This window comes from Lygodium microphyllum, chromosome 17 (assembly GCF_053477565.2).
Source record: "Lygodium microphyllum isolate KBCC chromosome 17, Lygodium_microphyllum_v1.1.10, whole genome shotgun sequence".
NCBI lineage: Eukaryota > Viridiplantae > Streptophyta > Polypodiopsida > Schizaeales > Lygodiaceae > Lygodium > Lygodium microphyllum.
In genome coordinates, this window is record NC_141151.1 from 97,154,048 (window position 1) to 97,298,226 (window position 144,179).

The window sequence follows — 144,179 nt, forward strand, 5'->3', positions numbered from 1 at the left end:
TAGCTTCTCAATAGCTGCTTGAACATCTTGAAGCCTTCTTTCTAGCTGCCATATGCGCAAAGTCAGCAACTCTTCTCTATTGATGCCTTCCTCCCAAGGTAGAAGACTCCATGTAAGAATAGATTCTTCAATGGCATAATTGGTTGTTGTCTATGCATAAGTTCGGCTGGCATATAGCCAGTCACTATACTGTGAGTAGTATGATCAGCCCATAATGCAAAAGGTAGCATTTTAGGCCATCCTTTGATCTTTCCTTTGCAAGACTTTGCTAGATCTTGGAGAATAGGATGGTGCCCTCTCTCACTTTTCCCATTGCCTTCAGGGTTGTAGCCTAATGTTAAAGACAACTTAATACCCAATTGAGCAAATAAGTTATGTGCCTCATCAGCATCCAACTCTCCTCTATCTGCAGTTACTTTGCCCACACAACCATATCTACAAAACACTTCTTTAAGCAAAAAATGACAAATATCTTGAGTGGATTTGGTTGTTAAGGCTTTGTCCTCAACTTGGTTGGTTAGACCCTCTCTTGCAAGCACTAAATATTGCATATTCCATATTCCTATATGTATGGTTACAAGATCAATAACCCATCTATAATGTATAAACAAGGGATAAGTCGATTGTAACCCATCTCGATGCTTGACCATAGAATGCATCTGACACACATAACAGGTTTCAACAAAATGTGCTATGTCTCGATACATGTTTTGCCACCAATATTTTTCTTTGACTTTACTAAAGGTTCCCCATATGCCTCTATGGCTAGCCCATAGGCTTTCATGAAATTCCTTCATTACCTGTTGTTGCAACCTTTTGTTACCTAAAACTCGGATAGGTGCTCCTTTCTTCTTCTTTGCGTGCTTCCATTGATGTCATTCTTCAAGAAAAAAGCCATAAGCTTTCCTCTTGATATGCTTGAACTCCTCATCAGTCCAAGTCTCCTTCTTCTTCATTGTGCTCAAATATTGGCTGATCTAGGAAATGAACTAGAACTTGAGCAATGCAATGAGCATGCTGGCTTCTAGTTGATCACCCTGTTGTTTTCAGCTTTGTACCAGTATATGCTGTAACTGAAAAGATATTTTCAGCAGCCATGGAATGAAATTCAGTAAGTATAGATTCTTCAACTTCATCTTCTTTCATTAGCTCTTCTTCATTGTCATATCTTGCACGTGATAGCATGTTAGCAACTGGATTTACCTTTCTTGCAATATGCTTTAATTAGGGGTTGAGAGATTTAATATATGCAATCCATCTTAGCATAGCAATATCGGGTGTAGAGCAGTTGGCAATCATGCCCAAGAGTGGAAGACAATCAATTTCTACCACTACTACAACACCTTTAAAGTATTCACGATCACACTTTAATGCTGTTACAACTCCCCACAATTCCCTTTTTACTTGGGCATACCTTCTTTGACGTTCATTAAGAACTTTTTCTCCAAGACGAATTGCATACATGTTATCTTCAAGATCCTCTTGGCCAACAACCCATCCTATCCCAATGGGACTTGTATCCATAGTAAGGATGATGGGTTGACCATTTGAATAATCAGCTCTTTTGAGAGTGGGGGCTGAAATTAACAGCTTCTTTAATTTACGCATTGTAAGAGTATGCTCATTACCCCAAGAGAATCTTTGGCCTTTTCTTAATAATTGATAAAGATTTTCGGTTACATGAGCAAAATATGGTATCCATATGAGATAGAATACACATGCGCCAAGAAATCTTCTTACTTCTAAAGCATTTGTGCATTTTTCTTGCATTCTACTGATGGCATCTATCTTGATTGGCAAAGGTTTGCACCCATAGGGGCCACATAGATGACCAACCACTAGGACTTCTTCTACTCCGAAAATCGACTTAGCTCCAGAAAGGTTAAGATGTACCTCTTCTAGCCTTGTCAAAATCCTGTCACAATCATGAATATGGTTAACTACAAATGTCCTGCAACCATCTTCGTCAAGCTCCTCATTCTTTTCATTAACTTCACATCCCTTGATAGGTACATCATCAAGAAATGGAAGAGTAAGTTATGGAATAAAGTCCCTTAAGACTTTGTGCATGGCATTCATCATATGGGCTACAGAGTTTGTTGCACCTTGTGGTAGAGTGCACATGCGGACCAATCCAAGAGGTGTCTTCATTGTGGTAATGTCTCGGATTTCTAATGAAAGTTGAAATTGGTCATATCTTGAATATAGGTCGCCCATAGAATAAATTGCTCTACCTACAAAAGCTTCAGCAAACTCATCAACAATTGGATCTGAACCAACATTTCGGATTGTGACACGATTGACAGGCTGTAGATCTTGAATGAATCGTAAAGATCCATTTTTCTTAGGTAGAGTAAACTATTGGTTTGAGTAAGGTGCTGAAGAAGGTTCCAAAATCTTCATTTTGATCTTTTCATTTAGAAGTTCTAGTAATTTGGGCAAATACACCCTTGGAACAGGAATAGGTTTGAGGTTCCAAGGTACATGTGGAACTGTAAAAATGACCATAGGAGCCATAATATTTGGATCCACACAGCCTATTTTACTTGGCTAAAATGTAAAAGCTTTTCCATGTTTCATTAGCTTTTGCATAAAAGAGTGTTTTTCAACCGGCGAAAGGAAAGAAATTTCACTTATTTTGAGCTCTTTTATACTTTCAAATGTGAACTTGTGACCCATGTTGGAAGGATCACGAAGACTTGGTTGATTTGCTACCCTATCAGCCAACCCTTCACTTTTAGGAGGCAGTGGGACTGCCACAGGCTTGACTTTCTTATCCACCGTCTTGTATTTTGTCTCCACTTGCCCTTTAACCTTGTTGAGTAAACCAATGTCTTCTTGCTCAACAAATTCTTGAATTGTTTGATAAAAATCCAATGTACATACTTCTATGGACTGATTTTCAACCTAATTTTTTGTATGAGTAGCTGCATATATTTCAGCCAATGTATCAATGCTAATCAGTCCAAAAAAAATAGCCAAAATATCTTCATTTTCAGTCATCATGTCATAAGTTTTTAGCTCCCTTTTTACATGACATAAGTATTTTCTTTCAGCATTAGTCATGGTTGGAAGAGACTTATAACAACCCATACTATTGGCTGTACATACATACAAATTTGCTAGAGACACAATTCCTGTAGCATAAGAAGGCTCAATCTTTTTACATGACGCACTACCATAGCCTCCTTTTATAGCAGTGTAGCCCGAAAACCCTTGAATTCTTGGGCATTAGAAGGCATAGGATAATCACACAGTCGATCTCTGTTTCGATGATGGTTAACACACACACAAAGAAATTAGACAGCTCGTTCATTATCCTTGCTTCTGATTTAAGCATAGAAAGAACCATCATCAAGAGCTTTTGTTTCCAAGCGGGCTTCAGAAATGTAAGGTTGCCCAAGAATGATAGGGTAACTACAAGAGTCTTGAACAAAAAAGTGAAAATTGTCTTTTATGTCTCCAATAGTTACTTGCACATTAGGACATGCAGCATATAACTCTCCAGAAGAGTTGTTTGTAGCTCTCATTCGCCATCCTGGATCAACATCTATGGGCCATCCGGCACTTTCATAGAGACTCCTTGCCATGACATTCATTTTCAAGCCATGGTCTAAAAGTGCAATACATGGTGTTTCTTTTCTCCAATTTTGACAACTGTCTCCGTTGTTACTCTTGCCCAATGCGTACAGGAGTAGTGATTGCTTGGAATGAACCAAGCCTCTTCTTCCTCATGTATGTGCTGTAGACGACCTTCTTTTTGAGAGGTGGGCTGCCTAACTGGTTTGGACCAGCCGACCATTACATTTTCAGCTTTCACTTCTTTAATTTTTGCATTCATGCTTTCTTTATCTTCACCTTCAATTGTTGCAATTAATTCTTTAACTGCTTCAAGATGAATTCCTTGTGAAGTCAGCTTCTCTTTATCCTGCACAAAAACTCAAAGAACTTGCAAAAAAGCATGCATTATTTCTTTAGCTTCATCACCAACATATTGTCTTTTCCTTTTGACTACATTAATAATTACATCATGGAATTCACATTTGGCAATTCCAAGAATTTTGCCTAAGGTGAACTCAATTTTGCTTCCTAGAATTCGTTCTTCTAGGACTCGTCTGAGATCGGTGCAGATTCTATGTCAGACTGCAATTTGTAGCCTGGGTGCTTGCCTTTCTTCTTTCCTTTGGTCTTCTTTGTTTGTGGCACATCTTCCACCTCTTGATCTGGGGTTATATTTTTAGCAAGCTTTGGTTGTTCAGGCGTTCTTCTAGTTACCCGTTATGGAGGGCCAGAAGAGCCCTGGTTCATCTTCTATTCTTCTCTTTTCTTTAATCAAGACTTCTTTATGATTGGCGTCAACCAAATGTGCAAAGGCGAAAAAAGAATCTACCGGTTCTTTTCAACTAGTTATTCCTCGAATGCACTGACTGGCGTTAGCCAAGTCTTCTTTGGCTGCTTTACCACGTTCCATTTGATCTAGTGCATGCATCCATACTTTAGATTGCACATTAGCTTTACATGCTTTCAAACTTGATTTAGTTGGCTTAATTTGTAGCCCATAGATAGCTGCATCAATTGCTGCGTAGGCATTCATTATAGCTAAATCTTCTAGTCTTTTCTTCATTCCACCATTGCCAAAATTTGGCTCCAATGGAAGACCAGCTTCAGCTGCATGAATTTTTTGGTCTTTCCAAAAGACAAGCTTCTATGCTTCAGCCTCACGAAAGGCAGAACACTCCCTCTTGTCATGTTGTTGGCTATCGCACCAAATACAACGCCTCTTAAAGCCTTCTCTCATGGGTCTTTGAGTTGATGATTGTCCTCGTTCTTCAACTTTGACATCCAGCTTCTCCACCTTGGAACTAATTTCTGTAAGATTCAAATGAAGGTCACGCATGCTTTTAATGAGTTCATCCATTACATCATTTTTAGAAGGAACAGAAGAAGAAAGAGTTGGTTGATTAGTCAAAGGAATAGGGAATTTTGAAGGTGGAATAAGCTCCATCAATGGAGTTATTGAAGTTGAAGTAGAGCCCAATCTTAGTCGCATCCGCTCTCTTCGAGCAATCATGTTAACTGCATCAGTAACATCTATCCATACAGTCTTCACTCCTAATTCAGAGGTAGCATCTTCTAGCTGATCAGCAAGCTTTTCTTGTAGAATGGGATCTGCAGCTTTAAGGAATAATTCAATCTTCTGACCTTCCATACTTTGTTGGTCTTCACCATCAAGTTGTCCAAATTTACTTTCAAACTCATGGTATAAAGCGGTTGCAGCTAAACCTTTGTTGGGTTTCTCAACCCAATTAGTGAAGCTTTTCTTCGTCATTAGGCCAGAGTCTTATAAGAAGAATTCTTCGTGTAGGGCTTTTTTGAATGCAACCCAATCTGCATCTTGTTGAAAAAGACCATGGATTCTTTCTTGAAGACCATGCTTGGCTAATCTGGCAAAATAACGGCTCCATGCATGTTGTGATACACCAAAGAAGAGCATTTTTTCAACATATAAGCGAATAAAAACAGAGACGTTTTGACCATTAAATTGCTTTCATTCACGCCCAACTTCCTCTAGGGCCTTGATAGCTGTGGAATCAATCTTCTCTTCGTCTTGCCTTTGTTGTTGTTGTTGTAACATTTGGATTTGTTGTTGCTGAGTTTGATGCAGTATGCGCACCAATTATTGTAGAGTATCTCCTGAAGAATCCCCCATCTTGGAGTTCTCTTACACTGACCTTTACATCGGGTTCACCAATGTCGTTGCACGTAGGATTGAAGGTCACCACAAGGGTTTGGCAAGAGAAGAATGTATGGGGGTTCAAGAGCTTTTACTTCGGAGATGGTAGAGATAAGAGAAGGGTTGAAGGTTTCTGCAAAATACATATTAAATTGATGGGCGTTTATGAGTTTAGAGTGCACTCATATTAAATTAAGGTTAGGACAAAGTTCCAACCTATTTAATTATTTTGTAGCTGAAGAATGCTAGGTATTTACTTTTGTGGGTTTTATTTTATTATTTTCTAACAATTGTGAATACTTCAGTTGATGTGTAGAGCAGGAAACGGTGGCGTTGGGAAGGCCCGGGCGATGGCGTATATTCAGATTACCTAAAAGAATTATTATTTTGTATGGCGTGCATCTTATCACTAACGACGTGGAGCCAATATTTATTTAGGCATGCTTATTTATTAAAGCGCTTGACAAACATTTATTATTTTGTATATGCATAGGCGCTCGGTTTAAATATTTTGTTATTGGACATTGTATTTGGACACAGTCCGATTTTTGGGACACCCAAATGCTTTACTCTTTATTTGGGCAAAAGCAAACACAAAAGCCAAAAGCATGCTAATTGTAAATTGGGCTACTTTTAGCTTGGAGATTAATAAATTTATAAATACATGCCTTGTGAAGCGCTCACACAAGGCATGGGGGGAGATTGCACCCAATTGGTATTCTTGTCTCTTGTCATGCAAAATCTATTTTTGTCTTTATGAAGCTTTTGTAGAGTTCTTTGTTCTTTGGGACCTCCCGACATTCACTACGCGTGCATACAGCATCTGATTTGCACACTAGTAAGGGAGCTTGAAATAAAAGCTCAAAGCTCAAGCAAGAGCATATTTAGCATAACCAGTAGTGGTAAGCATGCATTTGATCCAAGAGCATTCTTGAATATCATTAAAGCATGTATTTCACTAATATCCAATACACAAGCTTAGTGTCCACATTATGTATGGCAGTAATAGACCTTTCAATGATGCCTGAGCAAAAACAAGCTCTAGCCAATTTCTAAAGCCTTCTCAAGCATTAATACATCATCCCAACATTAAACCTTTAGTGCATAAACATCAAAGAAGCATAAACCTTAAAGAGTTTTTAACCCCAAAATGGAGTCCATGAAGCCAGAATGAAGCCCCAAAGGTTGGGCGAGGAGTAGGAAAAGCACCAGGAGCCAATGTGGTTGGTGCAAACAATGAAATGATGGTCCCTAAAAATGCATTGCAATTTGTAGGTTGCTTCCTTGGCTTGCCCTTACTATGGCTAATGTCTTGGGTGCTCCGACACTAAGTGGAGGTCTTCTTGGAGCTAAGAAACAAGATGGCAAGGAGGGGAAGCTGTCGTTGACCTTGGTTGAGAAAGTTTGGCTACTATGGAAGCTTTCTTGAAGCTCTTTTTCTCGGGCTAAGGAAGAATGTTTGAAGCTTCTCAAATGTCTTCTTCAATAATACTTGAAAGGGGTGAGTAGGAACGCGAGTGAGAAAGAAGCACAAGTGGAAGCAAGAGAACAATGGCTATGGAGGTTTGAACTCAAGAGATTGGTATGTGGGAACTCCAATAGTCACAATGTGTGACTTGCCTTTCCTTTATTGTTCTACAATAAAGAATAAAGAATAAACATGATAATGATGGGCCATTGCCACCTGCAGTGTACAAATTTTGGGCATTAAGTATAGGATAAATATAGGTAGCTAGGCATAGCAACCTTTAACTACCACTAAAATGTTTTTTGAATAATGAGTCGTTGAGCATTATGTTTTTTTGCCCTCACAATGTAGGGTCCATGTGGATGGTCCTCTTTTGCCACAAGTCCACCTAGAATTTTGTTGTATCATGGCCTTAAATTATATTTTTAAATGAAGCTCACCATGTTTCTTCTCTAATTTTGAGAATTCTTTTGGTCATAGTTAGTATACTTTGTAGATTAATGCAAGCATTGTACTCAAAGCAAAAGTAGCAATCTCCAAAGTTTTGTGTGTAGCAACAAAGGGTGGAAAAGCAACAACATAAGTGGTGTAACATAGATTTCTATACATGAAAATATAAGAAAATGAAAATCTTATACCAATTCCTTTCACCTTTTATATCAAATGTACGGGTTTCTATGTCTATTCACAAACCATGCATGCAATAGGTGCATAAGAACATCATTGTTCTTCTCTAATGATTAAGGTTTTGTGCCTGTTGCTATTGTTGGAGACTAAGATGTTCATTGTCAAAAAAGAACCTCACCCACATCTTGGGCACACGAGACCCTTCTCCTAAGCATTCATGTTCAAAAATTGATGCGACACAAAAATTGGGGTGGGTCCTTTGCAAATGGAATGGAATGGAAGGCAGCCTTACTTAACTAAATCCAACTAGGCTAGCAAAGGACCCTTCTGCTAGGCATTCGTGTGCAAACATTGATGTGGCATGAAAATAGGGGTGGGTCCTTTACAAATGGAATGGAATGGAGGGTAGCGGTGCTTGACTAATTCTAACTAGGTGAGCAAAACTTGTGTTTTTTGTTGATACAAAATGGGAGTTTATTGATGCATAAACCCCTTCTTCTTCATTTTTTCTTTCCATTTCTGGTTTCCATTTTGTTGTCTCTTTTGTGCTCACGTTGTCGTGCCACTACGCACACACCGTGTAAAAAATTCTAGAGTGTGGCTTCCTTTTAGATTTAGAGAGCCAATGCTACTTTAGGCATTAATGTTAGTGTCCATGGTTCAAAATATTAGATTTCTTTGGATAAGTTTTTAGTCAATTTTTGATATTCTAGATATTATCTCTTGTTAAAATCCATAAAACTATAGACAACTTCTAGATTAGGATGAGATGTAAAAGAAAGCATGTAGCTTTCAGCCAATTTGAGAGGATTTTATGTAAAAAGAGAGATTGACGAAATTGCGCAATTTTCAGGCAGTGAACATCACTCTGAAGTGAACATCACTGTTTTCAGGCAGTGAACATCACTCTGAAGTGGAGATGAAGGAGTGATCTGGCTGAATTTTGGCCAGGTGTCCTGGTATTTAACCCCTCCTTTTGGAGCTAATGAAGGCATCAGATTGGCAATCTAAGCATCATAGAGGAAGGTATTATTTTGTATAGTTTTTGTCTATTAGAGTTATATTTTCTCATAATGCTAAAAGAAACTAACAGACTTCATCTCTATTAGTATTCTTCTATATTTTCTAATTCTTTTTGGGAGTATTCTTCTACATCTTCAATCTCTTCGAACCCCTTCTCTTCCATCTATTCCTCTTCCTAAATCTACCTTCACCCTACTATCTCTTATCTTCATTGTTATTACAATAGCCCATTCTCTCTTTGCTTTGCAATCATATTGGCAAGTGCTTCTGAGAATAGTGTCATCTTTAACATTAATAAGTTGGATGGCAATAACTTCAACTATCGAAAGACCCAAATATGGTAGGTTTTGGTGTAAAAGAAGCATGTTAGACCATTGAAATGTGAAGATATCAAGCTTGGGGATACGGGTGCTGACACATGGGATACCCTTGATATGCTACACAAGTCCACTATCATTTAGTCTTTATCCAAGCAAGCATATACTTTAATGTCATTGAGATTGAGGGTGGTCCATGGTAGTTATGGGAGAAAATATGCAATCTTTATGACAAGAAAAGCCCTCCTTCAAAATTGCATTGACTCAAAAAGCTGTGGACCTTCATATGAAGGAAGCTATGCCTATGTCTACTCATTTGAATGAGTTTCAAACTTGTGTCTTTGCTATAGCAATGAGGATATTGGAGTTGTGGGCTACATTGATTGGACATGTAGATAGTAGGAAGCTCACCTCTTGCTATGTCAACCTCTATTGGAGGTGATGTCTCTTGGATTTCTAGGGTGCAGAAATACACTACCTTATCTACTACCGAGGTTGAGTATCATTGCAATTTAACGAGGCTTGCAAGGAGGCCCTATGATTAAGATGTCTAGCTTTGTAGACATTGGTACCATTTCTATGACTCCTACACTACATTCGAACTCTATGAGTGCTATCCAATTAGCATGTAATCTGGTCTTTCATGTGAAGACCAAACATATTGATGTTCATTATCACTTTATCAATGAGGTGATTAAGGACAAGTAGATAGAAATTGTCAAGATCTCTACAAATGAGAATCCTATTGATCTTCTCGCTAAAAGTCTCCCAATGGAACGTAATGCCTTCCTTAGAAAGATGATGGACATAGGATGAGATGACGTCTTATCCAATTATATTCATATGTAAATATTGTATTTTCTTATTCTTACTACCAATACATTTGCCTTTAAGTGGGAGGTTGTTAGGGGGTTAAAGGCCGTCTATGCCTAGTTACTTATATTTATCCTATACTTAATGCTTGCATACACGTACATTGTAGGTGGTGGCCACCCATCGTTGGCATGTTTATTCTTTATTTTTTACTATGGAATGATAAAAGGAAGGCAAGTTACACATTGTGTTTGTTGAAGTTCCCACATACCAGTCTTGCTCTCTTAAGTTCAAACCGCCATAGCCATTGCTCTCTTGTTTGTGTTTGTGCTTCTCTCTCACTCTCACTCTTGCTCACCCCTTTCATTTTTCTAATTTTATTAAGATAAAAGGTAGACTTTTGATCAAAGTTGATTTTTTCTTATTTGTACGGAGAGATAAAAAGATATCCAAACAAAAAAATATATATTTGGTTTGGAGAATCAAACAGATCTTTGCTTTGGGGAAGCTAGAAAAACAAAATTGCAATTCTCTAGCACATGACTATGCATGCTTATATATTTATTTATATTTACTATGGCATAGGGCAAGCGAGAAAATATGTATTTATTTGAAGGCCTCATCATTATATGGCACACTACATTTAATATGGCAAGTGAACTGATCAATAGTGGCAAGGGCTTCTCACTAAGATATGAGATTTGTGCTGGTTAGACAATTTAAAATGATAAACATGGATAATGATAGTAAACTAGTGTCACACTGTTAAGAAAAAGCTATCGAAAACTTTGATTTGTCAACATTGATATCATGATGTGGAGTATTTATGGTCTCTCTTGATGCTAATGTTTTGTAAGTTGGTAACATGATGATATGGGAAGCGTGGAGTCTAAGGTTCATAGGCTCAAACATTTTGGAGACCTCAACACTCAACTTCAACCTTGGGGCAGATTTTCATAAATATGTAAGTCTATCATGCAGATTTAACAAAAGGCATTTTTGAAATTATTTTTCTAAACCTCTTTTACATGTAGAGGGTTATCATTTAATCTTAATTAGGATGTTCATAGGTTAAATATGAAAAAGAAGTGCTTTATTCATGACAAATTTATAGATAAGGGAATTAGGTTCTTGAACAAAGTGATAGTAAGTATTTATATATAAGGGATGTGCTTCAACATTTGCAAACTACAATTCAATCCCTCGTGCTTGAGTAAACTAAGCATTGTATGGTAAACTAGGCATCACATGGAAACTATTTACCTTTATTTTGGTAGGCACGGTTTACTTAGGCATAGAGTTTTCAAAAAAGCTTCTATATATTGGGTTTCAAGCTAGGTTTATATTATTCTAGAATTGAACCTTGGACCCTATGTTGCCAAGAGCTACGCATTACTACTACGCTATAGCTAGTAGCATTGATGTTTAAGGAGACCATAAAACTTAATTTCAGATACAGATGGCGACGATCATTGGCAAAAATTTCTGATCGCCTTTTTTCCGAACGATGTGGCCTTGGTGGACTATTGTGATCTAAGTTCACCATTTTAAATGCGTGAGTGGCCTTGTAGCATGTCCCGTGCAATGTTGTGAAGAGGCTAAGTGAAGGTTAAACATTGAACTACCTATCTACACCCACAAAGGTAAGTCGTGTCGACGCGTTTCTACATTCTAGCATTAAACGGCCATCTTGGAATTCGATTCGAATGGAAGCGTGAGGATTCAGGAAGGCGGAGATGGCTTCCCTCAATCCGAGCAGCACCATTCTACCAGACACGGCATGGGTCGGGAAGAAACCCCTTCGTCGCCTGGGCGGCATGGCCGATGCCCTCGCCATAGCTGCAGATCTCGGCTTCTCGGTTCCCCAGGTTACCTGACTTCGCATTACTGCGATCGTTCTATTCTATCATCATTGTCGCTATGACGTACAGCAGAAGAACAACAAAACAGGATCATGAGATATGAACAAGTAAGGGACGAATATCATCAGGGAATCGACCAAATGAATAAAACAGAGGCACGAACCGACATCTTGCTATGATGAACCTGGCTGCTTGAAGTTCAACTTGCAAGTTGAACTTCAAGGTCGCCAGGTTAGATCATAGCAGATCAGTTCAGTACCTCTGTGTTTTATTCCATTTGGTTATTCCCTGATGATATTGGTCCCTTACTTGTTCATATCTCATGACTCTGTTGTTTGCTGCTCTGCTGTACGTCCATTGTAAGATACTCTGTTGAAGCTGCAAAAGGGAACAATAAGACTGAAATTTTAAGTATCCAATAAATCTACAGAGGCAACAAGAAAATGAAAACCCACTAAACGATAAGATGAGCTTTCTATGTGCTCAAGTACAAGTGAAATCCCCCGAAACGAAGACGCACAGAAAGCTCGAAGACAGAGCAACACGACAAAGTGGTATCTTTCAAGAGCTTGGGTGTGCATCTCCATGGGGTGGAGGAAAGTACAATCCATAATACTGGTTCTCCCATGCACAGCAGAGGGATCTGAAATGTTGAAGGTGCTTTGCTCGGATACTTGAGAAGAGAGGACAAAAGCTGGATGCATTGCAACAAAGTTGTGAGAGTGTCCCTGTTTGTGCCAGTGGTGAGAAGCTTTCTTCGTTGTTTGGGATATTCTCACCTTAATTCAGTTGGAGGTGTCAGTTGATTTGGCATCACAGCTCGCCAGATTGGTTCTTTATTCAGCTCATTGAATTGGACATTCCTCCTTGCTAGTCATCAGCTCAGGGAAATATTTCCTCCCTTTAGTTTTGTTTTGATGAAGTATATTTTACCTTAGCTGTTCTAGTAAGGCATAATTAATAGCATTTCCTTTTCTTCGTAAAAAATACCAGCTTGTTGCTAGGAGACATGTGTTTCTCAGTCTTCTCCTATGTTCATCTACTGTTTGTGAGCCTCAGTCTGGCAGGAACATCTGGAGTTCCTAACACACTCTTTGTCATTCAGTCTTTTTTGTGTGACAGCAGCCTGGTGATTAGGGTTTCCCAGCTCTGCACAGATCAGTCTTTGGTCTTCCCAGTTCTGTCCCAGCCATTTCCAGGCTGCCCACAGGGCTTTCCCACTCAGGTCACATGTTTTGTGCATTCTGTGGACGTTGAGTGGACATTTGTAGGTGTTTTGGCAGCTAGACAAGCAAGCGGCCACTGCATTGTTGCAGTCACACACCTTTTAATCTTGGACATTGGACATTTGGTTGGCCCCAAATTGGCATCCCTTGCAGTATTTCTTTGGCTTCTATTGGAATTCGATGAAATACACTGAGATTTAGCTCCAATCTCCTTCCCTATCCAATGTCTCTTGTTGCCAAGAGTGAAGAGCAAGTCTTTAAACCAATTAACCCCTTGGTTTGCTTAGGGATTGGCCTTTAGTTTGCTCCTTGGAAGACAAATTCTGCCCCAAACTTAATGTTGCCTTGTTGGCCTTTTGAAATTCTCTAAAATCCCCAAATTTCAGCCACTGAATTTCAGGTATTAGGCCCTAAAATTTGAACACTCTTCCTAGGGTGGCCGTTAATTTTTGTTGTAAATCAGGGTTTAGCAGCATGAATTCTTTAGTTGCACCCTTTTGGGATTGTATTTGGCTGAGATCTTTTGAGCGAACTTGTGAATTGATTGAGAGAATAGAGAGGAAGTTGGAGAGAGAAATTTCAAAGTTTCATTGTAATAATTGGTTGAAATGTAATGCAGCCTTGTTGTGTTGATTGACTGTAGCCAACCCACATTAGAGTTTGAAATACAATCGTCAACCTCTAGGATGATCAATCTTGCCATTGCCAGCCTCTAGGACTCCTTGATTAGTTATTGTATGTCTCCTAAGTACTCTCTAGTCGAAGAGCTAGTAGAAAAGACGAGAAAAGCAAGATGGTGGCAAAGAGCTTCACCTTCTCTTAGTCCCTTGTCAGGTGTAAGTTAATTATTTCATAGTGTGGAACGTAGGATTCCAAAATATTAGTTGATGCCAAAGAAAAAAGTTGTAATAAGTTATGTTTAATAGATACTAGGTAGTACTCGGTGATACATTTTGGTCTTAGATCAATTGATGCCAAAGAAAAAAGTTATAATAAGTTATGTTTAATAGATACTAGGTAGTACTCGGTGATACATTTTGGTCTAGATCAATTTATTAGCCACTAATGTCATTGGTGACAAGACTAGGCATTGGTAACTGCTCAGGGATACTTGGAAGACAAATTGGCCTAGCCAATTAAAAAATTGCTTGGTGGAATTATTTTTCTAAGCACTATAATAATTATTAAATTATTTTTTACAATTAATATTTTAAAAATTAATTTATTAAGGTGAATAATGTTGAAAAATGGGAATAGAAGGCTACCACTTGGCAAAACTTGCTCGTACATGTGGAAAAAACGTTTTTAGGTCAGGGGAAGTCTATTCCAGTCATTGTGAGAGAGATGGAGATCCTTAAGAGAGTAAGGAGATGCTACTGATGTGATTTGTAGTCCACTAGGAACCATTTCTACTGCAGGTGGTAACAATTTGGAGCCCTCTAGGAGTAGGTGAAATTTCAAGAGGACGTGAAATTTTATTGCTTTGCTTAGCATTCGATTAAAAGTTAATCGAATGTGCGAATGTGACTTGCACATGTGAGGTGTAAGTTAACTAGTTCATAGTGTGGGATCCAAGGTCTCAGGATATTAGTTGGTGCCAAAGGCAAAAGTTGTAATAAGTTACGCTTGACAAGTACTAGGTAGTATTCCTGTGTCAGATTTGGGCCTAGACTAATTTATTAGCGACTAATGTCAGTGGTAGCATCATAGAGGTAAATCTCAATGGATTTCTAAGATTGTCCAATCGTAGAATATGATCATGAATAAAAGTTATCTATGCTAAATGGGCACATCTAGTTGGGTAAGGAAACCCCTAGAAAATGGAGAGGTTTCAGTACTTCCATACATGCAAGAGGTAGCATCTCGAATCACAGAAATTCCATTATTTTAGAGCCGTGGCTATGTCGGTATTAAATATATTAAAACATACGCACATTCATTGTCGCTTCGTAAAAATAGGTGATATGTTAAAGAGGGATGAGAGCATAAATGGTCGTAATCTTTATTTGCCTTTTGGGAAGTTTTGGATATTGTTGTGACGATAAAGTCTAGTGTGTGAAAGCTTTTAGCGCCTTACAACTTTGTGTGTCAAAGTATGAAGATAGAACTAGGAGTGTCACACACACACACACACACACACACACACACGACTCACATACCCTTTTGCCTCTACATTACTTTACTTCTCTAAGCTACAACTCCCATTCTATCACTATGATTGCAAATTTGGACAAATATTCCATAAGGAGACAGATCTGACCACATGTACATAAATCCACTCGGATCGAATGCTGTAAAAAAATCCTCGCTATTTAGTATTGTCATCACATACATATGTTAAATATCTAATAGTTTGACTTATTATTAATTTGAATTGAGTTTCATTAGTAACGTGGCAATAGAGCCTACAATAAGGCAAAGTAGGTACGAGAGCTCTCCTTGCTCCTTGCCCCATATATAATATATCTCATCATGCCCCTAGATGGTTAATTGACTAATGCTAGTCTAAGAGTCAATAATTGCTCAAGGATACTTGGAAGACAAATTGGCCTAGCTCATTGAATTGTTGATAGATGGAATTAATTTTTTGAACACTAGCATATTTATTAAATTGAATAATTAATTATTGCCACTCTAAGGGTCAATAATTGCTTCGGGATACTTGGAAGACAAATTGATCCGGCTAATTAAATTATTGGTTGGTGGAATTAATTTTCTAAGGACTAGAATAAATATTAAATTTTCAGAATTAATATTCTAAAAATTAATTTAACAAGCTGGATAATGATAGAAAATGGGATTAGAATGCAAGTGAAAAAAATATTCTTAGGGGTTGTTGGAAGTCTATTCCAACCATTGTGAGAGAGAAGGAGATTGTCAGAGGGCAAGGAGAGATTGTAGATGTGATTTATAGCCACAAGGGATCAGTCCTATAGCATGTGACAGTAGTTTGGATCCCTCCACCAAGAGTAGATGACAGTAGCCCGAGGTCTTGGTGTAAATGACAGCATATAGGAGGGGGAAGAAATTTCAGTCAATCTTTGTTGTAAACCCTAATTGACATAAAGAATTAGGGTTTGACAAACCACTTTGGAATGTATGCTCAAAATCGAGAGCCTAGAAGTTGAATTCTAGCAAGCTGAAATTGAGGAATTTTAGAGAGGTTCTTGAGACCAACCAGCCAATAGCAGATTTGGGGCTGAATTTATCTTTCAAGGAGTAGGGTGAAGGCCAATTCCCAAGCAAACCAAATTAGTTTGGAGGCTTGCTGATCAGTTTTGACGGTAAGAGGTACTTGGATTAGCGGAGGAGATAAGAGGATCTCAATTGTACTCTTTTCATTTGCAATATAAGGTAAATAAATACTGCAAGGAGCGTTGGTTTTGGGGCCAATAGGATATCCAATGTCTAAGATTAAAGCGATAAAGTGCGCCTTTACAATTTACGTGAATTTCATGCTTGTTGGAATTAGTGCTTAACCAGGCTATTTACCACCCTATTGAGGGGGAAGGCTGGTTTTATGGTTTCATTACTGGGATACCATCAATTCTTTTAAATTGGTGGGCTCAAGGCATGTGATTGAAGGTCAGAACTTTGCTCTAGTGTTGAAATTGTATTCAGCAAAGCATTATAGCAAGAATGTCTTCAAATAGTGAGATGGGGTTAAGTAGGGATAATACCTCTCAATTTAAAAATTCACAAAGTGTTGGAAAAAATGCAATGCATGATCTTGGACAAGGCATGTAGCATGGACAACAAGCTGATAATGTTGGTTTAGGCCAAAATGTGGGTCCTTCTAGGCCTTTAGAAGTTGATGATCAGCAAGAAGGAAAAGGAAATTGATGATCAGTTTAAATATAAGCTAAGGACAACAGCTTATATGTTGGTGGAATTGGCAAATGCTCCTCAGTTCATGCGTTTTTAAACCCCTTAAAGAAGGGCAGCAAAGTCAAGAAGAGAAAATAGTCTTTAAGAGCTTCAGGACAGCAAGATGCACTGAAGGAAGAGCTAATACAACAGCATGATGTTCCAATTATGGGTAGTGAGCATAAGCAAATGATGCTAGTGGAGCAATTGAAACGTATGCAAGGCCAACTTGGAAGTGCCAATCTAATGTTTTTTTTTTTGGAGAGCAGGGTATACATGTAACTATGGGGCAGTTATGATACTTTGGTGGTAGCACTAGTTTCCATGCTATGGTGGTTTAGGGATTGCATACGGGTATGTTTGCTATAACTCCTTATGGTATGCAGCAACCAATGCATGGTCTACAAGGCCCAATGTATGTGGGTATGGTTGGTAATATGCCATGTATAACAATGTTGGCATGATGCTAGGGTACAAAGTGGCAAGTTTGGCAATGTGTATATACAATCCATTGTGTTTGGGAGTATTAATGCTGGTTATGCAAATGCTCCATATAGTGTTGGTAATGAGGTAAAATGTAACTAATAATGCATGGGAAAATGTATCTTGGTATGGTTGGTAATATGCAAATTCCTATGTACAGTTACATTGCAATGGTCCAAAGTATGCAAAGGAGAATATTTCCTAGTGTATCTGGTGCTCCTACTAGTTGGCTGAATGCAATGTTGCATATTAGTTAAGTTGAAATTGCAACAATGTGAAAGTATATATCATCGCAATGCTTAAGGGGAAGAAAGACCTACAACCTAGTGGAGGTTTCAAGGCAAGTAAAGTTAGAGGTAAAGTTTTTATATGCTTCTTGGTGAAACTTTAGCATTGTTTCACTAGTAGATGCAAAGTAGATGGTAGAGGATGACTTGACAAACCATCCTTAGTTGTTGCAACTTTATCGAGATGCCTTTTTGTTAGATTGGACTTTGGTTTGGGCTCAGTTAGGTTTAGGAAAGTAGGGGTTTGGAGGGTTGCTTGATGCTCAAGGAGGAGGTAGCACTTCCACTCTACCAATTGTGGACAACTCTTGTATGTAGTGGATCTCGGATGTATTTAGCATGTATCCAAGGTATTGGGCTGATAGTTTGTTTGCCATGAGGTCACTTTTCAGTATACTAGTCACTGTGAGATGTAAGTAGATGAATGAGTTTTGCCCAGGCAATTTTTGATCAATTTGAGAATGGTTTATGGTTACTTTTGGGATCAATTTTGCATTAGTTATTGATCAGTTTTTGCAATTAGTTTGTGATTAGCTCTTAGATTAGCAAATGATCTGTTTATGACTGGATTATGCTCAGTTTTTAGTGATTTACAATTGGTTCCATGGGTATGTTAGTAAATGCCAATGACAATTTCAACTATGGTTTGTGTTGAATCAATGCTTTTCTATGCTTGATAGTCAAAACACTCGAGAAACATGAGTTATGGATGTATCCAATGGATTTCTAGCAACAACTTCGGACTAATTTTCAGTTTTATGTTATGTATATGCTGGTTTAAATTTTCAATAGGTTTGGGCATATGGCGTGGTTGAACAACAATGGCCAATGTTGTGACTCTAATGCCTTATGGAAATTCTTGTGTAGTATGATTTTCCTTTGGCACAATGTAGTGCGACTGAGAACGATTGCAAAGATCTCAAGGGGGTAGTCTGTTACGAGGACGTGAAATTTTATTGCTTTGCTTAGCATTTGATTAAAAGTTAATCAAATGTACTAATGTGACTTGCACATGTGAGGTGTAAGTTAACTATTTCGCAATGTGGGACCCAAGACCTCGAGATATTAGTTGGTGTTAAAGGAAAAAGTTGTAATAAGTTATAATTGATAGATATTAGGTGGTACCCAATGTCACATTTGGGCCTAGACCAATTTATTAGCCACTAATATCAGTGGTGGCATTAAAGGTTAGGCATTAATTAATTAATTAATACTAGTCTAAGGGTAAAAAAAACATCTTTAGGGGTTGGTGGAAGTCTATTACAACCATTGTGAGAGAGAAGGAGGCCATTAAAGAGCAAGGAGAGGTTGCTGATGTGGCATGTAACAGCGGTTTGGAGCTCTCTAGGAGTAGATGATAGTAGCCCAAGGTCCTTTTGGTGCAGATGATAGTATATAGGATGGGACAACAATCTTTGTGGTGATCCTAAGCTATAGATGCTTCCATGGCAATGTCGTTCCCCTTTGGAAGAGATGGGAGGGATGAGGGAATCACCGGATAAGAGAGTGGGAGAGGGGATGGAACTTATGGGATAAATGGTACACAAGCGAGAACGGGTGTATCAATAGACAAGTGTTGCGGAGGACCTTGCATAAGAGAAGGGGAATGGAGTCTGTAAAGCCCACTCTTTTGCCAACTTGTTACTCAAATACTTCTTGAAGAAGAGTCTTGAATAAAGACAACCGTAAAGGCAACTTGGGTACCGAGTCTAGTAAGGCCGTAAACTGAGAGGAGTGGAAAGCCCTAGTTTGGAACATGTAGGACATTTGAAATGGAGTTGAAGGAATGGTTTAGCAATGGCAAAGTGCCAATACTACAAATAGGCTTTGAATGAATATCACCAATAGTGAACCCTCAGATGAATGAAGATCTTGTAGCAAATTACCTTGTGGAGTTGTATGACGCAAAGCATCACTATTAATAATCCAAGGTCCCTTAGAAGACGAAGCATCTACTGAAGAAGGCTCCTCCAACACATAGATACAAGGGGACATAGACTCATGGGTAATAGAGATAGAGAAAGGCTCAAATGATGTAGTGGCGTCCTTTGCTCGTGGATAAAAGTGAGGGTGCTTCTTCCAACATTTCTCCTCAAGGTGTCTCCTTTTCACAATGTGGGCATCTTGGCTTCTCTAAATTTGTGTTTCCTGAAAAACTCTTATGTTTCTTCTTCTTGGGCTTGGCCTTTGATTTCTCCTTCTTCTTCTTTCCCCCTTCCTTACCTATTGTGAAAGCCTTGGTGAAGTTGGATCATTGGCTTCTACCTCTTTTGGATGCTCGTCATGCTTTAAGACAAGTGGGGCTAGCTCTTCCTGCAGAAAAGAGTCTCTTGGGTTCTTGATGTAATAAGGGTGGTGTAGAAGACATTGCACTTTAGAGACGGTAGTTGAGTCAAGACAATCATCACCGTATCCTTTGAAGATATCATCTTGCCAAGGGATGCAAGCTCATCTCTCATATTCTCCAAACTATTGATGTGATCCTTCATGGAAGGAGAGCCATCAATAGCAAGCATATATAATATCTTCTCAAGAGTGATCTAGTGGGCAAATGTCTTTTGATTGTATAAAGAAGCAAGCTTTGTCCACACTTCCATTGCTTGCCGCAACTAGCGTACATGCACTAGGTGGGGTTGGGACCTTCGATCTTCATGATGATCACGCTGCCTATGAGAGGGACTATGAATAGACTCCTCATTTGAGACTAGTGATAATCCATATTTGTAGACATGCAAACACTCTAAATCTGCTGCATTAGGCTGTAGAAGAGCCCAAACAAAGAGAATAATTAGCTACACCTGCAAGAGCACAATTGTAGATATCCCACCTTTGTCGAAATCACTTGTAAAGCTAAAAAAATCTGCATTTTCTATAGCAAACTGCAGGCTGAAAATTTGCGTTTTCAGCAATAGGGTGGTCTTCTCTTAAAGAAACCTCCTTGTCCTTACTTAGGTGATGATACTATGTTAGAGTGCTCAACGTAATAGGGTGGTCTTCTTTGAAAGAAACCTCCATGTCCTCACTTAGGCGATGATACTATGTGAGAGTGCTCAACGGAAGAGGACACAAACACGGAGAGAAAAGGAGAGGAGAAAAGATGCAAGAAGAGAAGAGAAATGTGCATTGAATCTGAAATCAATAAATGCACAAAATGCTGCTTTCCTTGGCAAAGTAAAATGCTTTGGCTCCGAATGTACACGGATTGACTATTGGCCATTATGAAGGCTGAGAATTGGCTGCATGCACAATGTGAATACATCTAAACGGATTGAAAAAGAAATACATGCTCCAGATGGAGTTGCCTCCTCTATTAAAGCACATTATAGACATGTCAGAGTTTCTAATGCCCCTGTGACTCAAATTGAGGCTCATAGGCAGGAGATGACAATGCAAGACAACCGTGATTGCTAACACCTCCTTTAGCTCTCAAAATATTGGAATGAGGTTTCATCAGCTTTCCACGGCCCTTTGCTCTTCAGCATGGGAAGGTTTTGCTAGGTGGTAGCCTTCTAATTGCATTTTCCAGCAATTTTCAGTCCAATTAAACTAATTTTTAGAATATTAATATAAAAAGTAATTTACTTATTAATTCTTGCTTAGAAAAATAATTGTGCTGGCCAACATTTAAAATTGGCTAAGCCAATTTGTCATCCAAGTAATCTTGAGCATTTATTAGCCCTTAAAATGGCATTAATTAATCAATTAATCACTGGTTTCTAATATCACCATTGACATTAATGGCTAATAAAATATTCTAGGTGAAAATTTTGCAACTTTTGCCTTTAACATTATTGACATCTTGAGGTCCTTAGCTTGTCATCATGACTTGACTAACTTGCACAATACATATGCATCTCACATGTGCACATTTGATTAATAATCAAATCAAAATTAAAAGCATTAAAAATTCATGTCCTTGTGACATGTGTGCCAAGTCGTCAGCCCAAGACCATGAGTTCAGGAGTTCAAACAATTCAAGTAAGCATAGAGGGATGGGATCGAGAATGAAGAGAGTATAGTGTTGAAACATGACAATTGGTCATGTACAAGCCCTCTTTCACGCAAAGTTTTTGATTAGTTAATAAAGAATAGTTGACAATTGCTAAGAGTGAACATGGCCTAAAAATAGAACGATTGTAAAACATGGCAAAATGCAACTTGAGATAGCTCATGATAGAGTGAAAGCTGATGTAGGTAGAAAGCAAACTAGGGCGCAACATTCAGACGCGAAAACGCAATGCTTGGGATCAAGGGGGTGCCTAGCCTTGCAGAAATCACATAGATTGAAAATGAAAGGGTAGGTGGGAGAAAAAACATAGGTTTCCTGGGCATCAAATAGGTTGTGCATTAGGAGATGAAGTTGCTTAGGCCAGGAATTAGTGTGTAGCAGTCAAACGTAGGTTGGAGTAACATTAAACGAACAAAACTTAGACTTGCAGCAGTAGACAACACTACGAATACTAACAGAGATGTTTGAAAAATGTTGGGAGTTGCAATGGAACTTGGAAGCATGAGAAATTGCTATAATAGATTGCACAAACACAAAGAAGAAGAAAGAACTAGATAAAGAAGAAAAGAACTCAAGAGACAATATAAAGCCTAGGCGTAGAGTCATTGCTCCCCCTATCTACGAAGATGCAATTGAAGTGGTTGATGATGACTAAAAAATGGAGGAAACTTGTCTATAAATAGAAGTAGAAAATGCTAGAAGGGGCAATCGGTTGGGCAGCCCAAAAAAAGGTGATTGGTACAAGTTGGCCAACTGAGGAACTATCACCCAAAATCAAGGCAGCTACCCTAATTCCTCTTTAGCATAGAACAAGGAAATGCCCACTGAAACACAAATTGCTAACAATCCACTTATGTTTCCTCTTTACCTCTCCTCTTGTGAGACATCCCATCCTTGGCTCTCTCTTGTGGTACCCGTATGTCATTGGGTTGTGAATTTTTAACTTTTTTAATGGGGACAATTAAGTTGTGCACATGTATGGTGCATATGTGAGAATATCTTGAATTATGAGTCACGGTGATAGGTAAACCCTGGTTTGGGCTATTGAGTAAAAATGTATTTGCTTTAAAACAGCCCCGAAACACGCTTAGTTAATGAAGTAAATCTCTTTATTTATAAGAAATGCGTTCTTAGAGAGTGTCTATGTCCCATGAGCATAAACGTTGCCACGTGGCAGCCAACTTGCGTTTTGTAGTTTGTAGGTTGCACTTTGTTGATCTAGCTTCGCCTAGTTTGCAATGTCATGAAATAAAGTTGTGTTTGACTATTTTGCATCATCACTAAGTGCCACATCATGAGCATTTGCTACATTTTGCTATCCCAACCTCCTCTTGCCTATCTGACATTGATCTAGCATCATACTGTTGCGTTTGTTGTTGCTAGACACCTTTTGCAATTGCTTGTTGCGTTTCGGAGTCTGTTACAATATGATACACTCTTGAGCTCATGATCTTTGCATCCGTCCATTGATACATTGGAGTTTGAGATTCAGTATTCCTCACTGCATAGTGTGTTTGCTGCTTGAGTATTGCATTATATTCAATATCCATTTATTACTATTCATTGTGTTCATTGTCTTCAAGTTACCTTAAGCCTAACTATGTTTCTTTATCAGTTTGTGCGTTTGTTGAACAATTGTGTTGTGTTTTTGTGTTAGAGGATTTCTTTACATGGTATCAAAGCTAGTTACTCTTTGAAGAAACCTAGGCTCTTGATGTGGTGTACTGTAAGATAGAGGATAACTTTGCAAACTTATTTATGAAGGCTCTTCCTCAAGCGGTTCTTTGAGAGCACTCTAGATCCCTTGGCCTTATCTTGTGTCCAAGATCTAAGAGGGGGTATCAGAGATTTAGTCATCCCTTGGACATGGACAAGCAGATCACAGTCATTCTAGGATAGAATTATGCATTTTTGGATTTGGTTGGATAGATTTATACATTCACCATAGCTGAATGAAGCACTTCTAGTGCAGTACAAGCAGTAGGCCACATGGCAGGCAACATTTTTTGCTACAGCATTTATTATTATTATTTTATTGTTGTTGCAGTCAGCAAGCATTTCATTGGCTGACTTGCATTATTTAATTCATTTTCTCAGCCTATTTATTGGCTGGTTGCTTGAGGTCACACATCAATTCAGTTTTGGTGTGTGCAGGTGAGAGAGTTCTAGTGGATATATTTGATAGCCTATTGTATAGATCTGCTCCCTTTATTCAGCATTCATTCGCTGAAGATTTTTGCGTTCTACTGCCTCCTTCTCTCTCCCTCTTCTCTTCATGTTCATTTTCTTTGAGTTTGGTCATATGCTTGTGTATTCGGCGCCAACATGCAGCTGCACTTTTTGAAGTAGTAGTAGATAGAACCTTGAAACTAAGAAACTCATCTCAATTCAATTTATAAAGCAATAATAAAGAAACAGAATGAAGGCTAGAGAGGTAGAACTTAGAATAGAATCAAGACTTAACTCCATCGAGAAATAATACTTAAATACCAAATTATATCACAAGCAGGAAAAACTTTTCAAAAACTTGAAAAGTGAAACCAGCCTTCCTTCTTGGAATGAGTGGTGATAACCTGATTTAAGAGTTAATTACAACAATAAATAAATGCACATAAAATGAAAGACACACTTTACCATAACATTCTTGGATAGTAGACTCCCTGTTGGCCCCAAAATTGACGCCCCTTGCGGTATTTCTTTAGCTTTCATTCAATTGGAAGGAGTACAACTTGAGATTCTGCAATCTCCTCCTGCTAACCAATTGCTCTTGCTGTCATAAATGACCAGCAAGCCTTTTGGGTCATTTTCCCCTTGATTCACCTTGGACTTCTTCTCCAATTTGACCCTTGGTTGGCCAAATGCTGCCCCAAATCAATTCGGGATGGGCTGGCTCCTGAAATCCCTTGATAATCTTCAATTATCAGCTGCTAATTTCAGCCCCTTGAGCCTTCAATCTCTGGCACGGATCCCAAGGTGGTTGCTAAACCCTACTTTTTGCTGTAAATTAGGGTTTATTGCAGAAATTACAGATCAGCCCACCAAAAATGGCTGAGATCTCCTCCGAATGGCTAAGAATTGCTGAGAATGGCTGAGCATAGGCTGAAGGAGATGAGAGAATGCTGTAGAGAGAAAATTCTGAGATTTGTCGCGAAGAACTGATCAAAATCAGCTGCTGCCCTGTACCAGCCCCAAACGAATGCACCAATAACAATAGGAGCATCAAAGATTGTGATCTTCAGGAGAAAGTGCATCAGCAGCCATTGCGAGTTTTCCAAGGTCAAGAATATGCAATCTCCATCACCAAAATGGTCCCCAATGGTTGGGAAATAGCCCCAAAAGCTGGTAGCAATAGTCCAACACCTCTTCCCAACAGCTCCAAAATGAAAAAACGAGATTTCCCTCTCCCTTCAGCCCTATTTAGCCTTTCCCCCACTTGCATGGGAAAGTTTTGCCAAGTGGCAGCTTTGTTAATCCATTTTCAGCAATTTTCAGCCATTTAATTAATTTTTAAAATTAATTCAGCTCTTAATCCATGCCCGGAAAATCGACCTTGCCCATCCAAAAATTAATTGGCTAGGTCATTTGCAACCCAAAGTGGCCCCATGCATTAATTGATCCTTCGACAAGCATTAATCCATTAATTAATGCCTAGTCCCTGGTGTCACCATTGACATTTAATGGCCAATTAATGGTCCTAAGGGCAAACTGACACCAAAATTCACCTAGAATCTAACAAGTGTAACTTGTTACAACTTTTGCCTTTGACACCCATCTTTTCACAGGGTCCTTTGGCCTTCAACTGTGAAAAAGTAGCTTGCACCTCACATGTGTATCTTTTAATTGCACATTTGATTAATCCTTTAATCAAATGTCAATTAAGCATAAGCAAAGCATCAAATTTTCACGTCCTCGTGACAGACCACCCCCTTGAAATCCTTGCAATCGTCCTTGATTGCACTGTAATGTGTCAAAGCAAACAATATTGCACTGGAATTTTCACAAGGCATCATAGTCAACACAACATTGGCCACTGCTGGCTAACTATCTCATATGCCCACCATTTGCTGAAAATTTCCAGCCAGCTTAAACATAGCATAAAGCTCAACAATAGTCCAGAGCTGCTGCCAGAAACTCATCGGATGCATCCCAAACTCTTGTTTCTCAACAGTGCTGACTACACAACCATAGTAAAGCATAAACCAAGCCAAAACCATGACTGAATTGCCAATGGGATTCAATACACATGTTGCTGTCCATAGAACTAGCTGAATACCACTGAAACTAATGATCATACATTGAAAACCAGCATTCGATAATCAGTCTCTCATGATCATAACTTGATGCAATGTACAGTTTTAGAGTTGCAGTGAAAACCATACCCATTTGCATACATACTACAGTGACTAGTACACTGAATAGTGACCTCATGGCAGACATATTGTTAGCACAGTACCTTGGATGCATGCTGAATACATCCGAGATCCACTATACACCAGAGCTGTCCATTCCTGGAGGAGTGGAAGTGCTACCTCCCCCTTGAGTATCAGGTAGTACTCTGGACCCTTGCCCTGTTGAACCTGAAAGAGTCCGATCCAAAGTCGGCTCTAACTGAAAGGCATCAAGGTAAAGCTGTAACAACTGAGGATGGTCTGCCAAGTCATCCTCTTCCATCCATTTAGCATCCATTGGTGAATAGTTGTGAAACTTCACCCAATAGCTTATGGAAGCTTTACCTTTGACCTTTCCTCTTTATGTGCCAAAATTTGCTCAGATACCAATATCTTATTCAACTCCTCTTCATTGGACTGAATTTCAGCAAATACATCCGTAGGCACATTAGCATAAAAAGGCCTCAACAAACTTACATGAAAGGCATAGTGTATCCGCTAGTGTAGAGGCAATTTCCATGATAGCCAGCATTAAATGAAGCATTTACATGACCCGCACTTATTCCTTGAGCCCCAAAAGCACGACGGATTACCGATGCTTGCCCATATGCGTGATTTTGCACACCAAGCACATATAAAACATGATCTAAAGATCAAAATACAACCAAGGGATATAAAGTGCCAGACTTGGCACCACGTGTCAAAACAAGGTTTCCATGGGTGATCTTCCAAGAAGAATCCCCAAAGGAAACAAAGTAACCCTCATCATCCAGTTTGTCAATAGAGATAAGACTCTTTGTGAGAGCCGGTACACGTCGAACGTTATGCAAAGTAAATATACTGCTTGAACCAAACTGCAATTGGATATCACCAATACCAACTAACTGCAGGGCCAAGTCATTCTCTATGAGGGGTCACATGAAAGGAAGCCCGTGAATCCATCAACCAACATCGTGTAAAACCAGACGAGGCATTAGTCAGGTGTGACTCACCAAAAGAAGAAGTTGCAAGTATGTAATCATCGTCAGAGCCAGGTTGTTGCACTACATTGATCTCTTCGATCTTAACATCGGACTTAGCAAGGATAATGCTGAGATCATCAGACTTGTGTTGTGCGTTTTCTTTTCCCTTTTCCTTGTGCTTGTTATCATGTATTTTATGGCAGTGCGGCCTAATATGTCCTGCTTTCCTACAATACTGGCATGTCAAATCGGACTTACGTTCACGAGACTGTCCACGGGACTTAGAATGAGACTTCTGCGAGTCTCTACTATGGTGGTCATTCCCACTCTTGCCATCATGGTGACCTTGAACAATCAAAGAATGAGAAGCATCCACATTTTCCTATTTATCTTCTTTGTCAGGAGTGCACCCTCTACATCAAACAATTTCAGCCCATTCTTTGGCATATTTGCACACATAGTAGTAGGAATGTGTCCTAAGACTCAAGATAGAATGAGACTTCTGTGAGTCTCTACCATGGCCGTCATTCCCACTCCTGTTATCATGGCGATCCCGAATAGTCAAAGCATGAAAAGTATGAGAAGCATCCACATTCTTCCTATTTATCTTGTTTGTCAGGAGTGCACCCTCTACATTAGATAATTTCAGCCCATTCTCGGGCATATTTGCACACATAGTAGTACGGAATGTGTCCTAAGACTCGGGCAGTGTGACCAACAAGAACAACGGTGGAACGTTGTCCTTAAAGTCAATACCTTGCGATGACAGCTGGCTAATAATAGCATGAAACTCGCTCAAATGTTAAGAAACAATAGTACCTTCCTTCATATGAAGGTCCATAAGCTCCTTCAGCTAATACATCAAAGAAGCAAGGCTCTGCTTATCATAGAGATTACGGATTTTCTCCCAAAAATCCCATGTAGACTGCCCATCTCTAATATCATTATAATAAACTTGCTTTTTGAGGAACAAGATAATCGTGGACTTGCAAAGCTCATCTGAGTCATCCCATACATCCTGATCTTGATATTTAGGCTTAATGCTCTTGCATTTGATCGGACTAATTTGAGATTTTTGCACCAAAACTTGCCAAATTTAGGTCTTCCAATAGCTATAATTGCTGCCATCCAACTTTTCAATGTTGAAGATGGCACTGTCATTTGAATGACCAGCCATACTGCAGGAAAAAGAGGTAGAGTATGTATCAAATATGCTGTTGTAATACCTGCAAAAAGCCCCAAAATCACACCAAAACAAGCTGAAAACAAGAGGTATGGACCAAATAATGAGTCCACAAACTATGACCAAAATAGCATCAAATGGAGGGGACTGCTCTCATAAATAATACAACAGTATGCAATTACAGCATGCTGAAAATGAGGTACAGCAGTAAGAAATCAATGCCAAATAGGGGCAATCACTGATACAAAACAACCTATAGTACGCGAGCAGTAGTTGAAGTAGCTCAAGCTCAACTGCAAATAAAATCCAATGCTCAATGTGACATCCAAGTGTTAAGTAAGTGGCTCCTACTGGAACAAAAGCCAGATGCTAGACAAGCAAACAAAGCTTGAATCCTCATGTGAGTGGCATCCAAGCATCTAAGATACATCAAGCACATAGCCGGGAGCATAAGACCCAATAAAAGCTTCAAGCCCATAAGATCATAGACCTCTGAAGCATCGAGTGAAGTAACTGACAACCAATGTCAAATGTCCTAAGCTCAAATCAAAGCTCAAATGCATTCAATAGCATAACCAAGCATAGAGCTTCAATGCCATGTATCAATACATTCGATAGAATGCTTGAATAGCATGAAAGAGCATTAGGCATAGTTACCTGGAACGGGAACGGGAACAGGAACGGGATTGGAATGGGGGGAACGTCCAAGGTCGGGGAATGGGAATGGGGGGAATGGCACATGTCTTAAGTGCCCCAAATATGCTCTGCATGACCCAAATTGCCCCAAAGAATGTCCCTCTAATTGCCCCAATATCCCTCAATGCTTGAAATTGACCCAAATGTCCCAAAATTGACTCGATTATCCCCATAGCTCCAAATTGCCTTGAATTACCCCAATTATCCCAATTTTCCTTGAAATTAAACAATATAAATGGATGAATACCTTGGAATTGAGGATAGGCTGAAATTTGATTGTGATTTGCAAGAGTTGATAATGCATCAAATTTAAACTTTGCATGGAATCCTAATTAGCTTGTGGGTTGACTTGACACTTTGAATCTTTAACCCGAGAGAGAGAGAGAGAGAGAGAGAGAGAGAGAGAGAGAGAGAGAGATTATTGTGTGCACATTAGGCAATGGAGATGGGTGAACATGTGGTAGGAGTGTGACCCAAGCAAAAAGAAAAAACCGGAAAAAATGTCAATTTTCAGTTAACAGGCCTGGAACGGCCGTTCCAAAGAGGGAATGGCAGGGAACACTAGGGAACGACCTCGGGAACGGTAGGGAACGTTGCCTGGCCGTTTCACCTCCTTGGAGGGTTTGGAATGTGTTAGGCCGTTCCTACAGGCCGGAACGGCCGTTCCCTGTTTCTATGGCATTAGGTATAGACTGTCCTTGTTAAAAGCTCGTTGTCCACTGTATGTACAGCAGTAAAATGACAGTCAAGACTGAGCAAAAGCGAGCTCACCAAAAGCATTCCGGGAGCATGGCCAAGCATGTGGCATCAACCACAGACATCAATGTATCATCCCAAGTAGCTGGGAAGCATCAACAAGCAATAGGCATATGCTTTCATTGATAAAATAGTCTTCAACCTTGCTTATTACAGTAGTAAAAATGTTAGTAAAACTGAGCCAAATCGTCCAAAAGCATTCCAATACATTGGCCAAACATTCCCCAAGTGTCTAGCATCAAATGAGCATCCCGGGAGTATCACATAAGCCAAGAGCATGACATTTCCCAGACAAATAGCATTCAGCCTTGTTATGACAGCAGTGATACCTATGAGAAAACTGAGCTAAAAGAGTGTTCAAATCAGTCCAGTAGCATCTCAAACCAATGACATATGATCCCGCAAGTATCCGGCAACAAAACATAGGTATACGGGCATCTTGGGAAGAATATATGAGCTCTAAACATTGAAGATATGGCTGTCCCTGTTTAATGACAGCATGTTGCCGTGTTTGCATTGTTAATAGCTGAAGCTCAATGACTCAAAACCAATGCTCAATGTTAATGGTCAATGCCGGGAGGAGTAGTAAACAATGCCAAAGCCTTTGTCCAATGTCGGGGAGTGGTTGAGCAAGCACAAGTGCTTGGGAATGGCCATAGCTGAAAAAACCTTTTTTGTATTTCCTGTCGTGAATATTGAGTTGAATACTCCTTGAAATAAGCTCAATGTAGGTTCGAGAATGCCCTGAGATAGTCTCGATAGGTCCTAAGAAGTCCTAGAGCAATGAGAGCTCAATATGAACCTCAAGAGGTGGAGCTATGGCTGCCAATGGTGAAACCCTGCTATGGGTAACTCGAATGAGAGCTGAAGCAATGCTAGATTGAGCTTGAGCTCACGAAGAAGAAGGCTCTTATACCAGTTGAAAGGAGAAGCCCAAGTGGAAGCACAAGCAAGCGGAAGCAAGAGAGGTGTGAGCTATGGTGGATGAAGCAAGAGAGCAAGAGAGAGAGACTCAAGATGTGGGAACTTTAACAGTCACAATGTGTGACAAGCCTTCCCTTTATTCAAATGTCATCGAAAGAATAAAGAATGAAGTGATAGTGATGGGCACCCGCTGCGTGCAATGTGCAAGTGCGGGTACTGTTAGTGTAGTAATACATGGGCGGCTAGACACAAGCGCCTTTATCCCTAACAACGGATTGTATGCGTAGAATCTGATCCTATACTTGTGTAATACGAAGCAAAAATGGCTGAATAGTATCTTTTGGCTCAAACTTTATCTGTTGAAGCTGTCCATAAAGGGTAACTGCATGCTTTGTCGAGGGAGCCTTGTACAACATCTGAAACTTCGCCCAAATCTTGGAAAAAGTCTTGCAAGAGGTGATAGCCGGAAGAACTTCTTTGGAGATACAGTGAAGAAGAGCAGAATAGGCACGGGCACAATCAATATCCCATGTGAGCATAGTTTTTTCATAGTTCTTCTTGTCGAAATCGGCTGGAAGAAGAGTAGGACACTCGGGATGCTGAAAAGCTCCAAAAACAACGTACCATAACTGCTTCTACACAAACTAGGCTTTCATAACAGCACTCCATGCTAGGTAATGAGGGCCTTGTAATTTGTCATTTGTAGAACAACAGGGGGAGCCATATGAAGAGGATAAGAAGAGAAAAATAAAGGAAAAGAAGAGGAGGAGAGAGAGATGACAGCCAAAGCACAGCACAGGCTGCATTGATTGGAGTTCACATGCAGTGTAAGACAAGTTGATCACAAATTAACCATTGCAAAAGGACAAAATCTGATCAAACACAGCCAGAAGGTGAAAATTATAGCTGACAGATCTTGAAAATGCAGTTGCCTAGCCTATAGGAGTCAAAACATGGACAAGACAAGCATTAAATGTAGTAGTACCAAAATAAAATAATGTAGAAAATGCAAATGCAGATTGCCGGAGACAAAACGTAGGTAGTGGGAGCCATTTAGTGTAGTAAATGCAGACTGCAGAGGCTGGAAACATGGCGATTTGCAGTAGACAGCTGTTGCTAAGCTGAGAGGTTGCAGCAGGTAGGGGAAATCAGTGATCAGTAGTAGAAGACTTGTAATCAGAAAACAACAGCAGGAGTGTAGATCCTAAAATCTAATACTATGTCAGAAGTGGATGCACCAATGGAAGCATGAAAGAATGCTGAAATAGACTGTTGAACATGACAAAAGAGAGACAAAAGAGAAAACACAGGAACACTGCAAAGGAAACTCAAAGATGTACTTGGGAAATGGAATCCATATACCAAACATGAGACAATCACGTACAATAGTGAGTCATTGCTTGCATGGGCAGTGGCACCGGCTTCCTCTTCACAAGGTATGCATTGGATCCTGAAGTAATGAATGACAATATAGAGGAGGAGCTTGAATAAATAGACTAAAAGAATGCCTTAAGTGACGTCAAGTTGGCCAGCATAAAAATGCTAAAGTAAGCACCATATTGAATACTAAAAAATACCTAAAATATCCAAGAATGCTTGTTACATTCTAGACTGACTCATGAGTTGACTATATTGCTAACAATAAGATGTAGCCTATCGTCACATTATTTTCTTCGAAGGTTGAGTATTGTGCTCTTTGTTTTATTGCATAGGAGGTAGTTTGGCTCCGTTGGTTATTGACAAAGATTTGCTTTCCACAGATAGGACCTAATCAATTGCATGTGGATAACTAGAGTGCCCTAGCTTTGGCCAAAACCCGATATTTCTTACTTGTATGATGCACATTGAGACTTAGTACCATTTTGTTCGGAAGTGGCTCATAGATTCCGAGTGCTTAATGTTGCATAAAAGACAATGTAGGGTATCTCTTCATGAAGCTTTTGTCTCAGGCTTCTATACTTCCTTACATGAGGTCTTGGGTCTTCAGATATTTGTGAGGATTTGAGAGGGGGTTTTAGCTTGCATTATGTTAGTTTGCCATCTCTTGGTTGTGAGTTCCGTTAGAGTCATAATGGAGACATGGGAGATTTGACTGTTACTTCCCATTCTTGAGTGAGCATTATGGTGCATTACACTTTTAGTAAGTCTTTTAGTGTGTTCACACTCGCTAATGCTCTCGGAATCTGCAATGTAATCATCTGTAAGGAGTGAAGCATATGAAGCTTGAGAGGCAAGTTGAGTAGATCTTCTAGGGCCCTTCGGAGTGCAATTCGGTGGAAGGATCCCCGAATCTCGCATGGTGTGCTAGTACCATTGAGCTATCGGGTCTCATGGAGGGGGCCTAGGAATTGAAGAGTCTAGAGGAAGATTAGGAGCAAGCAGTAGACTCGGCTCAGAGAGAAGGCACAATGTCGGATGATGTGGGTTGAGATAAGGACTCAAAGTCGGGTGTATAAGACTGCACTATGTTCCTCTCATCAAAGACTACATCTCTCTTGACGATCACCTCATTTGTTTAAGGATCAAACAAACAATAGGCTTTTTCTCCGGAAGAATAACCCACAAAGATCAACAGATCAGCTTGGGGAGTGAGATTTTCTATCTTGTTGTCAGGGGTGTGCGTGTATGCACGATTCCCGAAGACTCTGAAGTGGTAAATAATAGGTCTTTTCCTAAAGAATACCTCATAGGGAGTCCGCTGAGGGATTGCCTTGTCGGACACCGATTGAGGATTGGAGGGGAGCTACGGAGCTCTATCTCGAGACCTACGGACCGCTTATTGATCAAGCATTTCAAGCTGAGCGGCCATGGCTCCCTCTCACATAGCCGACGCACAATGCCTACCTGACAGGTGTAGTGAGCTTACCTTGTCGCTCGCGGTCGCAGCGAGAGGATCGAGGAGTGTGAGGCAGCTAGAGAGTGAGTGTGTGAGAGTGAGGGATCGTGGAGACCCTCCATCAAGCTCCATCCTCCATAGCCGCGCGAGAAAAGAGAAGAGAAGAGAAGATGAAGAGAGAAGATGGGGAGCTTGTTCTCCACGATCCCTCACTCTCACACACTCACTCTCTCACTCCCTCACACTCCCTCAATCCCTCACTCAAGCACAAGCAAGAAGGCAAGAAACAAGAGAAGAAGAAGAAGAAGCTTTGGCCACACACAAGAATGAGCTTCTCATTCACTTTTGAACTTTATATACATGCCCTATGTTGGAGCGCGCGGGTAGCGGAAGCGTGAAGATTTGCAGCAGAGGAAATGAACAGGTGAGTGAGAGTGAGAGTAAGAGTGACGAACAGATTTGGGTGTACCAACAATGTGTGTTGGTACACAAAGAATAAAATGTATTTATACTTAGGGCCCGTGAGGGTGCATTCACATGTACAACATAACAATACACGTGTAAAATACACGGAGGTGAATAAAGGACCTTTACATCCCAACAACCTCCCACTTAAAGGTCCGGAGTGAACCTTTAACCAACTCCCACTAGTCGTATGCAATGCTCATGCTGAGCCTTGCCTAGACTTTTAGTGAGAACATCTGCAGGGTTGTCCTATGTTTTGATCTTGGTCAATGTGATTAGACCATCCTCCAGAATCTGTTTGATAAAGTGATATCGCACATCAATATGCTTTGTGCGTGAATGATACATGGCATTTTTAGCCAGATACACAACACTCTGGCTATCACATCCCAACACTGGAGTACTCATAGACATGCCGAGATCCTCTGCGAGTCTGCTCAACCATATAGCTTCCTTAGAAGCTTCAGTAGCTGATATGTATTCAGCTTCAGTAGTACTCAGTGCGACGATGTTCTGCAACTTGGAGCACCAAGAGACGGCCCCTCCAGCAACTGTAAAGACATACCCGCTAGTGGACTTGCGAGTGTCTAAGTCACCTGCCATGTCTGCATCACAATAACCCTGCAAATTAAGTGCACCCTGCCCATAGCAAATACACTTTCTTTGTGTACCCTTCAGATATCTAAGAATACTCCTGACAGCCTCCCAATGTGGTTTGCCAGGATTTGACATAAACCTGCTGACAACTCCCACTGCATGAGCAATGTCTGGACGAGTAGCCACCATAGCATACATAAGAGAGCCACAAGCTGATGCATAAGGGACTCCCTTCATAGCATTGGCTTCCATGTCATCTTTTGGGCTGTTGGCTTTACTAAGCTTTAAGGTATGGAGGTAAGGGTACTCCGAGAGGCTTAGCTTCAGCCATGTTAAATCTGTCCAGTACTTTTTCAATGTACTTTTCTTGAGATAAGAACTGTTAGCAGTCATGTTTGTCATGCCTTGTCATCTCCTGCCTGTGAGCCTCAGTCTGAGTCAGACGAGGACATTAGGAGCTCTGACATGTCTGTCATGTGTTATGATGGAGGAGGCTAGTCACAGTCTCGACTGGCTGTCAGTTTGCATTTCTATGCATTCCCTTTATTTGTCGGGGTCCAGTGTGCATTTTTAGGGCAGTTTCTGCATTTCCCAGGCTGCCCACACCTGCCAGGTATTGTCCCCCTGTTTCGGGATTTTTTGGTCCCAGATGTGCCACGTCAGCATTTTGCGACTGCATTTAATGCAGTCGGCCCAGTTTTAGGGCCCCTGGGGCAGGTCGGCCAGTTTTAGGCTCTTTTGGCTATATATAGCCAGCCCCCACACTTGGCTGATCATCTCTCAGTCTTCTTCCTCTTCAGCAGGTGCACACTCCGACATCCTTCTCCTCCGTCTTTGGTGCTGCCATCGTCATCAGCCTGATCTGATTCCCTTACTGACGCTTCGGGCTGCGTGCAGGGACTGATCAGTCCATTTCAGTGTATTCAGCATTCATTTCAGTCAGTGCAGATTTTCTTCCTTCATTCTCTGCTTTCTCTCCTCTCCTCCGTGTTCGTATTTCCTCTTCCGTTGCGCACTCTCACATGGTATCATCGCCAAAACTGAGAGCACGGAGGTCTTCATCGACTGGAGAGAGACCACACCTATCATCTGTTGCTGCCCCCCTTCTCTCCAACAGCCAGGCGGCCCCTCCAGGTGGTCTGAATATTTGCGTTTGCTGCATCAGCCCCTTCCAGAGGCTGCCACGTCATCAACCAGCCCCTGTCTACTTGCGTTTTCAGCTGGGCGGCCTTCTCTTCAGCTGGGCGACTCCACTACAGGCTGCGTTTTGCATCCAAGGTGGTCGTTTTCCCTCCTGGTGGCTCCTCTCCAGCTGGCGCTTCTCTTCTTGGCTGCGTTTTCGTGCCTGGCAACTTTCCCTCCGGATTTTGTGCCCTACACAGCTGCGTTTTCACCTCCTGGTGATAGGCGACCTGATTTCCTAGAGTTTGGTGGTTCTTCTGGTGGTTGGTGACCCTTCTGGTGGTCATTCTTCGGCATCGGCACAGTTTTCTTTGGTGTTTGGTATTTTGCAGATTGGAAGATGTCTTATCATCAGTTTACAGGTTTTGATGACTCAGATGATGAGCTTTTGTCTCGACATTCATCTGAACGGAGGCGTGATTTCTATCGCGAGGATCGTCATACGGAGTCTATTCCTCGTTCTCGTCCCCCTTCTATTCATGTATCTCGGCGATCCCCTTCCAGTGGGCCGACGATGCAGCCTTTGGTACCCCCTGTACAGGTACCCGTACTTCCTCAGCTGCCCAAAGAGGACCGGTTGGATGGCTCCAACTTTTCTCTATGGTCCTGCAAGGTGGAGTGTATCTTGGACTCCTTCGATCTTTGGGAGCTTGTTTCTGTTCCTATTCCCCGGCCTAAGGTGGATCCCGCAGATGGGACATCTATGGATCGTGCAGCCTTATGGGATCGGCTCAATTCTAGAGCCCGATCTTTCCTCTTTCTGAGTTTGCAGGATTCTGTCCTTGTTCATGTTCACAGGTTGAAGACTGCCGCAGATGTGTGGAGAAAGCTCGCGTCTCTCTATCAACAGAAGACGTTTGCCCACCGGATATCTCTTGAAAAGAAGTTGCGGATGCTCGCTATTGATGATAGTCCTTCCATGAAGGACCACATCAACAGATTACAGGATATGAGGGATGAGCTTGCATCCCTCGGTCGGACGATATCTTCTGAAGACATGGCTATGATTCTTTTGACTCAGCTGCCATCGCCTCGGTTTGATGTCTTCTACACCAGCCTTCTTACATCGAGGACCCGTGAGAAGCTTCTATGGGAGGAGCTATCCCCGCTTGTCTTGGAGCATGACGAGCGACTCAGAGAGGTCAGTGCTAGTGGATCCGACTCCACTAGAGCCTTTGTTGCAGGTTCGGGAGGACAGAAGAAGAAGAAGAAGTCAAAGGCTAAGCAGAAGGACAGTTCTTCAGGCTCTGACTCAGATTCAGAGAGACCGAAGTGCCCACACTGTGGGAAAGGGACACATCCCGAGGAGAAATGCTGGAAGAAATACCCTCACCTTCGTCCAGGAGCGAAGGGTGGATCTACATCGGAGCCTTCTTCTACCTCTACACCCGCTGTTACCCATGAGTCAGTGTTCCTTCATATCCATGCTTTGGAGGAGGATCCTTCTTCCGTGGCTGCAGTGTCTTCTGCGCAGCCTTGGTTAGTGGACAGTGGTGCTTCGAGTCATATGACTCCCCGAGGTGATTTGTTACAGGATCTCCGTCCATCCGAGGGTTCAGTCACTGTTGGTGACATTTTATCAGTGCCTATTAGTGGTGTTGGCACATTGCCTTTGTTTACAGACTGACCTACGAGCTTCTTTTCACAGGCCCTACATGTTCCGGACTTGGGCCTTCCCCTCCTCTCAGTTTATGGCCTTACGAGGCTTGGCACACGAGTGATCTTCACCGAGCATGCTGTTGTTATTGAGGATTCTCTTACAGGAGCTGTTTTATCTACAGGTTGGCAGGAGAGCGGGCTTTACAGGCTCCATTCCCCTTCTTTGATGCAGGGTCCTCCGAGGCATTCTATTGCTACACCCGTTCCCGCTTGTGCACCTTCTATTCCACAGGTTCCTTCCCATCTCCCACCCTCTCCTCCGGTGGTTCCCTCGTACCCTCCATCCCTTTCAGAGGGGGACGATCTCGGTGATGCGGCTGTGGATTCCTTGGCCCCTAGTGTTTTAGAGGGGGCTTTCCAGGATCGTGAGGAGCTCCTTCAGCGGCAGTTTACTTCGACGGACTTCATCGACATTGGCATTCCTCTTGCCATCCCCGGATCCATTTCTTCTTCGGCCTTCAGCCACATCCAGGATTTGAGAGGGGGTGTTAGCAGTCATGTTTGTCATGCCTTGTCATCTCCTGCTTGTGAGCCTCAGTCTGAGTCAGACGAGGACATTAGGAGCTCTGACATGTCTGTCATGTGTTATGATGGAGGAGGCTAGTCACAGTCTCGACTGGCTGTCAGTTTGCATTTTTATGCATTCCCTTTATTTGTCGGGGTCCAGTGTGCATTTTTAGGGCAGTTTCTGCATTTCCCAGGCTGCCCACACCTGCCAGGTATTGTCCCCCTGTTTCGGGATTTTTTGGTCCCAGATGTGCCACGTCAGCATTTTGCGACTGCATTTAATGCAGTCGGACTGCATTAAATGCAGTCGGCCCAGTTTTAGGGCCCCTGGGGCAGGTCGGCCAGTTTTAGGCTCTTTTGGCTATATATAGCCAGCCTCCACACTTGGCTGATCATCTCTCAGTCTTCTTCCTCTTCAGCAGGTGCACACTCCGACATCCTTCTCCTCCGTCTTTGGTGCTGCCATCGTCATCAGCCTGATCTGATTCCCTTACTGACGCTTCGGGCTGCATGCAGGGACTGATCAGTCCATTTCAGTGTATTCAGCATTCATTTCAGTCAATGCAGATTTTCTTCCTTCATTCTCTGCTTTCTCTCCTCTCCTCCGTGTTCGTATTTCCTCTTCCGTTGCGCACTCTCACAAGAACAACAATTTCTGCGTTCTATCTCTACGAATCCTCATGCCCAATATATGCTCTGCATTCCCCAAATCTTTCATGGAAAAAGCTGATTTCAGCTGATCTTTGAGAGCATCCAAGATAGTCTTTCTCTTCCCAGCTAGCAACATATCATCCACATACAAAACAAGTATGATAGGGCTGCCATCTGTATCCTTTTTCATATACAAACAATGATCTGCATGGCTGCGCGTAAACCCATGAGAGAGCATAAAAGTGTCAAACTTTTTGTACCACTGCCGTGGTGCTTGTTTCAGCCCATATAAGCTGCGTTTTAGTTTACACACCAACTGCTCTTTTCCAGGAACTACAAAACCCTCGGGCTGTTTCATGTAGATCTCCTCATCAATGTCACCATGCAGAAAAGCTGTTTTCACATCCATTTGGTACAGCTCTAAATCCAATACAGTAGTGAGAGCAAAAAGCACACGTAGTGTGGTCATCTTCACGACAGGTGAGAAGACCTCCTGGAAGTCAATCCCTTCCTTCTGTGCATACCCTTTGGCAACCAATCTTGCCTTGTACTTGGGTTTCCCATCAACTGTCTTTACTTTGTAAACCCATTTGTTTGGAAGAGGCTTTCTTCCTTTGGGCAACGACACAAGATCCCAAGTATCATTAGCATACAGAGATTTAATCTCTTCCTGCATAGCTAGCTCCCACTTATTGCTGAATTTGCATGACTTAGCCTCTTTATATGTCAGAGGCTCACCCTCATCAGTAAGCATCACATAATGCAAAGAGGGGTCATACCTATGTGGCTGCCTTCTTGGGCGTGTAGACCTGCGTACCCAATGATCTACATTCTCATGAATCGGATCTACATCTGGAGGCATGTTATTTTCAGCATTTATTGGCTGCTGTAAGCCATTTTCAGCATGCTGTTCATGCTGTACAGCACCTTCATTTTCATTTCCAGCACCTGCATTTTCATAATCAGCAAGTCTATCTTGCTGTCCATGACCTCCCCGTGCTTCTATTTGCTGTCCATCATCATCTGGCTCAAAGATAACCGGCTGATCATCAGTTTCAGCCTGTGGTACAGCACCATGAGGCTCATCACTTGAAGTAATAGGTGGGTGCGAATTCTGAAATTTGACCTTTTTCATGTCTTCATCAGAGGCTAAAGTACTTTTCAGCAACTTTGCCTCATTAAACACAACATTACGGCTGCGAACAATTTTCTTGGACTGAGGTAGCCACACTCTATAGCCAAATTCACCCTCATCACCATAGCCCATGAAAATGCCTTTGGTGGATTTCGGGTCAAGTTTATTCCTCAGCTCATTTCTAACATGCACAAAAGCATCACAGCCAAATATTCGTAAATGGTCATATGAGGCCGGTTTGCCAGACCAAACCTCCTTAGGAATGCCATTATTTAGGGACCTGTTTGGAGAGCGGTTGCAAATGTGAACCGCGGTTTTAAGTGCCTCTCCCCAAAATTCATGAGGGAGATTAGCAGTGGACAGCATGCACCGCACTCTCTCACATAGAGTCCTATTGTATCTTTCAGCCACACCATTTGAAGAAGGGCTGTAAGGGGCTGTAAGCTCCCTCTTGATCCCATGCAAGTCACAAAAGGACTTAAATTCATTAGACGTGAACTCACCCCCATTATCAGTTCTCAAGCATTTCAACTTTCTACCTGTTTGAGTAGTCACGAATGCATGAAAAGTTTTAAAAACAGCAAACACTTCACTTTTCTTTTTCAACAAATAAACCCAAATCTTCCTGGAACAATCATCAATAAAAGAGGCAAAGTATGCAGCACCACCCAACGATTTCAAAGGTATGCTACATACATCAGAATGCACTAAGTCCAAGACATTTGACTTACGGGAGATACCAGAGTAAAATGAAATTTTCATTTGCTTTCCAAACTGATAGTCATTACAAAAATCAAGTTTAGAGCCTTTTCCATCAACCCTCTTCAAAGAGGTAAGAACATCAAGACCTTTCTGGCTCATATGGCCTATTCTCTTATGCCATAACTCCAAATGACAGCCAATTTCAGCAACTGCAAGAAACTTGCCATTCAAAGCTTTACTGTGCAGACAATACAGAGTGCCCTTCTTGGTTCCTTTAGCAATCAGCATGGAACCCCTTTTTAATTTCCACAAACCACCACCAAACAGTGTGGTGTAACCATGCAAGTCAAGCTGTCCAACAGATAGAAAACTCTTCTTGATGCCAGGCACATATCTGACATCTTTCAACACAAGTTCTTGCCCATTATCCAAAGACAAGTGTATGGTGCCAATCCCATCAATGCTGCAAGCATGATTATTTCCAAGGTAAACCTTGCTATAACAACCTATATCAAAAGTAGCAAAACACTCCAAGCATGGAGTCACATGGAAAGAGGCACCAGAGTCTACAATCCAAGTCTGAGTGACACCATCATCAATTGACAAAAGTGCATCAATCACATCAGCCTTGGTGATCTGCATATCCTGCATGTGACATGCAAGGGCATCATAATCCACTGCACATAATACATCAGACTCTGCATCTGAGAGCTCCTCTATGACAACACTAGAGGCCACATTGGCCTTTTCCTTGCCTTTACCTGCCTCAGATGCATCTGTCTTTTCCTCTTTCTTCTTTTTGTCTCCTGCATTCTTCTTTCTCTCTTGTTCCTTCTTGTAATACCTGCAATCAGGCTTCTTGTGGCCCTTCCGACCACATTGATAGCATGTAACATCACTCTTTTCTTTTCCTTTGCTCTTGCTCCTGCTTCTCTGTCCAGCATTTGCATTTTTCTTTTCAGCTTTGCCTCTAACATTATAAGCTGAGTTGCTGCCTTCTCCACTAGACTTACGTCTAATTTCTTAATTTAAGATCGAACCCCTCACACCATCATATGTGAGATTGGGGTTATTGCTGAGAGAAACAACCAGTCTCCCAAGAGTCAGGCAATGTCATGATCAAAAAGATCGCCCTCAACTTATCATCAAAATCCAAACTTGCATCCTTGAGCTGATTTAAAATGCCAGTAAATGCACTCAAGTGCTCAGCTGCAGGCTTGGACTCATCCAGCCGCATATTCACCAACTTGCGCATTAAATGCACCTGATTAACAGGTGTGGTGATCTCATAGGTAGTCTTCAACTTCTCCCATATTGCATGACCAGTTTCTAAACCCTTAATGTCTGTCAAAATGTCATCAGTGACATCCATCTTTATATAAGCCACAGCCCTTTTATTGACTTTGGCCCAATCCGCCTCAGACATTTGTGCGGGTTTATCCATTTGCAAAGCATCCTCACAATCCTTTAAGAACAGTATGCCTTGCATACGATCTTTCCAAAGATCAAAGCCCTGACCATCAAATCGCTTGATTTCCATCAAACTTTTATTGTCAGAACTGGAAGAAGTTGCAGCCATTTTATCACAAGTACAAGTGTAAAAGCACTGAACTGCAAGAGCACAAGCTAAATCAGCAAATACGCTGCTGTTCTTGCATAACCAGCAATAATCCTCTGCTGTTTTGACATAGACCAGCCATTGCACAGGCAAATAATGCAGAAATTTATCAAATTCTGCACAAAATCCCAAATTTCCAGGTCCAAATGTGCGCAAATGTCAGCCAACCTGACTCAGCTGAGCAAAATTACATCAATACATGAAAAGCCCCAATTTTTCTTGGTCCAATGCCAATAAATTTTACTCGGATGAGCAAAATTCCAACAAATTTGAAAAATCCCCAAATTAATTGAGATCAATGCGCACAATGTCTGCAATTTCTGACACAGATGTCACTGTCAAGCATAAACAGCGTCAAATCTGGGAAAAGCCCCAAATTTCCAGGTTTAAATTTGACCAAATCTGAGAACTGTGCTTGCACGCGCGAACTCCCGTCAGTGGCAAAGGGGTTGCTTGCAGTAAACCTTAGAAGATTTTAAAAAATTTCTGGAAGAAAAATGTGTCGAATCTGCAGCCGTTGACCTGCGCTGCCCGTCAGATGCCACGCAGCCTTGCGTGAGCTGTCGCCTGCTCAAAACATGACGAAAACTGCATCGCGTGACCTGTGCAGCCTGCGCCTGATGCCATGCAGCCTGTCGCTGCAGTTTCGTGACCTGCGTTGACCTGGTCAAAAATCGACATGTCGCCTGTCTATCAGGCTGTCGCTGCACAAAACGTGACCTGCAACACTGTCGCCTGACTGTCCAGCACATACACGTGCCTGGAAACAGTGACGACCTAACCTGTATGAGTGACGACTTACTGATTTCTCGCGAGCAAAGAGCTGGTGATGTCTCACGCGGACTTCGAGGAGTGCGAGCACCTGATTCTCAGCTCTGATACCAGTTGTTGGAGCGCACGGGTAGCGGAAGCGTGAAGATTTGCAGCAGAGGAAGTGAATAGGTGAGTGAGAGTGAGAGTAAGAGTGACGAACAGATTTGGGTGTACCAACAATGTGTGTTGGTACACAAAGAATAAAATGTATTTATACTTAGGGCCCGTGAGGGTGCATTCAAACGTACAACATAACAATACACGTGTAAAATACATGGAGGTGAATAAAGGGCCTTTACATCCCAACACCCTACTTTTTGGGCGGTCATCTCCACTTTTTACATGGCCGGCCATTAGCCTAGGCCCTCTTTTCCTATTTCCCACCTTTCTAACTTATCCCATTCCCAACTAGTACATACACTTTGCACAGGAGTGAGCCTGGCACTCTTTTACAAGGATTCGGGAGCGCTTTCACAATTAATGGTGCGCTTTTACACTTTTCTTTTCTCGAGGCGATATTGAGGCCTTCTGGAGAGATCGTCATTTAAATTTTTCAGGGTTTGACCTCCATCTGGGGCGTCTTTTTCTTCCTTTGTCCTGTGCCCTTTCGGTTATCTCCTTTTTCCATTTTTCTGCTCCTCTGCTCCATTTTTCGATCCTTTGTGCTGCGGTAAACATTATCTGCTCCATTTTCCGATCCTCTGTGCTGTGGTAAACATTACCCCCCTCCTAGCTGAGTGCTAGTCCCATGGCATTGTGGTGGGGAGTAGTGGGGTAGTTAGGGTTGTTGCTAAGTGGAACTGATGGGTAGATGACCACAATCAAAACGTGCTGTTGTGAATGAGAGGAGATGGAGTTTGATTAACGATGACCGGGAGAGATTCCGGTGTGCTTTAGACTTCATGAAGATGCTCGACATTTGTCACACAGTTGTAGCTCCCATTCTGCGGCGGCTGTTAAACCTGGGGATCTCTAATCATTTGGAGAATATGAGGTTCCAAGATCTATGCCAATGGTGGGTCCATCACTGAGTTTTCCTTCTGCTTGATTTGGTTCAGTCATGGTAGTCATCAATAGGCAGATGTCCGGCTGCATCAAGCATGTTGGTCTATCCAACCATCGGAATATGTAGAAGTTTTTCCTGAAGCTGTTGTAGTGGTGTTCTGTCCAACTCAGAGAAAAATTCTTGGGCATTAGCGGATGTAGTGGATGATCTTCTTTAGCTGGGTAGCCATTCACTGAGTCACGATTATAGCCTGTAAGAGAAAGTTGTGCACTCCCTAAGGGGTGTCTGTCTCACGGTGTGGTGTAAGTGCATTTGTAGTGGAACTGGGAGATGGGTCTAACCTTGGGTAAGCCCTTGGTAATGTTCCACACTTGAGGACCCAGTTCGTGTGTTGTTGAAGGTGCAGTGCAAAACTTAGGGTAAGAGGTTTGGAAGTCCTGTCCTTGATGTGCCCTAAGCGTGAAGTGGGGGAGGGGCTAGGTGTGAATTCTAGGTGTAGTGAGTGAAGTGAGCCCTCGTGTTTTTTTTTTTTGGTTTTGTTTTGTTTTTGTTTTTTTTTGCTAATACATACAAGGAAGATGTCCTGGCTAATGCGTGTCACCTTCAGTTGGATTACGAGGCGGTTGCAAGCATTGGGATAGGAATGCGCAACTTTGTAGATATTCTTTAATACCGGCCCGGGCCTTCAGAGAGGTGTGGATGACAAGAAAGGATGATTGCACCTCGTGAAGCGGGTATCACTTATATTCTCTAAGATTTCTAGGCAAAAGGAGGGAAGCAGGGTTGCCCTCATCATTAATCTAGTCATGGCTCTACTATCTATCCCTAGGTTGATGTCAAAAAAGAGTGGAGGGAGGTGGGTTTCCTCGGTGGTGGGTCTTTGCATTAGTAGGAACTTGATAAGCCCAAGATAATTACAGGTAGTTAAGAAGGCTGGATCCGGGCAAGAAGAGAAATCCGCGAGGAAGTGGTTGATAGATGAGAGGAGATCCTCTAACCTAAAGACTAGGCATTGCTTGGGGCTCTGGGCATTAACGTTATATATCTTAGGGAAGTCAAAATCCCCATGAATGTTTCGATCATAGTCAACTCCATGCCTACGGGGGTAGGGCATGTAGATGGGGTCGTTGCGTTCTTCAGGGAGCGAGTTGCAGAAAGCGGTCCAGGCGTCAAAATTGGTATCCCAAATCCTCCTCCGCCACTTCGGCTGCGCCTCTAGCCTTGGACGGTTTTGGGAATCTTGTTTACCTTGTCCTGCCAGTAGTCTGCAGGCTCTTGCCTCCATCTGGTTATTATGAGGCTTCTTTCCTCTATCCACCTGTTTGCAAGATCATTAGCGAGATCCTTGATCTTGGCTAGAACACCTAGAGGCAACGCACGGTCCAAAGAGCGTGGATAAGCAAATGAAAGTTCAAATGGTCTCGTCTAGAACTCCCGTTCACCTCATATGACCAATTCCTGAGGCCAATCAATAGGATGGGAACCCTCCCGTAGTGGCACCGGCTCTTCAAGGAATTGTCTTGGCGTGATCGTGCTCTGCGTTGGGCCTCCTCTGCTAGTTCCTGTCTTCTTCTTTTGGCTGCCACAATGCGCTCGGGCATGTGGGCATCTTCGGGCTCTTCAGGCGGGAGGTTAGGCAGAGGTGGATTGGGCATTCTTTGTTGCTCTTCTTCAGCATCTTACTCAAAGTCCGGGCCCTCTTCAACATTCTGCTCGGCAACTGCTGGGGCCGCTTATAGTGGTGGTGGCTGCTCATGCTCTTCGAACCCAAGTTCCTTACGCTTAACAGTGGAGAGGCCGACACGGCGTAGGTAGTGAAATAGCTGCTCTTTTGTGATTCCTGTGCCTATTGGAAGCTCCCGTTCTTGAAGGCCATACCTTAAAGCTCAGGTAGTCAGTTCTAGCTTCCTTCTTACCTTCTCCACTGAATCATTACCCTCCGCTTGGGTGACATGTAGTACTGTGCTGAGGAAGGCTTGCCTTTGTGTGTTGTTGCATACATCAGTATCTTCTGCTTTGGACTCGACAAGCACTCTCTCGCACTCAGCCACTGCCAAGCGTTCTGTTATATGTCTAACTCTTTCAAAATTGTTCTTTTCCCATTCGCTGGCTCTCTCTTCCATCTTATTTTTTCCCTCCTCCAGCTCACTTGCCAGGGTTGTTACAACTTGCTGCTGCTCATTTGTTAAGAACCAGAGTTGGTTCCTTTCCCTAGATTTCCGAGCCAGCTGTTATTCAGCAATTTCTTTTTCCTGATTTGCAATGCTAAATCTTTGTTCTGCCTTAGCAATTAGTTTTGACTTTTCTTGCACAAGCTGCTCATGACTTTGGATCTCTGCAAGATGTAATCTTCTTTGGGTGAAGGCCATGGTCATGAGGGCCTCCATGTCTCCCTTGGCAATCTCCAATGCACCTTGCAGTCGTTGTGCCTCATTTTGCAGCCTTTGTGCTTCTGCCGTGGGGACTGCCGGCCTTTCCTGTTCTAGGAACTATCTCTCTTTCCAGTGTGTCTTGTTCTTCAAGTCCATACCATAGCCGAAAAGCTATGGCATCCTCTTGTCGCTCACTTGGCTCGCCCTCTTGAGCTGCTATCTGTCTGTACTTTTCCAGTTTGACAGTTCTCTGTTTCAAGTCAGCATACTGCTGCACTAGTAACTTTAAGCTCCACTACTCTGCCACCGGGTTTTGCTCTTCATTCTCCAGCCTTTGTCTTAGGCGGCTCTCATTGTCCTGGGCTTCCTTGGTTTTTGCTTCCAGTTGATCTTGTAGCGCTTTCACCTCCCTTCTTCGGTGGGCTCATTGCTTTGAAAGTTCCAGTCTTAAGGCTGCGGAAGTTTCCTTTTCTTTCTCTAGCTCCACCAGGGCCACCTTCTTTTCTTCTTTTGCCTTGTCCAACTGCGCTAGAAGCTCAGCCACATAAGCGTCATAGTCGACATCGGGTGGCATGGGAGTAGGGGCTGTAGTGGTTGACGCCTCTAGCTTTTGTCGTTTTGGATCTGTCTTGGATTCGGTATCTGCGGCAGCGGGCCTTTTCGCAATGGCTTCTGGTACAATCTCAGCCACTTTATTGACGAGTAGCTGCATCATGCTCATCAGTTGGGCCGTGTCTAGAGAGGGCATGGGCTGCGGGGTGGTTGTGGTTGTGGTGTCGGCTGGTCCTGGCACAAAGGAGGAAGAAAGGGGGTGCAGCAGGGACTTGCCCTTGCCTACAACCACTGGGGCCGGTTCCACACTGCCACTTGCTTCAGCCTCATGGCGGGGACTCAAAGGGTCGATCTCTCCTCCCCCATGGGTTTCTTCGACAGATCTACGAGTGGCTTCTGCCAACTCAGCAAGTTCTTTCATTTTTAGCTCGTTGGCTTTCTCTTTTGTCCTTCTTTGCCTCTCTTCTTCTGCCCTCTTTGATTCTTTCCTAATTCTTTCGAGTTATTCCTTATCTTTTTTCCTTTGTTTCTCCTCCACCCTTCTTGACTCTCTTTGAGCTCTCTTCGTCTCGGCTCGCTCTTCTTTGCTCAGTCTTTCTTTCTTCTTCTGGCTCTTGTCAGTCTTCTTTTGCTTCCGTGGTTTAGCCGCTTGAGTAGGTGGTACCTCCGGCTCTCCTTTGTGGCTTACTGTCTTTTCACTCGAGCCTTCTTTCTTGCGGTGAGGTGAGCTTTGGCGCACAGCTTGCTCTTCGTCTACACTTGCATCCTTTATAGCCTTATCGATGATTGCCGTCAGGACACCTCCGTATTTGATTGTAGAGGCTTTCGAGGCTGGCTGTTTTCTTGCGGATCGTGCAGTAGAGGCAGGAGACTCCCCACCAGCTGGTGCTGCGGCTGGAGCCAAGAGTGTGGCTGAACTCTTGATAGTTTTCTGAACAAAGCCGTTCCAATCCACCTCCTCTGGAACTCTTGCCGCGATGCTTTCTAGCAATGGCACCGCGATTCTGTTCATTAAAGCGTTGTATCTGTGTCCCGAGAAAAGGGTGTGGACCATTTTAGCTTGCATCCTTGTTGCGGGGTCTGGAATATCAGCCAAACTGATTCCATCCACTGTGTGCACGTCTTTTTTTTTGACTCCCATCATGGCATACACATCTCTTTTTGGGCGCCTCTCCTTCTTGGACACAAGCCCCAGGGCTTTCTCGACAATAGCTGCATTAAGGGGCACTTGCACCCTTCTTTCCTGGTCGTCAGTTCTTACTGTGACCGTGCCACAGCTCCTACCTTCATCAAAGCTCCTTAAGAAGTCAGCGCACATGCTGTAATCTACAGCTTGTCCGGCCTTTTCCACGTACTTTCGGAGGTTGCATTTGTTCACCAACTCCTTCACTGCCAGCTCTTCCAGGATGGCTTCATCTAAATTCATGGTATGTTTGAATGTGAACTGGCTGAATCCATGTGTCTCAACACTGATTTCATACTTTGTCAGCTCCTCTTCAGTGAATTTTACCCTATCCTGCCATGGTAGGTGCCTGTCATCACACCATGCGAATATTAGCGTTATGAATTGACTCATTACTAACAAAAATCCAAGAAAGAATGCGTGCGACAATTTGCCATGCTGATTTAGAGGCATGAAACTTGGAAATAATTTAAAAGCAACATCTATTTCCTCCTTGCATTCTTTCCTATTTCAATTTGGTTGATCATTTTCATCCATTATACATCTTGCTACATCACTTGGCTCTCACTTTGCTCCCTCTCTCTTTCCTTAAGTTTTAAGGGAATCCTTCCTAGGATGAGCAAGGGGAGAAGGAGGGCTCGCATGGACTTTGTGGGGCGAGTTACTTGGCCAACAGCCAAGTATAGAGGTTAGGGTTATATTCAAGCTGGGCATGACGATCAAGTTCGCATGGTCGTATGGAAGCTTGGGTGATATAGGTCAAGACATCATGAAAGATGTCCTCGGAGTTGAGGCGATTAGCAACGTGCAACTCCTCTTCCGTGAGGAATTGGTCAATGTAAGGGTGGGCCAACACACGGTTGTCTAAGTGTATGTTGCGTGTAATGGCCAAAACCCTAAACAAAAGAGGTGCCACATAAGTAGGGTCGTGTTCAATTGTTTTGATTGCCCTTCTTTGCTCGCCATTGGTCATGATACGGCAGCCATTTTTCTCCCATTAGAGTCGCAAGGCATACCACAGTTGAAAGAACGAAGAAGCAGAGCTGGCAAGCTGCGTGAGCTCCTCCAGTTCTTGTTCAGGTGTAGAGCGAGCAGGCTTGCGGTACGAGGTAATTAGTCTTCTAAGAACGGCTTGCTCCTTTGAGATTTCTCCATTAGCAATTAATTCGGCGGCAATTTTGGGAAATTTGACGGTCATAAACTCGTAGTCTTCCCAAGTGCATGGCAACGTATGAATATCAGAAGCAAGGCGTTCATCAAGAAGTCCTAGGTCAAGCCTCTCATAGCTCCTAGCAAATGTGGTGAAGGTATTATCTAACTCCTTGATATATGTCACTACGTCATCTCCCGAGGTCTCAGCAAGATCCTTGGCCATTGAAAGGAAAGATCATCTTTCATACAAAGGTCTAAGACCTACTGGTGGTGATGGTGCAATTGGGTTGGACAGTGGTGACTCCATTGATGGCGTCACAGATGGGACTCTGCACTCAGGAGCACTTTGAGATGCTGCAGGGGGCTCCAGTGGTATAGGAGGTGTGCTGCATTCTATATGAGCCGGCATGGGGGTGCGCAACTCCTCTGACTTGGATAATGCTGAGGCATCCTGCTTTGGACGATAATTGTGTTGGGATTCATTAATCACAACCGGTGCTGGTTCAGCTTGTTTTGCAGCTTGGGTTCCGCATGTGCAAGCCTCTCTAGCTGGAGTGAGGTTGCTTAGAGTCGAGCCTCTTGAATGTTCCCTCTTAGGCACCCATATCCAAGGGTTGCCCTCATAGTATCCTTGTGCTCGCAAGAGATTTTTGGGGATCCAGCGCGGCATGGTAGTGCGCCTATGTTGATAGCGTCTGAACTGCCTCTTAGGCTGTGATTGATAGTTTGTGCGTTTAGGAGCACGTTTCTGTGTAAAAGGAGGTGGCCCTTGTCATTTTGGCACCCATATGAGTGTGGACTCTTTGGCCTTGTGAATGGCTTTAGTGGGCTTGGTTCTAGCAGTTTGAGCGTGGGGTGAGATATCCCAGCCCTTCTCCCTAGGCTTGGTCATGGGCATAGTCGTAGGGGTCTCTATCGGTGGCTTTGCAATTGTAGGAGGATCAAGATAACCCTTGCTGAAAGTAGTCACTATGCGCACATTGCCTATAGCAAGATGGATGCGATCTAGGTTATAGTCCACATTGCAGTTCGTCTGTCTTTTAAAAGTGCGACCTAGTAGTGACTTATTATCGGCCCCTTTAGTGTTTAGTAACACATAAAAGAAAACTGGTATACTTTCAGACTCGATAGAGACGACCACTTTGCATTTTCCTAAGAGTGAGTAAGTGTTGTTTCCAAATGGGTTGAGTTTAGCATTTATAGGCTGCAATTTAGGTTGACCAATGCGTGTCCAATGGTCATGCATCAAGATATTATAGTTGGCACCTTTGTCGATCAAGGCATCAAAAGAATACATCCGTTCTGCAGTGACCGTGATTCGTAGGTAGGCGAGTGTCACTGCTTCCTCGTCTTGTTCTGCCAGTTCGGTAATAGTGTCCATGCAGACATTGACAGGGGCTTCAAGCATAGGTGGCTCGTGCAACGGATGGGAAGGAGGATAGTACTTTTGCATGCGGCTGCCATTGAAGAAGCCTATTCCTTCACCTTCGAGTGTCTCCAACTCAACATTGCTTGTTCTACTAATTGTACGTACTCGGAAAGGTCCTAGTCCTCGAAATTTCATTTTCTGTTTGTGACCCTTCACAGAGTATAGTAGAATGAGGTCCCCCTAATGAAAGTTGCGCTGTTTGACATGCTTGTCAAACCACATCTTTCTTCATGCCTTCTCACAAATCAGAGCGTGGGTGGCTAAGAGTCGAGTCTTCGTGAGACGCTCTAACTCCACTAAGCTGTTGGTCCAAGCCTCTCTTTCCTCCCAACACTCCTGGGCTGCTATCCTTAAGCTAGGGAGAAAGAACTCTAAGGGTAGAATGGCCTCCGTTCCATAAGTCAGCCTAAAGGGCGTTTGTCCTATAGCCGTTTTATAAGCTGTACGATAGGGCCACAAGACCGCCATTAATTTGTTGTCCCAGTCACTTCGTGATGTGGATCCTATTTTAGTAAGCACGTTGACTAGGATTTTATTCGTGGATTCCGCTTGGCCATTTGCTTGAGTGTAGTAGGGCGAGGACCTTCTATGAATGATTAGGAAGGTCGAGAGCAGGTGGGATATCACTTCATTAATGAAGTGCGTGCCCTGATTACTTACTAGTTCAATTGGACAACCAAAACGTGAAAGGACTTGCTCCCACAAGAACTTCGCAGTGGTTTTAGCATCGTTCTTCCTAGTGGTTCTTGCCTCTGTCCACTTCGTCAGGTAATCAGTTACCACAATGATATAGCGTGCCTGGGAGTACTGTGTCGTAGGACTGATAGGTCCAGTGAAATCAATGCTCCATTTTTTGAAAGGCTGTCGTGCTATTAAGGGGGTCAACTCCATCTTATCCTTGTGTACAGGCACCTTAGTCCTGTGGCACTCATTGCAGTGTTTTACAAATTTAGTAGCATCACGGAATAGGGTGGGCTACCATAGTTGGGACTGTAGCATCTTACGGGCTGTTATATCCCCGCTAAAGTGTCCTCCAGCTATTTCACCATGCGCTTCTCTCAATACATCGTGCATCTCGTACTCACACACACATCTACGCAACAAACTATCTTGTCCTAGCCTATGGAGTTGACCGGCGATCAGTTGGTATGGCTGGATCTTTAAAATAAGTCTCCTTAGCCTAGCTTTCTCAATAGGTCTCTCAGGTAGACCGTTCTTTAGCACTTGAACTACATCATCGGCCCAATATAGCATCAGATCGGCCTTAAACAAGTCTCTTTCGCTAGACAGGGCAAAGAGATGAGCGTCCAGTAGGTCGTCAGGTATGCCTTGTCCAACAACTTTTCCTGTGGGTATGCGGGACGTGATCAGCCATGTAGTGTTGCTTTCCCTTACGTACAATCATAGAAAAATCAAATTCCAACAAGAGAAGTAACCATCTAGCTATGCGACCTGTAGCAAATAGTTTATCCATCTCAACCCTTACTGCTTCTATTCTATTCCCCAAGAAGATGAGATTGTTACCCCAATCTTCCATAACTCGCGCGTTTCTCATCCAGGGTCGGCCTAGCAGTATGTCATAGTCCACTCCCTTCATGGCAATGAAGTTCACGGAAAACTGCACCCTTGTGACACTGGCCAGTTTTTTAGGACCCCGAATGGTCTGACCTTCATTTCGTTGGCCAATGTGACATTGAACCTAGCCGTTTCCACAGGTGGGTTTCCCCATGCTTGTAGAACTGCGTGGCTCAAGACATTGACACCAGCGCCTGTGTCTACGATTCCTTTTCGTGTTACATCCCCCAAGGCTAAGATAGGTAAGACTGCATACATCTCAGTGCCTTCTCAGAAAGCATTGACGTGCAGTGACCTTGAAACTGAGTGTAGCGTTAGGCTTGGAATCTGCGTGATTGCGTCCTGCTCTTGCAAGTCAGCGGCAGTATGCTCCTCTTTTCCCTCCACCCAATACTTTAATTCTTGCCATAAGGAAGGGTGCTGCCGAAGCAAATCTCCTAGGCTCACTGTTACTGGAGTGGTTACTAAAGTGGTGAGGAGGTTGCTGGGTGGTTGCCTTCCTGCTTGGTTAGCATTCTTTGGCCATATGTCTTGGTTAGCTTGCTGACATGCTTCTTCTTGGTCTTGCCTCTGTGGCATCTCACGTGGTGTGGGTACGTTCCCCAATTGGGGCCATGACGGTGAAACGGGTGTACTCACACTAGAGAGATCTTCAATTTGGTCTTCCAGTATGGGCTCTACGTCCTTAAGGTGTTCCTGGGCGCCCTTGACCCACTCCTTGACTTTGGCTATAGCCTCGAGTTGCCGTTTGGGGTGGGGATATTCCCCTACCTTGGCACTTTGTAGTTCTGCTGTCTTAGGAGCTGAGGTCTTTGCCTCTGCATCAGTGACCCTCTTTCCTATCACTAGCGTTGTAGCTCCCTCAGTCTTAAGGGTAATCTTTGTGTCTGTTCTCTTCCCTCTTCTTCTCCGGCTTTTCTTTCCCGACGAGGTTGCATCCAGGTTACTTGGCCTAGGCAATGAAATGCCTGCTTGTTTTGTTTGTGCTCGCGTCATGATATGTAGTGGGATGGGTGTATCCTCACTGTCAAAGGTCTCCACATCGAACAGCCCCAAGGGTACTGAGGGCACGTGGGCAGAACTAGTTGATGGCTTCCGTCTAGGATAGTCAAGAAATAGGTGTGTGATTCCACACTCGGTGCATCGAAGGTCAGCTTTGTCCTTGTTTGCCTGTTCCCTTTCAGGGCAGCGTGATGAAATATGGCCTAGATGACCGCAAGTCCAGCATGAGATTGAATCTTGGCTTGGTCCTCCAAAGCCTCTGCCTCTTTCTCTTCCTAGCGCCATCACCGGTATTGGTTGGTAGTCCATCAGGACTGGATTGCCTTCCTTATCATAGGATATGTATGGGTTTAGGTAGGTCTCCTCTTCACTAGGTTCTTCCACATAGTGAACATGAGCGTCATTCGGTGGATGGGTTACATAGGGCCCTGGTGGTCTGGGTATGCCTGTTGGGTTCATCTCTAACCTAGGAATGGCCGGTCTTGCATCATTTGGTGCTGGAAGCGCCAACTGGGCTCCCCTGCCAAAGAGGTTAGGTGGCCTGTTTCCTAAGTATGGAGGGTTGTATTGCTGCACATATGGGAATCTCCTTGGCAATCTGCAATGTAATACATCATGACCGAACCTACCGCAGTTCGAGCACGGCCTAGATCTAGGATCTTGGCACTCGACTGGGAGGTGGTTACCACCACAGTGTATACACTGCATATGCGACTGCACGGCTTTCTCATTTGTTCTTGCAATCGTGCAAGCTCCATTCTTACCTCAGCCAACTCCTGGCCTTGGTCAACACTCTTTTCCTTCTCCTATATGCTAGAGTTCTCTCTCTCTCTCTCTCTCTCTCTCTCTCTCTCCTGGAACTGTTGAGATCGCTCTGGAGCTCTCTGGCTTATACTGTCCCGCGTGGAGTTCCTTATGCTTCGCTCCCTAAGCTGATCGTCCACCCTTATTGCCTCTTCAAAGACTCTAGCTATCACGTCTCGGTGTAGAGTGGAGTTACTGGCCAAAGTCTTGTAGAGCTCCTCGCTTCGAATTCCATTTATAAATACGGTAGACACAGCTTTCTCGTTAGGTCGCTCATTTGCAGGGATCCTCTTGAAGAGTCTAGGCACATGAGTGACATAGTCCCTTACGTTTTCCTTTTCCCTCTGACTGACATTCATCAATCGCACGATGAGATTGTCAGAGTACCCTGCCTCAGAGAATCTCTTGATAAAGAGGTCCTTAAGACGGGCAAAGTTCGTGCGCTCAGCTGCATCTAGACTAGTGTACCAAATTCTCCCCTTATCCCCTAAGTATAGACCGAAAGCTTGAGAGGGTTGTGCAAGGTCCGTGAGACCATTTGCTTCGCAAACTTGTTCAAATTGCTCAACAAAGCTATATGGGTCATTGCTAGGTTCATACTTGTCTAGCTGCTTTGCTACAATAGGGATTTTAGATTGCCTCTTTGCCCCCTGCGTGACCCCTAATCCCGAGAGTAATGCTGTGGCTAAGGCTGTTGCGCTCTGCTCAATGGACGTATTGTCCATGAGCCGTTTGGCTACGAGTTCACTTAATGATAAGTCAGCCTCTGCTGCTCGTTCTCTCTCTGCATTTGGCCCTGCTTTGGTTGCACTAGCCAAGGCTAGCACACGCCGGGCCTCGTACATGTCTACATCTTGTGGGAGTTTTCTAGCCTTTTGCTCGTGATTGTAGGCAATTATGCTCTCTAGCGCCTTCCTAATCGCCTTTTTTCCTCTTCTAGTTTTGCTACCACTTCCTTTATTGGTTGCCCTAAGCTACAGTCCTAGTCAACAAGTCGTACTCATTGACTAATTCCTGCACTAAGACTGGGAATTCTCCCAAGTCCAATCGGTCCTCTCCTTGTCCGCCTTGTGATCTTGACATTGCTCCCACTTCGAGCTCCACAAGGTCGTCGATCAATTTGAGTAGCTCCGGCAGCGTCCGATCCTCTATGTTGTCGCCTTCTGGATCTTCGTGTCCTTCTAGGGTCCTAGTGATGGGGCTCTCAGGCACCCAACTATGTTTTGGGATCTTCTCCTTATAGTGGGTTCCTTGATGTTATTATGTTTCCTGATGCGTTCCTTGTTATTGAAAGCAGTTGTCAATCTTATTCACAAGTTGTGCTTCATGCTTTCTAGTGCTCAGTGCGGAAACAGGCTTTTTCTTTTCTTGTAGTGCACCTTTGGTGATGAAATCAAAAGTGAGGTGCGGATGCAAGAAATGCTCAATGCAAACTCCACTCTTCCTCTCACGTTCGTAGCCTCATATGGCTCTAAGCGTAGGTTCTGGCTGATCTAATGTCTTACTAAAAATCCATGTTGCATTCTCTATTTTGCTTCATGTTTGATTGGTTGGTTACCGAAATTCAAGTCAAGTTCCGAATTCGGTCTGCTTAGTGTCTAGCCATTTGGGGTGAATCCTCGGTTATCCTGTCTCGTCTTTGGTTTCTAGGGGCTAAATTGGGTTTCCAGGGGGGGTCAGAGATGTGAACAGGGTGGCCAAGACTGTAGGGCAGGTTTAAAAACCCTCTATTTTAAGTTCTGGTGAAGTGGTCTGATTCTGGGAATCGGACGAGATGGTCCAATTTTGGGAATCGGACGGGTTGGTCCGATTTTCACACTAGGAAGAGTAGTCCGATTGCCGCAGTTGATCCGATTTTGAGACTCGGACAGGGTGGTCGGATTTTACTTTGGTCCGATTTTCCCAGTCGAACAGGTGGGTCCGACTATTGCAATGGGTCGAGTGGTCCGATTGTGGCGCTAGGACCACTGATCCGATTTTGAGACTGGGCTCGATTCGCGCAGTGGTCCAATTCTGGGAATCGAATCGGACAGGGTGGTCCGATTCTCTCAGTCGGACGGTCCGACTCCCAAAATTGGGTGGTCTGATTCTGGGAATCGGACGGACTGGTCCCGACGGCGCGGACGATGGCCCGCGGGTTGTGCGCGATGCCTCAAGGTCAATGCCTACTCCATGGAATCATCCCGTGCTTTCCAAATAGGTGCAGAACAATACAAGGAACTGCCAGGCATACCTGGAAACACCGGGGTGCTCGAATCGATCGGCACTTCAAAGATCTCCCCGCAGCTCTCTCTCTCTCTCTCTCTCTCTCTCTCTCTCTCTCTCTCTCTCTCCCAGGCTCTCAAGCTCACTCTCTTCTTACAAGGCAGAATGTCAAATGTGGTCTTTCCTGGTTCCCTGGGTCTCTTATTGCCCCATCCCAGCCTGCTGCAGCCTCAGAAGTTAATCCCTCACACTCTTCCAGCCAGAGATCTGAATCTGTGTCCCTATTTCCCTGTTTCCAGCAGCAGCAGAACCCTTCTGTTTTCCTTCTTTTTTCTATTCTATTCTTGACCTAATGTAGCGAAAATCAAAACCAGAGATGGAGATGGATGGTCCTACTCTAATATTCAACAACAAATCAAAATACTTACTTGCTCCAAGGATTAAAGCCTCCTAAATCTCCTAACTATCTCGAGCACCAATTCGGGCTGCAAACCCTACTTCTATGCTCGATTCGATGCGCGCAGCGCTCAAGGCTCGATTCCGTCTGTCCTGGCAACAGAACCAAAATGGAGGGGAGCTACGGAGCTCTACCCCGAGACCTACGGACCGCTTATTGATCAAGCGCTTCAAGCCGAGCGGCCATGGCTACCTCTCACATAGCCGACGCGCAATGCCTACCTTACGGGTGTAGTGAGCTTACCTTGATGCTCGATCGAGTTCCCTCCTCTCTCTTGCACTCCGGTAGTTTCACGATCCTTGTGGCAAGCTCAAGCAACCTCAAGCCCTCTCTGTCAAGCTTCATCCTCCATAGCCGCGCGAGAGAAGAGAAGAAGAGAAGAGAAGAAGAGAAGATGAAGAGAGAAGATGGGGAGCTTCTTCTCCATGATCCCTCACTCTCACACACTCACTCCCTTACTCCCTCACACTCCCTCAATCCCTCACTCAAGCACAAGCAAGAAGGCAATAAACAAGAGAAGAAGAAGAAGAAGCTTTGGCCACACACAATGAGCTTCTCGTTCACTTTTGAACTTTATATACATGCCCTACTTTTTGGGCGGTCATTCCCACTTTTTACATGGCCGGCCATTAGCCTAGGCCCTCTTTTCCTATTTCCCACCGTTCTAACTTATCCCATTCCCAACTAGTGTGTACACTTTGCACAGGAGTGAGCTTGGCACTCTTTTACAAGGATTCGGGAGCGCTTTCACAATTGCACTTTTACTCTTTTCTTTTCTTGAGGCGACATTGAGGCCTTTTGGAGAGGTCGTCATTCAAATTTTTCAGGGTCTGACCTCCATCCGGGGTGTCTTTTCCTTCCTTTGTCCTGTGCCCTTTCGGTTATCTCCTTCTTCCATTTTTCCGCTCCTCTGCTCCATTTTCTGATCCTCTGTGCCGTGGTAAACATTATCTGCTCCATTTTCCGATCCTTTGTGCTGCGGTAAACAAGGATGTACACTGGAGTGCTAATATCCTCAACCCATAGACGATCAGGGCACTCTACTATGAACATCATAGAGTGTACCATGTTCAAAACTGTTTGGTTCCTATGCTCTATGACTCCATTCTGGGAAGGGGAGTTGATAGAGGTGAGTAGGCGAGAGATGTCATGCTCCTGTAGAAACTCAGAAAACTCACGGGAGATAAACTTGCAAGTGCTATCACTCGTCATGGTACCTATACGGCATTCAGTTTGGTTATGAACTAGTAGCACCCAAGCACTAAAATAGGTGAAAGTATCAGACTTGTGCTTGAGAAAGTACATCCACATGTATCTAGAGAAATCATCCTCTATCAAAAAGAACTAAAGTGCGCCATTTGAGGCGATAGTGGGTGTAGGGCCACAAAGATCAATGTGAATCAATCTCAATGGAGTCTCAGCTCATTGAGTGGATTGCTGTGGGAATGGGATGCAATGGTACTTACCAAGTTGACATACTTTATAGACCTCTCGAGATAGCTTCAGGCAAGGAATGCCGTCAACCATCTTGTGACATGACACCTCATAAAGAGAGTCATATCCAAGATGTCCTAAGTAGTAATGCCGGAGACACTTAGTGATTGAGGGCCCCTGTGCAGTGGCTAAAGCGTGGAAGCAATGGAACTTCGGGGTCTTAGTTGTCGGCATAATAAGAAAGTGCGTCATGTGATAGAGGCCACTGGGCTGTGCCTTGCCGCGAGCAACAACTAAATTGTGCGCCTCTTGCCTTTAATTGACACTCGTCATCAAAATGGCCAGCCTTCTGACAATGTTGACAATACCTATTCATACATTCTGCCACCATGATCTGAAAGAGGATTGAGTGTTCCCTTGGGTCTCACTAGATGAGGTCTGAGTGGAGTTTTGAGATTTCTTACCCTTCCCTTGTTGCCTCTTCTGGGAAGTGGCAACAAAGAGGCCCTGCTATATAGGAGATGATCCATGAAATTGATTAAACAGGCTAGCATAATGCAAGAGCTAACACTCAAATTCATAGAATGTGGGCATAGAGGGATGTGAGATGATTTGTCGCACAAAGTTAAAATATTTCCTTGGCAGCTTGTAGAGAACAATGGAACTTGGTCATTGGGGAACTGAGGAGCCCCCATTGTAGAGAACTCAGCGAGGAGTCACTGATACTCAGACAAAGGCATTATGAGCCTTCCATGAGCGGATGACCTCATATGGAACAAATGTGGGATTGGGTTGGGGTTCCAACCCCTGCATAAGGTCCCATAGGTTCTAGGAGTCTAAGGTATGCCTCATCAAATTAGACCAAGTGGTGTAGTTAGATTGTTGAAGCGAGTCTTGTCATTGAATGAATTCTTGGCAAATGAGCAGCTAGAACCATAAGCTGTTAGTGGAGGTGGATAAGTGTGATGTGGTGGTGGATAAGATGGGGGAGGATAAGGAGGGGGATAAGAAGTAGGGTAGGCAAAAATAGGCTGCTGATGTCCAACGAGTGCCGATTGCTGCGGAGGCATTGGAACAAAAGCATTTCCATAAGTTACTGAAGGTGGAGGTGGAGGCATTGAGATACGGTAGCCCTGTCTAAGAGTTGGTTAGGGCACAACAGAATGATCAATCGGTCCATTGGGTAAAGCCATAGAGACAAAATGTGGTGCCAAATGATCCATACTCGAAGAATGCCTTGGAGGGGGAAAACTCTAAAGTGTGTGCATGGGATAATGAGCTCCTATCATAGGGACACCACCCGAATAAGAGAAAGAAAGAGTCCTAAAGGCTGTGCCTAATGGATTACCCCCCGGTTTGGTGTGTGGTGGAAACATAGGTGCACTTCATGGAGGCTGAAAGGAATGTGCCGTGGAAGATGAGGAAGGGATGTGTGGGAGCCCAAATGGATTTGTGATGGGTGAAGATGTGGGAAACATCATTGGCTCATTTTGTCCATTAAATGCGAAAAAATGAGATGTACCTACTCCAGTATGACCATGAGAAACAAAGTCATTTGAAGGAAAAGGAAGAGAAGGGATACTTAGAAGTTCTTGCTTCTTTTGCATACCTTGTTTGGAGTTTTCAAAGAAATATCTATCTTCCTCATTACTTCCAAACCAAAAATGTTATATATTATCCCTTCTTCAAGAGAATCTCCTGTCCCATGAGGATTAGAGAAATGAGATTGTCTAGTGATGGATCCAACACAGAGATCGAGACAATCAGTTGCTCGTTACGTGCAAGGAGAGACAGAGAGAGTGAGATAGAGCAGAGTAGAGAGTGAGCATGTTTTTAGGTACAATGACGAGTGTGTATCTTTAGGTTTTTAGATAGATATATATATGTAAGTACAAGTGCTAAGGGTGTGTTCACACCCCAGCACATTTAAAGGCACAAGGCCTTTATTCCCAACAACCTCCCATCTAAAGGCAATGTGCCTTAAGAGGAGAAAAGAATCATCTAAGTCTAGGTATGTACAAAGCTGAAATACATATATCTATCCAACTTCCATCATTTGTTGGCAATGACCAAACCGCTCTGGTGGAAGACCCTTCATGAGAAGTTCTGCAGGGCTATCATCTGTATGCACTTTGACAAGCTCAATGCTCTTGCTGTTAAGTACATCTCTAATGAAGTGGTACTTCACCTGTATGTGCTTTGTCTTTGCATGAAAGACAGGATTTCGTGCTAGTATGATAGCACTTTGAGTATCACAATGGAGAATAGGTAACTCTGTGATGCCAATCTCTCCCACCAGACGTGAAAGCCATAAAGCCTCCTTGCATGCCTCAGTGGCAGCCACATACTCTGCCTCTGTAGTAGACAATGCAACACACTTTTGTAGCCTGGAGATCCAAGAGACTGCTCCTCCTGTGAAAGTAAACACATACCCAGAAGTGGACTTTCTACAATTCGCATGACCAGCATAGTGTGCATCTGTAAAGCCAACAACAGATGCCTTCTACTTTCTAAAGCAGATGCACAACTCTTTTGTGCCTTTGAGGTATCTCATAATACCTTTCACTGCATCCCAATGCTCCTTGCTAGGGGTTGCCATGTATCTGCTAACCTCTCCCACTGCAAAGGCAATGTCAGGATGTGTAGCAATCATAGCATACATCAAACTGCCAACAGCTGAAGTATATGGTATCTTGGCCATTTCAGCCTTCTCATCATTAGATGTAGGGTTGTCCTCTGTACCGAGTTTCACATATAGAGGCAATGGAACCCCAATTGTTTTCCCCCTCTCCATAATGAAATGCTGCAAAACCTTGGAGATATACTCGTGCTGAGATAGATAGAGTAAGCATGTCGACCTATCTCTGAGTATTCGCATGCCAAGAATGTGATTTGCATCATCAAGATCCTTCATGTCAAAGCTGCCATGAAGACTTTGCTTCAATGAATCCAAGGCATGAGTATCCCTGCTAGCAATGAACATGTCATCAACATACAAAACTAAGATAATTAGGTTGCCATCTGCTGCCTTCTTGGTGTACAAGTAGTGATCCACTTGACTTCTATGAAAGCCTTGGGATTGCATGAATGTATCAAACTTATGATACCTGGGACTTCTGCAACACCTGAGCTGTCTCTCGACCGCTCTAATACCAGTTTGTAGTGACGGGTCTGGCACGGAGATCGAGACAGTCAATCGTTATGCGTAGGGAGAGAGAGAGAGAGTGAGATAGAGTAGAGTAAAGAGTGAGCACGTTTTTGGGTACAATGACAAGTGTGTACCTTTAGGTTTTTAGATAGATATATATGTGTAAGTACAAGTGCTAAGGGTGTGTTCACACCCGAGCACATATAAAGGCATGAGGCCTTTATTCCCAACAGATTGTTCATACCTAGCATTGGAGAAAAGAAGTAAGATGGAATTGGTGTATAATTTGTGCTAGGTTCCTCTTGAGGATGGCCAATCTCTGTAGTGGAGATTCCATCATACCTGCATGGTCAATAGTTTTGTGCATTGAATCTAAAAGAGAAAACTCAGTCTTACCTTCTATCTACTGCTGAGCCCTATGCATAAGGATGAGATCGTACTCAGTGGCTGAAATCTCATATGGTTGATGGACTCCATGGTAGTCTAATGTCTCTCCACCCATGCCAGATCTTGCAAGGGCAAGCTAGGAGGCCCACTCTTACTCGCTTCTTGATAGGCTTGGTTGTGGAGTCTAGAGCGGTGTGTCGTTGTTCGAAGTCACCCGAACCTTTTGTTGTTCTTGCTTCTGCGGATGAGATCTATGATCAATTCCAATGTTTCTCAAAGAGAACTTGGCTCTAATACCATGCGAAGAAAGGCTCTAAACACAAAAGACAATACCAATCGTACGACAAAGCACAAATTGATAACACAGAACACAGTTAGGGTTAGGGTAACTCAAAGACAATTAACACAGAGAATAATGAAGTGAATGACTGCTGAATATACAATGCTCATGCAACAAACACACTATGCAGAGAGTAAATATTGTACCACAAACTCCCGTATCTCGAGGATTAGGGTAGGGGTAATGAGTTGGAGAGAGTGTCATACTTTGAACAAATCCCAAAATGCAGCAAGGCAGCCTCTAGATGTCGAACACCAGCAAACGCAAGCTGAGGGGAGAGAAAATTTGCAAATGTAGAGTGAGGAGAGAGAAAACTTGCAAATGCAGATTGAGGAGAGAGAAAACAGCAAAATGCAGCCTGTGCGAGCTGGGTGACAGCTGGCTGAGGTGAGAGATTGTGAAATCTGACGTCGGCAGCAGCAGTCCTTAGCAACAGTTGCTTGGCTGTAATCAGCTCTGATCAGTGTGGAAAAGGTTGGAAACAGGCACCATACTGATGTAGAAAGCAATGGCCAGCTTGGACTACAATGTCCTCCACGTCCAGGGTGTGGGCACCAAGCTGAAAGACCTGAAAACTGCAAAAACGAGATAAGAAGAGTGGCGGGCAGGCTGCCTATTTATAGAAAGTTTGGGAGCCCCCACTTAACTCTCTTGATCTGCGCCCCATTTTAGGGTTTCAACTAAAATAAGCCTAAAATAGGCATAAAATAAGCTGATTTGGGGCTGTTTAAGTGGCTAAGTGCATTTCTTAGCTCAACACTAGGATGTCTCTATTGAGGATTTGGAGAGAGAACATGTGTACTCTTTGCAGGAGATTGAAGAGATTGTAGTTGGCTGTGAGAGGATGAGGAGGAGAGAGGCCTTCTTCTGAACCTGGGACTGTGGCACCTTTTTTGCACATAGTTCCTCAAATGATGTGGCATTATAGCCTATGAGATTGGTTATTCACTCAACGATTAATTGAATTTCTTTGTTTTTTTCGGGGATAAAAAGGGAATGTTAATTGTGAGCAAGTTGTCGTTCTGGAGTTCATAAGATACAGCTATCAAACTTTCTTTATTTGTACAAAATGAGTCTCTGCAGTTTCAAATAATTCATGGGAAGCTGTGTTGCAAAGGTTGCTTGCAGTTCTAAATGCCTTGAATTTCACTTGTTGGCTTGCTTCAAAATGTCTGCTTTTAAAAGACTGAATTTTAAATTGTTCTTTGTGTTTCAGAAGATTGGAGAATGAAATCTTAAGTAATGTATTGCTGTTACTAACTGCACAGGATGATCAAAGTGTTTCCCATCTTACTCATGTCAGTGAGATGGAGAAGAAATGCCAAGCTTTGTCAAGAACAACAACGATATTAAAAGATGTGATTCAAAACAAGGTATAGTATCTGTTGTTTCTTTTACTAATAGCATCTAGCTAGTTCTTATGCAAATGAGTTTCGATGCTAATGAAGGTGTGAGACTGAATAAGGATTCATCATTATAAGCTGGACATGTTTGTGAACCATTTTGGCTAAGTCCAGTTCAGCTGAATTCACATTTGTTCATACTAATCACTTTTGAGCTTCATTGCTCATAATTAGGTGCTTGTGAGAGAGTCTAGGTAGGCTTTGCAAAATGACTTTGCTGTCAGAACTAGGACTCTATGTCTTTCATCTCTGATACTGTAAAAAGAACTGAGAGATGACAGACAACTCAGACAAAACAGGGAGGCTCATAAGACTCAAGGTAAGGGTAAATGCTCAAGGTATTAGATTAATGATTATAATAAGTGAGGAATCACTAATATTTTAGACAAATGAGGAGGAATGCACCATTATAGGTAAACAGCCTAACTCATTTGGGTGTGCTCTAACAAAAGGACGACCATAGAAATGAGAAAGCACACATAGTGAAGGTGATCTTTAGACATACATAAGCTTTTTAGCTTCAGTTGGACACACATGGAGATGAAACAAATTCCAAAAGAAAAAGAAACTTCCAAATGGGGAGTAATGAGTTAACCGCCTCAATGATACAACAGGAAAGGATTGAGACTTGGCATTTTATACTTCTCCTAGAAAGAAAAAGACTTGAAAATACTTCGTTTAAAAGCAAATGGGAAAGGACCAAGACTTGGCATTTTATACTGCTTCTAGAAAGATGAGTGCTTGTATATATTTCCTTTAAAACCATTTAGAGACTTTGCTGACCTGTAAAGGAAGAATCTCTAAACTGATCTTGTGAATGCCTATACTTGTCAAGGAAAGCTGGACTCTCTAGATCATGAGATCATGATATGGACCGCCAGCTTTGTTGGAAATTGCAATAGTAGTCCTTCATATCTTTAGAGTTAGTTGCAGTTGGTTCTCAGCTTGTAGAAAAGAAGTCAAGAAAATGGACAAAATGTTTGAATATTGTTGTCTTGTGTGAATGGAATGAATCGTTTGTTCCATGTGGATTTGTAATCTCTATGCAATGGAATCAAGACCTCTTTTTGTGAAATCACTCTCAAATTAGCCTCCTTTTGGGTCTGATTACGTCTTGCTTTGTAGCTCTTATGTTTGGGTGCGCAGCTAGTATTAGACAATTTGTGTTAGGTCTGCTAGAGTTTTGGTTTAGTGTAACTACATATAAAGTTATGGCCGAAATGGGGAGGGCTCCTACTGCCCTTTAATGACTTAGTTGGGATCACATGCTGGAGGTGAACGAGAAACATTAGGACCTACATGACAATCTGGCCATAAACATGTAGTTTTATCAGAGTCTTTTTTCTGTGGGATTTGGATGTCTTATCTGTGAGGACAAGTGTCACAAGAGAGGGAGGTATGTCACAAGACTGTGACAACTATTATCTTTTTGCTGATTTCTTTATTACTATTTTATTTGGTTTTTCTTTTTGGAAGGATCCCTCTTGAAATCTAAATGCCTGAATTGCATGGCCAGTATGTGAAACGGACAGGAATGTCTAGTGAGCCAAGACTAGACAGGTAAGGTCCAGTACAAGTTTGGAAGAGACTGATGGCACTGTAGATTGACAAGTCTGGAAGAGACTTGTGAAAGTGTATATGGACAAGTGTGTTGACAAACTAGCCTGGAAGAGACTAGTTCAAAGTGAAGATGGACAAATCTGCAAGAGATTAGTCCATGTGGGGTCATCAGTGGAAATTCACTTTCAGTTGAGCTACATTATAAATTTGGATGTAGCTATAGCCTGTAAAGATGGTGAGAAGACTAGTGGGAGGCAATGGAAGCAACTCCTAAAATTTAGGGAGTTACTATTTTTGGACCTCAGAATCTGTTCGTGTCATTATCTTCGTTTTTGCACAAGGATTAATCCTCTGGTCTGTGCCGAGGTCAAATTCTGCACCGAGCATGGAGAATTTTAGACCGGAAGGCTAGAACGGGAAATATCTTACAGTGCTGCCACTTGGCACAAATTTGTGCACTTACCTCTTTAAAGAGGGGCTGGCGTGCAGTTTTTGGGCTGAAAGGGGCTCATTTGAGAAGGATTGCTGTAGATGGAGAGCTCTTGAGAGCTGGTCTACCTTGTCTATGATGCACAGAGGGCTGAGCTTGCTTCCTACTCTCTCTCTCTCTCCCTAACAGTATGGTTATGCTGTAGAATCAAGGGTCTTTTTTCTGATTCAGGTACAGCTGTGTGGAATATGCTGTTTTTGCATGAGGCAAGAGCCTCTTTTCTCCAGGAACAGGAGCAGTTGTTTGCTGCCCACAAGCAGGAACAGGTGAGGGTGGTAACCTCACCAAGCAAGTGCCTGAAACAGCACTAAACCAGTACTGATTTTGGACTGTTCAAAGGTTATTTCAGAGCCCAATTGATGTCAGAATCAAGGGGCACTTGGCACTGATGATGCAGGACAGTACAGGGATCAATATGAGCTGAAAACAGGTTTCGGAACAGGTCTGAACCAGTAGTTACTGTGGGCTGAACATTACAGGGAACATTATGAGTTGAAAACAGGTCTCAGAACAGGTCTGAACCAGTGATTACAGCAGACTGAAATGGTCAATTCTGCACTCCAACCAGAAGTTTCAGACTTGGGCAGAGTTTCCCCTCCTGGTCAGCTTGTTTTGGGTCAATAATTGTACTGTTATGCTGCTAAATTTCACCCAGAATAGGTGAAAGACAGCCCATTGTACTTTCTCTCTTTCTAAAAATAAAGAAATACCGCAAGGGGCGCCTGACTTAGGGGCCAACAGGGTGTCTGTGTGGCAACAGGAGCATTCTAGCTTACTGCATTTCCTCTTATTTCTGTGTCTTTAAGTTCAGGTAAAGTGGACGACTGTAAATTGGGTGAAAGCATTTATGAATTTTGATTGTACACTACCGCCCTTTCCAGTGAACAGGCCGGTTTCAACAAGTGGGCTAAGTGCACAAATACCTTGAATAACAAATGAATGCTCATATTGTATTTGATAAAGGGAATACAAAATGAAGATGGAGAGGAATGAACATGTATGATGAACCTCTATAGAAGCGAAGAATGAGATGCAATGTAGCACAAGGAATGGTATAGTAGGTGCTGATAGCCATAGAAGCTGCAACAAAGCTGAATGCTTGAAGGAGAAGGTGGTAGTTAGGGCCATATAGGGCTCAAGGATGCTCAAAAAGGTGGTTGGGGCTCTGTGCTCCTGAAGATAGAGTCGGATGATGTCATGAACAACAGAGGTGGAGAATATCATGAGTCGTATGGCTCTTCAACAAGAGCAGCCAACCAACAGTAGTTGGTAGGGGTACTGGACCCTGGGGATAGACCTGCATTTGGATGCTGACAATGAAGGAAAATCTGTGTTTTGGCTGGTAACACCTGTCTGTGTAGCAGAGGCTGCATTTAACGTTGTAGGATGCTGCATTGCAGGTTGGTACAGCAGCATTTCCAGCAAGGTGCAGTTGCTAGATGTGTTTTGATGGAAACACCGTGAGGGACAGCAGCAGCAGTTGTGATGATGTGGCAGCTGTCAGTGACAGCAGCTTCTGCAGTTTCAGTTCTGGAGAATTGTGACAAGGGTTACAAAAGATGTGGCAGTTGATGAAGGCATCTCTGGCAGTAGTAGTAGTCTTGGAGGCAGCAGGAGTAGTCCAATCCCATCATCAACAAGGGCAGTGCGGACCGCAATGAGCAGAAAGTCGAGACTGGTTGTTGATGAAGGTTAATGTGATACAAGATCAATAATGGGGATGAAGTATGGTTGTCCTTTCTTATGGATTTGAGGCAGGCATTTATCCTACCCAAACTTCTTAAATTGACCCTTGAGGCTATTTTAATAGACTGAATTTGGACATGGCCTGATATTTATGGCCTAATTTCATATTGTTTAAACTCCTCTCAGATGCAGAAAGGAGCCCAACTGTAAAAAGCAACAATTTCTTCTTTTTGTGTGTGAGGAGAGCCAAGGAGAAAAACCACCCCTAAGGATGCCATGGACAAGGATAGTGAGCCTCAAAATAATGCTGCCTAGCTGCTTAGGTTTAGTGGTAGAAGATTTTGCCACGAAGCCCATAAATGCTTCTTGTAATAAAAGGGACTATGCTTCCTCACATGCAAGGGCTTTCACTTGGAAGTTGCCCAATTAGGTTTGACTGTTCAAGCAGCCATCACCATTACACAATTCACAAGGTGGATACATATTGGGGTGTGCTGTGCAGTTTCCTTAAGTGTCCTTTGCATGGATACTTGGAAAAGGTGTTGATGTCGAAGACGTATATGAACCAACACCTATCAACTTGATGTTGATGGATGTAGAGGAGCAAGGCCAATGCTAGCTGCTTGGTGCATTGGCTGGTTGATTAGATGTATATGAACCAACACCTATCAACCTGATGTTGATGGATGTAGAGGAGCAAGGCCTATGCTAGCTTCTTGGTGCATTGGCTGGTTGATTGGCTTTGCATGACTATTTGTTTTCGAGATGTAGGATAGCAAGATGGTAAGGAAAGAGAGTCGACAAGGGTGCTGAATCCACGAGGATAAGTGGAAAGGGCTTTGGTAACCAAGGGCACATAATACTTGGAAGGAGGGACAACTTTGATGATGGGGTTGTTGTCTACCTGATGAGGCACAAGAAGCACATCTCAGCTAGAAACCATCAAAGCTAGGCGGCCTTGTGAGAGTGCACAACAAAAATGGAAGCATAAAGCACAAGCACAACGACATTGAACACTGAGTATTAAAAGTAGAAGGTAGAGGACTCAGAGAATATCAAGAACGGGAAATGGAATCCATTGTTCAAAGCATGAGAGCCAAGTACAATACCAATGGGTATCAAGATACACAACCCTCAATAGGACTAGTAGAGTGTTTCCAACCCTAAATATGACCAGTAGAGTGCTTCGCATATATCTCCTAATCTCCACAGAAGATGATAAAGTGAGAAGATGAGAATGGCTATATAGAGCAAGAGGAAAAACCACTTAAAGAATAGGTTAGCCAACATAATTAGGTTAACTAGGTTGAATAAGTGCTGCCAGTGAAATTGCACTTTGGAAGCCCAAAGGGTAGTAAACCACATTTTAGCAAATACTTAATTCAGCTTAATAGTAAATTCAGCGAGAAAATTCCATACATAATTGGAGCTAGAGTGCTCTTGCAGCATGCATTGACATTTGTTGCCTCCAAAGCTTGGTGCCACTTTTGGTTTTTTCTTTAGATTATTGACGTATTCTCAAAATTAGTTGCAAATGGTTGGATTTCAGTAATTTCTCGTAGTACAATGATCCATGGGTGCATGATGGCCTTTTCACCTTCAATGCCGCAGAGCATTTGTCTAGACAACCTCAGCTTTTGGACCCAATTCTGCAGAGCATTTGTCTAGACAACCTCTGGTACAGTTTCCATGCAATCCTATGTTGTTCTTCTCACAAACAGAGGGATTTCTCTTGATGAAATCGTGAGAATATTGCTTTCTTCCTGTTAAAGCTGCGTAGAAATTGTACTAGGCTTCAAATTTGAGAGGAGAAGAGAGGATCTCAACCCACAGTGCTATAACAACTTGTGCTTGTGATACTTAGTTAAAAATTAGCAGCATACCTTGTTGTATATGGTGGAGTTACAAGGCTGCCCAATAGAGTCCCCATGCTACGAGGAGAAGATTGGTTGTTGTCCACACTCCATCCATGTTGTTAGCTCATATTTTGTGGCTGAAAGTTGCAATTTTCACAACAAAGAAGAGAAGAATGGCTATCTCTAAACTTGGTCAATTGAAAATGAGAAAGAAGGAGCTCCAAATAGCCAAGATGAGCTTCTAAATAAATAACTAGCTACTCCTTAATTAGATCTTGTTTTTTGTCATGAAGAGCATGGAGTTATCAATTAGACCCTCATGTGACTCAAAGACCAGAACAATATCGTCATCGTAAAGCATAACAAAGACCGATATACTTGCTATCTCCACCCCATTGTTGCCTTCTTGTGTGATGTGGTCTTCTATCTCATCAATGTAGAGTCCAAAGAGTATAGGGGAGAGGGGACATTCTTGCTTCACTCCAATGGTGCTAGAGACCATTCGTGAAAGTCCTCGTGGGCATCTCACTTGGCCTACCATCCTCTCGTATAATGCATAGGTGCCTAAAATCATGTCCAATGGGATTCCTAATGTCTACAGCCTCTCTAGTAGTCTATCTCATGGAACTGTATCAAAGGCTTTGTGGATATACATTATCCAGCCAATCAAGGATATCAAGAAATGTGTAATCACATCAACTATGCTAGAATGACCCATGATTAGACCTTGAATAATGACTCGTGGTACTTAATCATAAGTGAGCTGCTCATTGGACTAAGAGCACTTGCTTTCTAACTCAAGTATCTTAAGCGAGCTACCTATCGGGCAAAACTTTCAATGTAACTCAATTCTAAGGTGCAAACTTTCAATTTAATGAAAGTTTCACATTGCAACTTATTACGTATGCCTTGCTCTTGTAGCAGTAGGGTGTCAAAGGCAAAAGTTGTGATAAGCTATTTGACTGGGTTTTGGCGGTTAGTTGATATTAGATGTGACCTTGGGATAGTAATTTGGCCAATAAGTGTTAGTGGTGACACTAGGGACTAGCATTAATTAATTAATTAATGCTAGTGTAGGGGTCAACAGAGATTAGGGATCACTTGAGGTTGCAAATAGCCCAACTAATTTAATTATGGATGGTCACATTTAATTTTTGGCAGGGTTAGAAGGGCTGAAATTAAATTTTAGGATTATTTAATTCTGAAAATTATTTAAATGGTTGGATAATGCCGAAAAATGGGTTTAGAAGGTTGCCACTTGGCAAAAATGCCCATGCAAATTGAGAAAACGTTTTTTGGGATTGGATCTCAACCATTCAGTTAGTTTATAGCTTGGAGAGAGAGAGAGAGAGAGAGAGAGAGAGAGAGAGAGAGAGAGAGAGAGAGAGTTGTTGGTCCGTTTTTTGATTAGAGAATACCAATTTGCTGCAAAAGACAGTCATTTGGGGGCCTCAGCAGGTAGGGCAGAGCAAGGAGTGACCTTCCAGGGATTGGCAACATCATTGTGATTAGCTGATAGCATTTTGGAGGTGTTTGGCAGTAGATGATTGCATTAAATACAGGCAAGAGTAGACAGCAAGGTAGATTTTAGGTTTTTCTCGTGAAGAAAATCAAATTTCTCTATCAGCTTGGCTTTTTTTCACCTTCTCCAGTAATTTCTCGAAAGATCTCACCATTTCTCAGCGATTCTTAACAAATTTCAGCCAAATTTTTGTTGCAAAAGACGGCCATTTGGGGGCCTTAGTAGGTAGGGTAGAGCAGGGAGTCACCTTCCAGGGGTTGGCAACAACATGGCTGATTAGGTGACAACATTTTGGAGGTGTCTGGCAATAGGTGATTACGTTAAATGCAGACAGGAGCAGACATCAGGCAGATTTTAGGATTTTCTTGTGAAGAAAATCACTCTCTCATCTTGGCTTTCTTTCACCTTCTCCAGTAATTTCTCAAAAGATCTCAGCATTTCTCAGCCATTCTCAACAAATCTCAGCCAAATTTGGTTGATAGAGGAGAGATATCTACTGTAAATCCTAAATTTATGCAAAAATTAGGGTTTAGTAGCCACCTTGGGATCCGTGCTAATAGGAGAAGGCATTGTACATTGAAATCAACACTTGAAATTCATGGAACTGACTAGGATTTTAGATGCCAAGCCCTCTATTGTGAATTGGCGCAACATTTGGCGAGTTGATGATTACATTTGTGCAATTCTTGGGAGAAAATCAAGGGGCAATTGGCCCAAATTTCTTGCTGATTGTATGTACAGAAAATGGCTTTTGGATTAGCAAAGGAGATTGTTGAATCTTAACTTGTACTCAATCCATTAGTAATTAAAGCTAAAGAAATACTGAAAGTGGTAAAGTGTGCATTTTCAGTTTATGTGAATTGTATGCTTGCTGTAATTAGTGCTAAATCATGTTATTGACCACCCTGTCCGAAGAAGGAAGGTTGGTTTCAAGGTTCCATCACCGGGATATCATCAATTCCCTTGAGTTGGTGGGCCCAAGGCACCTGATTTAAGGTCAGAGGCTTTGCTTCAGTGCTGAAATTGTATTGAGCTAAGCATTACAACAAGAATGTCTTCAGATAGTGAGATAGAATCAAGTAGGGATGATGCCTCTCGATTTGAAAATTCACAAAGTGTTGGGGAAAATGTAATGCCTGATCTTGGACAGGGCTCAGACCATGGACATCAAGTTGAAAATGTTGCTATTGACCAAAATGTTGGTTCTTCTGGGCTTTCAGAAGCTGATGACCAACAAGCTTTGATGATCGTCTGAAAGATCAGCTAAGGATAGCAGTTGAAATGCTTATGCAAGTGGCAAATGATCCTCAGTTCATGCGCTTTTTGAACCCTTAAAGGAGGGCATCAAAGGCAAGAAGAGGAAATTGTCTTTAAGAGCTTCGAGATAGCAAGATGCACTGAAGGAAGAGCCAATACAATAGCATGATGTTCCAAACATGGATAATGAGCATAAGCAGGTGATGCTAGTGGGGCAATTGATGCATATGCAAGGCCAACTTGGAAGTGCCAATTCAATGCTTTTTGGATAGCAAGGCCCGCATGCAATCATGGGGCAACCAAGGTACTTTGGTGGTGGCACTAGTTTCCATGCTATCGTGGGTCAGGGAGTGCATATGAGAATATATGGCACAACTCCTTATCATATGCAGCAATCAATGCATGGTATGCAAGGCTCAATGTATTCGGGTATGGTTGGTAATATATATAACCCCATGTATAACAATGTTGGCATGATGCCGGGGTATGAAGTGGAAGTTTGGCAATGCCAGCCCATTGTGTTTGGGACTCATGGTAGTAATGGCGGTCATGTAAATGCTCCGTATAGTGTTGGTCATGAGTAAAAATGCAGCTAGCAATGCATGCAACGTATAGGAAAATGTATCTTAGTATGGCTGGTAGTATGCAAATTCCCATGCACAGTCACATTGCAATGGTTCAAAGTATACAGATAAGAATGTTTTCTTATGCATTTGGTGCTCCTAGCATGTCAAGTACACAGGAGAGGCTAGTCAATTGGATGCAATGTTGCATATTAGTTGAGTTGGAATTATAGCAATGTGAAAGTATAAAGTATCTCAATGCTTAAGGGGAAGAAAGGCCTAGAACCTAGTGGAGGTTTCGATGCAAGTAAAGTTAGAGGTAAAAGTTTCCATATGCTTCTTGTGAAGGCAGCGGTCTGGAGTATTGCTTGATGCTCAAGGGGGAGGTAGCAGTTCCACTCCGCCAGTTGTGGACAACTCTCATATGTAGTGGACCTCTGATGTATTTAGCACATATCTAAGGTACTGTGCTTATAGTGTGTTTGCCATGAGGTCACTACTTAGTGTGATAGTCACTGTGAGATGTATGCAAATGAGTATGAGTTTCATGTGGGCAGTGAAACTATACTTTTGTATTAGTGTATGATTAGTTTGGTATGAGTTTTTGCCTCAGTTTTGAGATCAAATTTTAATGAGTTTCAACTTAGTTTTTGATTAATTTGAGAACCGTTTATGATTACTTTTGGGATTAGTTTTGCATTCATTGCTGGTTAGTTTTTGGAATGAGTTTGTGATTAGTTTGGGGTCACATTTGCAGCAGTTTGTGATCAGTTCTCAGAACAACAAGTGGTCAGTTTATGATCATATTATGCTCAGCTTTCAATGGTTTATAGGGTGAAAATCAAGGGGCAATTGGTCCAAATTGCTTGTTGATTGTATGTATAGCGAGGGGCTTTGGAACAATACCGAGTGTCTATTGTCCAAGATTATTGAGGTAAATTGCGCATTTCAATTTATGTTTATTTGCTGATTGCTGTAATTAAGTGCTTTATCAAGGAATTACAACCCTCTCCAAGAAGTAGGTTGGTTTCAATTACTCCATGTTTTGGCAATGTAGATTTTTCCATGATAGTAGTTACTTCACTAGTATATAACCAATCACAACTATACAAGTCCACAACTATTGAAATGATACTCACTACACTTGTAAATAATTGTAGAAGTCCATAGTTATTAATATGACACTCTTTGCACAACTACAGAAATACAAATATCTACTACACTGATCATAGAGATACTTTTATGGAATCTAGAAGGTCTCCAAACAACCTCTAGATACATGAGCATATATGTACCAAGGAAGTAGAAGCACCATCTCCCTCTTGAGCTTCATACAATGCTCTAGATCTGATGTGTGCTTTGCTGAGCTTGGACTGAAGTTGGCTCCAACTAAAAAAAGTTTGAAGGTAAAATTGTAATGAATGAGGTGATTCTATCAAATTATTCTCCTCCATTGATTTTGCATTAAGTGGTGCATAGTTTTGAAACTTTACCAGAAAGCTATGGGAGGTTTTATCCTTGACTTTCCTTTCCTTACGTGCTAATATGTGCTCAGGAACCAAGATTTCATCAAGTTCCTTAACCTTTGGTTGTATCTCATCATGGATATTCTCAGCCACATCATCACGGGAAAGGTTTAAGAAGATTCACATGAAAAGCAGTGTGAATCTTCTAGTTATTAGGTAGCTTCAATTGGTAGGCCACCTCATTGATCCTTTGCAACACGTGGAAATGTCCATAATACCTCATGTTAAGTTTAGGGAAAATATGCTATACCCTTTAATTTCTAAAACGTGACCTTTCATTGCTGATATTCATGGGTACATCACCAGAAGAAAGGCCTAAGAAGATTCACATGAAAAGCATTGTGAATCTTTCAATGATTAGGTAGCTTCAATTTATAAGCCACCTCATTGATCCTTTGCAATACTTGGAGAGGCCCATAATACCTCATGTTGAGTTTAAGAAAAATAAACTATTTATGCTTCATTTTCTTTAACCTGGCCTTTTCAAAGCATAACGGGATCCAATCACCCTCTGCAAATGCCAAAGCTTTGTGGTGATGATTAGTTGCTTTCTTCTACTTTTGTTGAGATTTTTGGAGAGTTTTTTTTACTTTAGCATAAGCTTTATCCATACTTTCAACATACTTGTGGGTCTCAAAGATCTTATTGTTCACATGAAAAGTGGGTAGACTTTCTTTTCCCCTTCCACAATCTTGTGGAATTGTGCATTGTGTGATTTTAAGTATATTCCAGAAGAGGCAAGAATTGTTTCCATTTGGTCTTATACTCAAACACATAACATTTCAAAAGATCTAAGATAGTAACATTTGCCTCCTTAGATTGGCTATCTATATATAGATAAAAGAAGATGAGGACTTTAAGGTCCTACCCATATTCTAAAAAATGCTTCTTCAAAGAGACTCATCATGTGAGTATCTCTCTCTCTTACAATAGATTGTGGCATGCCATGATATTTTAAGATGTTCTGCACGAACAATCTTGCTGTGTGATCTACAATTATCTTTTTTCTCACTAGAATGAAATGAGCTTGTTTGCTAAGATTGCAAACAATAGTCCATATGCCACCATGCCTTGTAGGTTTCCTAGGAATATCAAATATAAAATCCATGGTTATATTGTTCCACGGTCTGTCAGGAACAGCACAGGCTCCAAGTCGGTCTAACTTGACCTTCTAATATACAATGCATGTGTGCACAAAGTGATCCACATTACATCTCAAAGCTGGCCATTAAATGAAAGTCTCAACCACTTTACCTTGCATATAGGGGTGCATGACTTTCAACATAACCTTGGTCCTTAATCTCCTTGTAACACATAATAGACTATGTAATTAGGAATTGTAAGAGCTGCAACAAATCCAATGCCTTTTGTTGGTCTAACTTGACCTTCTGATATACAATGCATGTGTGCACAAAGTGATCCACATCACGCCTCAAAACTGGCCAATTAGAGAAAGTCTCAATTACTTTCACTATAGCATCAATGTTGGGATACCCCCCATACAAAGGTGCATGACTTTCAACAGTGGCTTCTCTCCTGAGGTTGAGTTTTGGGTTTTACAACTCATCCAGTCTCTTGACTATCTTCAAAGGTCTCCTTTCAGGTGGTTTCCTCAAATTATAGGGTGGATCTTCTTCGTCCCTTGGTCAGTATGGAGCCACCTCCGAAGATCGAGTATGGGCATATCCTTATGGTTTTCGGGCCTTAGCACCACACAAAGTTTGACATTCCTTCTATGTATTGCATATTTTCCTCATCTTTGTACTAGGGCGCTTGGGCAAGTGAACAATTTCCCCACAAGGGACACTATCCAAGTGGCACCTGTTGCATGAGCATTCTTCAGCATGTAGCATTGCATCTCCACCTCACTCTTCTCGTTTCTCTTTTTGGGCTTGAGAGGGGGTGTTGAGAAAGCCTTCACCCTTTAAAACCATAGTGCTCATTCTTGTGTTATAATCAAAGAACAGTGCAGCGAATGTAAGCTTATTTATGTAGAAATGAGTATTTTTGTAGCAACTAATCAAAGAAGTGAGGGCTATGCTCTAGTCATGTGTAATGATCCATGCCATATGGTCTTGCGCCAATGTGGGTGATATAGGTTAGGACATATGTTAGGAAGTTGCCTAAACCTATCCTACCGGCTACGTGTAGTTTTTCCTCACTCAATATTCTATTAAAATAGGGCTGTAGGATGATGGGGTTCTCTAATGGCCTGCCATGGGTTAAAGCAAGCACTTGAAATGACGTGGGAGCGTCTTGCTGTTGGTTGGAGGTCAAGGCAGTAGTAGACTGTCTTGGGGTATTTGTTGGTTTCGCAGCAGGTTCCTTTCTCCTATAAACAACCTCCGGTTTTGTAGAGTTCTTCATTTTGGGTTTAGGAGTTTTAGCTTGGGATTGAGTTGTTAGGTGGGGTAGTGGGTGGTTTGGGGACCATTGAGGTAGTATGTAGCACCCTTGTGTAGCTCGAGAAGGACTAGGTTGTTGAATCTTTTGTAAGTATAACCACTTACTTCCATTGTAGCACCCTTGAGCACACAGTAGGGTTTTGGGAATGCACTGCAGATTGGTATGGATTCTTCTCCTACTTCGGTTGCACTTCGGTTCATGCTTGTAGGAACGGGATTTCTTTGATAGATTCACAAGGGGCATACTCACAACTCTCCATATTATGAACTTGGCACCCTTTTATAGGGTTTGGTTGGCATTTGTCCCACCCAAACTCAAATGTTTGGAGTGGTTTAAGTTGGCAACTTGGCCCTTTTTGTGGCTTTTTTTAATGGAGCTATAAATTTGGCCATTAATTTTCAATCAACTAGTATGAAAATTGGCCTAATTTAGGCTCCCTTAATGCCCCAAACCTATTGTCTGCAGGTCCAATTTGCATATTTTCCTGCTGCTTGCTACAAATGCAAGCAAATTTGGCATTGTGTGAGGTAGTCCTATGGATACTTGGCCCAATTAAAGGAGTTTTGAACTTCGGAGCATAAGTAGGTAACTGAGAGGTGGGGATTTGAGTAACCTCAAATACTTTTGGTTGATCATGATGAGTACAAATTGCATTTGAGTTCTAAAAGTTTCTTGAATTTTGAATTTATCTAAAATTTCTATAAAGAAGATTGGCTTATCCAACAAAGGAATCTGTTTGTGCCTGCTTTTGCTTTTCACCCTATTGGACAAAAGCATCTCATCACATTTGATGATGGTTCAGCTATTCCAGCTCCTCTTCTTTTGAGTTTTTAGAACTGCCTTTTACAAATTTATCCCCATGTCTTCTCTGCTTTGAGAGGGGGACTTGTAATGTTTTCACATCATACTTTTAGTTAAGTGTACTTTGACCTCTTCTGATCTATCCTGCTAATAATATAAAGTATGATTTAAAAAAGTGTGCTGTTGTGTGTAGTGTGAGCTAGAGAGAGGGATCAATGTTGAATGCCTATTCTGGTGTCGTCAGCAGTAATTTAGGATTTTGAACTGCATCAAATTGGTTTTCGGGGGAACCTTTATTGCAGTTGTTTCGGGTCTGCATGATTGTAATTATGCCTCCAATATATAGCCTTAATATCACTTGTGTCCCTTGCTATAATGGTGTACATGGCAGGCTTATTCAGGTTGAATACTGCCTGGCATGAATGTAGATGCAACAAATCAACTGCAACCAGCACCTCTCCTTGGCTCCTAATGTCCACAAATGTCCCCCTGGACTAAAGCTGAGCTGTTTGAATGTTGTGTTTTTTATGCAAGAAAGGAGTCACAAACTAAATAATGAGACACTTGGGGGATTCTAAAGGATGACAAATTGAAGAATAACCCTGTCCGATGAAGCTAATTTGGATGCTCAGTATGTTTGTGTTACCCAAGAATTCCAAGGCAGCAGATTGGGATGGGTTAAACCTTTTCTAACCCTAAAGATTAGTTGAAAGTGCAATCAACAGTGCAACTCACTGAGAATTAAAAAAAAAAAAAAGCAGTGATTGTCTTCTTCTTACGCAAGCTTCCACATGCTAGTTTGTGTGTGCATAACTACCTCCGAAAAATGCTGAAGATCTTATTCATGCTGCAAGATACTAATCTTTGCCATGAGAGGCTCGAAATGATAGACCTGGATATATTTTATGTATAGCCCTTCAGAATGGTTTCTGTTTAGTAGTCTTGAAGATGTACTTACTCCACATAATTTTAATTGATACTTAATTTCTTCTGTATTCTGAAGTATTTAATTCTGAGCCAATAAGTTCAGGTAGTGTTTTTGGTGCTTTAGTTGTGTTGCTGATATTACTTGTCAGGTAGTTTGTAATCTCTTTGCCTTGTAGATTTTAGAGCTGAATAGGAGATCCACAGTATTTGAAGAACAAATATGTTTGCAGGATCGAATTATAGCTCGCTTACAGCAACCATACTCACTGGACTGCATTCCTGTGGAGACGCAATATCAGGTACTTTTCTTTTAAGATTCTACCTCAGATGGTCTCGTTGATATTCTACTATTTTCTTAGTTTGATTGTTGAAAAGCCGTTAAGTAGCAAGTCATATTGAGTCTTCTCTCTAACTGAAAGGGATGGATGCATGGACCTTGTTATGTATTCAACCATTTTTAACATTATTTTTGTGTCTCCATGGGTCATACAGAAACAATTTTCAGAGCTTTTACTCAAAGCAGCTGGTGATTATGGGGCTTTGACTTCAGCAATCTCTGATTTTCAGTGGACACAGGGTTTCAAACACCCACCTGCAGTCTGGGGGGTAAGTCATGAATTGTCCTGTTCTTTATTGTTGGGTCGTTTGAAAGACTATTAGTATGAACTGTGTTGACTTCAGTACTCTTTCAAGTTTTTCTCTGAGCTAGGCAGCACACAAGCAAGGGTTTTTTTGGAGATTGAGAATATCGTGGGTGCGTGAGGTGATTACATCTTCTGGAAGAAGATCATTGTTCACATGTGTGGGAGATTTGTCCAGTCATTAAAGCTAGCAACCAGTTCTGTGAATGCAGTTTTAGAGCAATCGCTTGCAGCTTGCTAGGGAGATTTTTTAGTTGAAAGTGTGCTCAACAGCTGCACTTATCTTGGCAGAAAGTTCGGAGCAATATGTAGGCAGTTGATATGCCACTGGCACTCACATTTCATTTGTTAATATTGCAGTGGATGAGTCCTGGATGTGTAAAAGCCTTATAGAAATGCCTCACATTCGTCTCAGATGAATGCAGCAAGTCACAGAAAACTTGAGGCACAGGAGCTCAGTTTGTAATCATCATCAGAGTACATAGGCAGGGTTTTCCTACAAGGGATTGGGCCTAGCATGGGATTGTCTCCTCATTTCCATGGTCTGTTGATCAGCAGTCAGTCAGTACCTTCTGTACTTTGAATATGGGAATATGTCTCATGAAAATCTCTATATAGAACACAGTTGTCGCTTTAAAACCAAGCATAGAAAATTCAATTAAATTTCAATCTTATCTGAAAAACCAAGGGAAAATTACAAGTGAGAATCTAAATGGTCCCCCCAAAAGGGAAACATTCAATCTCCCACGTTGGTCACTCTCAAGGGAGAGAGCTCTATACGATGCATTTATTGAAGGTCCATCAAGTATGAATATACTATCAAGACATGAGGGAGTGATTGGAAAAAGGTGTCTGAGTCCCAAGTGGCAAGAAATGCCTCTCATCTCCTCTGCTGCGCATTCTTTACATGCAATGGAGAAGAAATCCAGATGGTAAGCAAGTATCTCTTGAAGAGGTGCAGATTTAGGGCCTTCACCTGGATTTCTCATGGTTTGCATGGCAGTAAGGTTCTTAGTCTGATTGTGCCAACTGCTGTGATTCTCCTGCAGAGCTTTACACTCTGTGCATTATCTGCTTAGTTGATTTCACTGTTAGAGAGTTGTATTTTAACTCTTGAGGGTAGCAGTGGATGAGTCTCACAATATGTAGGAGCTTACAATATTGCAAAACCTTCATCTTAGATGAATGGAACAACTTTATAAAGACCTCTAGGCAAAACAACCTGGGTTGCAATCATCATTTTGGGCCAGTTTGTTTAGAACAGATTGCTCCTAGTGTGAACCTTGTAAAGAAATCGTGTAGCAAACCATAGTAGCCAGAAATTTCAAAAATAGCAAGGTAGGAAATGAGTTTCAAACAAGTTTTCTACAATATTACTTTAGGAAACATTAAAATATTGTTTCTTACACATATATTAAAAACTATGGTTGTTAGAACTTGCAGACATGAAATGTTTGGTGAAATAGACCTATTCATTTATTTTATGGATGGCAAATGATCAACTTCTATAATATAAACCTCCAAACAATGTTAACTATTTAAGAGTATAGGTGTTACTTGTCATTTCTCAACCACGTTATTATTTATAATCTGGTTAAGGTAAAGTAACCCCATTATTATTTTACAAATGATCAAGGTAAGGAAAGTCATGAATATCAAAGACCCAAGCTAAAGCAAAGACATTTCACATATATTATAAAAACGATAAATGTGAATATATCTTGTAAAGTGTTAAACAAGACTCATGGACCTTTCCAAAATGTTCATTATATAAATGGTAAAGTACTAAAAAGTCGCTCATGAATCCTAGAATATATCATGACTCACCCTCCACACATCCTCCTCAATCTTTCTCTCTTTTTTGTTTTTTGTAATAGGCAATTGTATTAATTACGAAAAAAGTACAAGATTACATGATTACAAGATGTAGGATGGCTCTAGGCCATCGGGCATAAACTCGCTTTACAGAAGATCAAATAACTAAAGTAGTACAAAAGTCACGGCAAAGAAGTTGTAGAGATTGCTGTAAGCCAAGGAGCTAAATCCTCCCTAGGGAGAAGATGAGTATCTTGCACAAGATCTAATTGCTAGTGTAGATGACCCTTGAGTTTGGCTTGGTGTCCTTGGACGCTGCGGCAAAGTCAAAGATGAAAGCATTCTGGTTGATCCAATTATGCCAACAGCCCCAAGATCTGAAAAAATGAAACAAGACCTTTATATGTGGCTGCACTGGTGTGGGATATTTGGTCTTGGCAAAATCCCAATCAAAAGGCCACATTGATAGACCAACAACCGCTTGCCAAATATATGTCAAAAGGTCGCAAATCTTCCTAGCCAAAGTGCAGGAAATAAATCTATGATGCAAAGATTCCATGTTAGTTGTACAAAAAAAGCAATTGCCATTTGGGATTTGGTGCTTAGAAAGGACCTAAGCAAGGGGAAGCCCACCAATGATCACTCTCCAAAGAAAGACCTCGCATTTGCATGGGGTCTTGTTCAACCTTCCATCAATGTCATTTTCCATCAAGCCTTGGATTTATGCATGCCCCAAATTGCATTGACTTTAGTAACTAATCAAGAGATGATACACGTGGTTAGTTGAAGTCTTTTGAAAACAAAGATGACTAACAAGATCCGAATCTTGGCAAGGGCAATTGGAGTCAAGTGAAGGAATAGGCTACATAAGTCACATCAACCCTTCAATCCGGCCCCATAAGTCATGGTATCTATGAGAAACCGGAAAAGTCTCCTCGCCATATGGAAAGACATCAGCCCTGCACGGCTTATCAAAGTGGCATCTGCAATAGAAGACAAACCCAGATGTGCCATATGATTGAACATGGGCCCATCCTCCTGTTTCCCATCCCAAGAGAGAAGCTGTTACACCACCAATAATTCCAATTGAAAGGAATTTGCCTCCAGACAATCCTCTATGGGATACTGGTGGGTCTTTTGAGAATGTTACTTCAAGAAGAAACCAAATGATTTACCAAAATGGAGGAGGGTGTGGAAATGTGAGTATGTGAATTACGAATGTGCCACCATGATGCATGTATGCTGGTGTTACCATGTACAATACAGTCTTCAAGAAAAAAACGGACTATAAGTATCCAAGGATGATGATTAGTACACATAGCTCTAAAGAGTGACCAACAAATGGCCACCCCTATGGGTCAGTACATCAAGAAGCGCCCCACTACCCATGCTTTTCAAGATGTAGACATAGCTCAAAGAAATCCAAGAGATATCTGCATGCAAGGAGTCCTTTTTCCACAATACAAAATGGATACGTTTGGTGAGTGCATTCAAAGAAGCGGTGTTTCAAGGCAGAAATGGTAAAAATTAGGTAAGTGTGGGTAGCATGATGACTTGGGCTACTTTCAAGCATACATGAAAGGGCCATGCTTGTGTTTTCCAAAAGATAAAATTTGCCTCCATTTGTCAGGAGATTCATTCTAGCAAGTATTTTGATTGAACATCAACACCAAAAGGATATCCTAAGTGCCTAACAACATTGCCACAGGGCATCATCACCCCTTGCCATCCCAAGGACTGGATGTTATATTTAGTGTAGCTGATGAGGGATGGTTTTGTAGCATTAACATGGAGACGGGAAGCATGCCCAAACAATGTCCAAACATCCAATGCCTTGCGAAGATTTTCCTTCTCTGCATCAAGATCATGAAGGTGTCGTTTGCTGGCGATTGTGCAATTAAATGCTGTCCAAAAAGAAGAGATAAACTTGCCAACTGCTTGGTGCTCACCATATGGGATAAGATGATGAGCATAGGATGCGTTGCTAAGGCAAAAAACAAAGGGCTCAATGGACAGCCTTGTTGGATTGAGTGTGCAAGGTGGAAGGGGTCAATAACACCACCATTTAACATAACCCTAGAAGAAGCATCAACAATGATGGTATAGATCAACTAGGACATATGCGGCCCTAGTAGGCATTAGTTTTGCAAGAAAAGACTAGTCCAAATAATCAAAAGCTTCCTTTAAATCAACTGCACTAATACCACCTCCTGGTTAGAGTGCTTGGCATAGTCAATTCCCATTTGCATATTCAGCACATTATGCAAAATGTTTCTACTCTTCATGAAGCCATACTAATTGGGGTGCACAATGGTAGGGAGATGTCTATGGAGGCAGTTAGCCAGCACTTAAGAGAAAATTTTATGCAGCAATTAAGGAGATGGGTCTCCAATGTTTTAACATTGATGGAGATGGCACTTTCGAGATCAATTTAATAGCTCCCTCCTTCCATGATGCTGCCATATTTCCTATCTCCCAAACCTATTGACACATCATAGCCAAAGGTTTCACTAGGTGAGGCCATCCCAACTAGGGCTTTTAGCCATGGGTAAGTGCAATAAGACATCCATGACATCCTCCTCATGAATGTCACTTTCCAACACACCCTGTATGTTAGATGAAATGTGGTCCCACACCAAATCATAGAAAGCTGAACGGGCTATAGAAATATGCTTAGAGGGGTGTTGGGCCATTCCAAGAAGCTCCAAAAAATAGTCGTGATTCATGTGAACAATGGATCGTGGATCTGCAACCATGTGCCCATTTGTATGCTATAGTCTAACCATATTCTCACGGGTAGAGGAAGGATGCAGAACCCATAAGAATTTATGAGACTGGCAGGAGGCATCTTGCAAATTGTTAGCCAAGATTTTCGATTTAGCTTGCTGATAAGATTTCAATTGGAACTACTGGATAAGATCAACCAATCACATAGCCAATGAGGACAAGAATGTCTCTCTCTCTTTTTAGTAGAAATAGTCCCCTTAAATTGGAATCAACATCTCAGTTGTCGTACATATGATGGATTGCAAAAAAATCATATGCACATGATTTGCAACTTGCATTTCAATAATCTTCCGGAAAGGCTTGCAAAGCCTGAAAACCTCAATTACTAGCCTTCAACATTGCCATTCCTACCATTTAGGTAGCTTCTTGGACAGGGTATTCAAAAACTACCTTCTTTAGGCAGCTTTTTGGATAGGGTACTCAAACACTACCTCCTTGCCAGTCAACTTTTTGAACCAAATCCTCTAGAATGGCTTCATGTACTGCTATTAATGTTCGGTTACGAGGATGAGTCAAGGCAGACCCCTTTGTTGGAGGCCTCATTATGTGCCTTGTGGCAATCAGAAATACTTCCTTCTCACTGAATTTCTTCTCTAGCTCGCGTAACAATCGAGCATGAATCTTTCTAAATGCCTTATGCAGCCTATATGGCACATGAATTACAACTGCTTTTCGCATGCCCGAAATGTCAACTTGCTTGGCTGAGTTGATAAACAAGTCTTTCAAGTCACTTCGAAGCTCTTGGTTGGTGCTCTCCAGATCAAAAAGAGCATGTGCAACAGACTCCTCGAATTCATCAGGCTCCAGGCCTTTGTCCTTGCTGATTTTCCTCCGAGCGGTATACATATTGCTGGATGATTGGGGGCGGGCAGGCAGACACTCAATCGCGCTGCCAGCAAAGAGGTCTCTCTCTCTCTCTCTCTCTTTGCAAGAAAAGAAAATTTTGTTAATAACACCTTGGAGAAAAACCTAAGGTAAAATACAAAGTACAAGGAGCTTTGTAAATGGTAACTAGCACATCATAAAATACAATGGTTGTGTGAATAACCAATCTAGCGGACTCTACCCTTGGAGAGGCAGTATGGAAGAAAGTGATCAAATCGCATGTCTACAAGGCCTCTTTTTTTTCCTCATCCTCTCAGAGCTGCTTGCATCCTCTCCCATCGATGATCTCTATCGAAATGCTCAATAGAGTTTGTATCCTTTGTTGAGCTACAAATGCATTATATGCTGATTAGCCATTTTAAACAAACCCAAAACAAGCTTAATTAATTAAATTACCAAACTTTCACTAAAAAGAAGCACGTCCTTAGAGTGTCTGTGTCCCATAAGCCAAACCCTAATTTGGGAGGACCCATCCATCTATAAATAGACATGTTGCCCTCCATTCAGCTTATTCTTGTTTTGTAGATTGCTGGTGTACTTCTTTGCTGTCCATGGAGGATATCTCAGTTCGAGCTGCTGTTTGCTGTTGTCCAAACACCTAGTGCTTGCTGATCAGCCATCTTCATTAGTTTGTGACCAGTCTACAACTTGTATTTACTGCTGATTCATCATCTACTACTGCTGTTGGACTGTGCTAGCCGATTCTGGCTTGCCATGTGGCTTGTATCCCCTGTGTTTATTGATTTTGTTGTCACCATCAGCTACCACATGGACTGCAGTCTGTGTTTTGCTGATCAGACCTGCCATATTTGCCATGTTTGTTGTTTCATGCACTGTCTGACTTTGTTTCTCATTGATCAAGTTCCTATTGCTGCAGTTGTTGCTGCTAGACGCTGTCGGAGGATCCTTGCTATGTTTTGGGATTTGTCAAAGTAGATGCACTCTTTATCTCATACTCTTTACTTTGATGTTTTGGGATTTGTCAAAGTAGATGCACTCTTTATCTCATACTCTTTACTTTGGTCCTTGAGACATGGGAGTTCGAGGTTCAGTATTCACACTGCATAGTGTGTTTGCTGCATTGAGCATTGTATTTATTCATTGTTCAGATTTTTTCATTTTCTATGTTCGTTGTCTCTATGGTACCCTAACCCTAACTATGTTTCTTTATTAGTCTGTGCATTTGCTATACGATTGTGTTTGTATTTTGTAGTTGAGCATTTCTTTATATTGTATCAGAGCTTAGGCCCTTAATTGAGTAGTAGTGGGTTCCATAATATACCCACAAGGTTTTGACAAGGGTGGAGATACTTTTGACTATTGGGGAGAAACAAGACCTTATCCTTTTACACACGAGGAGCCGAAGCTGATCATTGCTCACAAAGCAACGAATTTCAAAGAGCTTGATAGAAGATTTGCACTTCGAGAATAGCTACTCAATGAAGATATCTATGATTCTGCATAAATTGGATGATTTTGTAGAGCTGTTAAGACCTTTATCAGCTATGGGCCTTCCTATCAGAGAAAGAGATATGGAGTATGTTCATTTTTTTCAAACTCTTCTTGTAAAGAAATATCGTAATTGAAAAACACAAATACAATTGTACAACAAATCACAAACTAAACTTAGAGACAATTAGGGTTAAGGTAACTTAGAGACAATGAACATAGTGAGGATTCAAAATGAATGAATCTGAAGAATACAATCCTCATGTAGCAAACACACTATGCAATAAAGGAATACTATACCATGAACTTGTGTCTTGAGGATCGAGGTAGATGTAATGAGTTAAAGAGTGTATTGTACTCCAAAACGAATCTCGAAACGCAGCAAGGTAGCCTCTGAAGACGTTAGACAGGCAAAAGAGAGAGAAAACCACCAAATGCAATGTCTCGAGGTGGGTGACTACTAGGGAAGCCGCAATGTAAGTGATGTGGAGTGCAAGGTGTTAGTTGGAGAGCCCAAACACAACAATCAAGAGGTCATGAGGTGATTGCGGAGCCGTCAAACAACAAAATGCAGCATGGGGGCTGGTTGCTAGGTGCAAATGCGGTAGTGTGAGGGGTTGGATGAGTTGGCAAAGGCAATATGGGGTGTGGACAGCGAGGTGGAGGCTGAAAACAGACATTAGAAGGATGTAGATAGTGTGGGGCAGCTTCGGCTGAGATATTCTCCGTGAACAAGTTGTGAACAACGAGGTTCTAGCACATGAAATCTGCAAAAACAAGGTTGGAGTGAATGGAAGGGTAGGTGTCATGAGGATGTTAAATTTTATTGCTTTGCTTAGCATTTCATTAAAAGTTAATCAAATGTGCTAATGTGACTTGCATATGTGAGGTGCAAGTTAGTTATTTTATAGTGTGGGACCCAGGACCTTGGCATATCAATCGGTTCCAAAGGCAAAAGTTGTAATAAGTTATACCTGACAAGTATCAAGGGGTACCCAATGTCAGATTTGGGCCTAGAATAATTTATTGGCCACTTATGCTAGTGGTGAAATTAGAGACTAGGCATTAATTAATTAATTAATGATAGTCTAGGGATCAATAACTGCTCAGGAACACTTGGGAGGCAAATTGACCTAGCCAATTTAATTATTGGTTGATGGAATTATTTTTATGGGCACTAGAATAATTATTAAAATAATTTTCAGAATTCATATTTTAAAAATTAATTTAATAAGTTAGATAATATTAGAAAATGGGATTAGAAGGCTGTTCGTTGGCAAAACTTAAACATGCAAGTCGGAGAGACGCTTTAGAGAGAGAGAGAGAGAGAGAGAGAGAGAGAGAGAGAGAGAGAGAGAGAGAGAGAGCCTTGTGCAAGGTGAGAGAGATAGCGAAAAGGCTGCCATAATTGTTACAATAGTTGAAGGCCATTTTGTGCCAACAAGAGACCTTCCAAGAGTAGGTGATATGCCTTGAAGAGGTTGCAGTAGTAGATGACAATAGTTTGAGAGTTGTTTTAGCCAAGTAACATTGTAAACAATGTGTTCCATTAGTGGCTGTCTAGATAGGGTAGCAACTGATTTCTTCCATTTTCTCGTGATGAAAGTTTGAAATTTCTCTCTTTGACATTCTCTCTCATCCTACAACCATTTTGAACTCCCATCAGCATCTTCTAGCAGTATGAGTCATCAAAGGTGAGTTAGAGAACTTTAAAATCACTAACTTGAATAACTTGTAAGTCAAGTTGGTTGAGTATTAGAAGCAACTTCTTACCAAGTTTTCTATCATTGGGACTCCTAAGTCCTTCGACGATGAAGTCACATTGTTGCTTAAGAAGTGTTATGGCCTTGGACGTCTGGATGGGCATTAGTAGTACTGATCACAATGGTCATGAGGTGACTTAGTGTGAATGAACTCAAGGCACCTTGGGGTTAGGGCAGCCCAGTCCTATAAATAGGACTCAAGGCCCTATTGTGTACTTTCTCATGTTGCTTGTGTAGCAATCCTCAGCAAGGGCACCGATCATCCATCATAGTTTACATCATTCTCAACGCTAGAGGGCATGTTAGACTAGTCTGTAGAGGCCCATATCGTCTCCTTGGAGACATTTGATGATGCAAGTCTCGTCTATACTTGTGAGTTATGTTGTAATGAGGTAGTTGTAGAGGCCCACTCCTCATAGTTGAGTATTTCAGCTACTCATTGGATTGTGGACAGTGGAGCTACTCATTATATGACCCTCGTTTGAGACATTTTTATCTTTTGAGCTCTTGCAATCGAGATAGTCTGTGTTGGGAACAATCCCTTGGTGAAGATTCAGGCTCACGGTTGTGTTAGCTTTGCATTGATAAACAATGACGCAAATGAAGCACGAGGTGCAAGCCAGATAGATTTTTTAGGGCCCTTTGGAGGGGAATCCTGTGGAAGGATGTCTGAATCTTGTATGGTCTGTTGGTAACGGGTGGGGACCTAGGAGTTGAAGAATCTACAAGAAGGTTAGGAGCAAGGAATAAACCCGACTTAGAAGGCATGATCTCCGATGGAATTATCAGAGAAAACGGTTTGGAGTTTGGTATAGAAGAGTGCACAATATCCCTCTTACCAAAAAATATATCTCTCCTAATGATCACCTTGTTTGTAGGAGGATTGAACAAACAATAGGCCTTTGCTTTGTAGAAGTAATCTACAAAAATTAGGAGATTAGTTGGGGAAGTGAGCCCTCCCATCTTATCATCAGGGGTGCATGTACGCACGACTCTAAAGACTCTAAAGTGAGAAATGATAAGTTAGAGCCAAAGAATGCCTCATATAGAGTCCTCTGAGGGAGAGCCGCAGTTGGGCATTGGTTAAGGATTTACATCAAAGTGTTAATGACATCGATTCAAATTTGCTTAGGGAGCTTTGCTGTGAACAACATAGTGTGCCATGCTTATGATGGTTCAATTTTTATGCTCCATGAGTCCATTTTGAGATGGGCAGTTGGTAGAGGTAAGTTGGGGAGAGATGCCATGCTTTTGTAGAAACTGAGACAACTCCTAGTAGGTAAACTCACCATCCCTATCACTCCTCATGCATCCTACACGACGACCAGCTTGGTTGTGAACCATCAATACCCAAGTAGAGAAATAGGTAAATGTGTTGGACTTTTACTTGATAGAGTACACTCACATGTATCTAGAATGATCATCCACTATAAAAAAGAAATACAATGCACCGTTCAAGGTGGTAGTGGATATCGGCTCACAAAGATCAACATGAATCAATCTAAGAGGCGCCTTAACTCTATGTGAGGATTGTTGAGAGAAGAGGGTACGATGTTGTTTCCAGAGTTAACATGCTTTACGGATATCTCGAGATAGCTTCAGCCATGGAAGGCCCTTAACCATGTGATGACACAACAACTCATAAAGAGTGTCATATTCGAGACATCCTAAGCTAAAATGCCAGAGATGCTCAGTGTTTGTAGTCCGTGTGGTGACTAAAGCTTGAAAGTGGTGGAACTCAGAGCCCTCAATGAGAGCCCCCTTTATAGAGGTCATACTATGAAACTGATGGAATAGCCGAGCGTAACATAGTAGCTAACACTCAAATTCATAGAATGTGGACATGATAGACTGTGATATCACTTGTTGCACAAAATGGATGTATTTTTACGGCAGCTTATTAAGGAACAATGTGACTTGTTGGCTCAAGGACTTAAGAGCCCTAGTGGTAGAGAACTCGGCATGAAGTTGTCAATACTCGACCAACTTGACTTTTAAGTCATCTTGGTCAGTGATTTTAAAGTTTTGAAGCTCATGGTTAAGATTTATGCAATGGGTTCTATTCTAAGCTGCATAGCAATCGGTCAAGTGTGCCAACGCTCTAATGCTAAATCAAGCAATAAGCCTTGCATCAACTTGAGAATAGTGGAGGCATTACTAGTCTTCCATAAGCAAATGACCTCATATGGAATAATTGTGGGATCAAGTTGGGGTTTCAACCCGTGCACAATATCCCATAGATTTTGGGAATTATTAGATTAGATCAAGTAGTGAAGTTCGACCCGTTAAAATGAGTCTTGTCAGTAAAGGCATGTTTGGTGATGAGGAAGACAAACCATAAGGTGTCTAATAAGTGGGATAAGGTGGATAAGAAAGAGGTGGTGGAGGGGGACAACGAGAAGGAGCTAGGTAGAGGGGGACAAGGAGAAGGAGCTAGGTAGACAGAAATAGGCTAGAAGTGTCCAATGGGTGATGATTGATGCGGAGATATTGGAACATGAATGTTTCCATAGGGTGCCAATGGAGGTGGAGGCATTGGGACACATGAGCCCCATCGGCTTGGGCAACAAAATGACTAGAAGGCCCACTTGGCAATGCCGTGGTGGCAAACCGTGGAATTAATTGATGCACATTCGGTAATGGCTCGATGGCTTTTCTAGGCTGTGAAAATCCCGAAAGTGTGTGGGTAGAAGAATGAATCTCCATTATAGGTTCACCACCCATTTGAGAAAAAGACAAGGTCTTAAAGGCTGTCCCTAAGGGTAAAGTACGTCCCACTGTGGTGTGTAATGGCATATGAGGTGCACTTAATGCGAAAATGCCGAAAGTGTGTGGATAGGAGGATGAATCTCCATTATAGGTTCACTATTGGTTTGAGAAAGTGATGAGGTCCTGGAGCAGATACACTGTCGCATAATGAAGAAAGGGGCTGATATTGTCAAATGCAAGTATAGACAATCTTTGATGATGGAAGCGCTAGCAAGAAGTGTGAGGCTTGATGAAGGGGAGATGCTAGGAATCAAAACGCAAAGGTCTGACTCTGGAAAACTGACACCATATGATGATGCATACGCCACGCAAAAGGACCTTCAAGGCAGCCAAACGCAAGGATGGATTTTCACCTAATAGAGAAGATTTGACGCTTAGCAAGTGGATGCTAACACCCTCAGGGGTGAGGACCAAACGCAAAGGGGGAATGGCTCTGGAAGCTATTGCTTGTGTGTGGATGATGATGCCAAGAAAGAAGGTGAAGCTTGCCACCATAAACACAGCCCTATGGAGGAAGAAGACTGGTGCATGTTAATAGGGATAGTGGAAAGAAAGGAGAGAGAGAGATGATGATCTCACAAAAGAAGTGAGGGAGAGTGTGGTGTGAAGTGGTGGTGAATGAATGGGAGGTGCTGAATATATAGGCATGAACAGTCTGGAGTCTCGCCCATTGAAGTCTCTTGAACGGTGCTTCGACACTCTTGGAAGACCGTAGAAAGCCTTTTTGGTACTGGAAACGAAAACCAAAAATGAGAATGAAGAAGGAAAATTGTACGGGAATGATATGGTTTCTCAACACTCCCTCTCAAGCCCAAAAAGGAGCACAAAAGAGGAGTGAGGTGAAGAGAAGAAGATTCACCCTGGAATCTAAGAATACCACTTGAAAGGAGACTTGTGAAGATAGTTAGGAGACCGGATGAGCAATAGAACTTGAAACACAACTTCGGGTGAGAAGCCACTAGTTCCATGACACCATGCTGGAAGGAATACAATGGCCTAGTCACAAAGTCGTTGAAAATCCAAGGGTTCCGAGATCGAAGATAGATCCTCTAGATGTTGGGTTTTAGTAGAGGTAGAACTGCTCAAAAGAGAGCCAAACCTCGGAGTAAAAGATGGCGGGTGAAGAACTTTAAGAGTAGTAGGGTCTCCCTCAGAAATTGGAGTAGGAGCGAACCTCCCTTTGAAGCTGAAGAAAAAGGAGATGCCCTTGGAAAGAGCGAAGGAAGATGATTCTCTCTGTATCCATCTCTGAGAGAGATAGGGACTCCAACTCATGGATCACAGACTCTGAGGTGTCTGATGACGAAGGAAGTATTGCCGGTGGTGCCAAAGAAGATATTTGGGGCTCGGGAGAAGTAGAAGCCAAAGAGCACCCAGAGGTGTCTTCTCGAACCTTAGTAAAAGAGGGTGGAATAGAAGGAGGCTCAGGGTGAGCGAAGGGTGGGGAATAAGCGCAGGCTCTCAAGGGAGTGGATTGAGGAGGAGATGTGAGCCGTGGTAGCCACTGGACCTAAAAATGGGTGAAAGAAACCTCCGCGTAGTGTGGTTGTCTCCAAGACGGCTTATCTCCTTGTGAGGTTTGAGAGTCTTCAGTTGCTTGTGAGGAGTCAGTGTGCGTTTGATGCGGCTTATTGCCTTGGAGTGTGTAAGCTGAGAGCTGAGACAAAAGGATTCTATGGCTTAGAAAGAAGAGGTAGCACAAGGAGTGCTTGGTGGAACATGCATATACTCTGGTGGGGTCAGGAGCAAAGGTTGATATTGACAATCATCGGGGATGTGACTATTCTTGCCCCAATAGGGCACCTAGGAGACAGACAATCTATTAGTGGAGACACCATGGTATTGGAGTGCCAACCTATAAAAGGGAGGGTGAGAGGAAGAAGAAGGATATCTCCCAATGATGGTGTCACAGGGAGATGAAATTTTGAGATGCTTTAATCTTGCCAATGACATTTGATTAAGTTATCAATCAAAAGTGCAAGGTTGTTTAGTACATGTGATGCACATGGCAGTTATTTCATCGTAACCAGCCAATGATCTTGAGAATGCAGTGGATGTCAAAGGCAAAAGTTGTAATAAGTTATGCCTCACAGGTACTAGATGATACCCGATGCCAGATTTTAGCCTAGACCAATTTATTGGCCACTAATGTTGGTGGTGACATTAGAGACTAGCCATTAATTAATTAATTAATTAATGCTGGTCTAAGGGCTTAATTTACTAGGATACTTGGAAGATAAATTGATCTAGCCAATTTGATTTTATTGACTGATAAAACTAAATTTTTGAGCATAATAATAATTATTAAATTAAATTAATTTTATAAGCTAGATAATGCTGAAAAATGGGATTAGAAAGTTGCCACTTTTCAAAACTTGCCCATGTAAGTGGGAAAAACGTTTTTAGGGGCTGGTGGAAGTCTATTTTAGCCATTGTGAGAGAGAAGAAGGTTGTTAGAGAGCAAGGAGATATTGTTGATGTGATTTGCAACCACCATGGACCAGTCCTATAGCAAGTGACAGCAATTTGGAGCCCTCTAGGAGTGGGTGATTGCAACCCAAGGTATCTTTTGGTGTAGGTGATAGCATACAGGAGGGAGCAACAGACTTTTTGGTGGTCCTAAGTTGTAGATGACAGCGTCCATGGCTGTTTAAGTAAGGTAGTAGTAGGTTTTTAGTGTGTCTTGTGATGAAACTCTGAAATTTCTCTCTATAACATTCACTCTCATCAATGGGTGCTCAGAATTGAGAGCCTAGGACTTGAATTCCACAACTGAAATCGAGAAATTTCAGGGAGATTCAAGTGGCCAGCCAACCAATATTAGATTTGGGGTTGGATTTGTCTTTCAAGGAGCAGAGTAAAGGCCAATCCCCAAGCAAACCAAGGGGCAAATTGATTTGGAGGCTTGCTAATTAGTTTTGATAGCAAGAGACACTTGGATTAGTGGAGGAGATCAAAGGATCTTAGTTGTTCTCCTTCCATTTGCAATATAAGATAAAGAAATACCACAAGGGGTGCCAATTTTGGGGCCAATAAGATGTCCAATGTCCAAGGTTGAAGTGGTAAAGTGTGCATTTTCAGTTTACGCGAATTTTATGCTTATTGTAATTAGTGCTAAGTTAGGTTATTTACCCCTATCCAAGGAGGAAGGCTGGTTTTAGACGCAAGAAAAATAATAAGGAAATGAGATGTTGATGCTAAACCTGCAACCTGTATTTGCTTTCTTCGATGCAAAGTATCTTCGTGACTCACTCAGCACCTTTGACTTTGATACCATGTCAAGAAATGGCTAAGCAACTAGAGAGATGGTAGGGTTTGTAAGGAGGAACATAAGAGTGCTTACGGCAAACACTGAGAAGAGAGAAGAAGAGAAACTCAAATGAATGAATGAAACAGTGAAGTGAATCTGATACAAGGGTGTCGTAGTATGAAGGATGTCATAGAGCAAGGAGATTGTTGAAGAAGCCTTTGTGTCTGCAAATGCAGGCTTGATGAGGTTTCACTTGGAGCAAGGAGATTGCCGTCAAGGAGAAGCCTCTGAATCTGCAACACAGGGATGGAGAGATGGGGAACCCAGGTTGTCAAATGCAAGGTCTAGTGACGGCTGATGCTGTCACCAATTGGAGATGAAGGTTGCTAGATGCTGAAGGAGCCAACACGATACCAAACGCAAGATGCTGACACCAACTAGAGGTGTGGGTCGCAAGATGTTGAAGGAGCCAACAAGATGCCAAACGCAAGATGCAGACATTGGGGGTTGATGTTGGTTGATGAGGTGACTTAGGTAGCGAAACGCAAATGCTAGATGATGCCTAGAGTAGATACATGGTCGCTTGATGAAGAAAGGGGCAGATATTGTCAAACACAAGTATAGACAATCTTTGATGATGAAAGTGCCAGTAGGAAGTATAACGCTTGATGAAGGAGAGGTGCCAGAAACCAAAGTGCAAAGATGTGATCCCGGAAAGGTGACACAAGATGATGATGCAGACACCAAGTGAAAGGAGGACCTCTAGGCTAGCCAAACACAAGGATAGATTGTCACGTGAAAGAGAAGATCTAACGCCAGGCATGTGGATGTTGACGCCAATAGGGATTAGGACCAAACACAAAGAGGGAAGGGCTTTGGAAGCTGTTGCCTATGTGTGGATGATGATGCTAGTAGAGAAGGTGAAGCCTGGCATCATAAACACAGCCCTATGGAGGAAGGAGATTGGCGCTTGGCAATATGGATGGTGAAAGGAGAGGGGAGAGAGAGATATGGTCTCACAAAAGAAGTGAGTAGAGTGTGGTGTGAAGTGGTGGTGAATGAATGGAAGGTGCCGAATATATAAGCATGAGCAATCTGGAGTCTCGCCCATTGAAGTCTCTTGAAGGGCACTTCGACACTCTCAAAAGACCCTAAAAAGCTTTTTAGGGGCTAGAAATTGAAACAAAAAATGGGAATGAATGAAGGGAAACTATTGTTGGGAGAAGAGCACATCTGAGAGAGATGGAAGTTGAGTAGGGGTGAGCGAGAGCATAGCAGCTAAGAAACACATTTCTTTGAATTTGAAACTTACGAAACGTTTCTTAAAGTACAAAACGTTTCTGAGAGTAAAAAACATGGGCGTTTTTAACTTTTTTTACGTTTTTGGTGAGTTGGAACCCAAAACATGGTTTTTTTGACAAAAACTAATGGGCAATGTTAAACATGATGATGATGATGTGCAATGACTTGTGAGGGCTCATGATTTTGGATAAAAGACTGATTTTTAAAATTTTGTTTAGTTACTGGACTTTGTCAATCTAGTATCTATTCTTGTCTTGAGATTTGAATATTATACAACTTTAGTCTAAGTTATGATTTATTTATGTATGGTATGATTCATTCTTGATTTTGACATTTTGTCAGTTTGTTTTGAAATAAGAATCATGATGTTGCAACTTGACTCAGTCCATATTATAGATAGACTATTTACATGTTAATTTCAAATTTCTTTGTATGATATATATGAATCATAATGTTTGAGTTCTAAACCATACTATGGCTTGTCCAAAGACTAACTTTGACATAAGTGATATGTCAATAATGGATCATGGATATGTAACGTATCATGTATTATTCTCAATTGACTCTATTATCACTCAAGCTCAATTAGCCATTCTTTGTTTAAGAGAGAGTTCCATAGAGGTTTAAAACCTCTTTCCCTAGTCAAAACTATTAAAAATCCCTATATAAAAAAAACCCACGTTTCTTATTTTACCCCCTCTTGAAAGAAACTTACAAAACACGTTTCTGACGTTTCGTTTCTAAACGTTTTTGACGTTTTTGGTTGCTATGAGCGAGAGAGAGTGTGATTGCTGGAGAGAGAGCAAGCATAGTGAAAAGTACGATTTGATACGAGTGTACCAACAATGTGTTGGTACACGAAGAATAAAATGTATTTATACTTGGGGCACACGAAGGATGCATTCACATGTACAATGTGCGTGTACTATACACAGGGGGTTTAAATCGGGCCTTTATCCCAACAACCTCCCACTTAAAGGTCCGATGTGAACCTCTAGCTAACCAACTCTCACTAGTCGTATGCAATGCTCATGTTTGCTTAGACTTTTAGTGAGGACATCTGTAAGGTTGTCTTGTGTTTTAATCTTGGTCAATGTGAGTTGATCATCTTTCAGAATCTGTCTAATGAAATGATATTGCACATCTATATGCTTTGTGCGTGAATGATACGTGGCATTCTTAGCCAGATACATAGCACTTTGGCTATCATATCCCAAAACTGCAGTACCCATAGACATGCGGAGATCTGCTGCAAGTTTACTCAACCATATAGCTTCCTTAGAAGCTTGAGTAGCTGATATGTATTCAGCTTCAGTGGTACTTAGTGCAACGATGTTATGCAACCTGGAACACCAAGAAACAGCTCCACCAACAATTGTGAAGATATACCCATTGGTGGACCCACGAGTGTCCAAGTCACCTACCATGTTTGCATCATAGTAACCTTACAAATTAAGTGTACCCTTAATCAAAGAATACACTTGACAGCCTCCCAATGTCCTTTGCCAGGATTTGACATAAACCTGCTAACAACTCCCACTGCATGAGCAATGTCTGGACGAGTAGCAACCATAGCATACATAAGAGAGCCATAGCATTTGCTTCCACATTATCTTTTGGGTTGTTGGCTTTGCTAAGCTTGAGATAAGGAGGTAAGGGTACCCCAAAAGGCTTAGGTTCAGCCATATTAAATCTGTCCAGTACCTTGTCAATGTACTTTTCTTGAGATAAAAACAACAATTTCTGCATTCTATCTGTACGACTCCTCATGCCCAAAATATGCTCTGCATTTCCCAAATCTTTCATGGAAAAGGCTGATTTCAGCTGATTTTTGAGAGTATCCAAGCTAGTAACATATCATCCACATACAAAACAAGTATGATGGGGCTGCCATTTGTATCCTTTTTCATGTACAAGCAATGATTTGCATGGCTGCATGTAAACTCATGAGATAGCATAAAGGTATCAAACTTTTTGTACCACTGCCGTGGTACTTGCTTCAGCCCATACAAGCTGCATTTTAGTTTAAACACCATTTGCTCTTTTTCAGGAACTACAAAGCCCTCGGGCTGTTTCATATAGATTTCCTCATCAATGTCACCATGCAAGAAAGCTGTTTTTACATCCATTTGATACAACTCTAAGTCTAAAACAATAGTGAGAGCAAAAAGCACCCATAGAGTGGCCATCTTCACAACAGGTGAAAAAACCTCTTGGAAGTTAATCCCTTCCTTTTGTGTATACCCTTTGGCAACTAGCCCTGCCTTGTACTTGGGTTTTCCATCAACTGTCTTTACTTTGTACACCCATTTGTTTGGAAGTAGCTTCCTTTCCTTGGGCAACGACACAAGATCCCAAGTATCATTTGTATATAGAGATTTAATCTCTTCTTGCATAGCAAGCTCCCACTTACTGCTGAACTCACATGACTTGGTCTCTTTGTATGTAAGAGCCTCACCCTCATCTGTAAGTGTCATATAATGCAAGGAGGGGTCAAACCTATGTAGTTGCCTTCTTATGCGTGTAGACTTGTGTACTTAATGATCAACATTTTCAGGAATTTGGGTTTACATTTGGAGGTATATTATTTTCAGCATTTATTGGTTGCTGTAATCCATTTTCAGCTGGTTGTTCATGCTATACAACACCTTCATTTTCACTTCGAGAACCTACATTTTCATAATCAGCAAGCCTATCTTGCTGTCTATGACCTCCTTGTGCTCCTATTTGCTGTCCATCATCATCTAGCTCAAAAATAACCGGCTGATCATTAGTTTCAACCTGTGGTACAGCATCATGAGGCTCATTTTCTGAAGTAATAGGTGGCTGCAAACTTTGAAATTTCACCTTTTTCATATCTTCATTAGAGGCTAAAGTATCTTTCGGCAATTTCGCCTCATTAAACGCAACATTACGGCTTATTTTCTTGGATTGAGGTAACCACACTTTGTAGCCAAATTCACGCTCATCACTATAGCCCATAAAAATACATTTGGTGGATTTTGGGTCAAGTTTGTTCCTCAGCTCATCCCTAACATGCAAAAAGTTATCACAGCCAAATATGCATAAATGGTCATATGAGGCCGATTTGCTAGACCAAACCTCCTTAGGGATGCCATTATTTAAGGACCTGTTTAGAGAGCGGTTGCAAATGTGAACCACGGTTTTGAGTGCCTCTCTCCAAAATGCATGAGGGAGATTAGGACTGGACAACATGCACCACACTCTTTCACATAAGGTCCTATTATGTCTTTCAGCCACCCCATTTGATGGACTGTAAGGGGTTGTAAGCTCCCTCTTAATACCGTGCAAGTCATAAAAGGTCTTGAATTCAATCGATGTGAACTCACCCCCATTATTAGTTCTCAAGCATTTCAGCTTTCTACCTATCTGAGTGGTCACAAATGCATGAAAAGTTTTAAAAACAGTAAACACTTCACTTTTCTTTTTCAGCAAGTACACCCAAATCTTCTTGGAACAGTCATCAATAAAGGAGACAAAATATGTAGCACCACCCAATGATTTCACGGGCATACTACATACATCAGAATGCACTAAGTCCAAGACATTGGACTTACGAGAGATACCATAGTAAAACGATTTTTTTATTTGCTTTTCAAACTGACACTCATTACAAAAGTCAAGTTTAGAGTCTTTTCCATCAACCCTTTTCAGAGAGGTAAGGACATCAAGTTCTTTTCAACTCATATCTCCTAATCTCTTATGCCATAACTCCAAGTGGCTGCAAATTTCAGCAACTACAAGAAACTTGCCATTCAAGGTTTTACAGTGCAAACAATACAAAGTGCCCTTCTTGGTTGCTTTTGCAATCAGCATGGAACCCTTTTTCTTTTTCCACAAACCACCACTAAACAGTGTGGTGTAGTCATACAAGTCAAGTTGACCAACAGATAGTGAACTCCTTTTTAATGCCAGGAACATATATGACATCTTTCAGCACAAGCTCTTGACCATTGTCTAAAGACAAGTGTACTATGTTAATCCCATCAATGCTACAAGCATGGTTATTTCCAAGATACACCTTTCCATAACTGCGTACATTGAACATAGCAAAACACTCCAAGCAGGGAGTTACATGGAAAGAGGCACCAGAGTCTACAATCCAAGTCTGAGTGACACCATCATCAACTAACAAAAGTACATCAATCACATCAGCCTTGGTAATTTGCATATCCTGCATGTGATATATAAGGGCATCATAATCAACTGCACATAATACGTCAGCCTCTGTATCTGAAAGCTCTTCTATAACCACACTAGAGGCCACATTGGCCTTTTCTTTGGCTTTGGTTGTCTCCGATGCATCTGTCTTATCTTCATTCTTCTTTTTATCTCCTGAATTCATCTTTCTCTCTTGTTCCTTTTTGTAATACGTGCTATCAGGTTTCTTGTCGCCCTTCCGACCAAAGTGATAGCAAGTAATGTCACTCTTTTCATTTCCTTTGCTCTTGCTCGTGTTTTTGTGCCCTGCATTTGCATTTTTCTTTTCAGTCTTGCCTCTCACATTATAAGCTGAGTTGTTGCCTTCTCCACTAGACATATGTCTAGTTTCTTCATTCAAGATAGAACCCCTCACCCCATCATATGAGAGATTGGGGTTATTGCTGAGTGAAACCACCAAGGTCGTAAGAGTTAGGCAGTGTCATGATAAAAAAGATCGCCCTCAACTTATCATCAAAGTCCAAATTTGCATCTTGGTGCTGATTTAGAATCCTTGTAAATGTACTCAAATGCTCGACTGCGGGCTTTGACTCATCTAGTCGCATGTTCACCAACTTGCATATTAAATGCACCTGATTAACAAGTGTGGTGATCTCATAAGTAGTTTTCAGCTTCTCCCATATTGCATAACCTTTATCTAAACCCTTAATGTCTGTCAGAATGTCATCAGTGATACCCATCTTTATGTAAGCCAGAGCCTTTTTATTTACTCTAGCCCAATCTGCATCAAACATTAGTGTGGGTTTATCTTCTTGCAAAGCATCCTCACAATCCTTTAGGAACAAAATGTCCTGCATCTAGTCTTTCCAAAGGTCAAAGCCATGACCATCAAACTGTTTGATCTCCATCAAACTCTTGATGTCTGAATTGGAAGAAGTTGTAGCCATTTCATCACGAACACAAGAGTAAATGCACTAATGTGCAAAAGCACAAGCTGAATCAATAAAATACATTGTTGTTCTTTTTTAACCAGAAATAAATCTCTGCTGTTTGTACATGAACCAACTACCACACGGGCAAAAAATGCAGAAATTTACCAAATTCTACACAAATACTCAAAATTTCAAGTCCAAAATTGTATGAATGTCAACCAATCTAACCCAACTAAGCAAAAATTTACCAATACATGAAAAGCCTCAAATTTCTGGGATCCAATGTCAAGAAATTTTACTCAAAAGAGCGAAATTCCAACAAATTTGGCAAAAGCCCCAATTTAATTGAGGTCACCAAACGCAATGTCTGCAATTTCTGACTTGAATGATGCTGATAAGCATGGATGAGATCAAAACTAGGAAAAGCCCCAAATTTTTGAACCAGATTTGTACATATCTGTGACCTGTGCCTCCAGCGTGTGAATTCTCGCCAGGAGTAAGTGGTGATTGAAAAGATTTAGGGGAAAATTTAGTTAAAAAAAAAAACTTGACGTGGGGGTCTGTTGACTTGTCAGGTGGGTCGCATGGCTTGTTTGCTGCCGCGGGTCCCATCACTACCCGTTGCTGCCGGTGACTCCTACTTGGTCCCCCCTCCCGCGTGTCGCTTCACGTTGCTATCGGCAATTGCTACCTGGTCCCCCCGCGTGTCGCTGTTGGACGCGTCGCGAATAGCCCGTCAGTCTCGTTGGTTGTCAGCCAGTGGCCTATGGCCTGACGATGGCCCTGTAGGCTGCTTGGTTGTTGCCTAGGCTATTTGCCTATGATTGTAAGCTGTTGTTAGCCGGCTACTCATTGAGAAACATGCAGAACCTCGCTCTGATACCAGTTTTTGGGAGAAGAGCACAAGTGAGAGAGATGAAAGTCGATCAGGGGTGAGCGAGAGAGTGTGTGACCGCTGGAGAGAGACGGAACAAAGTGACCTTCCGTGTGTCGCTTCACGTTGCTGCCGGCGACTGCTGCTTGGTTCCCCCACGTATCACTTTTGGACGCGTCGCGAATAGTCCGTCAGTCTTGTTGGTTGTTAGCCAGTGGCCTATGGCCTGACGATGGTCCCCGCCGAAACTTGCCCCGCAGGCTGCTTGGTTGTCGCCTGGGCTATTCGCCTGCGATTGTAAGCTGTGCGTCTTCTGTCCGTTGTCGGCCGACTGTGCATCGAGAAACGTGCAGAACCTCGCTCTAATACCAGTTTTTGGGAGAGGAGCACAACTGAGAGAGATGAAAGTCGAGCAGGGGTGAGCGAGAGAGTGTGTGATTGTTGGAGAGAGAGTGAGCAAAGTGAAAAGTACGATTCGATAAGAGTGTAGCAACAATGTGTTGGTATGCACGTAAAGGGTGCATTCACATGTACAATATGTGGGTACTATACACGAGGGGTTTAAACCGGGCCTTTATCCCAACAATTATACATGAATGATGTGGTTTCTCAATAGGATGGGTGGGTGGGAGATTGAATGAATTGATAGATGCAATTATTGGAAATGATTTTGATTCTTTGTGTCCATTAAATGGATTAAATGAAAATGAACAAGATTCGCCTACTTCAAAATGACATTGAGAAGGAAAAATTGAAGGAAAAGAAGAGAGAGAACTTATAGGTGTTTGAATTAATCTTTTGTACCTTTCTCATGTTGCTTGTAAAAGAGAGTTAAGTTTATGCATGATGGCGTAAGAGTCATCCTGCATCTTTCAATCAATAATCTTGTACTTTTTTTGCAATTAATACAACTACCTATTATGAAAAAATTACTCTTTTGTACTCATCACCTTTCTTTGAGTTTAAGAACAAAAGTCTATAGTCTTCTAGACTTATGAACCATTATTGTGATTACATAGTCCCTTTTTTTATGAGAATCACCTACATCTTGTTGAAAAGAGAATGTAGACTCAAAAGATTGAGAAGTGGAAGGTGGAGATGTAGATGACATAGATGTAAGAGGTAGACATGGAGATGGATGTGATAATGAAATGAAGGGTTTGTACTCCATGCCAGTTTCCACGTGAGGATGACTAGTTCTTTGTGGAGCTTCTATCCTTTGTGCAAAATCAGCGATGTACCGAATCTAAGGGAAAAAATGTAGATTTACCTTCAAGTTGTTGTTGAGTTGGATACACAAGAAAGAGGTCATATTTGGCTCTTCAAATCTTGTATGGCCTTTGGACACCATAGTAGTTTGCGGGTTGTTTCTCTAGCCATATTAGAAATTGACGTAGTAGACTGTGGAACCTAGTCTGGCTTGTTTCTCGATAGATTTGGTTCGGGAGAATGAAGCGGTGATGTTGTGTTCAAAGTCATCTTGCCCTCCTATTGTTTCTACTTCTTGCGAAGGGCTTTCAAAATCAAAGGCCTAGGTTTCTTTAGAGAGATCCTAGCTCTGATACCATGTAAAGAAATACCCTAACGTAGAAACACAGCTACAATCATATGACAAAACACAAATTGAACGAAACATAGTTAGGGTTAGGGTTACTCTGAGACAATGAACACATTGAAGATTTCAAATAAATGAATTTGAATAATACACCGCTCATGTAGCAAACACACTATGGAGTGAAGTAACACTATACCTTGAACTCTCATGTCTCGAGGACCGAGGTGGAGGTAATGAGCTAGAGAGTATGCTGTACTCCGATAGATCCCGAAACGAAGCAAGGCAGCCTTTGAATACGTCCGACAACAATAAATGCAACAATGTGGATACCGAAACTATGTTAGACAGGCAAAAGAGAGAGAAAACCACCAAACACAATGTTTGGAGGTGGGCGTTCGTAAGGGCGGAAATAGTAGGGCCAAAAACTGTTACGGTGTAGAGATTGGTTGGATACTATTCCTATGTATTAGGAGATCTAATGGGTGTGGTTGGACATTGCTCTTTGAAAAGCCTCTAGGCCTCTTTGGAATCTTGGCTCAAGGGTAGCCACCTCTCTTTGTGGTTGAGATTTGGTGTCATAGCACTCCTCATCATACCAACTATTTCGAGGTATCACCCCTATGGAGGCTCTTTGTGTAGGTAGTGAGTGTGGTAAAGGTGCACCTGTTGCTGTGTGTAGAGCCTCGCTGAACTGCTAGGTGAGCTCTTGTAGTGGGATGTAGGGATTGTATCATATAACAGATCTCTGCCTCATAGATATCCTCTGTCTTTCCAAAGAAGTATCTTGAGTGTCGGTGGGCTGCATAGGATGGCTAGTCTGTGTGCTGTGCCCATCTCCACAAGATATCTCCCATACTTTGTGACTTCCCCTATGTCTTGGGAGGTGCTCTCCTTCTGTAGCTTGGACCCATCTCGCTCTTGTAATATCTTCTCAAATGCATCAAAGAAAGACACTTGGTGGGAGGTTGCTTTGCAATTGAAGTCCCCTAGTAGGCTGACATCTCTCTCCCTCGAGAACTCCCCTAATATCCTCATCCAAAGCTATATATGGTGATTGTCCCTTTGCGTGGGGTGTATCGGGATGTCATAGGGGGAAAATAGCATATGACAATGTAAAGAGTTTACTCATTACGTTGCACTCTCACCCACATATACCTAGCTTGCTCATCTATGTGGGTTACTTGGATCATTTGCTGTAGCTCCTCTTTGAATAGTATTGCCCTCTTCTGGAACTTCAACTACTGTGTGATCTATGTGTCTCTTTCTTGTATGTTGACTCCCATTTGTAGGCCGTCACTCATGGGACCGTAAAATTGTTCCCTGATGTGTCTTCATATTATGTCTCTCCTTTGAAATGTCTGCTCAAATGCGCCCGCATCCAATTATACGGCTGCATTGGACTTCCAAGCTGCTACTATGAGGCTGGTCCCATAGGTCCCACATTGTCTTTTGGGACCTCTCTCCATGATCACCACTCTTTCTCCTTTGTAAAGGTCCAGCTTTCCCTCAGCTGCCTTAATTCTTGGCATGCACTCCCTCATGTGGGCTAGTTAGGTCGGTGTAAGGTCATCACCCAAAAACCCATTGGTATCTTTCAATGTTCAGTGTTGGGCTAAGGAGTCTCTCCTAGTCTCCGTGGTGTGAAAGCGGAGAATGAGAGTGCACCCTTTCGGGCTCTCCCCTAATTTAACTTAGATGGCTTTCTTGTCCCATCTCCAAGCAGATATGTGTAAATCTTCCTTGATGTTCATCATGGTGTATAGTCCCTCGGTATCTTCTTTCACATTCTCATACATTTTTAGCCTTGCCACCTGAACATGAAGTGTTCTTGCTTGTAGTTCCAAGCTGCTACTATGAGGCTGGTTCCATACGTCCTGGACTATCTTATGGTACGCCTTTCCATGATCACCACTCTTCCTCCTCTGTAAAGGGCCAGCTTGCCCTCCTCCCTAGCTGCCTTAACTCTTGGCATGCACCCCCTCATGTGGGCTAGTTAGGTTGGTGTTAGGTCATCGCCCAAAAATACACTGGTACCTTTCAATGTTCGGTGTTGGGCTAAGAAGTCTCTCCAAGTCTCCTTGGCGTGGAAGCGGAGAATGAGAGCGCGCTCTTTTGGGCTCTTCCCTTCTTTAACTTGGATGGCTTTCTTGCCCACTCTCCAGACAAATATGTGTAAATCTTCCTTGATGTTCATCACGATGTTTAGTTCCTTGGTATCTTCTTTCACTTTCTCATACATTTTTAGCCCTGCCACCTGAACATGAAGTGCTCTTGCTTTCTGTTTTTGTTCTTCCTCTAGTGTGTGAGTGATGATGGCTGCTGTAGATTTATGGGCTGGTTGTTTCCCTTTCTTGGCTATTTGAATCCTCTTCCTCTACCGGCTTTTGTGTTTTCTTGAGCATCTCCATGTTGTGGTCTCGTCCTCCTTTTGGAGCAGCTGTACTTCGTCTTTAATGCCAGTGGTCTCCTTGGCTACATTGGGTTGAATTTCTCCCTCCTCCTACCTGGAACTGAGCTGCATTTCGGCTAGCTGCTTCGTGAGTGATGTGAATTCTTCGTCTTAAGCTTCATACATCTGGGGGACATGCAATGCATTTATTTTTGATTGGGCCTCAAATACATCTGAAACATAGGGAACTTTCATGTTTCCAAAGTAAAGGAAACATAATTGAAAGAAACATCTTGCTAGGAAACAACAAATAGCCAAGAGAAATGGAAACTAGGAATCTGCTAGATCTACCAAGCGAGGGGCCAAAATCATCCCATGATGTCTCTCATGGGTCTATCAGAGGCTGTTGGATGCTGTGCTAGTAGCATTTGTATCCTCCAGTGGTACCTCAAGCTTGAAGTGGACTCAGCAGGCTGGGGGCCGCATGGTCTACATCTTTTTGGACCTTTGCTAAATGAAATGCATTCAGATCATGCATCTATCTGAATCTCCTTTATGTGGGTTTGTGTCGCATGCCTACTTAATGTTGTGCTTTGTGCAAGCAAAAGTTGTGACCATCAGCTGTGGCATCCTCTGATGTCTTACAAGGCTTGATTAGTTTTTAGTTGTTTGGCATTCAGCATTCTGCCCTGTCAAGGTGTCCAGGTCTCAGGTTCATCATCAGCTTGTTGTGCTTTGTTGCTGTTTACTCATGTTCCAAACCTGAAGGAAACCTAGATTTGGATAGCATACATATGTAATTTAGTGTTATACTTAATGTGGGCATGAAGTTGTGGCAATTCAACTTGCATCAGCATAGTACAGCAGGTTTACTCGAGTTTCACACAAGGCTTTTTTCTTATTAAATCAGTTGCTTTTACTACTTGATCTTAGATGCAAGTTCCCCCCAGTCTCCTCACTCCAATAGCCTATAGTCAAGCGAACAAACGTCCACATTATTCTAGTGCCAGGCAGCCAGTAAGATGTCAGACAGCCTAAGACCAGCTTCACTTGGACCAGCTTCTCGCTGTGTGCTCCATCCAAAATGTCCTGCATTCCATTTGCATCAGGCGTGGATTTGAAGTAAGAGTGCATGCTTTGGTAGCATATTTTGTGCGTAAATACTTGTTTTCAAATCTGGTACAAGGGTCTTTACAGAGGTGGACCTTGAGGCACACTGTTTGTATACCATCTGTCCGAGCAGTAAAGCACATGGTTCTGTATTGAAGTCAAGGGCTCTTAGGGTGGGTGACACTATCCCACGCTTTCTGCCTGTACTCTTAGTGCAATCGTGTTCTCAATACCCTAGTGCTGGAGTTTTAAGTTAGTGATTCTGTGGGTCATTCTGTGGGTGGACAAGGGGAGCAAGGTGGAGAGAAGAACACAGGAGTATTGCCTAGTCTGTAGTGTGCCTTTCATGCTTTTAAGTAACCATTTTGCTATCCCCAGCATTAATGACAACGAGAGGAGGTAATTGTGGCAGGCCTTGGACCTAGTGGGAAAGCTTTGGCAAAGCAGGATGATGTTTGAGCATTTGAGAAGGGTTCTTGATTGGACATTGTGCAAGTTCTTTTTGGTGGTGTGCCAAGCATCTGCGATATTGCAGACGCTGAGGCTGCTTTGCGTACTAAGAAAATTATTCTTTGTTGATGACATCAGTCTTCTCCGAAGAAGAAGTTGGCTTGCCTTACAATTCTCCAAAAGTGTGTCTTTGCTGTGAAAATGAGAGGGTCAAAGATTCACTAAAATGTGAGAATCAGATAGCCTCGTCTGCCAACATGTGAAGGATTTGGGATGTGAATACGACTGTCTTGTTGATGTTTGTAGATTGAAAAAAGGTGCATTTAAAAAAGACTTAAACAGATAGGCTGATATTAAAAAAATACTTGATTAGTGTGCATGCCTTTTTGAAGTCTTGTGAACTTATGGTCTGCTCCTACCTCAACTGGGCGGAACTCATTTCTAAATGTCAGCATGAATATACCCATAGATACACTTGGTTCTGAAGATTGCTACTATACAGCTCAAGAATATAAAGTTTGCATTGAAGATCGGTGCAAGATGGAACATTGCACGTTTTCCGTCGGCATAATTACGATGCATTGCTCTTGCAAGCAAATACAGTTTTTGATTGATGTTTGGGAATGGGGTGGTGGTGACTGTGCAGGAGCTTTTGCGACCTATTCCAGTGGCACTCGCGTCATGCACCCGCTACTTTGAGGGGCTTACAGCAATGAGAGACTCTGTAGCATCCATGCAGAAGGCACGAGTTCGTTCTGTGTATCCAACAACCCCAGTTAAAGATGCATCTTGGGCTTCAGATCGTGGAGATTCTGAGTGTGCCACACCACCATCTTGGAATCAAGGAAGCTATGCGCTTGAAGAGCCGAATTCTGATGATGTTATCATTCGCAGTCGAAAGAGGTCTGATCAAGCAGAGCTTGCTACTGCTGAGGATTCTGAATGGGGCAGTTCCGTATCTGATCTTGGCCAGTCGGAGTCTGTTGAAGATCAGCTTAGGCAGAGGCGATTGTCCTGGCCTGGATAGACATATGGGCCGATTGTGTTTATTGTAGTGATTGGATTGGTTGAGGTGAAGCGCAGCAATTGTTGTATGTTTTGTATGAAGGCACATGTAAAAGGTCATATATGGTTTGATTATAGAAACGTATTGGTCGTCTTAAAACAACCCAAGGCAGAGACGACCAGGAAAAGGTGTTCCACGGTACTAGTCTTGTTGCTGCTTATCCTCCTTTCGAGAATATTCACTCGATGTCAAAAGAGTCGTTTGTAAGGATTAAAGAAGTGCCCTTTTCCGCAATTAGACAGTCGATGAAATGTGTGCCCTTTACAGAATAGATGTTGGATATAATGACTCTATCTAGAACTACCCACCTCACGAGGGCAAAACCCGACACGCAGACACAGAGAGAGAGAGAGAGAGAGAGAGAGAGAGAGAGAGAGAGAGAGAGAGAGAGACGGGTGGTGGGTTTCAACACGTAGCGTTTCAGAAGTTAAAGAGAATGAAGTGCCGAGAGCCTCGCATTTCTTATCGATATATAGAGAATGAAGTTAAAGAGAATGAAGTGCCAAGCATGTTTAGAAATAGGCTCAGGAGCATAAGCAAAGCACCTTTGAGGCATCTAGAGGCTGTTCAATGTAAAACATGCACGCGTTTTTGGTTAAAAAGACATTATGCATCAACATTCAACATAGAAAGTGGCCAATAGTACATGCAAGAAGGATTAGAAACTTAAAAAGAGAGAGAGAGAGAGAGAGAGAGAGAGAGAGAGAGAGAGTGAGTGTGTGTGTGTGTGGGTTTTTTTTGGGGGGGGGGGTTTGCAAACATATTCTATAATAGAAGTAGCCACCCACAACAAAGGTAGCCAAGCCTATGAGCTGCAATCAATGAGCCTGAAGGAATAGGTGCAAGCATACATCTCCAAAGAAAGAAAACAGTCTTAAAAGGCAATTCATTGTTTTGTATTTAATGAGTGAAATTGCTATTGCACTAAAGAATTTGTACACTTTCAAAGCGCATTTGCATGCTGTGAAATTTATTGTGGAATAGGATGTTCCATCTTTCATCATGTTTTCAAGATTTAGAAGAGGCATTTCTAAAAAATGTCATAGAATCTAGGAATCTATACAGGGCAAATGCATTGAGCTTGAAGAGAAGACATAATGTTGCACCTATGTGAGTACGAATGCTACTCTATAAATTTATTTGATGGCTCTTAGTTGTGCCTTGTGGTTCAAGAAGAGCTAGCAACAAATACTATAGTGCAAGCTCTTTTGAGGAAGAGAATTGCCTATTGCATTTGATCTATTAGTCCATTTAATTTAAGAAAAATTTCTTTTAAGGACAAAATCAACACATCTTCTAATGGATGTACTTTGCAGTGAGCCTTGAGAATGCCCTAATCCAATCATTTCCTAGATTTCCAAATGCTTTTGTAAGAGGACCAAAGCACAAAGCAACCAATATTCTAGTATGCGGTTACCCTTCTTCCACAAATCTATAGTAGGGCCAATTTATGAGCCAATATGTGAATATGAATATATGAAGTATTCAACTTACCATGAGGTCTAGGTGAGTAGTCATTCTACATGGCAATTGAATATCGGTTATAGTTAGAATTCCATGTATGTTTTTACATCAAGGGATAAATTTCAGATTTTGCCCATAGAGAACATTTCTACTAACCACATTTGATTGAATTTTTGAGACATTCTCATGGATGTTTGAGGGCCAAGTTCCAACCAAAGGGATAGCCTAAATATTTGAAAAGAGTGAGCTAGGAACCTCAATGCCTACAAAAATGCACACCAAACTTTTTCAGTGGAATAAAATGATTTCAATTTTTAAGAATTGATCCTTAAGTCAATAGGCAGTGCACATTTATTTAATGCATGCGTAATGCAAGAAAGATTCCCTTCATTGTTTGCCAACAAGAAGTAATCATTTGCATATGCTTACGTCCATTGTAAAGCTTCAAACCATGAAGTTGAATAAAAGGCACAAGATCATCAAGATAATATACAAGTGAATAAGTTGATGTATCCTACAATTTAGGAATTGAGAGAACATCTCTCACAAATATTCCCAGAGACCATGGAGCTATCAAATTGGATCCTAGAATGTAGGAGGCATTATCATCTCGATAGAGTTAATAACTTACACATTGTAGTTTAGGTCCAAAGCTTAGATATTATTTGAGTAATAAAGTTCCACGACAGAGGGTCAGAAGCTACTATCCACAACAACAAGATATGATATGTATTGTTGGCATACTCAATGGCACATAATTTGCCTTTATGGATTGAAAACATCTTGTGCTTGATGCAAGCCATTATAAGGGATACCTTTCAAACATTTAGCTATCCTTTATGTGACAATTTTATGCACAAGCATCAAAGTAATTGTGTACCAATTAGCTAATGTCTCACATAATTGCTTTTTGGAAAACATCTTCACTAAACCCTACTTTCAAGAAGGAAATAATTCTTATGAATGCCAAGCTTTATTTACAATAGACAATGAGATGCCTTGCAATAATTCCAAGTAAAATTTGATAATGATGCTATCCCAAACTTGTAGACTTTGATTTACCACACTTAGTGATGGCATTCCTTAGGTATTCTCTAGTGAACCGTCAAGAGTAAGGTTATCAAATGAATTGATTATTGGATACACATGAGATAGTAACACTTTTGGAGCTTTGACTACAACATGCATGGTGAAAGAGGGGCCCCAAATAATAGTGAAAATTTCTTCACAAAAGGATTTGCAACTCTTGTTTAAAAGTGCTTTAGTTGTGATAGCTTGCATAGTCCTTTTAATTCTATCTTGCTACTGATAATAGTGCAACCCCTTTAAAAATGCCTTAAAAGAACCCTTATAATTCACAGATTTACATCTTGCTATTGAGAATAGTGTTGCCCCTTTAAAAAGCCTTAGAAGAACAACCCTTATAATTCATAGATTTACATCGAGCTCTAATCTAGCATTTACAAGTCATTATTAGCAAGCCACCTATGTACCCAAGCCAATCCCTCTAGTTCTTATGCATCAATAACTTGTAAGTGGTCTGATTTACATAAATGTTCCAATACTGATTTAGCCTTTTGTACCATCTATGGAATCCTACATAATATTTGACATGATCCCTTATGAAATATTAATTGCCCTCAATAAAGGGATGCCATACAAAATCAACATCATCATGTAATTGAAGACAAAGTGCCAATCACTTGATGAGTTTCTCTTTGAAACAAATCATATGAACGAGAAGTATGACTAATTAGTAAAGAATGTATACATGATAAGGAATCATTTAAAGTATTCATGCCAAAATACAAGCTAGGTAAAAGAGACACACGATTTGACAAGACAATACTATTACCAATCCACAATATCCAAGAGTGTAAATCATTGTTCATGGCATTTAGCAAATACCAATTTATCACGTCTCCTAATAGACCTAGCAAATACCATCTATCAATCAAGCCTAGTAATCATAATGAGCCTCATGATGATAAGTGTAGCTTCGTTGATTGGGAAATTGAAAATCTAGAAGACCCAAAGTATCAATATCACGCATAAAAGAATTCCATTGAACTCTTTTAATAAGCAGATAATCTACCATTTGGGCCCAAAGTTTAGACCTTTTATATTAAGCTCAAGGACCATACACAACTACAAAAAAACACATTTAATGAAAAATGGGAGCTGCATAACTACCAAACAATCATCTTGGGCATAATAAGCAAAGAGTGGTTGTAGAGCTTGAGCTACATATGCCACAACCCTTGAATATACAAAATAGGCAACATAAAAAGTATCATATTCTAGGATGATTATTGACAAGAATAATTTTAAATGTGGTTGTGCAAGCAAACTATATACAATTTAATTGAGTTGATATAATCCCACACCAATGTCCATTCGGCAAGACCATGACTGCCTCTAATATCAAAAGTGATCATTTTATTAATGTGTCCTTAAGAATATATATAATGATGCAATTTGTATGTAGGAGGACAATAGTCAAACAATGTGAAGTGGCTCCGAGAAGGGTTTGTTGAGGATCACTAGCAAGAGCTAGAGGAGAAATGCATTTTGGAAAGCCATACAATGTAATGGTGGTTGCAAAATGCTAGTGGAGTTGTCCCTCCAACAAGTATATGCAGTGTATTACAAAGTTTTTAACGATGAGGAGTCCTTCCCTGTCAAAAGGGAGGGGATGGCTACCACTAGGTCATAGCAAAGTATAGGTGGGCATAGGAAGAGCCACAATACCAAATTGGTTGCCCATAGTTTTTGATGTAGTGCAAAATGTGAAGAGGTGCATGAAGCATTTGAAGGTGTAGGTTAAGCTTGTAGAAAAGGATTTGCATAATGCAATGGTAAAAACATAGAGCAAAAATAACATAAATTACATTGTGAAGTCCCTATAGGATGCTAAGTTGGAAGCCACCCCAGAAGACACTCAAGCATGCCAATTTCATTCATGACAATAATTGCGTCTATCAACCACACATTTAGACTTGGTAGGATGTTTTGTACCTAACATGTCCAACAATTGGGATGGCACATATGGCTTATCCTCAATGCACAATATCATCATATTCTTCGTATGCTCTTACCACTTTGTTAGCATCTTGTAAGCATATTTTTGGCATATTGTGAGCATAATGTTAGCATTTTGTTAACAAATTGTAAGCATCCTATAAGCATATTGTTAGCATATCGTAGATATATGATGATTATACTACCAACATACTATCAGTATCATGTAAGTATACATTAGCACACTATCAACATATTGCCATTAGAGTGTTGGAATATTGTTGGCATATTTTCACCGTAACATTGGCATTTTGAAAGAAACTTGTAAGCATACTATAAGCATATTGTTAGCATACTATTAGGATACAACTAGCATAGTGTGAACATACTACAAGCACACTATTAGCATACCATTAGCATAGTATAAGCATATAGTTGGCATGTTGATAACAAAATGTAAGCATTCTATAAGCACAGTAAATGAATATTGTTACCATATTGCAATCATACTAATTGCATGTTTTCAACACACTATATACACTCTTAGCATATTCTTAGCATGGTTTTGGCATATTGTAAATATACTACAAATATAATCCTAACATATTGATAGCATTGTATTAGCATACAATTAGCATTATTCAACATACTATTAAAATACTATATGAATATTATCACCATTTTCCTAGCATATCCTTAGCATACTGTCAATACTTCAATAGCAAACAATAATCATATCGCAAGAATATTGTCATATTATTATAAGCATGCTATCAATATTTTAATAGCAATATGTAATCATATTATAAGCATATTTTTATCTTATTGTAAGCATACTATAAAATACAATGAAACAACACTAAATATGTTGTTAAGTATATTGAAAACATGTTATCATTATGCTTTTCATTAGATTACAATATTGTGGGCATCCTACTAGTATATTGTGAAGTATAATGCCAGTTTTTAGTAGCAAACCATATTTCATATTCCAAGCATATTATTAACATATTGTGAAAGAATGATGAACATACTATAAGTATACTAAAAGCATGTTATCAGCATATAGTAAGCATATTGCTCTCATTCTATCACATTTTGTTAGCATACCATGGGAATTCTAATGATATAGTGAAACATTGATGAACATGCTTACACATTTTCAAGTAGGCTTATTGGTTTGGTTTATACTAGCTAACATTTATTAGGCTCATTTATGGCAATCATTTATTAGGCTCATGTTAGGTGAGATGATGGAGTGTGAAAAATGCCACTTTGTACTGCCAAACATATCGCAAATAATTACTAATAAGGTGTATGCAATGGATGGTGAAAGGTGGAGGAGTGGAAGCATGAGCGGAAGTAAGAGAGAAGCAAGAGCTATGGAGGTTCAAGGAAGAGAGAGTTACACGGCATGTTGGAGCTCCAATAGTCACAATGTGTGATTTTCCTTTTCTTATTCTATTGTCACGACAAGAATAAGAGATTTGTAAGATTTTTGTCAATTTAGATCTTGATAAACTCTTTCTACTTATTCTCAACAACCTGTTTGATAAAGTGATAGTGAACCTCAATGCACTTGGTCTTGACATGACAGATCAAATTGAATGCTAGCTGAATGGCATTCAAAGAATTTGAACACAATGTAGGAGTCATATGCATACCAAGGTCCCCCAGCCTAACCATATCGCCTCCTTTATGGTGGTGGCTCCAATGCATTCAGCCTCAATAGTAGACAAGGCCATGCATTTTTGCAACTTGGACATCCAAGAAAAAAGCCTCTAGCAAAAGTGAAGACATAGCTAAAAGTGGAGTTCCTACTATCTGCATGTCCTACATAATTAGAGTTTGTGTAGGCCCCAACTCTAGTATTTTGGACACCATAACTAATGCACATATTTGTAGTGCCCTTAAGGTGTTGCATGATGCCTTTTCTAGCATCCCAATGTCGCCTACTATGAATTGCCATATAATGAGCCACAACTCCCACTGCAGATGCTATGTCAAGTTTAGTGGCTATCATGGCATACATCAAGTTGTCCGTTGTAAATGTATATGGGATCTTGGCCATCTCGACCTTCTCATCAGCTTATTGGGGACAATTTGCGTGATTGACCTTCATATGAGAAGGTAATGGTAGCAAATAGGCTTACCACTATGCATATGGAAGTGCTCAAGGACTTTATGAATATACTCCTTCTGTGACAAGTAGAGAAGTCCCTTAGAGTGATTGCATGTAATGCACGTACCAACTATGTTAGAGACATACCCCATGTCCTTCATCTTAAAGCTCTTCTTGAGCTTAGTCTTCAAAGCATCGAGCTCATCATGAGTACTTCCAACAATCAACATACAATACCAAAATGATAAGTTTACTATCACTGGTCTTCTTTGTGTAAGGACAAAGACCCATATCACTATGGGAGTAATCCTATGAATCCATAAATGCATCAAAATTATTATACCATTCCCTAGGTACCTACTAAAGTCTATAAAGACTTTTTCTCAACTTACACACTAGGTATTCCCTACTCTTCTTCTTAAAGCCCTTAGGCTACTTTATATAAATGTCCTCATACAAGTCCCCACAAAGAGCCATTTTCACATCCATTTGGTACAAGTCCAAGTCCATTTGTGCAACCAAGACCAATGCCAAGTGTAGGATAGCCATCTTAGCCATAAGAGAGAAAGTCACATCAAAATCAAATCTCTTTTCCTACTTAAAATCCTTAGCAACCAATATGGCCTTATATGTTGGCTTGGGTTAACTAGGGTTACTCTTCAACTTGAATACCCACTTGCATGGCAATGCATGTTTACCATCTAGCAAAGAAACCAAATATTATGTATGATTCTTTTGTAGTGAGTCAACTTAGACTACATGGCACTCACCCAAGAGTGATTGTTACCTCTGCGCATAGTCTCCTCATAAGTAAGAGGCTCACCAGAATATGTCACCATGACAATGCATAGAGGGCTCAAAATAATCAAGAGTATGTGAGGCTTTAGTGGAGGCTATGGGACTTGTATGACATATCTTCCTTGTCAACATCATGATCTTGTATAATATGCGGATCCTGAGCATTGCACTCCGTGAGACAACATCTTGATTCAATAAATTCTCAAACAAATTCTCTCCTTCCATAAGGCTTCTCAAATTTTCATACATTGTTATATCAATGAACTCCTAATGTACCAAGTGACTCAAATCTTTGATTTGGATAGAAGCTGTAATCTTATTACCCATTTTTCCAAAAAACCCTATCTTCACCTTGCCATACTTGTCCTTGAGCATTGTATCAATGAGAATCATATAAGAATTTTCCATAGCCAAGATCCACTTATCATTATACATGACATCAACATGAGTTATAGGGGACCCAATACCTCGAAAGGTTGTCTTGGCCATCCTTATGGATGTGGTCCCATAGTGCTGTACCTTCCCATCTTTGGAGCCCACAACAACACATCCATATGCAATTGTAGCAAAACACTAAAAATTAGTTCCTTAAGAAAATTGATCACCAATCAAGCATTGGGCTAGCTAATTGTTGTACAATCCCATGTTGATCTCTCATACCCTATCTACAGAGCCTATTATCATCCAAGGCCAGAAAAGTAGAGCCAATAGAATCCAACTAGGAACCTTTACTCTCATTTGTAACATTTCTCATTGTTATAGGTGTTTCACCCTTCTCAAATTTCCATTCAGCAACCACTTTCCTAGTTCCAACATCATCTTAATGCACACCTGTGACATTGTTGTCCTTCTTGGATCATCAAACTTCTTTCCAATTTGATTAACATAGACTTCTTGGGAGTGGAGTAAGGATTTCTTTCATCGGCAAGAGTAGCATATACTCCCTTTTCATGAATTCCAGATGGCATGTTGTGCACTGCCTCTATACCTAAGAGTAGCAAAAACAACATGTCTCACAAATTTCTATTGGACCATCACTTCTATCACTAAGAGTGGATGGATCAAGATAAAGCAATCACCATCTTCACTTTACTTCTCACCAACACATTGTGTATTTATAAATATGCGGGCTGTTGCCACTAGGTCCACACCCTCTCCACAAGTAGATAAAATGCAAGCAAAGCACTCAATCATTTCCTTCCCTCTCACTATTAAAATAAAGGTTGGTGACCTATGAGGCGAGCTGGTTATTCTAGCACGGGTGCGTAAGTTTCTTGATCTACTTGAGTTTGATCCCAAGGATGGCTCATGGTGTTTACCTCTCTCGTATGGGGCGTCTGGTACCTTTAGGAAAAAATACATTTAAAAAAAAGGCTGGCACTTGTCCTGTGTAAGAAGCTTTGAAGCATATCCTTAGATTTTGAATCCATTCATTCCATGGATCCTTTGGTTGCCTATAACTAAGTCAGTAACTTTGGGGAATTTCGTCATACAACATTTCAGTTATCCCTATGCATAGGTCCCTATCATTTTAGTGGCTAGGTCATAAATGTGCCATACTTTGGTTCTGCATGCTACCATTCTTTTGAATAATGTTGTCCTACATGGGCAACTTGTTGGGTACTAGTTGTTGCTAGATTGCTACGTTTTCTCATTCTCACATGTATGATGTTTTGCCTTTTTAGAGTAGATAAAGTGCACCAAAAGAAATCCGTCAACCATTCTAGATATTCAACATCATGTTGCAAGATTAAGGGACTTTTTCAATGGCAACTTGATCTTATACATCGTGCTAATATCTTGTTCAAAAATGACTTAGTTTCTTGGCATTGAGCACACTCCTCAATGACCTTGCCTTGACTTTGGTATCTTATGTACATTGTTTGTGATGTGATATAATACAATGTAACAATTCATTATGAGAGAGAGAGAGAGAGAGAGAGAGAGAGAGAGAGAGAGAGAGAGAGAGAGAGAGAGAGAGAGAGAGAGAGAGAGAGAGAGAGAGAGAGAGAGAGAGAGAGAGAGAGAGAGAGAGAGAGAGAGAGAGAGAGAGAGAGAGAGAGAGAGAGAGAGAGAGAGAGAGAGAGAGAGAGAGAGAGCTCTTTTGGTCATCAGACCTTCTTTAAAAGAGAGCTGAGTTTATGCCAATGGCCTAGAGCTGTCTTTCATTTTGTAATCTTGTACTTTTTTGTGATCAATACAATTACCTATTGTGCTTCCTTTTTTAATAAAAGGAGGGGGAGGAGAAGCTATTACCTTTCGTCTCACAAGTCAACATTGAATGTTATCTAATTTCTCGTCTCTACTAAAACTGGTCACTTTTGATGTCACCTTTTGCTATAGAAGATTATGTGTGTGAAGACTAATTGGTTTGGAGTTCCATCACATGAACAGTTGTTGAAGCTATAGGGATGTACATTCACGTACTTGGTTAGCTAGACTATATAACTGCATTATCTCTTGATGATATAGAAGACAAAATAAAGTTCTAAACATGGTTTTCCTTTCATTTGGTTAAGATGTAGGCATCAAACAAATTGTCTTTGGGTAAAAGTGAGTATTTTGAAATATGTTTTGAAGAAAAAGTGAGGATATAACACATTTTAAAAAATAATAGGAATGCAAAAGTTTAAGCATTCTTAAAGATACATAAGATAATATTGGTAATGCTACATGCATTGACATCTACCATGGACAATGTTGATGGTCTTGTTTGGCACACCATTGTTAACAATCCATGGCCATGGATGATAATATTGGTAGGCTAAAAACTTCCACCTCCCACCTCATTCTCAAAAGAGCTTTTCCAATCTAGATTTTATAAAGCTCTTAACACTTAAGGAAATTCTTATGTGTTTGTGATACATTGCGCATTATAGCATTACTAAGAAAATTATTAACAATAAAGCTTAAGCATGTAACATTTTTACCCCAATTATTTTTTCTAATATATGCATTGTGTATAGCATGGTATTGAAAAAAGTAGGTTGGCTTTATGCCTTGTTTACAAGCTTGACTATATTCAATATTAAATTATCTCAATTCATTCATAATCAAACTTTACATAAGGTTGTTTCATCTTCAAATCAAAACAATAACGGCCCAGCGGAGTGCCTTCGCCTTTGGTGTTCCTTCCGATCTCTACACATTTCACCACCCCAATGTTCATCTTAATGAGAATAAGAAACGGTTTCGTTAGTCCCTTTATTAGCTTTTTTAGTTATTTTTTACATAGATAGGATTTTTTAAATAATAAGTTGTCCTATTTAATTTAGATTAGATTATAAGAAAGCTCACATCATATAGGAAGCAGTTTCTATTGTATGTTCGTTCAGCTGAGTTGACACTCTTTCCAATTCGATTTAACATTTCAATTTGCACTTATGACACTTTCACGTCGTGAAAATTAAAATAGTAGATCTAGTAAAATAAAAAACACACAATTTTTTTTTGAAATTTAAAGACTTTTTTTTAAAAGCTTTGCGAGAATAATACTCGACAACTAGCAACTCATTGATATTCGACTGGATAGATTCTCGATTCATGATCCCATTCACCGATCCTTTTGTTTCATCGCCTTCTGTTGGAAAAAGAGTCAAATGATCCGGTATTTCATTCCTCTTGGAGATTTTTGAAAATATTTTGCAAAAAAATATAGTATAGAGTAGCACATATATTTATTGAAATGCATACGTGGAAGGGCACCTTTCTCTATAATTATGGAAAAATCAAGAGACTTGTACAACTCTTCACCATGCTATTTAAATACCATGGTTTTGTGGTTTAATGTATTGCTATCTTCTCACAAATTTATAGTACAACATTTTTGAAAATATTGAAATGCTTGAAGCCCTTAACTAAGTCTTTCATTTATTGTTATTATGCTTTGCAAGGTAATATTCACCAAAGGCAACACAAAATATATGAGCAAAACCAAATATCACAAGGTACTCCACATGATTACTTGTTGATGAATAATTGAGATACTTGTGGATTTTCTCACACACTATTTATAGAAAATTTAGATACTTTTTGAGATGTTTAAACATTATCCATGTGAATGAATCTTAAACCCATAGGAAATTTATTCAAGGTATATTTCTCCCTATATTAAAAATATATGGATATGCAATGAACAACACAACAACATGGGCTCATTTACGCCAAAATTATGACATGCAATGAACAAAACACAACAACATGGGCTCATTTACGCCAAAATTATGACACGCAATGAACAAATCAGTTATGAACATCATAACTTTCCAATGCTCATGTAATGATTAAAACTACCCTCACTTATGTCGACACAATCCAATGGACAAATGAGCTCTACACAAGTGTCAATTACTACGGCATCACGAAGATCTTCAAGGAAAAGAAAAGTAATGTCTTTGAGAAAAACATTACTAAAACCTTATAGAAAAAGCATGTACTATATATACACAATGGAATCCTCTTGGGCTAAGGAACATGCAAAGAAAAAGCACACTAGTGATATGTCCTATTTGTAGGGTGGTCTCATTGTATCATCAGTCCAAACTTTCCCATAACAAAGATGAGCTTGTAGAACCAATGGAAGTTTGAGCAGCCATTCTAAGCACTATCCTTATCCTTGCTTGCAAAGAACATGATGTGGACATCATTATTACAAATTATATTGCTTGCTACTCCAAGAAACAATGCAATGCATATGTCATTTCATGGCTACTAGACTACACAAGAAGAATTCTATGTGTTGAGCCTTTGCAATTACAAATATTGAGTATCATTGATGTTCCAATGTCCGCTACCACAATAGCAAGGGCCATTGCAAATGGAACACTAGATCATAGATCAATCCTTGATAATCCTTTGGTACATTGGAACAATACCAACACATGTACCATAACAATTGGTCGTGAGCTCATAAAATCTAGCATAGCTAATGTATTTGCATTCAACATGTTGCATAATCCAATCACCCAAAAATACATGACAATAGGTGAATATTGCCATCCAAAGAAAGGGCTATGTGTCCTTAGCAAAGAGGCAGCACAAAGGATTATACAACTGATGCCAGGAGGCATATTTCACTGGCATATTTCACGGTGGATTCCGTGAGGTTTTACGGTGGATTCCGTAAACTTTGTTGACCGGGGCTCATACACAAAGTGGATTCTTTGTGCGAGAAGTTGATGGGGACGCCTATCCTTTTCGGGCATTTCATTAATTTAGTGTGTACATGGGTGATTCCATAGCGGGTGATTCCGCAAAATATATATTAAATTAATAAACGTTTATGAGTTTAGAGTGCGTACTCGTAATAAATTAAGGTTAGGATTGATTTCTAACCAATTGATTTATTTATGTAGCTGAAGACTGCTAGGTATTCACTTTTGTCGGTTTAGTTGTATTATTTTACTAACGATTGTGAATGCTTCAGTTGATGTGTAGAGATGGAAGCAGTGGCGGAGGAAAGCATTGAAGGATAGCGTGTATTCGAGTTATCATTTATATTTTGATGGGCGCATACCTTAGGCATGGCGCCTATATTTTGTCGCGCCTATTTATTGAGAAGTTGGATATTTGTTTATTATTTTGTATGCGCATGGGCGCACGATTATGATATTTGTATTTGGACATTGTATTGGGTACGCCTGACTCTTTGGGCGCCCGCCCATTAGCTTTATTTCTATTTTGTGCTAAAGCAAACTCAAAAGCCAAAAGCGTGCTATTTTGTAATTTGGGCTATTATTTGAGCTTGAAGATGATTAATACATAAAATACATGCTTTGTGGAGCGCTCACACAAGGCATGGGGGGAGATTGCACCCAATTGGTCTCTTGTTCATGCCGTGCATGCTTTTTACCTTGAGTTTTGTGCAAAAAGTAGAGTTCTTTTATTCTTGGGGACCTTCCGGCATTCACTACGCGAGCATACAACATCCGATCTGCGCATTAGTGGTATCAGAGCGAAGCTGAGATCAAGAACTTCCAATCGCTACCCATCTTGTGCGAAGGCGGAGCTCTTGGAACGATCGAGCTCTACGGTCAGTCTCATCGCGAACGGTCGATACGGGTGGATTCCTGGCGGTCAAGAACCTCTGTTTCCATCCTTTGATCGCGAAGGACCGGCCTGCAACAGCAGAGGACCACTCCTACATCCTCTTCTCCAAGTCGTCAATACACAGAGATAAGCCATATCTTTCAAATAGTTCAAGCTTGAGTTTAAAGCTTTAAAAAGCTTAATTAGAAGCTTATTAAGCTTCAAATAATCAAAATGGCGGCAGGGCGGCATACTGGCGAAAAATTCGGCGTAAAAAACGGCATCCCCCCTAAAATTCGACGTGGTGACCTGTTTAAGCTTCAAGCTTAATCCTATAAGTCAAAGTCACACAAATCTACAAAGTCTACAAGTTCAGATTCTGCAAGTCAAAATTTACTTACTCTGTAAGTCTGGCAAGTAACCTGAAGTCAAAACTGACTTGTGTTCAAAACTCTTATAAGGACTGTTCCTGCGCAGAAGTACCGAACTGCAAAGTTATTCCCTGGAAGGTACTGTTCGCATACGTAGACTTGCTGAACCAGTTTCAGCACATGCAGAAGGTCAAAACGCAGATTTTTCAAAGATTTCAAATTCCGTAATTGCCAAAGACAAAGACTGTGAAAGCCACACACAAATATATAAGCCTTGTACACCCGATCTTGAGCTACGCTCATCCTGCTAATTAGATTTTGAGAGTGTGAGGTCTTTTGAAGTTTTGCAGGATGACGGAACAAAATATGGATGATTTGATGGCTGAAGGCGAACTTCCTGAACCTATGATGGAGCAAAAGTTGGATTTAATTATGATGCAGTTGGACGAAGAACGACGAGCCCAGCAAGCATTGCAAGTTCAATTGGCCAATTTACAAAGATCGACTACCGATAAAGAGGAACCAGAATCTGAAGATCTTATCCGACGTACTATTGATGCGACTCTTGAAGCTCAATCCATCCGCAAAGAAACAAAGATAAGTAAAAGAAATTTCAAATTCTGTACTTTCAATGGCACTCGAGATGGAAAAACTGTTCTTGCATTCATCAGTTAGTTTGATGATTACTTTCATGAGGAAACATGCGCTGAAAAAGATAAAATCAAGTGTGTCACTAATCATTTAGTGGATAGAGCATCTCTTTGGTGGACCGTGGTTCGTAAGAGCATAGATTGTCCCACTACCTGGGAGAGTTTCAAGAAGAAGTTTATGTAGAATTTCCTTCCTCCACAATTCCATGAAAAAGCCATAAAGCAATGGGACCTTCTTCAGCAAAGAGATCGTGAGCCTATTCTTCAGTATACCGAACGTTTTTGGAATGCATTACTCCAGTTACGCATGCTTGAAGACGTACCTGAAGCGACTCACAAGCGCAAGTATATGTCTGGATTACTTGGGCATTACTACGCTGAAGTCAATATGTTCAAGCCTGCAACTCTTGAAGGTGCAATTTCTTTAGCTCATGACACTGAAGACAAGCTTCGAGGAAGAGACAAGCGTCCACAACAATTTCAAGCAAATGGTAACTATGGATCTAAGCAATTCAATTCAAATTTTAGAAGATTCAATCAAGGTCGATTTCCTTCATCATCTTTCCGTAAGTCTTGAACAAAACCACCTGCTTTGCCATCAAATACCAATCAAAACCCTAAGCCAACTTCACAGCCAAATCCTAATATTCCTAGACTTCCTGCCATTGCAAACAATGTATCTAAAGCCAAACCTATAGTGTGTTACAAATGCCACCAACCTGGACATCTAGCAACCAATTGTCAATTGAAGAAACCACCTGTCCATATCAACTATCTTGGAGCAATGGAAGATGAAGAACATGAAGAAATGCCTGACTTCATAGAAGATGAAGACGACATTACTACTCCTTCGAATACTTTACCAAGTATGCCAACTCCACATTCTTTGTTGACAATGAAATGTTTAGTGCATGGAAAAAAAAAGATCATTTTGCATGATGATGGTAGTACACATGATTTTATTTCTGCAAAGTTAGTGAAAGAATTGAAATTACAAACTGTTCCTATGCATTATCGTATTAAAGCAGCATTCTTAGGCACAAGGTATAATGGAACATAAGAGGTGCATGATTTAGAAATTCAAATTGGTGAATACATTGAAAGAAGGAATTTTCTAGTTGTACCATTACAGTCCAGTGATATTATTTTAGGTATGCCTTGGCGACATCAGCATAATCCTGATATAGATTATTCCATGCATTCAATTAATATTCATTTTCAAGGAAAACATATTACATTGTATGGTATGCATGCATCTAATGCTTTTCCACTGCTTTCTCATACTCAAGCTAAACGTGCATTACGCAAAAGTAGTATATCTTATCTAATTTGGGTGAATGAAGTGCAAGCTAAAGAAAAACATATCCACCCTAGGCATAAAGAATTTCTTGCACAATTTAAAGACTGTTTTGCTGAAGATCTACCACCTGGCTTACCTCCTTCACGTCTTGAAGACCACAAAATAGATTTAATTCCTAGTACACAACCACCTTGTAAAGCACCATATAGGCATAACCAGATAGAGCAAAAAGAAATTCAAAATCAAGTTGAGGAATTACTAAATAGAGGATTGATTAGACCTAGTAGTTCTCCATTTGGTGCACCTGTTTTATTGGTAAAGAAGAAGAATAATACTTATCGTATGTGCATTGACTATCGTGCTCTAAATAAAATTACTGTAAAGAATAGATATCCAATTCCTAGAATCGATGGTCTTATGGATAAACTACAATGTTCTGCCATATTTAGTAAAATAGATCTTAAATCTGGTTATCATCAGGTGAGATTAGATAAGTCTGACATATTCAAGACTGCATTTAGAACACAATTTGGTCATTATGAATTTTTAGTGATGCCTTTTGGATTGACTAATGCACCTGCTATATTTAGTAGAATGATGAATCGTATATTTTTGAAATATCAGCATTGTGTTATTGTATTCTTTGATGATATCTTGGTCTTTAGTAAAAATGAGAAAGAACATTATGAACATCTGTCCTTGGTTTTCAAGTTATTGAAAGATAATCAATTGTACTCTAATCCAGAAAAGAGTGAGTTATTTCAAACAGAAATTGAATATTTAGGTCAATTGTATCATCTGATGGTATTAAGGTTGATCCTAAGAAGATAGAAGCAATATTGAACTGGCCTATACCTAAAAATGTGCATGAGTTACGTTCTTTTCTAGGTCTTGCTAGTTTTTACAGAAATTTATGCGAAATTTTTCATTACTTGCTTTGCCTTTGACTAAACTTTTAAAGAAAGGTATTGTTTATCATTGGTCTGATAATCAACAGAAATCCTTTGATTTATTAAAACATGCATTAACCCATGCTCCTGTATTACAACTACCTGATTTTAATAGACCATTCTTTTTAGTAGTTACTGATGCTAGTGGATCTGGAATAGGAGCCGTACTTATGCAAGATAATCATCCCATAGCCTATTCTAGTTGTAAACTGAAACCCTCCGAACTTAAATATTCCACATATGATAAAGAATTATTAGCTGTGGTACAAGCTTTAAGACAATGGAAACATTACTTAATGGGTTCTGAGTTTATGATTAAGACTGATCAACAAAATATTAGACATTTACTTAGTCAACCTCAAATATCTGACCGACATATCAAATGGACAGCTTTTATTCAGAGTTTTCATCCAATTATTTAATATCAACCAGGTAAAGAAAATGTAGTGGCCGATGCATTAAGTAGAAGACCCACCATTCATAATATCTCTGTTATATCATTTGATTCTCTAACTCCTATGAAAGATACTTATCATCAGGACATTACTTTTCATGCTGATTGGAATAAATTAGTTGGAAATAACTGGATTCCTATTGATTCACTGTCTTATAATGATGGATTCATGTTTTATGAAAAGAGATTATGTGTTACAGTTCCATTCAGATCTTTTGTTTTGAATGAGATTCATTGTTCTCCATATCAAGGTCATAGAGGTATCATATCTACTTTGCGTACATTGACTGAAGATTTTTATTGGCCACATATGGACACTGATGTATCTAACTTTGTTTCTAAATGTCTGATTTGTCAAAGAGTTAAGAGACATCATGGTAAACAGTAGGGATTACTTATGCCTTTATCTATTCCATCAAGACCATGGGAACAGATTTCTATGGATTTTATTACTGGTTTACCTAATAGTAAAGCTAACCATGACATGATTTGGACTGTAGTAGACAGGTTTAGTAAACAAGCATATTTCATTCCATGTAAGAAAACTTTAACAGCATCCCAGGCAGCACAATTGTTTTTTAAAACTGTTTTCACTAATCATGGATTACCAAAAGTTATTATTTCTGATCGTGATTTTAGATTTTGTAACAACTTTTGGATTACTTTGTTTGCTAACCTAGGAACAAAGATTGATTTCTCATCTGCATTTCATCCTGAAACTAATGGACAAACAGAAGCCACTAACAGTACTATTTTAGATCTTTTACGTGTTTACACTATTTCTAAACCACAGACATGGGACATACATTTGCATTTACTACAGTTTGCATATAACAATACACCACACATATCTACAAAGAAAGCACCGTTTGAAGTAATTTATGGTTATAGATTGTCTACACCTGTTGCATCCTTATCAAATAGAATTCAGAGTGCTGATGATATTGCTACTATGCACGCTACTATTTTTGATGAGGTTAAAGACATGATTGCCAAAGCCCAGCAATCATATACCAAACAAGCCAATAAGAAAAGACAGGCCATGAATTTCAAAATTGATGACTATGTTTGGTTGAGAATAGAAAAACGTAGATTACAAAGTGTAGATAGACACCCAGTTGTGAAATTAGCACGTAGATTCTATGGACCATTTAAGATCATTCACAAAATCAATGACAATGCATTTAAGTTAGAATTACCACCTCATTGGAAAATTCACAACACATTTCACATTAGTTTATTACGACCCTTTAGAGGCCAATTACCTGTACACCCTGTTTACGAAAACCCACCTTTGTTAGATGAAGAGACTGAAATACTTGAACCTGAAGCTATTCTAGATACTGACTTTATGACCACTAGAACTAGACGTAGATATTCTAGATATTTAGTTAAGTTTAAAAACCATCCTGTAGAGGAAGCTCAATGGATGCACGTTAGAGACTTAAATGCTTTTCCCATTCTGTTAGCTCCACATTGAGCTAATAGCAATTGAGGACAATTGCTATCCCACCCCGGGGGTATGATGCCAGGAGGCATATTTCACTGGCATATTTCACGGTGGATTCCGTGAGGTTTTACGGTGGATTCCGTAAACTTTGTTGACCGGGGCTCATACACAAAGTGGATTCTTTGTGCGAGAAGTTGATGGGGACGCCTATCCTTTTCGGGTGTTTCATTAATTTAGTGTGTACATGGGTGATTCCATAGCAGGTGATTCCGCAAAATACATATTAAATTAATAAACGTTTATGAGTTTAGAGTGCGCACTTGTAATAAATTAAGGTTAGGATTGATTTCTAACTAGTTGATTTATTTATGTAGCTGAAGACTGCTAGGTATTCACTTTTGTCGGTTTAATTGTATTATTTTACTAACGATTGTGAATGCTTCAGTTGATGTGTAGAGATGGCAGCAGTGGCGGAGGAAAGCATTGGAGGATAGCGTGTATTCGAGTTATCATTTATATTTTGATGGGCGCATACCTTAGGCATGGCGTCTATATTTTGTCGCGCCTATTTATTGAGGCATTGGATATTTGTTTATTATTTTATATGGGCATGGGCGCACGATTATGATATTTGTATTTGGACATTGTATTGGGTACGCTGACTCTTTGGGCGCCCGCCCATTAGCTTTATTTCTATTTTGTGCTAAAGCAAACTCAAAAGCCAAAAGCGTGCTATTTTGTAATTTGGGCTATTATTTGAGCTTCAAGATGATTAATACATAAAATACATGCTTTGTGGAGCGCTCACACAAGGCATGGGGGGAGATTGTACCCAACTGGTCTCTTGTTCATGTCGTGCATGCTTTTTACCTTGAGTTTTGTGCAAAAAGTAGAGTTCTTTTGTTCTTGGGGACCTTCGGGCATTCACTACGCGAGCATACAACATCCGATCTGCGCACCAACAACTACATCATGATAATGCACCATTAGACACAATTCTACAAGTAGAAAACGCTTTAGGCTATAGTGTCTTGGAGAACATAGGCAAGTATATTCAAAGACAAGATTCCAAAGGTCTAATTAACATGAGCTTGCATCTATCATATTATGCAACAATGGTCAAATCATGGAAATGATAGTGCTATTTAGAAGAGATGGCTTACTAGCACTAGAGTTGCCTTGCTTGGACATCACCTTGGAAAGTGCAATGTTCCCTTCTTATTTCCATTTGGACATGGCTCGTTTGATGGCACAATGTATCTTAGTGAATGCATCAAGATGTGCACATTAAACTTATTCTCAATGTTTGTATACTATGCATAAGCTATACCAATTGAAATAGGTTGTCATGGTCATAAACAACACGACAATTATGTGCCTACAAAGAGACGTTGATAGCTACAAGCATGCAAATAAAAATAGCTCAAATGAAGAAATACTACAGCATATACTTTGCTATAGTATTCTTGCAGCAATATCAAGCTCTCCATCATGGCATAGATAAAACTTGATGGACCTACAATGGTCGATGTTTGGGGTATGTCACATTTCTTTCTCACATTTATTTTAGATTAAGTCACTAGTACATGATGATTCTGTGAGAATAGCCTGTCTCCAAACATCTAATGCAAGAGCCTTCTCAATTGTAGAAGGCTTGGAATCTTGAAGAACCCGTGCGACATAAGGGCATAGTTCACACATAGTAAACTATCCCAATGGTCCTGTAAGTGGGCTGATATGCGTGGACTGATAGGAGTAGCAAAAGAGGATTGACACATGAATCTTGCATAAGCTACATGTACCACCGAGGAATCTGAATAGACTCCTACTGTGCTGCAAGGGAGACCATGTAAGGATAAAAGTTTTGGATAAGATAAGGATAAGCCAATATGTGGACAGGGAAGATTATCAATGGCAAGTAATACTGCCCTGAACAAGAAGGAGCAGACAAGATTGGATGCAAAGAGATGCAGCTGCGAGAATGGAAATACTTGTCCATTGTGGAGATCAACAAGTACAACTAGTAAGAACAATACCCATTGCAAAAGGTATTTGGGATTTCTTCAATAATACCTATGAACACACAGATTTTGTTTATCAAATGATCATGTTTAGAAAACTATCTACTGCCACTATGCATGAAGATTAGTCTGCCACTAAGTTCTTAGAATAGTGGCAATCTTTGCTAGATGAAACCATAATATCTGGTTCAGTCATCTTAGAAGAATTACAAGCCATGTTTCTCCTCTCTTCCTTGCCTCTATCTTGGAGAGCCTTCATTACTACTCAAACCTCTACAAATAAACTCAAGCTTCAGCTCACTGATTAATAGAATCAAACAAGAGCAAGCCATGAGAGATACTCTTTCTACTTCTTCAAACCAAGAATCCAAGGCTCTAGTTGTAATTGCTTACAATTCAAAACATCTTCATAAAAGAGCTCAACACCTTCAACAAAAGAGCCGAAGTTTTCTTCTCGGTCTAACTTCAAAGGAATTCTTGGTAATCCTCAACATAAGCCCAACTCTTACCAGTCTTTTCAATCCCTATCCTTAACAAGAAACCCTCATTATCATCTCATATCTAACGCTTGCAAATGACAATGTCATATTGAAAAGGATTGTCATCAAAAAATTAGATTCAACAAATATCAATCAAAAGGTCAAGCTCACTTTGTTAGCATAAGCAATTATGACATAGAAGAGCAACTAGAAACTATCATCAGCCTAGCCACAAGTGCTTGGGCATATGCATGGTTTCTAGACTCTAGAGCTACTCATCAAATGACTTTTCATAAGGAATGGTTAATTAACTTCAAAGAGTTCTCCACTCCACTTAGTGTTGCCATGGGGGGCAACAGCATTCAACAAGCTCAGGGCTATGGCACCATTCAAGTGGAGCTTCCCTCCAATCACATAATCAAGGTACATAAATTCTATTATGTTTCCAATCTCAAGAAAAATCTATTAAGTATCAGTGAGCTCACTTCTCAATCCTCTCTCACTGCTCACTTCTACAAAGACCACTGCATCTTACAACTACTCTCACCTTCTCTCAAACTTACATGCCCCAAACTAGGTCGGATTTATACACTTGGGTATTCACTTCTACAACCTTCTTCAAATGCTTCAACTAACTCCACTTCACTCACAAGTACACCATAGAACACACTCCTATGGCACTCTAGACTTGTTCATGCCTCTCAAAATGTTCTCCAACAACTTGTTCACAAGAAACTTGTCCACGACATTCCACCTTCTCTCTCTCAACTTCCATTTTGTCAAGCTTGTGCAGTAAAGCTTCAAATCTTCCTTATCCCAAATCTTATTCCATTACAACTCAACCTCTTCAATTAGTACACTCAGACACTTCAAAGTCATGAAGCCTCTCAATGGCAAGCTACAATGCTCAATGAATACAAGGCTCTTCTTCACAACAACATGTGGACATTGGTTCCCCTTCCTCCTAGAGAATCTGCAATCAGTTGCAAATGGGTACTTCGCAAAAAGCTCAAACTAGATGGTTCTATTGACAAGTACAAAGATTGACTTGTATCTCATGGTTTCGAAGAAATTGAAGGCCCCCATTACGAAAGTACATTCTTTCCTGTACTAGCTTTAACCTCCTTACGTGTATTACTATTCGTAGCTGCTCATTTCAAATTACTTCATCATATTGATGTCAAAATTGCCTTCTTACATGGTCACTTAGAAGAGAAAATCTATATGTCTCAACCACCAAACTTTGTTGATCCAAATTTTCCTACACATGTTTGTCTATTGCATAAAGCTCTTTATGGCCTAAAATAGGCACCAAGGCAAGTGGCATACTCGTATTCATTCTCACTTAATACACCATGGCTTTTAGTGGCTAGAAATAGATCATAACATTTATACTCTTCTTCAGGGCAACACCGTCATTATCCTAGGCCTCTATGTTGATGACATTCCCATTCTTACCAACTCTCCTCACGCAATGTCCAAAGCTAAATCTATCATATCTTCATAGTTTGCTATCACAAACTATGGTCCTATGCATTACTGTATTGGCATTAAAATTGAACCGTCACCAACATCCATCAAAATGCATCAACATACCTATATTATGACTATTTTCTCCCATTACTCCATGCTAAACTATAATCCCATTGTCACTCCACTTGCCCAAAATCTCCAATTGAATCCATGCTTATCCCATTCTTTTTCAACTGACCAGGCTCGTGAAATGGAGACTATCCCTTATATGGAAGCACTTGGATATCTTCAATATCTAATTACTTGTACATGTCCAAATTTATCTTATGCATGACACATTCTCTCCAAATCCATGCATCAGACCACTCATGAACATTGGAAGCAGCTCAAATAGGTCTTACGATATCTCAAGGCAACATCAAATGTGGGGATATGTTTTACAAAAGACAACAATGATTTTCTTTTAAGAGCATATTTCGATGCAGATTGGGGTGGCAACCTTGCTAGTCGAAGATCTCTCACTGGTTTTATCATTACTCTAGTAGGAGGTCCCATCTCTTGGAGCACCCAACAGCAACACTTCATAGCACTTTCTACTACTGAAGCTGAATATGTGGCATGCAGCATGGCTACCCAAGAAATAATTTACCTAAAGAAACTCTTGGAAGATATTAGCCTCAGCAAATTCCAATCTTCACCAACAACAAAGCATCAGTCTTTGTCCTTCAAGGCCCAGCATTAAGTCTTAAACTTTGCCATATTGATATGAGATATCATTTTGTACGTGAATTAGTTGATCATGTGACAATGTTGTTGATTTCCTCACCAAATCAGTTCCCCACTTGAAGCATAAAATTGCCATGCAAATCCTTTGCATGATCTAATGGGGAGGGGAAAATATTGTAGTTGAATTGATGAATTGAATGTAATATTTTATTTCTCTACAGATCTCTTATGGAATCCTTTTGAGGGGGGATGTAAGGATAAAAGTTTTGGATAAGATAAGGATAAGCCAGTATGTGGACAAAAGGATCCCATAGATATCCACCTTGTAAATATCTCAGATATTTAGACATGAAGCTCACCTACCTCAATTAATGTATCATGTATATATACAACTACTAGCAATGAAATGTTTAACTACAGTTCACTCCATTTCTATATTGCCTCTATTCTTTCCCTTACTATGCACAATATCCTCTTATCCACAAGTTCCTAATTTTCACAACAGACTGAGTAGCCTCCAAAACATCCTGCAAAGCACTTGTATGTGTAAGGGACTCCCCCTCTCACTAAGCGAAGGTAGATCCTCCTCATCTATAGAAGGCTCACCCTTTGTTGGCTCAATGTCCCTAGAAGGCTCCTAAAGAGAAGTAGAAGGGATGGAAATCTAAAATTTCATTTTTCTTTTTATCTTGATAATATCATCTAACTAGTCTCGAGAGAATGTGGAATTGATTTCCATCAAGGTGGAAGGGAAGCCAGAGTAGAGGGTAGAGAAGGAGGAGGAGTTGAAGATGAAGAAGGGGTGCTAAGAGGCAACCTAGAAGGAAGAAGAGGAACAAAAGGTGGGGGAGGGTCAGTCAATGACAAAGTATCACCTATAAGAGAACCATCAATCGAATCCTCAAAAGCCACAGCCTCATTGAAGATCACATCCATGCTCACCTCAATCTTTTGCGTCATCAAGTCGTAGAGTTGATATCCCTTTGTGGTCATGCTATCGCCCACAGAGATAAGCTTCCTTGACTTCGAGTTCAGCTTTGTCTTCGTCTTCTTCTTCTCCATAGGGACAAATGCATCACATCCAAATATGCAAAAATGAAATACAGAAGGCTTTGTCCCAAAGAAAAGCCTCATAGGGAGTCATGTCATATAATGCCGAAGTCGGAGAGCGATTGTGGATGTGAACCGCAATAGCCCACTGCCTCACCCCAAAGGGAATGATGAAGTTTCATATGCTCAGCATTGATTGGGCTATTTTTGAATGTATCAATTTGCACACTCCACCACACCATTCTTTGATGGTGTGTCTGGATGGGCATACTCCATCTGAATGCCGTGATCCTTGCAAAATTGAGAAAAGAGGTGAGAAGTAAACTTACCATTGTGGTCCACTCGTACACCACTGACTTTGGAAGTAGTTTGCATTTTTGCAAACACCTTCCACTCACAGAATCGAGAGTACACCTCGCTCTTGCATTCTAGAAAGTAAGACCACACATAGCAACTAAAGTCATCCATAATCAGCATCAAATTCTTAGACTTCCCAAGGGAGACCATGCCCATAGGTCCGCAAAGATCGGTATGTACCAACTCCAGTGGCATAGAAGCCCTCCTAGTGGAAATTGAGGGATGTGGCTACCTATGATGCTTGCCCCGCAACAAGCAGCTAGGGCACAAAGTGTGAATAGGAGGGAAATTCCCACCTTAATGAGGCCACTAAGCCTCAGAATGAGGTTGCCTAGTTGTGGATACTACCACCTTGCCTCCAGAGAGGGTCGCCTCTACACAGGAAGGGTGTGCATGCAAAAAACATAGGGGTTTTTGTTTTCATTTTGCGGCAACGGTCTCCACGGAAGAAGATCTCATATCTGTGCTCTCATTTAGGCGATGATACCATGTGAGAGTGCACAACAGAAGAAGAAACACAAACACAGAGAGAGAAAGCAGAGAATGAAGGAAGAAATACTGCACTGACTGAAATATATGCTAAATACAAAGATGTGGATTGATCAATCTTTGCACGTAGCTAGAAGCATTAATGAGAGCACCAGATCAAGTTGAAATGAGTGGTAGCACCAATGTCGAAGAGGACCAGGAGCAAGGTGTGTTGTAATTTGCAGAAGAGAGTGTGAGAGAAGAATGATTGGGGCTTAGCTATATATAGCCCCATCTCCCCAAAGATAGCTGACCTGCTGGCGGCTAGCAAAACTGGCCGATTGGGCCCTGAAAATGGGATGACCTGCACTTAAAGGGCTACTGGCCACCGAAGAAAGAAATGCAACCAAACACACATTCTAAACAAACTGACATAGCTCCTTTGTCTCCTGCTAGACTCTGGCAGCAGCTCACAACCAAGAGATGACAGACTGACATGCTAAATAAGGTAGGATAATAGGTTCAAGATTCACACATTGGAATCAATAGCATGCAAGTTTAATCCAAAATTCTCATGGAAATATTTCCCTATAGAATTCATAGTACTATTCCATACCTTTTCTTCAACCAATACATCCTTGCAAAGGACAATTTCCTTGGACGTGTCCAACATTATGTTGTCAAGTATGAGGTCCAACATAGAGGCTCATTTCACGCACACATCATTCTTTGGACACAACAGACCAATATTGAGAATACAACAAATGAGATTTGTGCACACATCCTAGCTGATAATAACGAGTGAAACTTAACATAAAGATTGAGAAGACTAGTCCTAAGAAAATAGCTTCACACATGCTGTCAAGTCTACTAGATATCAAGTACTAATGGACAAGCAAAACACAAGTAGGGTTTTCCATTTCCACCATGTCACACAATGGATTGATAATAGATCTTGAAACACAAATGCACATATACTATTTCCTCGAAAACAAGCACAAAAAAATAGTCCCATGCACCTGTACTTCTTCTTTGGGGTGCCCACATGAACATTCAACGAGTCACAAAATCATCCATCTCATTTTATTTGCTTAAGTATGCAATGAAAGTAGAGCCAATGGGAAAACTGAACATCAATGCTAAAGACGGAAAAAGGATGGGATTGCAAGACTTGGACTCAAACAAGTTGAAACTAATCTTTGCTACAATACTCTCAAAGTCATTCTTACCTATCGAAGCAACCTTGTGCAACATGCAAATCTTGATCATGACAAAAAGAGAAACAATTGATCATATCAGCACATCCCTTATAGATGTGTCAATAAAAGCTATCTAGGTTAGGGGGAATCACCATGCATCTTATTGACCTATACTGTGCTAGGCCACTGAACCTTGAATATCTCACATTCATTACCAAAGACATACGACAATATCCTACAAAAGTATAAAAAATTGGTGAGGTTCACTGACTTCTACCCAAGCCACCAAATAGAAGGTTTCCTCTTCAACACATTACTCTAACAAGTCGATCAGAGAACAAGTTAATAAGTGATCAGAATGCACAACGATCATATTACATTGAATGCCAACTCTTCAGTCTCATAGCAAACCAAGGAAGACCTTAAGATGTACATCATTGAATTCACACACAAAGGAATTTCCTCATACAACATTTCAATTATTCCTATGCATATGCCCCTATTATTTCAATGACTAGGTCATAAATGTGGCATACTTTGATTATGCATGCATATAAACATAAATTCATATCACCGTGTGTCTAGCCCTGTGAATACATAAAAGCATCAACCTTATGGTACCATTCCCTTAGGCGGCTTAAGGCCATAAAGGCCTTTTCTCAATCTGCACATTAGGTGTTCCCTACCTTTTTCCTCAAAGCCCTTAGACTGTTGCATCATATAAATCTCCTCATGCAAGTCTCCATGTAAGAAAGTTGCCTTAACATCCATTTGATAAAAGTCTAGATCTAATTGAGCAACCAATGCTAGTACCAAGCATAGGGTAGTCATCTTGACTCTACAAGAGAAAAGACTTCCTCGAAGTTAACACCATGCTCCTGTTTAAAATCCTTAGCAACCAATCTAGCCTTAAGGCATGCTTGGGGTGTCCAAGGGTGCTCTTCAACTTGTATACCCACTTGCATGGCAATGCAAGCTTTCCACCAAGTAAAGGAACTAACTCCCATGTATAATTTTTCTATAAAAATTCAAACTTTGATTGCATGGCCCTCTCCCAAGAGTGACTATCACCATGACAGATGGCCTCATCATAAGTAAGAGGCTCACTTGCATCTATCACCATCATATAATCAATGAAGGGCTCAAATAGCTTAGGAGGATGTGTGGCTCTAGTAGAGTGTCTCAAGGCAAGTTGAGGAGCCTGCACATTCTATCTAACATCATGGTCATGGACTATTGGAGCATCAGTTGCTATTGCAGGTTGTCTAGTTGATTGTATAGCCCATCTCACCCGCATCCCCATAACCAAGAAAGATGCATTTCACGGACTTAGGATCCACCTTTGTGTGCTTGTCCTTGGGTACATGGAAAATAGCCTCACAACCAAAGACACTCAAATGATCATACGAGGGAGGGTTTCTAGACCACACCTCCTCTGCAACCTTAAAGTTAATAGAACTTCAACAAGATTGGTTAATCCAGTGTACGGAAATAGTCACTACCTCAGCCCAAAATTGTTGTGGTAAGCCAACCTGGCTAAGCATACTATGGACCCTTTACTATATTGTCATGTTCATGCGCTTAGCCATAACATTCTGGGGCAAGGTATATGGGGCGATCATCAACATTATCTGGCCATATGCATTTCAATCTATACCCAAACTGGTTCTCAACCAATGCAAGCCAATGTTGAAAGGTAGCCAAAACACCAAATTTTAGCCTTATGGGATATGCCTAGACCTTATGCGATTAATCATCAATGAATGTGACAAAGTACTTCACACCTTCTAACAACTTACAGGGCATAGGTCCACAAACATAAGAATTAATAAGAGCCAAATGCTCACCCATGCACAGAGTGCTAGACTTCTTATGCGTACTACGTGTCTGCCTACCATACAAACAATTATCACATGACTCAAAACACTTATAGTCAAGGGAAAAAAGATACTATAAACGAGTAAGAATTTTCATTTCCTTTAAGGACATGTGCCCAAGGCAACGATGCCAAAGAGATATATGTGGAACTATAGCCACAGACAAAACATGGTCTACAAATCCAAATACAAGCAAGGGATATAAAGTGCTAGGCTTGTCACCATGTGCCAGAATAAGGTTCCCATGGGTGATCTTCCAAGAAGAATCCCCAAAGGAAACAAAGTAACCCTCATCATCAAGTGTGCTAGTAAAGATAAGACTCTTTGTGAGAGCCAGTACACTATGCAAACTAAACATACTACCTGAATTAGACTATAGTCGAATAGCACCAATACCAACTATTTGTAATGCCAAGTCATGCCCTAAACAAACAAATCCAATCATACTGTGATAAGAGTGGAACCACTCTCTTTGAGGGGTCACATGAAAGGAAGCCCCTTGTTGGGGGTAAAGGCACCTCCGCCTAGCCGCCTGTGTATTACTACACTGACAGTATCCACCATTGCACACTGCATGTGGCGGGCACCCCTCACTGTCACTTTATTCTTTATTCTTTATTATTTTAGTGATAGTTTGAATAAAGGAAGGCCTGGTCACACATTGTGACGGTTGGAGTTCCCATTTCTTGTCTCTCTCTTTCTTGCTCTTGCTCTCCCGCCATAGCTCTCGAGTGCAAGCTTCGATCCTTCTCATCTTTCAACTGGTATTAGAGCTCGGCTTCCCGACTCTTGAGCTTGGTTTGTGGCATCTCAGCTTCCCATCGACTCCCCCCTCACATTGGGTCTCCTTCCCGACAGCCATATCTGACCTTCCCGAGGTCCCGTCACTCCTCGGCTTCCCGAGCTTCTTCCCGGCCTATTGAGGCACCCTCAAGGCATTCAAGCAAAGGTATTTGAACATTTTCTTTAGGGTTTACTTTAGTTCTCAGGTCTCACAGGCTGTAAACAAGATTGGGGGAGCCACCATTGAAGCTCCCTTGCTTCATATCTCACTTGCCTTTGAACAAGACTTGTTGGGGCTCATTCTGGGCCACCATTGGCCACTTCTCTTGCCCCCCAACACCTCAAACTTCAGCCACGTGAGCAGTAAGCCTCCCCTATAGATCTGGACAGTTTGCACCATCTTCTTGTAGCTTGTGTACATCACCAAAGCAGCCCCCTACTTCCTAGTGGTCATTGGCATGATGTTTGGGCTTCATAATGCACTCTTGACATGGTCTATGGCTTGGTATTGAAGGCTTGAGAATTGGACATTGATTTGGGATTCAAACACTATTTGGGACTATTTACAGTAGTTCACAGTCATGTTATGCTGATGCTACATTGACAGTAAATGCTATGCTTGTCTAGGCATACATAGTCAACTGGTTTGATGCCTATTGGATGCTGATCGACTTGGGGATGGATTGCACATGCTATGCCATCATTTTTGGACTGATTTGCATACTGAAATTTCTCATTTTTGACAACCATTCTTGGCTATAATAACAATGGGCTAAAGCTCATTTGATTGCTTTGAGTTATGCCTATTGCTTCCGAGTTATGTCTTGGATATATGCAATGAAGTATTGATCTTCGGGGTACAACTTCGAGCTTGGATTCCATTCCGGATGCTTTTGGAAGAGCTTTGACATTACGCACTCATTGATATGGTTCATGCATGACAGTGGTATATGCTTTGATAGTGATGCTCTTTGGGTCTATGCATACCCGTTGCCTACTACTTGATGCTCATGTCTCGGTTGATTACCCTATCCATATGTTGAGCTTGAGTGCTCATTGAATCTCTATCTTGGATGCATTTTGGATTATCTGGAGTTGTCTTGGATGTTACTTGTCTTGTCAGAGTTTATTGGGATGTATGTCTTACTCATGGATGCTACCTATAGTTGCTTTGTAGCCGTCATGCTCTTGGGATGCTATTGAGGCATTGTCTTGGTCACCTGTCTTTGGCATTTTGAATTGGTTTGATTGAGCTGTTGATCTCGTTTATCCGCCTTTTGTGCCAATGGGAGCATCTTGTATGCTTGACTGACATTGAGCAGGAAGTTTATGCTATTTGAGCATTTTGCATATACTTGAGACTTTGGGATCTCTTACACTTGGATGTTGCATGGTTCATGCATTGATGTCTTGGAGTTTCTTTTAACTTGAGCTTGGGCTTTGCACTCTTATGAGCATACACCTACTGGTGTCAAGTCTTGCCAGTGTTATGCATGCTTTGCCCTATTGTATAGGGGGTATGCCTACTCATCACTGATGGATGCTTTGGTGACATGTTTGGGTATTTGCTCAAGGTCTTGATGATTGTTTGGTGCTAATTTATGTCCGTTTATGGCTGGTCATGTCTTGGCTGTCATTTATTGACTTGGTGCAGTGATTTGGTCAGCAGTTGACTCTCACAATACCCTGCTGTCATTTATTACAGTAAGCATATAACTTCGGAATGACATGGATTTTTCATGCTATTCTAAAATGATGTACTTTCACTAGTACTTGGTGGGCAGCAGCTTTGGTTACACTTTTCTCGCCATTTTCTCTCAACTTTGGTGATTTTTTGGTCATTTTCTACAGTAAACAGCAAGCAATTTTGAACCGTCTACAGTCTTCCAGCCTGCATTATGGCGAGTTCATCCATTGATCATGCTATTTTCAACATCACTAAGCTTGATGGTACGAATTACTCTTATTGGAAGAGCCAGATTTGGCAAGTGTTGGTGCAAAAATTGCAAATCAAACCATTGAGGTTGAGCAAGCATCCGCCTGCAACTATGCCAAATGAGGAATGGTTTGAGCTTGATGAGTTATGCAAGTCCACTATTGTATTATCTCTCACTAAACAAGTTCATTACAATGTATTTGAGGAAGAACAGAGTGCATGGCAGTTGTGGGATAAAATCAAGAATCTCTATGACAAGAAAAGTCCAGCGAGTTAGATGTATTGGCTGAAGTAGCTTATGGATTTGCGCATGAAGGAGAATGTGACTATGTCTACTTACTTGAGCCAGTTCCATACTATACTCAAGAACTTGACTTTGCAGGACATCACTTTTGTAGAGGATGTCACTCCTCTTTTCTTGCTTGGTACTCTTAATGAGTCATGGGATGTATTTCGCACTGCATTATGTGCCTCTACTGCTACCTTGAAATTATCTAATGTTGAGAGTGCTCTTTTGTAGGAAGAGGTTAACTGTAAGAATTTGGATGCCTCTCGTGTGTCACATGCTATGACAGTTACAGGCAAGAATGATGGATATGGAAAGCATGGCAGTGGACGGGATTCTAAGAAATCTCGGTCCAAGTCTCGTGGGAAGTCACTAGCAAATCTCATGGCAGGAATGCAGATGTTACTTGTCACCATTGTGGGAAAAAGGGCCATATTAGGCCACAATGCTATGAACTGAGCAATGAAAGGCGCAAAGATAAGGGGAAAGACAAAGTGTAGGATAAGTCTTTTGATCGCAGCATAGTGCCTGCAAAGTCCAGTGTTAAAATTGAAGAGATCAATATTATGCATCCCGAGGATGTTGATGATGATTATATCCTTGCAGCTTCATCTAGTGCTTCGCAAATGACAGAGATACACTCTATGTATGTACAGTGTTCGCTCTTGGACTCAGGTGCATCCTTTCATGTGACACCTTGCCGAGAGTGGTTTTATTCATACCATACTGTTTTGGGTTCTGTGCGCTTGGGTGATGACAGCTCTCTTGACATTGTGGGCATTGGTGATGTTAGGCTGCAGTTTCCTTCTAGCAGCAATTTTGTTATGCAGGATGTACATCATGTACCTGCTTTGACACGCAGTCTCATGTCATTTGGACATCTTGATGATGCAGGTTATCGTGTATCTTTTGGAGACTCTGCATGGAAGATCACTCGTGGCAAACTTATGATTGCGAGAGGTGCCAAGGCTGGCAGCCTCTATCCCTTGATTTTCTTCCCTTGATCATGTTTTTTCTGTGGATTCTATCCCACATGTATCTCTTTGGCATGCTCGTTTGGGCCATATGTCTTTGAAGGCAATGAAAATGCTTTCTGGTTTGTAGTACTTACCGCCCCTTGATTATGCATGTTTTGATTCATGTGAGCATTGTCTTTATGGCAGGCAGACTAGGTTTACGCATAAGAAGTGTGGTAGGCCACGCATGAGTGAGCCCTTGGCATTGGTACATTCGGATGCTTGTGGGCCCATGCCTTGTCAGTCTATTGGTGGTGCAAAATATTTTGTTGCTTTCATAGATGATTTTTCACGGAGATTTTGGGCTTATCCCATTAAGTTGAAATCCGATGTCTTGGCTGTGTTTCAAAGATGGCTTGCATTGGTTGAGAACCAGTTTGGGTCTAGGCTAAAATGCCTAAGGACAGATAATGGGGATGAGAATGTCTCACGTGCTTTTGAGCAGTTATGTGATGAGAGGGGTATTAAGCATCAGTTGACCGCCCCCTACACCCCCCCAAAATGGTTTGGCTGAGTGGATGAATAGAACCATCCAGGAGCGTGTACACAATATGCTTAGCCATGCAGGCCTACCACAGAGCTTTTGGGCTGAGGCAGTTAGTACAGCTGTGCATGTCATAAATAGATCACCTTCTAGTGGTTTGGATTTCCAGGTTACAGAGGAGGTATGGACTAGAAAACCTCCCTCTTATGCGCATCTCATTGTCTTTGGATGTGAGGCATTTTGCCATGTGCCCAAGGACAAGAGAAGTAAGTTGGATCCTAAAAGTGTCAAATGCATTTTCCTTGGTTATGGGGATGCAAGCGAGATGGGTTACCGTCTCTGGGATCCGCAGGCGCGGAAAGTCATCCGCAGTCATGATGTAGTCTTCCATGAAGACAAGACGCATCGGCAAGCTATTAAAAGTTGAGGGTTTTAGATGACAAGGATGATGTTATGTCTATGTATGGAGGTCGCCATGGTGCAATTAGTGGCACTTTATGCGTAGAAGACAACTTTGCAACTAATGCTAGTGAAGAAGGGTGGGACTTTTACATCCTCAAGTGCACAAAGAAAAAGCATAGAGCCACCAAGGCACTATAAGATGCATGGGGAAATTGTGTGTTAGCTAGCTCATATCTAGTTGAGGGCTATTATTACAAAGAAGTTGGTGGAAAGGATGATGTCTACCACATCCCAATTGCTAGTCTTCTAGCATTACACTTGTTCAGATCCATTAAGTATCAAATGGAGTCCATGCCTATAAATGCAAAATGATTCAAATTTTCATCTATGTTGTATGACCACGTTGTTATTTCACTTACAAAGTGACTATTTTTCCAACTAAGCACAACAAAATACAAATTTGTCAGAGTCTTCTTGGAGTGTACACACTTGCTATTATTTAACTAGTCAACTAGTCTTGTACCCATTCCTTAAGCTCTATCATCATATAACCACTCTAAGTCCATATTTCTATCATGCAAGACAAATTATATACTTTCCTAGGTGATTAAACTCACATTTGTACTAGATGGCATCTACAATGAGAATGTTGTTGTCTCTACATTGTGGAAGCCTTTTATAGATGTTGTGCAAACTCTTGAAGAAAATTGGATTTGTTCTATTAAATATGAAGGAATTAGCCACAATTCCTATCCAACCCACCTATTAAAGAACCAAGAAATATAAGAAAACAATAACTATATCCAAGAAGTAACATTGTGAAACATTGTTGGGCTCCAAATGAAGACATTTTCCCACTCTAAAACCCAAGTAATGAAGGTTGCTAGATCCTTGGGAAACCATAAAGTCATTTCTTTGTCTTCCTCTATTTTATCAAAGTTGTTAACCTTAAGAATAGAGGGGGGTCGTTTTTATGTTTCCTAACCCAAGGAGCACACAATACACCATTCATGTCAAATATTAGGATTGGCCTCCTTGGAGTGTCAAAAGGCATTAATATGGCAGAATCTCATCTTTTGACAAATTCTTAATTATGTGAATCTCTTTAGTTGGTTTTGTTCATTTCTCTAAAAGACATGCATGATGGAAAAAGGCACAAATTTTGAAGGATAGATTTATATTTGATACCCACACAAAGTTCAAACTCAAAATAGAAAAGAAAATAGAAGTGTTCGTTGTATTTCAAAATGATTGGGTTACAACATTGATATCAGTGTAAAATTTTTCATTTGGCAATCTCTTGCAAAACCTAATGGATAATGATGGCTATACCATTAAATAGTCTCAAACCCTAATCACCTAATAGTTGACAGCACTAATGCAAATTTGTGCTTGAACTTTAGAGAAGACTATTGCCACATTTTGCATTGGGCTACTGGTGTGCATGCATGCGTGCACACACACACACATACACACATAGTCCATGAAAGGGAGTGAGAGAGGAGGAGGAGGAGGAGGAGGAGGAGGAGGAGGAGGAGGAGGAGGAGGAGGAGGAGGAGGAGGAGGAGGAGGAAGAAGAAGAGAGAGTGAGACACACACACACACACACACACACTCCCTTGAGTGTTTCCATCATTTGCTCAATGATTTACTAGCCTAAGTTGTTGACTACCTTGCTAGAGTGAGCTTATTCAACTCCAACATGTGTTGGCCAAATGCCTTAACTTTTCTCATATATCACATTTTACATGTGGAAAATTGTGTAGAAGGTACGGACTATCACATCACTTATAGTTGAGTCTCGATGGGCCTGCATCATCAAGTTTTCTAGTTCCAATCAAATTCTATTGATGTTTAAGAAAGTTTGCAATTTGATGGTATTCCTCTGTGATCATGTTAGTATAATGCTTCATCATGTCCTTCACTTCTACTATGATATTAGATGCAAAAGACTCATAACCAATAGCCTCAACTATTATCGCCACATAAGGTTTTACTATTTGTAGCAAGCTTGTTGATTGTATGACCCCTTGGTTTACTACAAGAGTTTGCTTGATGTTATGGGCATTTGATTGAACAACACTAGGCATCCCACATGTAGGCTACTACGAAGACCCTTGATTTAGGGGCCCCTGAATCTAACCCACAGAACTATTAGGTAGTGCAGGTGATTGATTATGACTAGTTAACATTGCATTTGTCACCACTCTAAGAATTGAGAGGGCTTATCCTCTTGCTATAATAGGTGGAGTCAATTCACCATTGTGACTAAGCCGAGGGGGTGTGATATGTCTGCTTACTACTACGGGCAAGAAACTCCCACTCTCATATGCACTATGACTTTTCTTAGCATAAGGGGTTGTAAGACCCCTAACTTTAAGTGAAATGGGACTACCTCAATCAAGACAATACTTGCAAAATATCTCCACACATCTTCTTAATTTTTTTTCACACTCCTCTCACTATATATGAGAGGTCTTCAATTTTCACACTCATTCTTGCCTAAGCAACTCTCTCTCCGCTTTTGACTAAAGAGGCATACACAAAAGAACCAAGTTTAGGCCCTACTAGGGATCCTAGTAGATTTCAAACAAATGAACCACCTATCAAGTCTACTTAAAATGGGCCTGACAGTAGATTTCTCATACTCAAGTACACTCTCAAACCCTAGAACCCAACCACCTATAGCCATGCAATGATGAGCAACTAGAAGACTCACTAAAGAACCTCACACTACCTAAAGCATTCCATTTTGTAGTCTAGTTTCTAACTACCATGTCCTAATATCCAACCAAAACCATCCACACAACTATCAAGAAGCATGAGGTTAGGTCTACTCAAAACACCACAAACAAAACCCTCTCCAAGGCTACTCAAACCATCAACAACCAACTCACAAGACTCATCAGAGTCAACAACACCAACACTAAAATCATAACAAGAGTCAGAACCCAAAACCTCAATACTTTCTTGATCAACAATCTCACAATCAAACTCACAACAAATCTCAACAATCTCATCAGGGAACAAATTCGAACCCTTAACTTCATCTTGAAAACTAATAGTTTCTAATCCCTCCCCCTCATGGTCTTCCAAAAGACTCAAAATTTCATCCTCTATTCTCTCTTCTTCTCTCTCAAAACTCACGAACTTCAACTGCAACAGATGACACCTCCCTATCAAAATCACCCTTTGAACTCTCATCCTCACTATCATCTTCCTTAGAAGAGCTATCACTCTCTTCCTCATTTTCTTCTTCAGAATCTTCTTCATTCACAAGTTCCTTTCTTGAAGACATGTCAAACCTCTTTGGTATTCCCCATCATAGATTGTTATTATCCCTTTTCCCCAATCTTGAATTGCTCTTGCTTTCCTAAGCCAAGGTCTACCCAATATGAGCGAAAAAGCTCCCAACCCTGCTGGCATAATATGACAATCAATTTTCATAGAGACTCCATAAACCTTCACTTCCAAATTCTGAATCATACCTAAGCACCTCACTTTAGTATGATTAGCAAGCTTGATTCAAAATTTACACCCTTCGATGATTCGAAGTCCAAATTGCTCAACACAAGCCTGAGTAATCACACTAATATGTGCTCCTCCATCAATATATGCTTCTCCTATGTTCTGATTCTTATGCCAAGCATCAACAATAGGACAAATATTAGGCAATTCTTCAACACTCAAAAATCTAACTGTTCCTTTCTTTTTTTCCTTATACTTTGGAGGATTCACTAATTTCTTCCATTGTTCTCTCATCTTAGAACAACTCCATCAACTGGGCAAAAGATATATCATCTTTCTTACCCATCATATCCTTTTTTAGGTCATAATCACTCTCTTCTTCCCCCAAAGGAATGTCAACAGCATGATAATGTTTCCTAAGCACTCTCGATTTATTTTCCTCTCTCTTATATTTCTTCTCTCCTCTCTTTGTTTTTCTTCCTCTTTCCTCATCAA

The 144,179-nt window shown here is 41.1% G+C and overlaps 1 protein-coding gene across 1 annotated transcript; it reads left to right on the top strand.

The window, feature by feature from the left end:
* Positions 1-11,602: 11,602 nt before the first annotated feature.
* Positions 11,603-107,353, top strand: AUG2 (HAUS augmin-like complex subunit). Its single transcript, XM_087697805.1, is given in 5 exon segments — positions 11,603-12,075; positions 63,105-63,209; positions 78,064-78,132; positions 78,326-78,439; positions 106,633-107,353. Coding segments are annotated over 5 exon segments (1,026 nt in total). The 5' UTR covers positions 11,603-11,718; the 3' UTR covers positions 107,014-107,353.
* The last annotated feature ends 36,826 nt before the right edge of the window (positions 107,354-144,179 follow it).